We start from the raw sequence: 144,179 nt of genomic DNA, 5'->3' as shown, positions 1-144,179 counted from the left end.
TAAGGGGAAACAACCTTGTTCAGTAAAGATCTTTCCTTTCAATTATGGGATAATATTTGCAGTTATTATAAGATTTTTGGCCAGACATTTGTTTTTAAATAGGCTGTTTGTCCTTCTTAAACTGAGACGTGAGAGCAGCTCTGTTGTTAGGAAATATTCTCTGAATGAATGAGGTGAGTTATTCCAGCAGACAGAGAGCAGATGTACTGCAGATGAAATCATTGCCCTGCAGAAAAACTAAGGAATGTTACATGGTACGTAACACATTGTACTGGGACTTGTATAGTGTGAGTGGGCTCTTGCATAATGTCTAAGGGTCTGTCCACTCTGGATGCGGACATTGATGAATAGTTTCCCACTAGGAAGACTCACATGTAAAAAGTTTTCAGTGACTGAACATCTAACTTTGGATAAGCATTTATATTACTGAAATCAGGTATGTAAATATGTATATACGTATTCCAAAATCCATTTGTTTTGGTCAGAGTATTTAGGGGTGAAAATATAATGCAAATTCTGTATTCCTTTCAAATGCCTAGTGAGTCCTTAGCTGCGAAGCATTATATTCTAGCAGCGACCTCTGCCCAGCGAAAGCTGTTTCCTGTTGTCTTTCTGCCACCCTGATGGCTCTTCTATACGCTGCCAAGGCTTTGTGTTCAATGAAGATATCTGAGTCTTGATATTTTTCTCTTCAAAAAATAACTGTAGGTGAGTCAATAATAGCTTGATTAGCTTTCTCTGGAGATGTACCTTTTTAGTGTCTATTTACTGATTTCTTCTTCTAGCTGCAGCACAATAAAATAAAATGACAGAAACAATATGCCCAATTTGGTGATTCCCACTTAAGCAGCATACAAAAGAGGAATTAATTTTTCCTGTCATCGAAATCAGATGGTGCAAAAAGGATGTTAAAATTTTAGAATTACCCCTTATACCTATCCTGAAGTCTTTCACTTTCATTTGGCCATGTATTCATTTTATCACTGGGCAGCATAGAGAGGAAAAATCAATCAACTTAAAACCTTTTTTTCATACAGTCCCATTACTCCAGCTTCATCTTGCTGATTGTGCTTGCTGCTAGCCATTGTATACAGACTCTCTCTATTTCTCCCATTTTATTGTTGCCTAATTAAAAAGGAAAAAAACCCCAAAGTGAAACTCAAGCAAGAAGAGGTGCCTTGCATCTCATCCAGGCCTTTAGTTAGTCCACCAAGTAACTTCTTTGCCCATCAGCAGCTGAAAGACAGTTTGACTCCTTTGTGGCTTGGGCCGTGCTATGTGCCACCCTGTGAAATAGCAAACTAGCCCAGAGGTGAGTTTTTTCGTGCAGCCAGTCAGTCACACAGACAATATCCAGTTCTTGGCTGCAGGGGCCACCTACAAGAAATTGTGTTTTCCCCAGTTTTCTGATGGGAAGGTGCTTGTGGGCAAAACGGCGTGGGCACTGGTTGCCTGGGAGGAAGGCACGTGAAGCCTGGGAGCCCTTGCTGGGCTTCCCTCGTGTGTGTCCTTCCAGGTGATGCCTTCCTACCCCTCCGGCAGCAGTCGGACCTGTGGGAAGGCTTGCTGGGGAACATTGTGTGGGAAGTGTGGGGAGGAGAATGGGGAGAGCCTAACCCTGCTGAGCTGTGTCTTTACTGGCCCACCCTCGTCATTTCTGTTGTGTATTGTTGTGCTAATATATTCCTTTTTCCCTTTTCTTCCCAGCTTGATGGACTTTCAACAAGATACCTTCCCACCAAAGAAATTGTTTTCTCATCTTCCAACTGTTTTGCGTATATGAAGTCCCTTCTGAGCTCATCTAGGTTCACTTCACAGAAAGGGCGTTGGTGTGATATAAATGCTATCAAATGTTTCCTAGACAAGTGTTGGCATCTTATTTCTCCACTCTGTGTTAATTTTTTAACTTCTCTTTTTTCTCGCTTTATGATGTAAAATGTGTTTGTGGCTTTTCCTTAGTCCCCAGAAATCCCAGAATTTACTTTCCTTTTCTCCTGATTGATGCAGCTTTTAGACTGGTATAGGACTTCTGGCTGAAGTTGACCCACTCCAGGTTTATTCCAGCATACGCAACATCAAAGTGAGACCATGCTGCTCACTTGCTGTGTGATCATTATACATCTATTCCTGATTGTCTCTTCCTGACTTTCTCTTCCTCCCCTTTGTTTTTATTATTTATAAGCAACAGTAGATTGAAGTTCTTTGAAGCAGAAAGCATTTCCTCATATGTATTTGTACAGTCTCCAACTTAACGCTACCCTGTCTTAAGGTCTCTGTATAATGCTACAGTACTATGTAATGCACTGTAAAAACAATAAAAATACAATAAACACAATAAAATACAACCAGTGGTAAATACAACTGGGTACACTAAAGAGGAAAAGTTTTCATTTAATTTCTGAACAAGGTTTTGGGGAGTCTTGTTTTGATCTCCCTTCCCCTGACCTAGGTAAAGATACATGTTCAGCTTTAAAATTGGGTCAGCAGACCATGTATGCAGGCAGCCAGCGGAGCTACGGTTCTACCTGTCACGCCTACCTCATCTCATCCCTTTTGGCACTGAACATTTCTGAAGAGTCTTTCAGTGTCAACCACCCTCTACTTCTGGTCAGCATATATATATAAGCCCAGAAAACATTCCTCGCCTATTGTTTCCTCTCTTCTCTTGGAGCATTTCATGTAAAAGCTTGGCAGAGTCTTGCCCAAATTACCTGAAGTCATACAAAAGAAACAGTTGGAAGGTGGAGAAATATAAATCATGGTTTCAGTTTTCTTGCTCCTTTATACTGACTGAACTGAATTGAGGGTAATTCTGTAGTAGATCAAGATGGGAATTTGATAGTAGGAATTGTAACTTCTGGTACACTGCTCAGAGTTTTACTTGGTCTTGTGCGTTTTGATTTTTTCCAAGTATAGTTTCAAAACTTTTAAAAATTATTATTTTCTTCTGTCTTCCTCAGCCTGAGTTTAGCTTAGTTCATTTTTGTAGCACTAGCGGTCCACATTAAAGTTTGGTTGTTGTGTTTTGCTTTGTTTTGTTTTTTTAAAAAAAAAGCAAGCAAAAATCTGGATATAGAGTTTTTCACAAAATAAGGGAAACTGATTTTTTTTCTCTCAGACAATTTCTACCTATGCTAAACCAGATTTTCACCAGAATCAGAACATTAACCTGCTTTTATTTTTTCACAGACTTTACATTTCTGGGGACAAGGCATCGTGTCACACATGGGATGTCAAACAAGCCTTGTCCTTCTATTTGAAAAGGATTAAATCTTTTCTTCTTTTGTCTGTGCCTGTGGCCTACAGTGAGCATGGCAGTCTGTGCACAGATCCGCTCTGTAAATAGTGATCTTCAAGATACATTGTCCATATGCACTTTCGTCATTTACTCTCCTTCCTCTCTTTCAGGGTCTCTTTAATTTCTTGGGATTCTGCAAGTGAGCAGGCATAATGCATGCTATATACCTGTGCTTGGTGCAGAAGGAGAGAGGATGTGTGTACATCCATCCTAAAGATACTGCTAACTGAAAAGTGTTCGATCTTGAATGTCTATGGAAATATGCTTGAGGACAGCACATCTGGAAGAATTCCAGCTACCTTTTTCCTCTCTAATTGCACCACACAAATTTTACTCCTCAAAGTCTGCACTAGCTATGGATGTCAAATTTCAGGTATATTTTAACTTTTTTAGCAAATTCCCAGATGCAACACAACGGAACAAGCGGAATTTCAGAAACTCCGATCAACCACAGAACCATAATCTTCCCGCTTATGCGGCCATTTCTCAGGCATTGAGAATAATTATAGACAAAATTGCTGCAAGTATTAACCAAGAGCCATTTAACCCTGGAATGTGCTTCATCTCCAGCTGCTGGAAGAACCAGTGGTATTCCCTCCCTTGTAGTTTCAGGTTACCATATTCCTCAAAATAGAACTATAAAACCCAAATTGTAACCAGAGTACCATCCAAGCTAGTAAAAATGGTTTTTAATTGAAAGGGCACTTTGAAATCCCTATCCTGAAAAGACTGAAATAATTTTTGGGTGTCTTGGAGGGCAGGGAAGGAGGAAATGTTTCCAAGAAGAGCAGGCTGTTCTTCCAATAATAAAATATAATAAAAACCACTGTTTAACATTTACAATTTACAAGCTGGCAGCAGCATGCTACATGCCGTATAGACAGTAATGAAAATAATCGGTCACGCTCTTTAATGCAGTACAACCACTTTGTGCTATAAAATAATGGCAGTAGCTGGCCCTCTGACAGAGTAACTGGCACAGGGAGGATTACTTCATTTGAAGTGCGTGCGTGCTGTGGAGACCATCTAGCAACATTACTACTTCCCTCTCCCCGTGGTTGGTGTATCAAAGCAAAGGGAGAGGGCTGAAGGAAAGGAATTCTTTGACCAGGTTTATTTGGAGACCTTTTCAGTTTTTGTGACCTACAAGCAGCTTCCTCTAAGGGAAAGGGAGTAATCCTGAAGAACAAGGAGCAGCGGCGATCACGAGTACAAATGAAGGGCAGGTTTAATCTTCAGGTTTCCATCCTAACTGTAGAATTGGCAGCACTGAAAAATAACAGAAGATTCATCTCTGATTACTGTTAGAGACACATTTCTAAGAAGTTGAGATTAATATCTGTCCATAATGAAGGCAGTTTGGATAAGATCTCTTCAGTAATTGTTAGGGGAAAATGCAGAATTTGCCTTCACTGAGAAGTAAGATCTTGAACCTGAATATGCTAGATATGATGTGACTGGACTCTATAATCACTGTTTTTCTTTTGATTTTTTTTTTTTTAAGTTTTGTTTTAGCCTGCTTGCTGATCATGAATCATATCTTTGTTCCATGAGGAAGGAAAGTTTCCAAACTTTTTGCTTTTCAGATACTTTTGCAGTGAGTTTCAGACTAAGAGCCCTCAGGACTGACTGGTGCTTACTGAATCTCATAAATACAGTCTCACTTTGAAGTCTAGACTAGAGGAGTTAACTGTAAGCCCAAGTGAAATGCTCTTTTTTTTTCCTTGAATACGAAAGGTGATACTATATCTAGGAATACAGCTATTGTATTGGAGAACTGAAGCAAACACTGCTGTAATTAATTCTTCCAAAGAAGCCGCAGACAGCTAGGCCACATATGACTTCTGACATCTCAAAAAAATCTAGCAGAGAATTAACCCTTAGAGCTGAAGGTTAAGTATGTAACCCATAAAGTGGGCATTCCTAGGAGGAGAAAAAAGAAGCTTGACCTTGGCTTTAGAGAACTGGGACTCTGGAAAGAAATGATGATCAAAATTATGTACAAGGCTCTAAGTAGAAGTGACCAAAAGAGCAGTTATCACCTAAAAGATCTTTGATATTTACAATAAGGAACAAGCATTGACAGATCAATGAGGAAATGGGGGAAAAACAAGATATTCAGAGAAAATAACTACTAGTTCTTTGAGGATTTTAACCAGGCCAACATTCTAATGAAATTCTCTATTGTTGGTTTAAATGCAAAATGCTGCAGAACACCAAACTCTGTTGAATGGGATTCACTAACCTTTGAGAGCTAGTGACTTCCATATTGGGGGAAATGTCAATTCTTATTCTATAATGAAACTTGACCTGTAAATAATTTGTCTAGAAGGAGCTGTCTCTCAATAAATCCATACTCCAGGACAAGTTTGAGGTAAGTTGGTCATCTACATTTGATATTGAATTAGTTATACATAAAAGAGGCAGATATACATTAAGGATAAATGATGCTGTGATACCTGAAACTCTAAATGGCAGGAAGCAAGGCAGAAATTTATGATCTGCTAGGACTGAGGAGAAAGGGGGGTTGAATATAAAGGACAGAGACATTTGATGGTGAAACAGTATCCAGGAAGTGAGATAGGAAATGGAGATTCTTTCCTTGCCCAGAAATATGAGAACTAGATCATTTTCTGGCAGCAAAAAGAGCCAGAGTATAGAGCAGAAACTGGATGGGCTTCAAGAGCTTGAATGAATAGCACGAGGGATAATAGGAGAAGATTGCAGGGTATGCACTGTGTACAGAAAGCATTCTGAGGAACAGGGAACAGGGAGAATCCCTGAGAAGGGAATTAAAGATGCAGGCAGACATTTATAATATTTCTGATACTGTATGGAGGTAGGGAATAGCAAACAGTACAGAAGGAATGATTTCATATAGGGTGATGGTAGACATGAAGATCCTGGATGTCAAAAGGAAGAATGAAGAAAACCAAAATAGTGTGAAAAGCTGGAGACCGGAGGGAGGGAGAGCACGGGGGCCAGGAAATGTGGGAAGCATTGAAAAATAAGGGAAGGAGTGGGAAAGACAGATAAGGGCAGTAGGGAGAGGGGGAAGGAGAAATTTTACAATGGCCTGTAAGTATGAATCCACCGCAAAAAAAGCAATTTGTCTAAAAAAATTATATCAAATACAGTATCAGTATACAATACAATATACAATTCATTACACCTTTTATCAGATACTCCCTAAGCTCTTTGCAAGGCTACAATAAATAGGATTTGAATTCTCTGCATAATCTGTCTTAGAGAGGCAGTCAATAAATTAACCATTTAAACAATATTCCCAATCTATTAAGTCAAATCCCAGTTTGTGGAGTTTGTGTAATACGGTATTTAGTTAGTTGTAATATCTGTGCAGATAGACTCCACTGCAGTAAAATGCACCGCTTCTCTTTGTGGCCTGTGGTAATTTTAAAGTTATGCTACAAGTTATTACTATATTTTAAAATTATGTAATAAAGGAAAAAGAAATCAAGCACAATCTTTTAGCTGATGGACCCCACAGGCGAGGAAATGAGTCACACGGCTCCTATGTCTCCAGTGTTATGAATTATTTCAGCCCGCTGGAGAAGAAAAGAGTAGGGAAAGAGCACTAAAACTAAAAAGTGAAGAGCAGGCATCTTTGTTGGGTATAACCCAAACAGACTATATGGGCTTCATGCATAGATGGTTGCGTTAGGTTCTCTGGCCTGTCATGCCTGCAGCCAGACTAGACAGTCCTACTTAACTGCTCTAATACCTTACATACTCTACCAACAGATTCAGTAGAAGATAACATGGAAAATAGAAAGAAGGTAACAATGAGAAATGGGATACAAGAAAGACAGTAACAAGGATGAGAAATTGGTATTAGTACTTACCCGTTAAAAAAGAGCTTTTCATTAATAGTTTTGAAGTAACTTGTCCAATAAACTATTGAAAACTTTTGTTATTGCCAATACAAATGGGAAAACTATGCTGAATACTTCATTCTTTTATAAATTACTGGGTAATACTGTATCAGGTGATACCAGGGACATTCTTCAGCATCAGGATGTGTGCTGATGTTGCCATCTCACAGTTGCATTGCAAGTCCTAATACATGTAATGCTTGGCCCAGTGCTCACTATTCTCAGGGGGAAGATTTACCCTGACTTTTCCCATGTTACAGAATTATTTCCTGTTTGCAGGAGTGTTTTCTCGCTCAACTAAAATAAAAGGAATACTGTGGTTTCTATCTCGGTCTTATTCAAATCCAGATTACTGGTGACATAGTAATTTTGCTGAATCATAGACAAACAAAATAGCTTTACCAAGTTACAGAAGCACAAGACATTACTTAACTACCATCAGGGCAGATTTTGATAGCTAGATACTTTCCAGTCTTTTATGGTGACATCTCCAGCCATGTGTTTGTTGGCTTCTTTATGTATTGATTACATCTATTGAGGACTAAAGCATTATTAACATATTTTCTTTAACTGATTATATTTGTTCTTGGCATCTGTTTGAATACTGGCTGGGATTGTTTCCTGGTTAGCTTTAGAGCACAAATTGCTCAGGGAGATAGGGGGTAAATGTCATTTCTCATGACTGTTTTGTCCTCAGAATACCTCAGAAAGCAAGAATTTCCAAACTGTCAGTCATAAATTTGTCTCTCTTCCTTTACCAGCAATGTTAATACATTTTGAAATAATAAAGGTTCAAAAGTTCACTAGGAATATATTGGTTTTCATTGCTCATTGAAAAAGCTTTTATCTGTACATAACTGTAATTCAACATCATGTTAACATCACCAGGGTACATGACACAGTAAATGCTTACATGTTTTAACTAAAACTCCAGCTAATTCTAATCTAATTAGTAAAATACGTTGATGGTTTCTACAGCATTCTGCATCATGCTCTTGCTGGTTTGCTTGAGCTTTTTCAAGTCACTGTTGTTCATTTTTCCTTGAAATACAGCTGTCCAGAGCGACTGTATTAGCTGACTATGACTGCTAAGGTTCTCAGTTTCTTGACAATGTAATTCCAAAAAATGCATCTGGAAATTTTCATGGTCCTGTAATCAAATAAAGAAGATTCTAAATAGGCTATTTTTAAAAAGGTTTGGGACAGACTACTGGAGTTTAGGCTTCTGATTGTGAAGTTGAGAGGGAGAATAATAACTTGCTGGAGTAATGGAAAGATCTGGCATATGTTTGTAAAGATCATATTAAATTTCTCTAATGTGAAAATGCAAATTCAGAGCAGGTTCCCTTCCTGCGTGGACACTGCCCCTTCCTAGTGCCTTCTGCTAAGCCTTGATTTTGCTCTCCAGTTGGAAATAATCCTTCCCTTGAATGTTGGTATTATCCCCAAGCCTGGATTCTTTCTCTGTCTGCTCTGCTGTTCCACTGTCTCTGCTTCTTGTCCTGCCACAAAGAGCCAGCAGTTGCGACATTTAGGGAACCATAGGTCTTATATAGAGTATACTGCTCCATTCCTTCACACCCATTCCTGCTTCTCTCTAGTGTGGCAGTGTGTGGTGCCAGGCTCCCTAACCGACGCAAGGCATAGAATAATCCAGCCTAGACCTCTCCCTGCAGCTGCAGGGAATGGAAGCACCTCCTGAGTCAGCAGTATTGGCCTTGCTGTCCTTGGGGTGGTCTGGCTGTGGCTGGGACAGCCTTATCGTGGCCATGCCTGAAATGCACAGCCAGAGCTCCACAAGTGCTGTGGGCTCCCAGGAGTGTGCTCAAGCTGAACATGGAGGTTGTGAGAGGGTGGCAGCGGTCTGCTTTTGCCTAAAAATCCTAAAAATGGGGTTCGGGGGAAGGGAGGAAGAACACAGTACTTAGCTAGAAAGAAAGAGGTTGGGTTTTTTCCTTCCCTTCATCTCATCATTTTCTCTCAGTGCAAAGCTCTGCAGTCCTCCTCCTGCTGCAGCCTTCCTGGCTCCCCGCTGTTTGCCTCCGGGGCTGTGGCTTCTCTGCTCAGCACCAGCAGCCCACAGCTGGGAAGAAGCCTTTGGGGAAGGCAGCAAGGCCCCCAGGGCTTTTGCCGGCAGCGATCATCCCCGCAGGCTCTGCCAGCCTCCAGCTGGCAGCTGTGTGCTCACGGGAGTGTTCAGTGAAGCCACCAAAATACAGATGCTGCAGAGCTGTCAGGCAGGAAAATTCTCACAAGTGTTGACCACGCTGTTGCTCTTTTGCCCACCTAGGCAAGCTTGCCCAGTGTGTCTAAATTAGTCACTGTTGGGATCTTTGCATTTTCCCCAATATAGGAGAAATCTAGATTATCATAAAATCATTTAGGTTGGAGAAGACCTTTAAGATCATTGAGTCCAACCATTAACCTGACATTGCCAAGTCCACCACTAAACTATGTCCCTAAGCACCACATCTACACGTCTTTTAAATACCTACACGGATGGTGACTCCACCACTTCCCTGGGCAGCCTGTTCCAGTGCTTGACAACCCTTTCGGTGAAGAAATTTTTCCTAATATCCAATCTAAACCTCCCCTGGCGCAACTTGAGGCCATTTCCTCTTGTCCTATTGCTTGTTACTTGGGAGAAGAGACCAGCACCCCCCTCGCTACAATCCCCTTTCAGGTAGTTGTTGAGAGCGATAAGGTCTCCTCTCAGCCTCCTCTTCTCCAGATGAAACAGCCCCAGCTCCCTCAGCCGCTCCTCATAAGACTTGTGCTCCAGGCCCCTCACCAGCTCCGTTGCCCTTCTCTGGACACGCTCCAGCACCTCAATGTCTTTCCTGTAGTGATGGGCCCAAAACTGAACACAGCACTCAAGGTGCGTCCTCACCAGTGCCGAGTACAGGGGGACAATCGCTTCCCTAGTCCTGCTGGCCACGCTATTATAAACAGTAAACTGCCAATCTATTGGTGTGGCTGCAGTGCTTGAACCAACTCCTTTATTAATCCGCTAAGACAAGACATTAATCTACAAGAAAAGCTCTCAATGTTTTTAAGCTTTCATGGTGCCCCAGTCTCTGCTAAAATACCCTGTTTCTCCTTCTCCCTGGTGTTCAGGGCTACAGGCAGGAGTGAATGATACCTGAAGTTTCCTGCCTGGACCTGAAAAAGGAGTGGAGAACCTATATAAGTGCAGGAGGAGAAGACATAGACAGTGGACAAGATAGGACAATGAAGCTGATTGATAGTTAAATTACAGGCTACGGGTACTAAAGCTGGGAGAGACCAGTATGAACTGTAGAAGGACTGCTATGTATGGTTGGAGCTATCACCATAAGAGACAGTTTGAGTCCAAGATAAAGTGTGTCAGTATGAATTGTGAGGCACTGTAATTAATGTCAGGCTGAAAGGGCCAGAATAATTTATGGAACTGAGAAGATACAGGGTTGAGAAACGTACAATTAATTTATGTTGAGACGGTAGGCATGCAGGAACCTCTGACTGAGGATAAGGGATCCAGATTTAGCCATGTGGAATTTAGGGAAAAAATGAGTCTTTTGTGCGACCAAACAGAAGTCTGTGCAAGTATATGTAATTTATGTGAGTTATAGGATATTTGTCATTGTTGCAAAATGTTGCCTGTTTTGAAATGCTAAAGGCATCTTGCATCACTGCGCCAAATTCTGCTTGAGTTACACTAGTGCACTGATAAATTCACCAGGACTGCTCAGACAAGAGAGTAAAATGTAAGCAATTGGCTTTTTAATTTTTGGAGTCATGTTGCATAGCAGTCATTGACAGCATGTTAAAAACATCTACGCTGCAGTTATTAAATCAGTGGTTTTTTTCTAAGCTACAGAAAACTTGTGAAAAATCCTAATGTCTGACTCTGAAATCACTTACACCCATTTCACACTGATGTAGAACTAAAGACGCCCATAAAGTTACTGCAGAATTATACTGATAAAGGGGAACTATTCTCTATAGGATCATATTATGCAAAATAAAACGCAAAGGGAATTTAGACTCCATTTAATAACCTGCAGGTAAATCAGAAGGATATCTGAATCCCTACTCCATGAATGTAAATGGAAAGAGGAACGATTTACAGTTGAAAAGAGATGCAGCCGTACTTCCCAAATGCCACAGCTAGCTCTGTCCACCGCGTCTAGGACCTTGTGGGGCAGCACATCTAGCGAGCCCGATTGCAGAAAGAGGAAGCGCAGTGGTGCTGCATGGGGCAAGGGCAGGAGCGCTCCAAGGCCTGCTTGCTGCTGCTCTCAAACATATCAGGGAGGATCTGTCTAGGACCTGTCTTCTAGGGCAGCATATGGTTTGCTAAACGTTTTTGCAACTGTAGGATGGCACACATCCAGGCGGCTTTCACTCCCTGCCAGAATTTTAAAGAAATGTTAACAATGTTTACACTTTTCAGTTTTGACAGTCTCTAAAAATTACCTATTTAAACCTTCTCTCACTCTCTGACAACACAAGATCCAGCTCCTCCTTCAGATGCAAAGTGCCACAGCACTTACTCAGTTCTCACCACAGGACTCAGAGGAGAGAAATCCTGTTGGCAGTGCCGCTCTGCCACACCAGCGGAGCCTTGGTCAGTGCTGCAGCTCCTTGGGCTTGTGATGTGCGAGTGCCTCTGCCTGTGCCACCTACAACAGAGAAATGGGAACTTTTCCGCACTCAACAAATTCAGCGCCTCAAATCTGTTTGGGGGAGCAGCAGTGGGATTTTAATAGCGGAGGAGCTTTTGTATTGTTCAGCTTGTCGTTTTTTAAAAAAGGGGTGATTGCTTTTAGAAGGACATGCATCAATAATATAGGTGTGCAAGAGAAGCATGTTTGCTTGACCAGGGTGTGAGTCTTGATAGTCAACTCTCTTTAAAGATGAGGAACTGCCCCTCATTACCAGATCAGAGACTTTCCTCTCATCCCCTTCCAAATAAACACATCTCTACTGTCAGCATGATGAAGTCTGATTTGTACGATGTGGGACAGACTAATGAAAGCCAGGGAAAGTACCTCCCTCACTACGTTTAGAAAAGGAAGATAACGAGACTTCTGGGAGATGCTGTTAGTGGAATACTACAGCACATCAGGGGATGTTTAAACTAAATGTAAAGACCAATATTTTTTGCAAGGTTAAGGACAGAGACAATAGCCACAATGTTTTGTTTCCAAATAGACATCTGGCAAATATCGATCTACAATCGTATTTAGTGTGGAATGGAAAGTACAGGTTGTGACATGAGCAGTCAATTGTTTTTTAGACTATTGATCTTTACAGTGGCTATTGATTGGTTTTTAGGAGATAGCACAATCTATTTTTTCATTTAGCTTAGCTTAAAACAAGTGGATTGCAAGTCGTGTGCCTGTATATGTGGAAAGGGACTCAATATGCAAATATTGTTTCTCATCATTGGCAATGTATAAAAAATAAATACTAATTTTTAGGTGTTTTTTTCTCCCCTGTTATTTAGTAGGACTAAATCTACTCAAATATTATAACTTTAATAAGATAAAAAGTGAAGTTGGCTTCAGGGGAGTCCAGATGCCACCATCTCCCCTCTGCTGCCTGACTTGAACTTTTTGCTCAAAAAAATTCTACTTCTATGAATAAAGTCAACTGTTAGAATGAACACATAAGGGATCTAGCTGATTTCTGTAGACACATCATCTTTTCACTCACTCTCATCCCATCTGATTTGTTTGCTTTATTCTGCAGAGAAAACACGCTGTTGCCTACCGCTTGGGGATTTTATATATGCTTTAGTAAGTACTCTTGAGTGTACTGGATTTTACGAATTGTAAAATAAGCTGATGATATTTTTTGTTCAGTTAAAAGAAGCTGTACATCGGGAAGGACTGGCATACAAGAAATGGCAGTAAACTACAAGCCAGGTCATGCCTTGAGGTGTTAGTTCTTGTGATTGCTATTTATATTTCAGTGCAGACTGGAGTCTTTCTTTTGACCAAGGCATAATATTCCCACTACAGGCAATAGCCAGCTAACGTTCCAGCCATTCTGTAAATAAGTTAATCCAGTGTTTGCATTTGGTCCCTCCTGCGAGAGCTAGAAACAGAACTGAGGTGTTTATTGTACAGTCTCAATGCTCATCTATGCTGACTTTTGGAGTAAATAAAGTGTCAAATGTATGCATTGAGCAATGCTATTTATGTTATCTAGACAAGCTGAGAATGCATCATTATGCTGTACTGTGCTTTCCCAGATCCAAGAAAGCAAACCACAAATCTTTCTGCTGTTATCTAGCAAGTAGTTGTATACCACTTTTACATCAACAGCAGTAGGAAATGGAACTATTTTTTTCAGGTGTCATATATATCTTGATGCACTGTCTGTCCTGAAGGTCATGATTCAAATCATTCTGGGAACAGATTTTTATCTAGTCTGAAAACATTAATCAGTTACAGTTTTACATCTAAAATAAAGCAAACAAAAAAGTCTAACAGAAGTGTAACAAAAATGAAAGCTACCCTTATAAATTTAAATTAAAAAAAAGTCTTATAAAATGTTGCAATTTAACCACTGCAGAATCAAAAAACAGGCTGTTGAGTATTCTGAGATTCCACCCTTACATTGTTTTAAGATAAATTTGTGTAACATACCAGTGAGGGCTATTCACTGATGCTGCTGCATACCTTTTTAGTATTTAAGAATTAGGGATTAAGAATTCAGTACATTGAATACTTTGGTGGGATGACTTGGGATATTTGTTTAGAATTAAAGATTTCTCTTTTGTTTTGGGAATGAAAAAAATGCAAATGCCTTCCATTTCTTATCTTAGTGTTGCATAAAGGTGAATTTGACCTACAGTGTGAAGTCTGAAACTGAATCATGACTGCATCAAAGGTTACTTAGATTACTTAGTTACTTAGGTTACTTAGTTACTTAGAGTTACTTTGGTCAAGACCTAGAATCAGACCTTTCTTGAATGCAACCTGGTTCCAGATCAAGGGCTGTAAACCATCCCTCCCTCTCAGTGATGATTTGGGTTCAGAGAAGGTGTATGGTTAGATTGGATCTGGGCCCATCTTTAATAACTGATATCAAAAGCAAAGATTTTTGGGCAAACTGCTGAATTTTCTTGACTTTTATTGACATCAAACCAGCAAACAGAACAGGAGAAAACCAGCTTTGTCATACAGACAGCGTTTTAGTCTTTAAGACACTGAAAAGTACTTTAACTTGATGTCTGTAGCTGCTTTATTAGTTTTGCCTTGATTGTAAGATAAGGGCTTATGCAAGTGCCTGTAGAACCTAAAAGGCTGTTAATTGTCTGAAATAACAACTGAAGCAGCTAGCTTCTGCAGTGTGGTCTATTTTAGCCTTATAAATTCACTTTGGATGGGAGTTTGTCTATGAGAGAAGGGGTGGGTTTTTTTCAATCTTTGCATTTTTATGAAGAAAGAAATCAGCATTTTAAGCATTTAAATGTCTTCTGGGCAGTAGCTATTTATCACACAAGAGAGTATTTCAGGACATCTTTATTTTCTTTGAGAAACTCTGCAAAAATACAGTATAATGTCAGTTATTGCTGGATGTGCATGCAGAGCAATATTGTTCTGTTGCCTGGTAACCAGTGAGAGGGAGGCACTTTGGAAACACTGATAGAGAAAGAGAAAGAGAAAGCTTAACTGCACACACTTGAGCAGAAGACTTATAAAACTGGTATTTGTTCCAGGTAGGTTTGAAGAGGAGTTTGGGTCAAGGTTCTCATAGGGTTTTGTGAGCTTTTTTCCCATTAAAAAACCCAGCAGGTTAGTTTCTTGTGTTATAATTTAATGACTAGGCTTATTTTTTTGAGCCATGTTTAAAATTTGCATACTTTGGAAAGAGGAATGTTGCTCTGTCTTAGTATACATTCTTGAATGCTTCTTGAAGGTGTGTTCTCCTTAGAATAGCACACTGATAGTGTTGTAACAAAACAAATATGCAGAAGTGTTTTGAACTGATATTCTTAACAACTCTGGATGATCATGCATGTATTTTCAAAGCCAAAATGCTCTGACAGTTCCTGGAATGCTGAAGTGCTAGGTATTGTAATAAAAACAATTAACAAACAATAGATTTGCTGCGTCAAACAAACAAACATGAAAGAAAAACAGAAAATATTTTAGCTGGAATTCAGTCCAGCCATTGCTTCCTGTTTTACATGCAACAGAAAGTCAGCATAAAATCAAGGCAGAACAGATTAGTTCATAGGAACCAGTTTAACCTTTGGCCAAGCTCAGACAAAGTGCTCCTGAGGATTTTAACAGTCTGGGTTAACGTGTTGTTCTCTGACGCTTCCCTGACTTCCTGCTTCTGACCAGCGTCAGAGCCAGACGGTCTTTTTTGCGTGGTCTTTCTTACCGTAGAGTGAGCAGGAAGTGCTGAATGTCTGCGAGGCAGTTTATTGCTGCAAGATTTACAACATTGTTTTGGGAAGTTAAAAGGGTTGTGTAGCCCAAGTGCGATTTGAGATAGTCTTCAAATTTCAGGGCGTTAATTAGAATGGAACAGAATGCAACCTTTATTTTTTCTGGCAGCTAGTTAAACTCAGAAGCTTTGTAAACTTTGTTGGTTTTACCTGTGGAATAATGTTTTACTTCATGCTGAATATCGGTATACTATGAAGAAGGAGTGATGCATCTTTAGATGTTGATCCCTCCACTGATTATTGTGTACTGGAAAAATTAAGGTCAGAGATCAACTCCTCCACAATAACCCTCTGTTATTCTGGCATTCAGCTGGTGGCACATGTGCAGGATGAAGAATGCATGAAGAAGATGATACTCTTCAAATCAGTGTGTTAGCTTTTCACTTTTCCTCTTCCAGAACAACATGAATAGTAAGTACACAAGCACTGGAAAATTCTTAATTAGGATCTCACTGATTAATATTTCTCATTTACTTATATAGGTAATATATACATACTGGGGCCAAGAAGGAATTTTGCTCTAATGGAAAGCCTTGGAATTTTTGCTAAAATCATTAATCTCAGTTATTTGATGAAAGTCTGAAGGAAGCTGAAAGATGAGCACTGTTGTTCTGACTCCATGATTGTGTCGCTTGTTAACAAATTAATTCCTCCTAGTAGAGTGGTTCACTGAGCTCTATGTGACATATGTCACAGCAGAAACAAGCAGTATTGGAGAGGTCTGTAAGGGCCAGACATGGCTGGACTTTCCTATCAGGCCTCATAAAAGGTGTATCCTCTTTCCCTTCTGTGCTTGGTACCTCAAACAAAGAACTGGTAAGTGACTGCAAAACCTCATTTTTTGTGAATTTCTGTTAATGATGCTACACAGGAAAAATATATCACTAATGAGGGCAGACAGCCATTCAGTTACTGTAGAGGAAGAATAAAAACTAAGTCTGAGCTATGTCTCACATTGAATAATCGGCTTGCAGGATTCTAGGGCAAAGAACAAACATTCAGCTGCCATGCTGCAATACTAGCTTATGATTAGACAGGCAACATAACGCTAAGGTATCTTGATGTTCTTTTTCCATCAAAAATGCTAGCAAGTTTGGGATCTGGTCATTTGTCTTGTTTTAAAAAAAGCTCCCTCACAAAGATTCAGGAACTAGCATTGCTGCAAATGTTTGCTAGAGAGCAAACTAGGGGTGACAGAGACTTAGATATGCCCTGTGGGGCAGGTTTGAGGTCACACTCAGACCCTAGTATGTCCTATCCTTTCAATCTCAACACCCCACAACACTGCCGAAACACAATGACAATCAGGAATACCTTATACTTATTGGAAGTAATCGCATACCTTTTCCATGGGGTTGGACTGAAATCTGATGCAGTAATTGTTCACTGAATATAAACTTGCATATTTCAAATAATTTGGAAGGCAATTATTATTGCATAAAGCATTTGTGCAATAGTAATAATTGTGTATGATCTAATCATGGGTTCAATCATCCAAAGTGCTGAATAGTCTGCGTCCATCGAACAAAATATTTAAGGACAGGTTTAGCTTTACACAAGTAAGTAGTCCAATTGACCTCACTAAGGCCACTCATCTACTTAAATGTCAACATGTATCTAAGTGCTTTCCTGGATTAGGGCCAGAACATTTTGTCTTTTCTGAGACAAGGCCCTAAGAAGACCTGTTGCAAATGGCTGTAGTCTGCAGAGTCCCAGAAAGGTGAAGCAAAATAAAAAAGGACAGTATCACATTATAAGATAGTTGTTCATTTATTTAAGGAATGTGGTTTGTCATTAATGATTGGCATTACTGCAGAGAAGACTATTGCTATATAAAGACAGCAATACTAGGGATTGGAAAGGGAACATCATTAGGTATTTGAAACATGGAATAGGCCTGGGAAGCAGAGGGACTTTGACTGAGATCATGATTATCTTGTTAGTGACTCAGTTATGGGGTTCTGTGGCGCTCGTTTTGCAGTGGGGGACTATTTTGTGCATTACTGCTTCTGGAGTCCCAGCAATGGAGGGGGGTCATATGAAAATGAATATAGCTTCAAAACTGGCTTGCCTGAAGGATGGAGTACACGCTTTCCCTCCTGATCCTTAGCTCTCTGAAGGGTCTGAAGTTCATGAACTGCAGTTCATGAAGGTTCAGCATAGCTGATTGCTCTTGGCCCTATTAAAAAATGGAAAAATCTAAATACAAGCAATCCTCTCTCTATCTTAATCAAAGTGAATATAATGTGAGCCCAAGCATGTCACTATGAATGAAACAGAATTCTCTTCAGGGTAGCTAATGTAGCTGTGGTCCTGCAGGTCATACTATCAGTTGGTGTAGCCAACCTAACTTTATGCTCATGTTTGTAGCTAAAGAGTCTTTAATTTATGTGTTGAATTTCTCAACTGCTGTCTTTTTACACGAGGAAAAAATCCTGTTTGTAATTCTTTTTAGTTGAAAGCATGATAAAGAATACCCCGAGAGCCCTAGGTTACAGAAAAAAATACAGATATTCAGATAATTTCTGTAAGTTTTAATTAATTCAGAGCTTGCAAGATGTAAAATATGTAAAGTCAAGCTGCTGCCCAGCTCTTTTTGCTTCTCTGGGAATAACAGTTCTCCTCTTTGTATTATATGGACTTTCTGCCAGTCTGACAACCAAGGAACCCATATATTAACTTAGGTAGCACTACTCTTTTAGGCTTGGTAGAGCAGAAGGGACACTATAGCTAATTATAGTCTGCGTTTGAAAGAAAAGCAGCTCCATATGTAGAAGAGTATGTTTTAATGTTTGGTGGATTTGTAATGTTCAAACTGTTTTATTAAAGTGTACAATCAAGATGGAAGCTTTGCTTTGCCTGGCAGATATTTCAGAGAAATTTGTGCTAGTGAACTGAAAGATCAGTCTTTAACTACAAGGAAAAGGAAGAATCACTATGTAGTTTGTATATCTTACATTATTCCTATTTAAATTTAAAAATATACTAGACAATTTCAGTAAAACTAGTTCACGTATAATGAAACAATCTTAATGCCTTAGGGTAAAGATTTTGTTTGTTGAATTCATTTTGGATTCCCACTGGATTTGTAAGTCATTCATATATTAAAATCTTAAGTTGATTCCAAACCCCAGAAATTCAAATAAAGTACCTATTTATGGAACCTACTGTTTTTCTGGCCAATTTTTCTCTTTTTCTTGAGCAACTCATGTTTACGTTTACGACAAGTATTTGTGAGGTGTTTCCCACGCTTGGTACTGCGGAACAGTGCTGTGTATTGTTCTTTAGCTTTATTTGGTCCTTGCACATAGTTTGTCTTGCTCGAAACATCTATTTAATCTGCTTCATGTAACTTCATCTATTTTTTTCCAGAGCACAGCTTTGTATTTTATTGGGAAAAACAAAGGATACTCACCACAGAATGTGGAAACAAAGGAAATAGTCATGAACATGTGTGTGTGTGCATACTCATCATCCAGAAACCATGCTGATAAACAATGTGAAACAAAGCATTATTAATAATTCAACAAGCTAGATAGAAAAAAAAGCCAAAGAAACTGATTTTTTTCCAGCTGAACAATATTTAAACATTTTAAGTGGTACCTCCTCAGTCAGAAGTAATGACTGAGATCAGCAGAATTGAAAGTTCTGAGATAACTGGTCAGAAAAAAGAGCTGAACTTAGTTCTGAGGAGTTGGGGTAAACGCACCTGCATTTCTAAATGCCCAGGGAGCCTTTGTGAGGCTTTAAAAGATACAAAGCTAAATAAATCAGTCCCTGAATTTCATTGCCTATCTTATCTTAAAAAGCTGCACTTAATGAAGATTAATCAAGATAATTTTCGTTTCATTGACACCATCACCCTTGGTACCTGGTACAGAATCATTTATGTAAAATGGCTGGTATTATTATAGTGCCTCTTACTTGAGACTTCAAATAAGATTAAAGCGTATGAGGTACCTTAAAATAATTAAAGCAAATGAAAATACAAAGAAGCAGACTGGTAGAAATCAGTGAAGCCCATTTATGTACACTGGCAGATCCTTTGGGCGCACACAGTGCTTCAGTTCTTCACTGCTCTTTGTCCTAAATTCCTTCTAGCTACACACGTATGCACCAGAAGACATTTTTCCAGAGAAGAAAGATGATCAAGTGCTTAGAAAGAGGGTCAGGAATTTTGGAAGTCCCAGATCCATTTTCAACTGTTAGACATTTCCTACATTACCCAGAGAATGTCTATGTGGTCTTTTGCGAGCAGATGCAAGATCACACTGTTTGCGTTCCAAGCTGGATGGCTAGGTGCCAGCTCTGAACTGGATGATGCCATATATTTATACAGTGTCAACGGCAGTAAGCCTTGATCTTGACTGGGGCCTTTAGTCTTCTCTGTAATGCAGATACAAGTATCACTAATTTTAAAAAGATTAAAATCAGTAATCTGATCTTATTCTTCATAGACATGCAAATTCATGTTCTGTTTCTTACTTAGCAAGAACTCAGGAACTTAAGGGGGGGGAAAAAGGAATTTTAAATGGAGCAAAACCCCAACATCCTCTTTCCCCCGAAAGTGACTTTATTAAGTACTGAAATGACTGATGTCAAATAGTCAAGAAGCATGCATTTAGGCCTCAGCTGCTTCTGCTGGAAAAAATGCATACGGAACATATCAATGTTAGCAATGTAGTCTGAAAGACAAAATCTTTTCTTCAGCCTATGACTGTTACTGCCTCATTGTATCTGAATGTAAGGAGATCTTGCATTCAAAATCATTTCAAGATAGTTTTCTTCTTCCCCTGTACAGTCATAACCCTTGACAGCTAAGTAAGTTCTTTGAATTTTATTGTAATATTGTATCTCAAGACATTCTTTGCAATAATGTATTTTTCTTCCATCTGATCAACCTTTTTTTATTTCCTTCTGTCCTCTTCTGTCTTCAACTCTGTTTTCCAATTCCAGTGGCTAACAGTTCTTATTCCCTTTCTCCTACCATGGCTTTCTCCCTCTCCAATTTTGACTTGCCCTTTACCTCACAGTTCACTCTCTTCTTTTTCCCCATCACTATATTAGTGCTATGGAATACGATAACAGTAATCCTGAAACTTGTTATAAGTAAATGTTAATAATTTTTACCATCATGTCCTTTTGTCCTTCTCTGTTGTCCCTTTTCATTAATTTTCTTCATTCATCCTCTTCCCCTATATACTATTTTCCTAACTTTTCTGGGGTTTCTTCCTTTTTTCCTTGGGCAGTGACTTAGGAATGCTCAGAGGATTGAACTTGGTGTAGATTCTTATCTTAGGTGGAGGAGGAAGAAGCAATTTTTACAATGAGTTCAAGAAAAGTGAAACATATAGATCCATAACAGAAAGGAGGAGCTTGATGGGAGAATGAAGGATGGAAGAATTTTTTCTGTACAAAAAGGAGTTAGAAGAGTGCCAGCTGGAACAACTTTGTTTCCCAGCCTCCTGATACATTCAGGCAAAAAGGTGAGAGAACTAGAAATTCTTAAAGTACTGCTTAGTCCTACCATTGTCCCACTAGAGATTCCCCCTCCTGGTGACTCTTATTCCAGGAGTACATTGCCATAGCAAAGAACAGAAGTGGGGAATTTCCCTTCTGTTTTCTGGCAGAAGAAAGCTGGTGCTTTCCCCTTACTTCAGCTGCTGTTTACTCAGAAAATGAAGTTGTCATATATTAACAATCAGATTTTGTATATATACATTTATCCAAAAATCCAGAGAATATAGGAAAAGTTACATTAACAGTCAGGACCCCGATTTTAATGGATGGTTTATTAAAAATATAAAAGTTTCAGAGAAATTACGAAGAGTATTTTCTGCCTACTGCACTCCTATCAGTTTGTGGTAAGGGTACAATAGATGCTTAGTTAAGGTCTTCTGACCAGATGTTTCAACCATAAAGCTATTTCTAGTAAAGATGTTTTGAATATGCATGTGAAAGCATCTATAAATACTGTAACTTATTAGCATTTTTAGAGCTAAAAATAAAGAAAACAAATATGACTGTTGCCTTATGCTTCATAAGTTGAAAGATTAGGTAACATTAAATGGTGGAACTGACATCTGTTAAGAGCTGTGCTGGTTAGTGCAACAAACCCAAGCCTACCATCCCTATGGAACAAGAGCTGTTGTTAATTTTACATTTGTGAGCAATACAAAAGAAACTAATGGGATTAAGGAACTGCATTACAAGCTTTAGTACAGGATACAATCTCACTGGCTGTTGTGATGCAGTCTACCAGTCTCCATGTCAAACAGCCTGAAAAACCTATCTTCCACCTTGTGTTAGTAACCTTTTCAAAAACTGTTTCAAATAATTTGTGCTGTGTGATTTTTCTCAAATGACTAAAAGGAAATGCTTTTGTGTCTTGGGGTATAACGAGTTTAATCAACTCCTGTTGTCCCTCCATCTCTGTTGTGGTATATACTAAGAATACCACATGACTTCTTGCAATTCAGAAAAGTTACTAGGTTAAAGTGAATAATGTGGATTTTGACTGCCATTCATTAAAAGAACTTCATTCCTCTTTTATACATACCTTTTCCTTTTTCTGTGGTATTGTGTGTTGTAAGCCTTCTAACAAGAGAAACCGACACCAGCATATAGTTAACTTTTTATCAGCAGAAGTGTGTATGTGTGAACTTTCCTATTATGTCTTCAAAGTGAAGACATAACACACTGCAATTCCTACTAAGCATGTGTAGACCCTGTGTTTACCTTCATGGACATGAAAAAATGCAGACAATTTTAGAAGTAACTTAGCTGACAAAAATCAACCTACTGTATTTACTTACTCTCCTATAATGGAAGAGATGCAATTTTCCTCAAAGCAGTGGAAGTGTTTAATATTCTGCTGTGAAGAGAATTCACAAAGCATATCATCCTGAAATTACAAATGAAAAGCTTTATGTTTTGTTTTTGGTTTTTTTTTTTTTTGTTTGTTTGTTTTTAATGTGAGAATTTAATGAAAGGTTTTGATCAGTATTAACACTTCAGTTAGTTTGCAAAAGAAAAGTTTAGGTTTGAAGAAGTTATAAAAGCTCATTGTGGGCTATTTTATTTGCATGCTCCTGCAATAATAGTCAGATGCCTCAAATTACAAAAATAGATGACTTGCGAAATGCCTTATGTCCCAGAAGTCAAATGCCTCTGTATATATCCAATAGTTACTGACAAATATAAGGAGGGACAAAATGAAATCCAATCCTTTGTGGAATTCTGGCTCTCAGCCCATTTTGTAACTCTGTAACTTTTCCTTAGAGGGCAGAGAACAAGCTAGGGGATGGCAAACACTGTTTATATGCTCTTTTTAATGATGCATCAGAAACACTTCAAGAACAGGTTTGTTGCTGCAGTCTCTCTGCTAAAACATATGTGCCTCAGCTGAAATGCACATGATGCAAGTCTTATCCACTGTGTCTGTCTTTCCTAGTAGAAGGAAATACAAATTTTGCTCCATAGAAACCTTACCCAATATAACCTCAAATATTATTGTTACAAAGTAAGTTTTTCCAAAGAGTGATACTAAAATAAAACAAAAAAGATTTGATTTTCATCCTTTTCAAGAGTGGCAAACAAACAACGTGCTATTAGAATATGATAAACTCTCATTTCCAGTTAAGATAACTTCAGGATCCCCAACAGATTTACTCAGAATTAGTGCCTAGGTCAAGACTTTCAAAAGAGACTTAATTTCTGGTTTGCAAACTGAGGCCTTAAGGGAGCCTGACTTCCGGAAAGTCGTTCACGTCTGCTCTTTAACTTTCCATTAAAGTGTCTAGTTCACTGTTTTAAAAGGCAGGGAATACTGTTGTTCAGTTTTGAAAAATCTTGACCTTTTTTTAAACATATAAACAGAGTCTCATTTTCAAAGCAATGTGATTTAATGCTACATTGCAACCAATTAACCCCACAGCATGATAGCCTTCATAACAGGCAGTTCAGAGAAGAACTTTTGAATGATCTTGATTTGGAAAAACACTCCTTCTGGATTCAATAGTCTGTAGGGGAAGAGTTGATTTACTGTTAAGCTCTTGTTAATCCTCAACCGTCAAATTTAGTAGGCTGGTAGCCAAACTAATTGGTATGATAGGTAGGATAGAGAGTAAACATTCCTTAGGCTGCAATTAATAGGCTAAAATGGTTGATCCGCTTGATTAAAAAAAAATCCTCATGCTTACTGCTAGTATAATGAACTTTCCAAAATTATAAACATAATTAATTTCAAGTACACAGTGTTAACAAATGCTTCCCAGTAAACAAATCTGTCAATTTAGCCTATGTTTGCCTACCTACATTTTTGCTGTCTTTAGTGCACATCCATTCATATTCCCCCACTCGTACCGTCTGCTCTTTTTATGTGCATACGACACACCTGCACTTTACAGATGTTGTATACAATAATGCATTATTTATAGCTAAACTTTGCTTTGGATTAATTATGAATTAGATTCCGACTGTAATGGGACTGCTTAAACATGTATACTTAATTATAAACAAGTTTAGTAAGTATCTGCAAGACTGTGACCTGAACAATCAAGTCAGGCAATTTAAAAAATTATCACTGGAATTGTAGAGATACTTATAATAATGAAAAAACATATTTCAAGCAGAGATGTCAGAAAAGCAACATTTAAGGAAGATAACTGCTAATTAAAGTTTTTCATGTTTGGAATAAAAAGTATTTAGGCTGTTAGTAATAATCTGGCATTTGGCTTATTTAAATACTGGTCATTTAGTCACTGGTTAGGAGTTTAAACGTAGTCTTTCTTGGCAGGTTTCTACTGCTACACTATTAGAGTTAGAAAAGTTCAATGGGTAATATTAGCTTAGGTGTGCAACTGATATTTAATAGGATTTTATGAAAATAGCTAATATGTGCACATGACAGCAAGTACTTACAGTTAAATATTGTCACAGAGGTGTCTTTTGATTCCATTATAATCCTTATTTCATTTAACAATTAAACAAATAGAGCCTGCTGAGGCCGCTATTGAATAATGATAACAAGAAAGTTTCTTCACCCCATGATCTTCAAAAAGTTGTGGCAAAGGGAGTATATGGTTTACATTAGTATAACATTAACTACTTCGGAAACGTGAGCTCACTGGGATAAACAAAGTCTCTACAGAGTAGCCCAATCTTGGTGGCCATTTCTGGGACTTTGGTTTATCAGAAATGCTTCATTTTGTATATGGAAGTATTTTTCAACTTAATGCATCAAAAATGCATCTGAATAAACACTTTGCTAATGTAAGGAAATTCTATAAATTGAGGCAATAATAAAAATCAGTGAATGGTGATCAGAAGAAATTTCAGATTCAGAGAAATAATTATTTGCTACCTCCATCTTTCTAGCACAACTTTTCTACTTTAGTGTCTGATACTGTGTTTTTATCAGTAACTAAGTTTCAGAAATTAGAATAAGCACAATGCAGGTACTATTACATTGACTTGCAGGCATGAGTCCTTAAGATGAGGTTCAGAAGTTTTACTGGTTCCTTTGTATTAAATCATCACTTTTACAGCCAAAAGTCTGGCAATGTCTGCACGTCTTGATATCATTCATTACAGAACTGCCAAGGCTAAAGTTAAATGATTTCTTTTTCAGTGGTGTTATCTTGTTTCTATACAGGTTGGACAGATAAGCAGAGTTGAAAAGGGAGGGTTTTTTTCTTCTTTTTTCTCTGAGACGGGACTGATCAAATTTTGCTAAAGGCCTAAAAACTGGTGTTTTAGTATGTGCATCTTAAGTAGTAAAATGACAGCAAGCACACATCTTCCTCACCTGTTTACCAGCAACGCTCTGTGACAAATTATTCTAATAACATTTTGTACCAGTTGTATGTAAATCTCATCCTCCAGAAGAAATAGTGATGATCCTAACGACAAAGTGTCTCCTGTAGGGTTGGTCTGTGATGTGCACACCTGGAGATACAATACTGAACATTCCTTTAATATTCAAGGCTGCCTTTTCCTACTTAAATGGCAAAGCAAGATGTTCAGGCAAGAGACATTCAGATATGGCCAAATGGTAAAATCACTGTATCTCCAGCTAATGGAGAACACAAACTTTGGCTATTTCAAATCTTAATATTAGTGTCCTTCAGTGTTTACAGCCTAAATCCTACGAATGTCTACGTTTTCATTTAAACTTAAGCATTGTTAATAGTTTGATTAAAATTGGGACCATATATATGAGTGATGTAGCAGTGTCAGGTTCTGAACTTCCTTGACCCACTAGAAATGATACTGAATAATTAATATTCTCCAAATAGGTTAATGCTTTTCACCAAGCTAGATCATACTTCATGGTCCCTTTTTCCTACAGTGATGAACACCATTGTCCAGACTTGCAGACAGAATATTGCCTGCAAGTCATGGACCAGAGATTAATGATTTATTACATGCAATTACTATGCATCTGAAGGAGATTTACTCTGTGGGAGTGGTGTGGCACTTCGATGACACAAAACCAAGTGGGTTCCTGTGTCTTAGTTACTAGACCTCTCACCTCAAAGGTGAGTTGTTTGGTCCTTTCCTTTCTACCAAGACGATTATTTAATAACGTCCATGAGCAGATTACTGCTAAACTGCAGTCACATTCCCACTTGTGCTCTGTCTTCTTTCCGGCCCAGTGTCTCTTGGTTTCCTTTCCATAGTGTGGCACAGCTTCCCAAGGAAAATGCTCTCACCAGAACCAGTTTGTAAATTGGTGGCTGCCTAATGGCAGTGGGGACACGTGTGTGAATCCGTTCAGGAAGAGAGGGGATTGAAATAACGGCTCTCATGCTCCAAGCGATCTAATCACTAAACACAGACAGAAGGCGGCATCACCCCTGTGTCTCTCAGTGTTTTGGAGGAGTGAGCTGTCCCTTGGTGCTCCAGGGGAGAAACTGGAGGTGCCTTCCCTTTGGAGACAGCTCAAGGCAGTGGGCCACCAACGGGCGGAGGTACTGCTCTGCAGTCCGTGGTAAGGCCCGGGAGCCGAGGGACAGGATTGAAAATGTACTCTTCGCTCCAGCGATTCCACCATGTGACTCCGCACCAGCACACCGAAGGGAGGTATTTATGCTGCCTTATTCTAGGTATCTATGATAGGTGTCTGATCTCTGGTGCCAAGGCTCCAGACACAGTCAGCGATCTCCAGAGAGGAACCGGGGGAACCTAAATTAAAAGCGTAGTGCTTTCGTTCGACTATAATCCGAGTCTAGCTCCTGCATTAAGCACTTCAACCAAATGCCGAAGGTCAGATGGTGTGGGCCGTCTTAGGTGTCTCTTCGCTCAGCGTGACTCTTTGCACTCCTATTTCTGCGATTCCTAATTTTGCCCGTGCTCTCAACGTAGTGCCTCCGCGTCTGACTCAACTTCTGAATTTCAAGCAGAGGGCCAAGTGCCTCAACTGCGGCATTTCATTTCCCTTTATTCAACATAACCATGAAATATCAAGCTCTTGCAATACGCAGCCGTGTCAAGAGGTAAAAATAAACGTGTGGCTCTTTTTATGATTCCTCATACGCGAAGTCGCTTGTGTTTGTCTCATAGCAAACGTAAACAGGTACGTATGGGGTATGTAAGGGCACACCGGCTGTGCTTGCTTTGTTGTGGACACCACTCTTAGTTAGGGTAACCATCAAGTTGCAGTTTTCATTAAGCTTTTAATATTCCAGCACTCCATCACCTTCTCCCCTGTATTAATTAACGGATCTAATTGGACTCATCAGCCCCCGCCGGCTGCGAGCTCCGCAGAAGCCCCGGCGGCAGGACGAGGCCGCCTCCCCGGCGGCCGCGGGTCACCTCACGGCGGGCGGGAGCGACCGTTGGGCCGCCGCCCCCCCGCCCTTCCTGCGTGCCCCGGCCGGCGCAGCCCGTTCGATGGGCGCGCGGGCGCTGGGCAGGGCGGGTGAAGGGCGCGGGGCCCCTACGGGAGGGGTGGGAAGGGCCCCCGGCGCGCCGGGAGCCGCCGTCCGGGGCGAGCAGCGCTGCGCCAGCCCCGCGGTGGGGAGGAGCGGGGGACGCGGCCGGGCGCGGGGCGCCGAGGAGCGGGCTTTTTCTGTGTTAGCCAGGGGCGTCTGCGCGGGGGGGGAGAGTGTGCAGGAATTCACCGGTAGCCCCGGGGCGAGGGAAGGGGCCGGCCGCCGGCGGGGCGGGCGCGGGACCTGCCCTCCGGCGGAGCGCCCCCGAGCTGCCGGAGGGGGGTGCTGGCGGCGGGGCCGCCCAATCCGCGCGGGGCCGGCCCCTGTGATTGGCAAGCGGCGGGCGGAGGAGGGGGGGGCGAGCCCGGCTCGCTTACTCTGCCTTCCCCGGAGAGTTTCCCAGCGGGGGCGGCCTGTCCCCTCGGCGCTGCCGGCGTTTCCCCCCTCGGGGCTGTTGCTGAGCTCGGAGCCGGGGGAGGCGGCAGCGGCAGCAGCAGAGAGCGAGGGAAGCGAGCACATGAATCAGTTTCTCTCTGTATCCGGCTCCGGGCAGAGGCGGCGACCATAGCGGGGAGGAGGGGAGAGGGGGAAAAAGCGGCTACTGCAGCAGCCGCGGCAGCGGCGGGGTGGCTCCCCTTGCCACCTGGCCGCCGAGGTGGGTAGCGGGGGCGCAGCGTGCGGGAGGGGGCCGGCTGCGGGGGGAGGCACCGCGGGTAGCGGCTCGGGAGGGTGCCGCTGCCCGGGCCGCGGCTGTAGCCGCTGTGAGGCGGCTGGATGTCGGCAGGCAGCGGGGAGGGGAGAAAAGTTGCGGATGGCGCCTGGGAGGGTGCCCCGCGGGACGGCGGCGGCGTTGCTCGTGTTCCGCCGCTTCTCGATCCGTCGCGCGTGGCCGGAGAGGGGCTGCGGCGGGTCGTCCCCGCTGTGCGTGGGACGGGCTTTCCCCCGGGCTGGGGCCGGCGGGTTTGGGGCATGTTGTTCTCCAAGTTCTCTTTTCGCTCCCGCTTCGCTGCTCTGCGACTGTGGGTTTCACCGTAAGGGTGAGAATACCGCCATCAACGTCTCTCTTGTTTTCCTGGCTGAGCAGCCCGAACGGCGCGGTTCCTCCAGTCCCCCTCAAACCTTCCCGCTCCCCCCCGCCGCCCTCCCCGCAGCGGGCAGCGGCCGGCCCGGCCCGGCCCGGCCCGCCCCGGCCCCTCTGCCCCGCGGCGGGGCTGCCCCCCGTCCCCGCGCGGCCCCCCGCGGCGCTGTGCTGCACCGCACCGGACCGGACCCGCCGGGTCGCGCGTGTGGCTTGCGTGGCGCCTCGCGGGGACCTCGCGCGGTCCCTCCCCTCCTTTCCCGCGCGCGTGTGTCAGTAGGGGAGCGCGCCGCGGTGTAACGCTCCTCCGCCCGCCGCCGCCTCGTGTGCGGGCAGGCTGTCACGTTTCGTTTCTTTTCCTTCCCCAGGTGCTGAAGCACTGGTGCTCGCCGAGACGCAACCGAGACGTTTGTCCCCCCTGCCGGGGCTACGCGGCCTCAGCTGCCAAATGTGCGGAGGGGAGAGACTTTTGCTCAAAATCCCCCGATCGTAAATACACAGAAAGCGGAAGAAGAGCCACCGCCGAGCAGCTGCAGGAGGAGGGGAGGGGGACAGCAATATTGTTTCTGCTGTAGTCAGGGAGGCTGATGGCGGAGTTTGGCAGCGGTGGCGGCACCGGCGGCGGGGGGCTCCCTTCCTCCCCGGGGCCGGTCCAAGGGAAGGTGGCCTTCAAGGCAGGAGATGGGGAAGGAGGAGGAGGTGGCGGCGGCGGCGGGAGATCCCGCTTTGACAGTGCGGGCAGCCGGGTCTCCAACGGGGACTGTGCTCTAGCGGGAGCCGGCGAGGAGCCGGGATCAGCTCCTCCTGCAAGCCCGGAGAGCTGCAGCAAAGAGAAAGGATTTTCCACCGGTCAACAACGAGAAGGCAAACCTGGCATCCCCCGGAGGAGCAGCATAATTAAGGTAAGAGCACTTGCTCCTCCCCATCGGGGTCTTGGTTCTTTCTCTGTGACAGAGGCAGGGGGATGCGGGTTGATAGATTTGGCTCACAGAGCCTTGGCTCTAGATGAAAGGATAGGCGGCTTTTTTCTTTTTCTTTTTTTTTTTTTTTTTTCCTGTGGTGAGGGGACTTGATTCTTCCTTTGTCAGAAGTGGACAACAGTGAGAGGATGGCTTTATACACATCCACGCTTGGGCGTTGTGGGCGGGGGGAGGGTGTCGTGTTTTGAGGTTTATTAAAACAGAAGGCTCTTAACTCCTGTTGGAGAAGGTGAGAGAAACTAGCTGGCTTGTAAAAAGACAACATGGGCACCAGCCTGGCAGGGAAAGACATGGATTACACAGTATCCTTGTTATTTGGGATGCACCTGTGCAGAGCAATTTTGTGGCTCCATTGGCTTGTGTGTGTGACAGGCACACAGCAGGTGATGAGAGATTCGGGATCTCATTGGGCTGGGGGTGGGAGAAGGTAGAATAGGGAGCATTCTTTTTGTTAAAAGTGACAGGTCGTTTAACAGTAGGCTGTGTTGTACTTCACCTATAGAAACATCTTTATTTATACTTGGCTCTGCATATTCTGAATGCTAATGTTTCAGCTTGAAAAATAGGGGGAGCATCACTGGTAGAACGCAGATTGGAGAAAAAGGAATGTGAGTGGTTTTTTAATACAATTATTTATACAAATACAGTTGTTCTCTTTTCTTAAATCCATGGTTCTGAGAGGTGACACTTTTGGCTTAGATTTCCCAACTCCACCGAAAAGGTTCAGAGAACATAGAGAAATGACTCCCTTGGTATAATGGCTGTACTAGCCATAAAATGCACAAATTCAAGTACTTAAGAACTGAATTTAATCAAGATCAGCTAGATCTAAATCAAGCTAGATTTGTTGTGTTCTTAGGTATTTATATGCCTCCAAAATCAGCTGTGGTGGGTTGACCCTGGCTGGATGCCAGGTGCCCACCAAAGCTGCTCTATCACTCCCCTCCTCAACTGGATGGGAGAGAGAAAATATAACAAAAGGCTCATGGGTCAAGATAAGGACAGGGAGATCACTCAGCAATTACTGTCATGGGCAAAACAGACTCAACTTAGGGAAAAAATTAATTTAATTTACTACCAATGAAATTAGAGTAGCGTAATAAGAAATAAAACCAAATCTTAAAACACCTTCCCCCAACCCCTTCCTTCTTCCCAGGCTCAACTTTGCTCCCAATTTTCTCTACCTCCTCCCCGTCAGTGGCGCAGGGGGACAGGGAATGGGGGTTGGGGTCAGTTCATCACATGTTGTCTCTGCTGCTCCTTCCTCCTCAGGGGCAGGACTCCTCACTCTTCCCCTGCTCCACCATGGGGTCCCTCCCATGGGAGACGGTCCTCCACGAACTTCTCCAACGTGGGTCCTTCCCACGGGCTGCAGTTCTTCACGAACCGCTCCAGCATGGGTCCCTTTCATGGCATGCAGTCCTTCAGGCACAGACTGCTCCAGCGTGGGTTCCCTGTGGGGTCACAAGTCCTGCCAGAAAACCTGCTCCAGCGTGGGCTCCTCTCTCCATGGGTCCGCAGGTCCTGCTGGGAGCCTGCCCCAGTGCAGGCTTCCCGTGGGGTCACAGCCTCCTTTGGGCACCCACCTGCTCCAGCATGGGGTCCTCCACAGGCTGCAGGTGGATATCTGCTCCACCGTGGACCTCCAAGGGCTGTAGGGGGACAGCCTGCCTCACCATGGTCTTCACCACAGGCCGCAGGGGAATCTCTGCTCCAATGCCTGGACCACCTCCTCCTCCTCCTTGTTCACTGACCTCGGTGTCTGCAGAGTTGTTTCACGTATTCTCACTCCTCTCTCTCTGGCTGCTGTTTTTGCAGCCGTTTTTTTCCCCCTTCTTAAATCTGTTATCCCAGAGTCACTACCGCTATCGCTGATGGGCTCGGCCTTGGCCACCGGCGGGTCCGTCTTAGAGCCTGCTGGCATTAGCTCTGTTGGACATAGGGGAAGCTTCTAGCAGCTTCTCACAGAAGCCACCCCTGTAACCCCACCCTGGCTATCAGAACCTTGGAACACAAACCAAATATATTCTGCCCCTCGCCTCTGTGAATCACATATTTAAGAATTATCATTGAAATCCACATTCATCACATCATCTTCACAAACTTCAGTCACAGCAACAAAAAAAGAATTCCCCACACCAAAATCAAAATAACATCATCACAGCACTGAATGGACGTGGGCAATTTTCACACACAATCCACCTCTCGTCCCTTCACTGCAGTTAAAACAACATAAATTCCTCACAGTCATTCCACTCTCTTAACATTGTTCAGTCCATGTTTTGCCCGTTACCTCTGTTCTGTTGGCTGGATGGTAGAAAAACGTGTACAAATTCAAGACTAGTAGTGTATCTCAAGTTGTGTTACCATCTCCTGGACCTTGCTATAAAAACCAAGGGGAGAGCAAGGGCAGTCAGCAGTGGAACACATTTGACAGCCTGCACCCACCCTTCCTGTTCGAGCAGTAATGCTGGGCGTATACGTGTGTGTGTGTGTGTTAAAGAAATTATAACAATAGACAAGGGGCAACTGAGCTTGGTGTTGGAATAACTTAATATTTACCAGTTTTGCCAGTGTTTTTTTTGCAGGTCTGATATTTCCTAACACTGTTTTGTTTCTTCTGTGGTAGCCCAAGAAAGATACTAGCTTTGTTTGCAGTGTGTATCATGCCATCATGCTACTTTGTAGTGTATGATTTGATTATACAGCTACCTTCCGCCTCTCTGGGGACCAAACAAGGATACAATACCTAGGGATTCGTGATATATTAAGATCAAGCAGCGTAAGATAAGGAAATATGTTTTAGATTACGTTTCATGAATACCCAAGTCAAGATTCTTAGTTCCTACAGAAATGATAGCACTTTGGAATATAAAATGATTCAACTTTCTGGTATTACCTCCGATGAATACCATTTAGCAAATGTGAACGGTAATCTGTATAGCTGCTAAGAACTGATTACTACAACTTTGTGTTACAGTTTGAATAAATAAGACATGAATGGAAAAATTTGACAGCACTACCTTTAAAGTTATGTCATCCATATTTATTTTAGATATGACTGTTATAATACTTCTGGGAAAAATCTCTTATCTTCATATATACTGAATATTCTTCTGCCTGCTTAGTTCAGCAGTTCACAGGGAGTTTGAATCTAGTTGCATAGGTCCCTAGTTTTTGATATGAAAGCTTTTGTAGAATCTGGCATGAGTAGTAAACTTTAAGATGCTTCTTGTTGTCTGCTTTTGCAGAGCAAAAGTCCGCAAAACAGCGTGGAAAAAGTAAAATGTAGTCTGTTTTTGGAAAATGTTCTGGAGTTTTAGTAACTTACATCAATGATGTAAAATTGCTCTTAAAAAAATACATGGAGTAACCTCAGGAAACAGGTCCATCCCATGCAGATTTCATACCTTCATGCAAAACACAACATCGTTAGTTGATCTGTAAAATGCGTGTTTATGGAATATCTAATACTTTAAATGTTTTGCCTGCTGATTACTGTGTAGGCTTTTGAGTCACAAACAGAAAATTGACGTTTGAATAGTAGTTCCAGTATGGATTAAATTCTTCAGAACTGTATGTTTGTGCATGAAAATCATGTGCACAGAAATGTATTTTATTTTGGTTTTAGTCTGTGCTTCTATTGGTTGTCTGTTTTCATAACTCAGAGCACTTGCTGCCTTTTTTTGCTTTCCTTTCTTACTTGCAGTCTCTGTTATTTTTCTTTTTTTCAGTGGTTCCATATTTTTATCTTTCTATTTTTATTTATTTTATGCACCTGCATCATTTTGACTTTTTCTTTCTTGTTTGGTAAAGAGGATATACTCTTCGAGCTTGAAGTGTCGTCTAGGATGATGACAGGTGGTACAGCCTCTATTACTGGACAAACTAATACAATCTTCATACCATGATAGTTTACTTGGCCTTTCACTATCATATATAAGCTGCATTTAGGTTGAAAGTGTTAAAGATTGTACCCTTCATTTGTAGCAATTTTTACGGAATAGCCTATTTAATTGCTTACTTTGCTGAACCAAATTTGAGGGCTAGGGACTGCATATCTGTGTTTATGGAGACTTTTTCACTTTCTATTTCCTACTTTCCCTATTTATGAGATTCTGATTTTTCAGAGGTGATAGTGATGACACATTGTGCATTCATGGGATTTAGGCTCTTCAGATACCTGATTTGTGAATTAATTTATGTTCCACTTATTTGTACATAGTGGGGTTTTTTTGGTCACTTTTTTGGTTTTGCATAATATTTTCCTTGGTGCAACTAGCTATGGTTTCCTATAATGTAATTTCCTACAACAGTTCCTATAATGTTCTGTAAAATGAATTTACAGTGAGTCCATCTTGCAGTTCAAAGTGCATTTAAGCATCTTGTGAACTTCTCTTAGCTGCTCTGACAGTTGGCAGTGAGCTTGCTTTATTTTTGTGTGAGACTTGTTCACATCTTTCTTAAAGAGACTTTGAAGTGGTAGGAGTTTGAGAATCTTGAAGGCAGCAAATGGCATGTGGTATATGTGCTTCCTCAGAGCTGCTTGCTTCCAGGGGTCTCCAGTAAATGCTTATGGAACCTCACAGTTTGTCAAAACTATAGACCTAGACAGAAAGCGATCCAGTGGGATAAATATGTCTGTGTTAGAAGAGGTGTTAGAGTAATAAAATGAGAAGAGATACACTTAGAGACCACAGTTATTTAGGAAGACAACAAAGAGAAATAAAGGGAGAAAGGTGGCTTGGCATTCTGTGAGCAGGTGTGTTCTTATCAACATGTGTCTGGAAGCAAACTCCAGGGTTTTTTTTTTGCATGTAGTAATGCTGACCTCAGTGTCAATAAATCTATTGGCCGAAAACTTAAACAAATTTCTATCTCCCTTTTTTATTCTGTGTGTAAACTCAAGCTTTCATTTTGTAAAGTCATGCACTTGCTGAGCATTGGCAAATCCTAAGTTCAAAAGTCTGTGAGAAGAGAGGAACCAAATTTAGCAGGTAGATATTCTAGGGTATAATCTTCAGCAGAGCTTTGCTTTTGAAACTAAACATTCTTATATCTGTGGCTTTCTGTGGCTGGGGAGTTCTACAGCATGTGCATCAAGATCTTTTTTCTTATTAAAATGCCAGCATACGTTATTATCTTATTCAATCTTTTATGATCTCCAGTTCATACTGTATACCTGTTTGTATCAGGTGTACAAAATACGAAATATGGGGAATGTTACGAAGTATTTTCTACCACTGTGATTGTTTTAAAGGCTTTAATAAAGCCTTTTGTGTTCGTGGTAAACTCTAAAGTAGTATTTTCAGTAGGTCTAGGTTCTCTGCAGTCCTAAATTACTTTACCCACAATGGGATATTAGCAAGTCTTCGTGGAGACCCAGGAACAGATCATACACGTTCAACTTCCATCTAAAAGGATATAAAGGAGTTAGGTTGCTGGAAACAGTTTGAAGTATATGAAATTACCTCATTTTCAGTTGTCTTTCATATTGGGAAAGAAACCTGTGTAATGATGCTGTTGAGATAGTTTTTTATATATATATATATATATATATATAAAATATATAAAACTGTGTATGCATTTATGCCCAAGTAACTTTTCAATGTGCTAGACATTTTCAGGTAAATTTGATTGAGCAGTCACAGGCTCAAAGGAGCTAAGGCTTCTTAAGTTCAAAGAAAACAGCCATATAGAGGAAGGAAGGAGAAAAGTAGCACATACCTTCCTTCTCCATATCCCTTCCCTTTGGAAACAAAACGCTACAGTATGACCTGAATTATTGCTAGTTACAGAAGACCTGTGTGGAAGAAAGACATGAATGTCCCAACAATAGAAGATGTTTTGCTCAGAGCACACGTGCTAATTGACACCAAAATTGGTACAATTGAAACCACAAAAAAAAGCATATATTTGGGAAACAAGGCTATGTTAGTTGAGCTACTCCTACATCTTACCTCGAGCAGGCTTTCAACTAGACAACCAAAGTGTAGATTTTTCTGAGGAGCTGTTTCTGGATTTGTTTTGTTTGTTTGTTTCTTAGTTTTTTCTTGTTGATTTACTGTAGATCTATCTCATCTCTGTGGTTTCTCAGATAGTATGAGAGATCTCAATCGCTAACTGCAGCTCTGTAAATCCTGGAGCTTTCTTTTAGAGGGTGCTTTCTCTTTGAGTTGTTGGACTCTCAGCTAGATTATAGGAGGTTACCAGCACCTATCAGTATTTGTATTTCTCCTTCTTCATCCTCTACTACTGATTGTGTACTGGCTTCCTGATTTAAAAAAATATAATCTATACTTTAAAACAATACTTAACACCATATAGTGGCTCTTCCCAAGTCATATTTTCTGTCATACAAAAGCTGTAGAGCTTAGGTATTTGCATATAGTATCATATATATACATTAGCCATATATATCAGGCAGTTTGCTACCTGCTAACAGTGACACTGGACTGAGATATGTCACAGCCACTGAGTGGGTATGTTGTGCACTGCATTTTGTATGTATTTTTATTTGAATTAGTACTTTCTGTAGACCGCAGTAATCAAATTTTTAGTTGGATATATGTAACAAAATTAAAAAAAAAGCACGGTTGTAGAAATGTTTACACGAGGATACTCACTTTACCCAAGTTCAGCATGTAATCTAGTTAGCTTATGTACTATAGCCCATGAAGAGAAAGTATTTTTTCCAAAAGATGACTTGGAGCAGGAGCTTAATTTGTATGAATTTAGCTTCTCTGACTTGTCTTCTGGAAGAGCTTATCTGCCTATTTCTGTTGACCAAGTAAAGAGCGTGGCTAGTGTGGGTAACAGCAGCTCCTTCACCCCTTCCACCCCCAAATCCTTAGAATATCCACAAAAGATGTTCAGTCTGTTCAATGGTGAAAAATCAGTTAATGGAATTTAAAAATCATTATGAATACCTGATGAGATTTTTTTATGCCTGTTATCAGGCTTGATCAAAGATATGACTGTTAGTTTAGACTTTTTTTAAACTAGGAATTAGAGCAGTGGTCTCCTACCCATGGCTCACAGATAATACATTGCATTTGATTGCATTCATGGGAGATTAAAAAATTTAAACTGAAACTGACAGGACAAGTTAATTGCGTAGTTTCCCAGCCTTTGCTGGTCCATGGGTGATATTGACTTTGATCTTTGTATTAATCCCACTGACTCCATTAGAAATCTGCCTTAAATAAAATTTGCTGATGTCTATCTTTCAGGGCCAAATTAAGTTAATACACGTGTTGTAATACTAGTACATTGATTCTAAAATATTTATCTTTGCACACAAATGTGGGATTGTGTTCAAAATTCAGAAATCTAAATATAAATAGACTAGGAGGTAGATTTTTGGGGAAGAAACGTATAATAATTTGTTTAACATACATGGAGAAGAGGAAAATATGATAAAAAGCAGCAGCATCTGTGTATTGAAGAATGTTTGAAGATAGGGCTGGAAGAGACCTCAAGAGGTCAGTCTACTCTGCTCTGCTATAGGATCAACTGTTAATAAATTTCAGTACGATGCTCTTTGTCTTTTAATCACCTTTTGTTTGTGATCTTTCTATGCAGAACTGCTGGGTGATTATTCCTTTTTGTATATGGGCAAAAGCAATCATCTGCAGAGTTTAAAAGCCTGTACTTGTCCTACTGACTGCAATCTATTTCTGAGCATATCTTCAATTTGTCAGGTTCTTTCTGATTTTAACTTACCTTCTAACTTGCATGCAGCTCTTCCATCTTCAGGTGAACAGCCAGCTTTAACTATGCTCTCATTTCCATCAATACAATGATACGTGATTTTTTTTTTTGTTAAAGGATTGTAGTTTATGGGTTTTAAATATAAGTTCAAATTCTATACTCCATGGTTAAAATAAAATCTTTTTTTTTTTTTTGCTCGTTACCGCCTGTAAACTGGGCAATATGATGTTGCAGAATCTAGTTCAGAAATACAATTTATGAGAAGATATTTTTCCTTCAAAATATATTAAAACAATAGACAATAAGTACAAATTTATAATATTATATATACTAGACTGCAGTGTTGGCATAAAAAAGGGTGCTTTGAAAGGGGCTGGTTTGTTTGTCTTTGAGGAGAGTCAGTAGCAAGTGTCATCTTACCCTGTTTTGCAGTTGTGTTTGTAAAGACTATCATTACCGTTTTAGTTGATTTTCACATCTGGCATGCCTTTTAAACAAGAGGTAGTGCCATCACTGTACTTCTTCCTGTTGTAGGAGATTATGTATGGAATGATCCTTTGGAAGGATGTGTTGCCCATTCTCTTGAATGCAGTACACCTCTTAATTTCTACTTAACTAGTTTCTTTTCAAGAACTGTCAGATTAGACTAATCTGTCCCTTGCTTCTGAAGACGAGCATGCCTGAGTTCACCCACCTCTTCCCTCCTAGACCTTGACCTCGCAAAACATCAGTGTTAAAGACAGTGAAGAGTGCAATATAGCATGTGACTGGAAATCAGCAGTACTGAGGCTCACAGTGTTAAATGGTGCAGCCTTGGGAAGGTTAAATAATGTGATTCATTTCTGCCTCTCCTGGGATTCCTTTTAATGTCATTTGACCCTTTGGAATAAGTAATAAAATATCCCTGAGTACTTCAGATTGTATACTGTGTTCAGGGATCTTTTCAGATACCAAACATTCATGTTCTGGAAATTGTAGTAGGTAGTTCATAAGCACGGGCAGACAGAAAGTGCCTTTAAACAAACAAACAAAACCCTTTTCAGAATAGTGGCTGAGAGTTTTATAAAATGAAAAATATAAAATAACAAGATATTAAGCTGGATTTCCAAATGTACTGAAAAAATATTTACTTTAATAAAAGAAACTTATTTGTGGGTTTTATTTTGGTATAAGCAATAGGAATCTTACAAATACGTAGTGGATAATTGATATTATGCATATTAGTGCCATGACTGTCCTAATACCTTTGCTAAAATGGCTGAAAATGGTTTGATATTTCCTCTAAATTACGAGATAATCATATTGCAGAAGAAAAAAGAATTTCTGCCCTTTTGTTAGTAAGCATTTCCACAGAATTTTCAAGTTCTTTTTATGGTTGAGCTTCTGTGATTATAACTTCTTTTTTCTTTCCCTATTTTCTTTTCTTTTTCTTTTTTTTGTCCTTTCTTCTTACCAGCATTATTATTTTGCCTTCACTAAAAAAGGCAGAGCATTATAAGGTTCTGTGCATGCTTTGATGTGTTAGCATCCATGTATGTGAACATATCCCCATCCTTTACTGCCCTTTTTAGTGTAGGATGAGAGAGGAAGAACGATTGTGAAAGTCTGCAGCAGCAGAACAGTCTGTGTGGTTTTTGTTTCGTGAAGCACCTCTTATGATGGAAAATACTGGATGCTTTATATATTTCATTACCTAGTTCCTGATGACAAAACTGTTTGACATTGTCCACTGTTTACTCTAACTGCACTCCTTAAAATAAAGTGTGACACTTTATTGAAATAAAAAAAAATTAATTTCATTTCTTAATTCTTTGTATTATTAAAGTGTAATTTGGACTAAAAGGACAGGAATTAATCTCGCTGTCAAAGCTTTTGTTTAGGTTGTTTTCTTCCTACAAGTTATTGTTGGTGTTTTTAGGGTAGGCAGTTGTTTATTGAGTTTAGGTAACTCCTGTAAATGGTACAGGAACAATTGTTTTAAAACAAAAAAGGCAAGACAGCAACTTTATGTATTCTGCCATGCTTTTTCCTTTAATAAATTAGAAGCAGAATGAATATCTTTCACATACATATTGTAGAAAAAGTTAGTTTCTGAGTTGCTGGAATAATACATTCATTGCAATATTTATGTGCTTACAAATACATACATTTTTGCTACATAAGGCAGGAAAACCTCAGTAATAGTTGGAAATAAATTGCTTCAGGAAATAGCTTGAATCAACCGAAACGTATTTTGCCATTTACAGAGAATGGTCACTAAATCAGTTTTTTTTAGATATGCTGATAGATTGTTGCAAAAAGTGTTTCCAGTCTGAATCCTAGAGTTAAAGACTAATATTTATGTGAAATGAGAATGTATTTAGTCGTGGCATGTTACTACCACATAGTGGAGAAAGCTAGAGCAGACGTAAGTAGTTTGAGTTCGGATAGTATTATGTTTTTCTTGCTTTTGAAGAACCCCCAAGAGCTTTTTATGGCTTGCTGGATGTACTTCATTTGTTAAACTCCAACTCTCCTTTATTTTGTCTTTGTTCTTCCCTGTTGTAGTAGTTGCAGTGGTTCATCTCACAAGCATTGTTTGAGGTTGACACTTTACAGCTTTATTAGTTCCTCAAGTAATGCATACCGTGTGCCGCACGCTTGGTCCTTCTTCAGTGAATGGCCAGCCTGATTTGGAATCTGCTCTGGGAGTGGTGGTATACTGTGAAGGCACTGAGTGCTTTTAGTTGTGAGTGTTATCTTTTGGTATTTTGTAGATTTAGAAGTAAGGCTGTGGAAGAATTCATAACATGAGTCTTTTACTCTCCTGCTTGGCCTGGTTCCGGTTTGTGTCACCTTGTCTATTGTGTCACCCTGTCTGTTTGTCCCTCCCCTTCTTTGGTCTGTCCCCATCCCTCATTCAGCTTGGCTTTTCTGCTTCAGCAGCAGAGAAACCGCAGACTGGCCATACTCTGCTTTTCTTCCTTAACAGCTAGTGGAGATCTTCTATTCCCAGCAAAGTGCTAGAACAGAGCAGAGCTCTCTGTGGGGTGTGTGCAGTACTGCAATAGTTCATGTCTACTTTTGAATCCCCAAAAAGGAGTAACAACAAGGGAGTACAGATTCCAGTGCAAGGCTGTCAACCTTCGCGATGGGTTTAAGTCCCACAGGGTTTGAGACCTGAACTTATGATGAAGGCTGACTGTGCAGCTTAGGGTAGATGCATCTGTTTCCCCCAGTCTTCAAAAATTGCCAGCCCTTGTGAATTTAAGAAAGGCTGCCAGGGTCACACCAAAAGTCCATTTGGCTCAGCTTACCTGCAACAGCAACCGCTATGAGATAGAAGAATAAATAGAAAAAGCCTCCTTTCCTGACATGTGCTCCCAGCCTTAAGTGATTTGGACCTAAGACATCATTGTGCTTAATAATCCATATGTTTGATTTTTTTTTTTTCCCCATTAATTATCTAAGGCCAGTTTGACTTTTGTAAGCTTTTCACCACTGTAAAGTCCTGTGGCAGTTTCTTAACTATGTGTTGTGTGAAGTCCTTTTCTGCCTGGTTTTACCTGGCAGCTACTGACTTGTTTACCTGCTGTCCCCTGGTTCTTGTGTTAGAAGAACACTTTCTCTATTCCACAAATGAGTTGAAAGGTGTTCGTCATGTTTGCTTTATGTAATCTTTTTTTTCCAGGCTAAAGAATCTTAATGTGTTTATTTGTTGCATGTATTGAAGCTTTTCTGTGCTTTTTTCATTCTGGTGCCCTTTTATGTATTTTTTTCCTTCCATTTTATTAATTTTTTGCAGTGCGGGTCTAAAATGGTATTCCAGATGTGAGCCAGTCAAATGTGTAAATCCACTATGGCATAATGAAGATTTAGCAATATTGTGATACTAAGTTGGACTGTAATTTATTTATTTTTAGTGTTGTCATCATCAAAGATTTAAATGGTATCACTGTCACTAATTGGCAATGGGAGAGTGGTGTTAAAACCTTTTACTAAATATTTAAGACCTTCTCTTTGAAGAACTGTGTAAGAATGTCTGTGCTGGTGATGATGTTTGTGTTGGAAGTGGCTGGCATTAACATCTTTGCAGGAGACTGAAGTTCTGTTAGAAATCTTTTAACATGGTATAAAGTCTTTTTATGGTGCTGGTGACACAAAACATTGCTGATCAGCACATCTAGCTTCTAGCTATGGTCGAGTACATTTGTTTGCCCAGTAACAGAATAAAATGGCATGGACGTTGCATAAAGCTGAAAAATACAGTACTAATAAAAGTGCTTTCATTTTATAATAAGCTGTTAAATATGAAAGAAAGAGGAAGGACCTTGTTTTTGTAAATGCAATCTGATAGTATTTTGGATGTCCTAGATTTTTGAGTTTTAAGGTTCTTGCCCAACACTTATGGTAATGGATTATTTTATTCAATCTTCTATTTCTTTTGCTTTTATAACGTGTGAGGCTCTTCAGGAGCCCTGTCTCAGAGTCCAGAACAACCAAGAAGGCATTTCTGGTCTTCAGGAAACTCAAAGCGTAACAATGAGGTCAGATAGCTTCCTGAAAACAGAAGAGCATCTAATGTTTCACCTAAGAGGAGAATTCATCTGAGGGTTAAAAAGGTTATTAAATGGTTATAGTAAGCAATGAAAGATAAAAATAATTAGAAGTTTTTAGGTCCCATGGCATTGATACAACAGCATTATCTCAGAAGGAATTCCCAACACTTTGTCACTTGCGCTGTTGAAAGTAGAAATGGTGTGAGGAGTCTGTTAGGATGCTGTCCTGAGTTTTCCTTATGATTATCTCCTTTCTGCTCCCCCCCCCCCCCCCTTTTTTTTTTCTTTCTTTCTTTCTCCTTTGAAGAGGGAAATTGCTTTGTTCTTCCCTTCTTCAGAACTTTCTGGCTACTGAGAAGAGGATTAATCCCTATTAGCCTATTCCTTCTCAGTCAGGCTGCTGTGTTGAGACGGGAGAAGACACCTTTGCTATTCCTGAAGTCCTGAGGATTCCTGAATCCTCATGCTTTTGTGTGTCCACTTTGTGACAAAGTCCAGTGCCTGACTCATCATTTCTGAGCATCACTTTCAGCAACATTATCTTTATGTAATTCTGAAGTTTCAAAGCTTCAGATAATTTTACCGCTTGCTTTAAAATGTCTGATAATGTGTTATTGTTCTTCTGTTTGAAAGTGACACACAGTCAGTTGGAGTAACAGGAGTAGAACATGACATGGATTTACATTGTTTTACATGTGGAAATTAATATTTCTGTCCATAAATATTGAACTTAACCTACCAAAATAGTTGTTTAGGAGTTCCTGCCTTGCCAGGAGAAAATGTACTGTTTTTGTCCTAGTAATTGCTGATGTATTTTTGTATTAGCCAGAAATCATAGCTCAAATACATACTTTCAGTGTGGTCAGCTGCAGCAAATATATTTTTTTCTTCCACATCTAATCCCAAATTCTGCTCTGTCCTTAGTGGATATATAAAATTTACTATAATCATTGGGGGGGGAGGGGGGAAGGTAAGTGGGATGAAAAAAGAGCCTTGTGATTAAAGCTTTGGCCTCTCAAAAATGATTTGCAAGATTGACCACTTGCCACAGACCTTAGAATCTTGAATTAATTTTATTAAAAAAAAATTAGATTCTAATGTTTAGATTTATAGTATAGTCTGCAAACAATCCCTGCATGTATTGGAAATACTCTGAAGTGAATAATTAATTATTGAATTTATTTCAGGTCTTTCTCAGTTTTTCTGGTGAATTTAGTAAAATTACATTATGGAATACTATCAACTAAATGCATCTTTTGCTGAGAAAACATACCACCTTGTGATTTAACATGGTGCCTAATTGTGCACCATGAAATAGGTTTTATATTAATTCAGTAGAGGCTCAGAGTACTTTATCAAATGGTACTTGTGGCTGAGGTGATAGAGAAATAAGAATTTTCTGATGCGTTCTGTTAAAATACAGCATAGCTGTTAAATGTTTAAAAAGTTTTTGTATAAAACAAATACAAGTGAAATTATTTAGTATATGAAACAGAAATACAGAGCAACATTATGTTTTTTCCTGTTTGGTTCAGAACCTTACCCCTATCTGCCATGTCACTAAATTTTGCAGTAGTCAAAATTAGCCATAGTAAAAGCTACTCCTTACTTTTTTTTTTTGCTTACTACTTAAAATATTTAGAGTACAGTTCTGTATTCTAGGAATGCACACCTCATAACTCTTCCTTATTTTAAATGTCTGATCTGCACCACTTACAGTTGTTGATGGGAATAAGTCAGGGTCTTCTACTGCAAACTTCTGTTTGCTGCTTTGATCGTAAGCCAGGTGGGCTATTGTGTTTGTTTATTTCTTTATTCCAGGATTTTTAAAAAATGCAATACAGAGTGACCTCTTGGTCCATTGATTTAAAAATCTTATATAATTATTAACAATGCAGTTGTATGAACCTTCCTCTTTTTACTTGCCTAGAAGACATTGCTAACAAACTTGCAGGACAATGTAAACAGTATTGGTCTTGCACTGATCAGCTGATTAGACAGTTTAAAGTCCTTCGTAACCTTCCCTATCCTTGAATTCTGATTGTCTTCAGGATAAAACCAATATTATTGAATATTTCTGTCCATGAAGTTGGCTTGCAGTAAGTCCTCATGAAAAGCAAGCTCATAAGCATAGTAGTAGCTTCTTCAGCCTTACTCTTGAACTTTTTGGGACTCCCCAGCTGAATTTTCTTCCTTTGTTGATCCCTCAGTTGCTTTAGACAGTGTGTTCTCTTTTGCTTTCTTTGATTGTTATTCTCTTTCGTTTAACTGTAGTGAAACCCTTTGAGATAAAGTATATGAAGTACATGTTTTGCATTCCTGCTATGTTTACCTACAGTATTCTCTAACCTTAACATTCAAAAATCACAAGTCAAGTCCTCAAACTCTGAGGTTTTTTTAAAAAATCATAAGACATGAAAATTAGTGTATTGGTTTCAGTGGTCCTTTGACTTAAGCCATTCTGCATGTGTGCCATATTTTCCAAGTCTTGGCATAGGAATGTATGAATAAATATAAAATTTAAGTTAATTTGGAGATTCTGAGATCTAAGGACTTTAAGAAAACTCCAAGCATCATGAGATTTGCCATAATGTTTGGAAGACTGTTTGATTATTACACAGATAGCTATTATGTTGGGCAGATAACACTAGATAACAGAATATAATACTGATAAACCATTTTACTTTTTATCATTTTACATACTTGGTCTTATTCTTTTGTTTCTTTGTTTAATTGCTGTTTTATTAGTAAGACTAGCAAGGTGCTAATGTGTATTTTAAGTAGTTTCAAACTCTTCTTGGCAAAGATTTCATGAGTTTTGTAGTTAATTGTTTAATGTTTAGTTATGTTTAGGAAGAATGTTAACTGTTCTTTAAACTGATCCTATATTTAAACTATTTGTTTCAGCAATTTGAGAGCAATTACCATATATTCTGAATTGTGTTAGAATAGAGGCCCTGCAAGCTTTATCCACATACTGTGGTGATAACAGGAATCAGATGCTCACAGGCTTCTGTTTAGCTGACTGTGAAAATTTCTCTAGAGGAAATCAGGATAAACAGTTCTACAAAATTCTCAGAACTTATAACCAGTTACAGAAATCTGAGGACCTAAAAGTATACCAGTTTAAAAAACAAAAAAAGTTCTGATAGTCAAAAATTCTTAAAATGCTGTTCTTGACAGGCAAAACTTGAGAAAAAAGTGAGGCCTCAATTCAAAGCTCTTAATTTGTTATACTAGAAAGGAAAAAAAAAAATAGTTCTGTATTATTTCAGGCCAGCAACTTGGCAGGAATTTAAATCTGAGTCCAAGGTTTGTGAAACCAGAGGCTTGAGAATGTTAGCAGGTTTCAGGGCTGGTCATGAAGGGGAAATACAATGATTTCACAGATAGCTGGGATACAAATCATAGTCAGAGTGTTTAAAGGAGTTACTTGGAAAATGTGGAATTATATATGATAACAAACAGAAAGAGGTGTGTTAAATGTTGGTGTTGCATATGTTCCTTGTTGCTAAGTAGTAGGGCGGTTTTTGGGAGCCAGTGAAAAAAATAATGGCTTTCTGGTTGTGGGTCAGGATGTGGTCAGGGTGAGTTTTATGCCAAGAATAAAGTGACTGAATGAGGCAAAATATTTTTGAGTCCTTTACCTACAACTTTGGTAGCACATAAATGATTTCAGCACGGTACAGCATTGTGGAAAGCTATTGGTCACTAGTATTTTGTGGTGGTGTTTTTTTTTTTTCTTTTTTCTGGATGCCAGTTAATTTCTTGCTGGAAAGTGTCTTGGGAGATCTTACTGTGAGAGGCAGTTGTTGAGCAGCAGCAAAATACCTCTGTGACTTGTCAGATCATCTCTCAGTATTACCGTGTATGAAATGAATGTGACATTTCTTAACCCTCCTTCTGGAAATATGGTTCTTTTTATGATGGTTCTTAGTTTATAACATTTCTTTCTTAATATAGGCAGATTAAAATTTTGTGTCTAATATATTTTTCCTTTGTTTCTACCCTGCTTTTAATGAGAGTCATGGTTGTCCCAGGGAGGAAGCTGCATTTTTTCTTTAATGTTCCAGTGGGAAGACAAGCAGGACTGCCATTCTTGCACCTGCTACATTAAGGAAAGGGAGGGAGGCAACAGTTTAGAGAAAATAAAACATGTTTGGACTTCTGTCTTACATTGCACTACTGCTCAGGAGTAAGAAACGTTCTCATCCAACTATGTTTATGTAGATGATACAGGAGAATGCTCTTCATTATGTCTGTGGTCATTCTGTGCGTTACACTAGCTGCAGTTCTGTGAGGCAAAAATTATGCTGCTTGAAACTTCCTCGTTTCTGTCCCTGTTGTTTTTGTAGCTTGCCAAACTCATTACTTGTTCTAAATCAGCAATGAAAAGCCATTTCTCCTTGCCTCCAGGAAATCTTTGTGTTAATTTAATTTGTTACTGTAAAACATGATAAGAAATGCACTAAAACTGTAGGAGACCTTGACCCAAACTGTTACTGAAAAATGTACTTATCTCACATTTTACATTTTCTTTCAGTGTTCACAGTAACTAATTGGGAGAAGGTGACACCTGCTAGAATTTTATAACCCTGTTTTTTTTACATGTAAGAACTAAAAAAAAATAGTCTGGTTTTAAGATGTAACTTCAACCATAAATGCCAGAAAAATTTCACAGTTTATGGGCATCTTTTCCCCAGTTCCTTGACCAAATTATTTTGAGATTCCTTACTAAAGGTATTTGTTATGCTCAACTTTTCACAATCTATTTTCCTCCAATTATTGCAAAGCTTATTAGGGCTGAGACACTTGTTTGCACTTGTATATCATAGAGAAACAAGGTCTCAGAAATCAATGTAAGGGACGGAACCATGATCAAGAAAATGTTTCTTAACAAATACTTTGGAAGGAAATCTGGCAGTTTTTCAAATAGAAGGAAATAAGCACTTGATGCAAAAAGCTGTCTTTTAAGGTGTCATCATGTAATTCCTTCACTTTTAATTCCATCCACACGTTACCCCCCCCCCCCCCCCCCCTTCTTTTTTTTTGTGTGTGTGCGCGAGGCTGTGGGGAGTCTCTTCTCTGGCCCGCCTGTTATTTGAGTTCTAGTAGTTGACTGGTGTTGGTAGCTAAGAACAATAAAAAGAATAGTGTCATTTTATTTTTCGCTACTATATGCATAAAATTATTTTATTATATGTGTTTCTTCTTCTCATAGCATGCATGTCGGCTGTGTATCACTTCATATTTTTGGAACCTTTTCTTTTCTTTTAAAAGGTAGTAGCATAAAGTTATTGTCATTTTCTTGGGCCAAACTTGTAAGCTTGTTCTATTTAGTTCAATGCACAGGATTTATTGAATGGACTACTTTTATTTTTGTGGATATATGTATTTTAAGGGGAAGACCAGTTTACCGGGAGGACAAAATATCTTATTTAATATGAGTATCATTGAATCAAAGTTGTGGTTTTCATGATATTTACTCCTGATTCATAGGAATGTTCTTGATTCATAGGATTCATTGTAAGAGCCAGATGCGTGAATAAAACAGAATTCTGCTTGCCTTTAAAATTATCAATATAAACTTAAAAGCAGAGATATTTTAAATATTCCTTATTTAATTTGAGACCAATTAAAAATACTAGTTACCCTTCACGTTTATTTTGTGGCTTGGAGATGATTAACTACATGGGAAGAGAATGTTGTATTGCTGTGGTGTTCCAAATGGGCCAACTGGCTTCTGGTCCATAGCGATACCAGTTTGCTGTTCCAACAAGTTTGTATTGTTAAAAAACCACCACAAAGCAGGTCAGAGCATTAAGGGAGAGTGTTTATATAAAGGGAAAAGGGAAAAGTACAGAGTACTAGAGTTGCACATCTCTTGTGCTCTGGTTCTTCTACATCTCATTTTCCTTTACACTTTGATACAGCCAAGGAGAAAGGAAGTGGAAAGTAGCTCAAAGCTACCTTATATTCTCCTCTCCTCCTGGGGCCAGCCACAGATGTGGTAGTCGGATCCTTGCCATGAGCTAAAGTAGCTTCATTAGTTGTTACAAAGGCTCTGTATGTTAAGTTCCTCAGTAAAATTCACTTCCATCTAGCCAGTGTTCCTGCTGGAAAATAAAAGGTGGGTTTTGGAAGCTGTTAAACTGGTAGTTAGCAGCTAGTCTGTTCCAGTGGTGTGCTGTAAAGCAAGCATGGTGGTGCAACAATCTCCATCATTTGAAGTGGATCAGAAGCTTAAAAACTGGAATATAAATTAAAGTTGTTTATTCTCAAACACATCTCTCTTAAGCTTTCTTAAGTCTTCTGTTAAGAATGGCCTTTCTGCATCGAGCCCATCATCCTATCTCCACTGAGAGTGGGCATGCAGAAGACTGCTTGAATGCAGGCTCTGAGAGGCATGCAAGGAAGGCAAAGCTGAAGGTCATCTAGGCAAAGGATGAGCAACAGGACAAAATAAACTGATGGGTGGGTGCCCACTGAATAGATACTAGATGGTGACAGTCTGCTCAGAAAAGTACAGGGAGTGGAGTTGCATGGCTTGGTAAAGCCTGAACTCTTAATAACTGAAAAAGACAACTCAGTGCTGAATGTCAAGGCTGCCCTGTCCCTGATCCACAAGCGCTGGCTGGATTCTAGCACAGGGAAGAGCAAGTTACCAAAGTACCACGCTGGAGCTTCTCCAGCAACCCAGCTGCTTCACAGCGAGGTCACCTGGAGTATATGGTCACGCTAGGGCCAGTGCAGCCATCACTGCTGCCTTTGCCTCCTGGGCTGCTTTGCCCTTGAGCTGTTGTTGACTGCAGTCAAGGCTGCCAGGCTGGGGAAGCTGGGTGAGAGCTGCAGCAAAGCAGCTTTGTGAAGCCAAGCATCCAGCTGTGTGGTGTTGTCACCTCTGCGGAGTTGAGAGGCCTCAGGGAGGTGCCCAGGTGCTGTAACAGCCTCTCAAGCTCCACAGCACTTGGAAGCAAGGACAGCATCTCCCATTGTCTCAGAAACCTCAGTGTGGAGGAAGGAGGAGACAGGCAATGAAGCCCTGGTCTGTGCTTTGACTTTAACAATAAAAAATTTTGCTGCTCCCTGCCCCTGCTTTTTGCAGAGAGAAGTGCAAGTATGAAGTAAATATGTATCATTATCCCTCAATATGGACCTAGTATTTTTCAGTGACCTATTGCTCAAGGGTTTTCTGAGTCACAGGTGGTATTCTTGTATTTAGTATCTACATTTGAAGGACAGGTTTTGCTCCCATTATTTTTCCAAGTGTCTTTTTGACCCTGTACACTTTGGTACCTGTAGCACATCCTGTGGCTGAGTTCCATATCTTGAATGTGTTTGTAAGGAAAAGGTACCTTCTCTTCTTTATTTTGAATCTGCCACCTGCTAGTTTAATCTGATGTCTCCTTAATTTTTTTTATAGGGTGAGATGGTGAGCAATCATTCCTTATTCATGTTCTTTATTTCACTTGTTAATTAATATTCTGATGTCACATTTGCTCTCCTATAAAGTAGTCATGTATGATGTATAACTTGAAAGATTTCTTGAGATCTTGGAATCATATTTTTAACATAACAGCTGTGCAGTCTACTTGGAAAGAATTGAAGTCTTTTATTAATAATGTGCGGTGTCCCTCAGCCTCTTTTTCCTCGGTATGTGAAAGTATCTTGGCCGCATCTGGAATCTCAATGCATAGGGATCTTGTGATACGTGTTGACAGAACTAGTTTATCTCATTTAACTGTAAGCCACCTTTCACCTATAGCAGACCTCTTCCACACTAGCAGTTTATTTTGACTTTGTGAACTTGTGTGCTGGTGGTAATTCCCACTGATAGTCTTCATTACATTGAGTTTCTGAAACATCTGTCACATCAACATCCTCATTTAAAGTTTGGCATTCCTGTTTCTCCATCTTGTTTGTCTGCATTGTTTAAATGTCTCTGTTCTGTTTTATCCTCATTCACTATTGAAGTGTAGTCACTTCCTATCCTCTCTCTTATTTGAGTATACAGTGTTACTGTGATTCTTCCACAAAGGATTCATCATCTTAAACTGTGTGCTATTCAATCCTTAACGGCTTTTCTCAGCTATTAAAATTTAAAAGGTCGCAGAAAAGTATTGAATTAAATTGCTTACACTGTTCCTTTTTGGTTTAGATGAAGGCTTCTTCCAGTACGTGCTCACTCTGTTTCTTCTAGTTTTGGCAAATCTGCTTGGAATTATTCTTCCCAGAATTAGCCTCTCTAGGGAGATATGAGCTCTATATTCTTTTATTTATTCTCCTTCCCTTCCATTCACCTCTTTTACCCATATAAAAAAGAAAACCCTTCTTAGTTCTGAAAATGATTGGAATGATTTGATGACTTCTGTGTGGGGGAGAGAGGAGGGTTATTTTCTTCATTCTTGATGCCTTTTTCTCTTTTCAAGGAGTTCAAGCTGGCCTTTTGTTAACAGAAATTGCTTGCTGGTTGAATCCATTAACGAAGTTCTTGCATTGAACTTAAGATACCTGTGGCTGTCTCATGGTGGGTACTGGAATTATTTCTTCATGCTCAGCAGGGATGGGAAATGTGGTATGTATGAGAGATGAAAATGAACAGACAACTGTTCAGTGATTGTCCATAGTGTTTAGTAATATACTGATGGGAATTGATAAAATCCAGTTGATCTGGAGGGTCCTTAGCAGGTCAATCTGAATCATTTGGAACTGGAGAATATTCTGCAGCCATGAAAATGGCAGCCCTCAGTGTTGATCCCTAAAAGCTGAGGCTGCAAGAGAGGATTTCTTCCACAGCTCCTGTTTAGTATTCAAGCTTTATTGCTGCCACATTTTTATTACTGATTGAAAGAAAGTAAGATAAAAACTATTTGTATTATTTCCATGCTTTTTTAAAAATTATTTTTTTATTGTAGATCCAAGTTAGAACATAGAACTAAATACAACCCCCAAAAACTTAAGGAAGATGACCTTGTAAGTCTGGTTGCTTAAAATGGCAGAATCTCTGCCTGGAGGATTCACAGGAATTGTAGTTTTGTTTTCAAGTAAGAATTCTTCTGTTACTTTTGATACTAGTTGGAGGCTTTGAACTCCAGTCTCTATCAAGACCTTCAGAAGAAATCTCCTTTTCTCCCAAGGGAAATACAGAGAATGGTTAGTTCCTCAGAAGATTGCTGGACACATTTTCTGTCTACAGTACTAGAAGCCGCAGATAATTTGGAAGTAGAACCTAGAAAAAACAGTCTGGGCTGTGACTGGTTAGACTAAACAAACGGCAGTTTCTGGGGTACTGAGAAAAAATTTGGAAACACTTTGGCAACACAGCTGTTGAACAAGGTGATAAAATGACTCTTTCTAACTTAAGAATCTAAAATTATTTCTGTGACTTATAGAAGTGTGTACAGGTTTAGTATCAAAGTAATGAGAATACGACCCCAGAAGAAATTGAATTGGTAAGTTTTCTTAGTCAGAAGTTTATCCATTTTATTGCTTGCTCTGCAGCATTTTTCTTGGCTATTTTTTCTCCATGTTTTTGGGGTTTTTTTTCTCCATATAGTTGTCTTCTAACTACAACAAAGACAGTGTTATTAATCCCAAGAAGGTGCTAGTGATGATCCTTTTAGCAGAAAACAGGGCTGGAAAGGATCATGGAAGTTACCATGTGTTGTGGGTTGACCTTGGCCAGCAGCCAAGCACCCACACAGCCGCTCACTCGCCCTCCCCTCCCACGGCCAGAGGAGAGAGTGGGAACAGCAAAAGCAAGAAAAACTCGTGGTTCAAGATAAAGACAGTTTAATAAGTGAAGGAAAGAGGAAAGAAAAACAAGTGATGCAAAGGAAATCACTCACTACCTCCCACAAGCAGACCAATGACCAGCAAGTCTCCAAGCAGCAGCCACCTCAGAAGACAGTCCCTCCCCTTCTGCTAACTGAGTTTTATTGCTGAGCATGTTATACAGTACGGAATATACCTTTGACCAGTTTGGGTCATTTGTCCTGGCTGTATCCCCTCCCAGCTTCTTGTCCACCCCTAGCCTATTCACTGGAGTGGGGCTAGAGTGAGGGAAGAAAGAGCCTTAATACTGTGCAAGCTCTATCCAGCAGCAGCCAAAACATTGGTGTGTTATCCACACTGTTTTAGTCACATATCCAAAACACAGCTCCATACAGGCTGCTGTGAAGAAAGTTAACTCCATCCCAGCCATATCATGGTTTTTCGCATGTCCCAGAGTGGAGTCATCAGAGTAATACACTTCTCCTAAATAAGTACATGTATGTATAATTTGGAGTTTCTCTGTGTGTGTATTTTGGTCTGGTACACTGATGTCTTTTAAATGAACCATTTCTTGTGGTTTGGTGTTGATGAATGTAGGGAATATGACAGCTTTGTGATCAGAAAACTTGCGTACAGCTAGTATGGCTTTGAAAAGTGATTGCTTTTAAATGCTTAATAGCTCTTTAGAGTACTTAATTTTTTAAGTATTACATACATTAATTAAAAATTTTGGCTCAGTCTGTAATGGAGATTGAATCATTGCAAAGCTGGTGCAGCCTGCAGGCTGTCAAGGCTGGCTTTATAATGGCTCTGTCGTCAAATTTCCCTGGCTGCTGCTAATACCAGTTTCTCTACCTTCTGCATGCCTCTTCCCATCTTTTTGCCAGTTGAGAATAGAGTGGTGTTAGTAAAAAATCTTAAGGCTATCATGTATTTTCAGTCTTAACAAGAAAAAAAGGCAGACCCTGGTCATTTGGAAAAGGGTGACAGTCAGTGCTAGAGAGGCGAAATCTTCATGGGTTTTTCAAAGTACAAAGTTTAATTTTAGTAACAGGGAGAGACTTTGATCAATTCAGTTTTCATCTCGCAATCTACCCAGTGCATCAAACTTCCTTATAATTTCAGTAATTGTATGTCACTTTCTAGGAGTGATCTAGTACATGTAGGTCAAAAAGTCTGATAAGATAATAATATTTTAATAACATTTTAAAAGAATTATTTGTTCCTGAACTGTCAAAAACTTGTCTTGAATTCAAAGAGAAAATGGCTTGCTATCTACAGTACTCATATATTTGGGAAAAGGAAGTTCATCTTTCATGTAAAAACTGTTACACCGAAACTGTAGAGAAATGACCATAGTTGTTATTTCATTGTTCAGGCTGCTTTATTTCCTATGTTATACAGGTGAGTAGCTTAGCAGGAATTAGTTTGAGAAATAGGTCCTAGATTTTGTGTCACCTATTCTTTTTCTGTGTGTAGGTATTCAGAACAGGACCTTAGATTAACTGCTCTTTAAAGCCCTTGTGTATTTTTGTTTGTATAAAATTTTGGTTTAGGTAAAACTTAAAGTTATTATCTTTGTATTAATAAAATCAAAGATTTTTGATTCCCCTAGTTGTTCCTCAGTGTATGTGGGGGTTTTAAAAAGTAAAGTATTAAATGCTTGCAGAAAATGCAAAGCTTGACTTGAAGTGTTTTCCTGTAACTAACTGCATTGGCACAAATAGGTGCAATTTTATACATGAATGGTTTTGAATTAAATGAGAGATAGACCAAGTGCTAAATTAGCATTAATTAAATTGGCATACATCTATTATGACTTTCTGTAGCCATCAGAATATTGCCAGCTAAAGTGCTCTTTGGTTGACATGTGAACATATATTGTACATTCTGTGACTAATGTTTCTTTGAACATTTTACAAAACAAGGCAGTGTTAATTTTACTTCTGCATTGTTAACAGAGCTCAGTATGCAAGTGCCTGTAACCTCTTTGCGGGGTTTTATGCAACACAAATGGAGGAATTGGAAAGAAAGCCCTTTTGCTGTAGAAGAACTTGCACATTGGTTTACAGTGGAGTGTACTGGCCTTGCATGCAGCTGCTGAACAGGCTAGCAGACAGGTCATCAGAAGGCTTGAGAAACAGACAGCTGGGAAGTCAGCCATAGACTGAACTGTTACTGATGGAAAAATACATTCCCAAGCTTGGCATCTTGAGTCTGCCACTGCCAAAAATATCTGTGAATGGTCTGTTCTGAAACACATTGGGGAGAAAAGGTTAAAAAGAAGCACAGTATTAATACTACAAACAGGAGGAAGCAGTGCCAAGGTAGTGTTGGATTTATCCTATGAGCAGTTTTCTTTCTAGCTGCAGTATGGTAGAAGGCCAATGCGTCTGTTGCAGACCTTCTTGCATTCACACCATATAGAAGTTGCAGAGAAAGGATTGCTATGCAAACATCCACTTTCAAACAACTTTTGGTCAACTGTTAGTGAAATGCCAAAATAATTGGTTTTTTTGTTTGTGCATTGTTAGGGAAGGTTCATTAGTCCTGTTGTCTGAAAAGCAGATTCGTAACCCGGTGTGCAGCGAGCCGATAATCACACACTTGGGAGAGACATGATTTATTTCATATTTGCGTAAAGATGGGTGCTAGGTGGTAATTCCACAAAGCTAGCACACCCTGGAGTTAAGCAAGCAATTTATACAGTTTTAGATTCATCCACTTCATTCCAAAGTCCTTCCCCAAAGTCATTATTGGTAGTCGCTTATCTGCCACCATTTCTATTGGGCTAAGGTTTTCTCTGCTTTGAATTAAAAGTACAGTGTTTTATTGTATAGTGCATGCTCAAGGTAGGGCGGGGGGGTAAGTCTTTTAGGTCTTGAATTGAGACGGTGGTTGTGATGTCCCCCTGCCACCTTTACGTTTCCCTTAGTTCATGCTTCTTTGGCAATCATCTGGCCTTCGGTGTCTTCTAGAGCAGGATGTTTCCTTCTTATCAGTCTTTAGTTCCTTCTTCAAGGGTATAGTGGCTGGCAAAGCCTGCATCGTTTATACAAAGTAACCAGGCCTACCTAGTGAAACTGTTGAGTAATGGTCGTCCTTAAAGGACAATGCATCTTGTTTAACCCCTTATTCAGCAGTATCACCACAGTTAGGCTGTAACTCAAATAGATGACTGCAGTCCTGTTAAAGTATATTAGTTCTGTTAAACCCGGTATCTTCAAACAGGAGTGAGAAACTGCTCTTGTTTTAAGATTTAGGAATAGAAGATGTTAATGCCTGGAGCATGGATATTATACCATTAAGAACAATTGTTTGAAGTGGGTATTTTTATCTGGTTTTTTTCAGCAGTCTTACACTCCTTAGTCGTCATAATTTAACATATAAAACTTGCCAAAGTTAAATAGAATGTGGGAAGAACATACTTATTCTTAGTTAGCATCCATTTAGAAGTGGGGGAATGGTGGTGGGGAAAGAAAGACACTTTGCAGAATCTAATATTCTTGATGGATTCTAGTACTTATATCTGTTGCTATGTTCTTAGTCTTTGAAATATAAAATATTTTTAATGTTTTAAAGCTTAAGAAAATGGTAACATTTAATAGATGAAGGTAGCAAGGAAATGTGAAATGTCATCAAATGTTAAAGAGCCAATTGGATTTTTGTTGGTGCAGCACTGAAATGAAGAAGCCAAACCATACTGATACTGCACTTTGCACTCACTAAAGTAGAAGTAAGCAGCTGTTGTATAGCTCAGTGTTAAACACAGTAGTGCAAGGGTCGTACCAGTAAAAGCAAAAAATTAACTTACCGTGTTGTGTTGGAGAATTGTTGCATGTGCTGTTCTCAAATTAAGACCTGACCTGAAAGGTGGTGTTTGCTGATTCTAAGTAATGAGATAAAATTGTCACGCTTTTCTGCACTGCCTCCAAAGATCTGAGTAGCTGGCTTCCCCCCCCTCCCCTTCATTAAACTTGCCTATGGAAGGAAACTTTTATCTAGATTTTGTGGCAGCTGAACAGCATTGCTTTCGTGACTTGAAGTCAGAAACAATAAGAAAATTGCAGATGAATTTCAGTACTTTGATTTCAAAGAAAATGGCATGAGCAAAACCGACTCCCTAAAATGCAGGAGTATATAGTTTGAAGACACTTGAAATTAAAAATGTAACTTTTCCATTTAATTTGAACTTTTATCAGAGTTCTTGTAATATTTAGGCAGGACGAGTGTGTGAAAACACAGTAAGATAATAGAAAAATCACTCAAGCTTGAAGATAAATAGGTGATTCTTAAGTTGCTTGGATATAATTCGTAAAAATAAGATACCAGAAATACACAAATGGGATGAACACTTTCAGAATCTTTTTGTAAAAAGATTTGTACTCTTGTAGAGATAGTAGCAGGTCATGGCAGCCAAGTGACTGCCCTAATATTGTCTATTCTTGGTTACAGTATAAATGTACCTTTGAAAGGAGTACAAAAGAAATTGCAGTCGTCTTTAGTTGCAGAGTTACTCAGCTAAGATGCACATGTCCAGAACTACCAATTATTAATGAATACTTATTCCAAGGAGTAAGAGTGAAAGTAGTTCTATATTGCTGTTTATAAACATGCCTGCACAGCACCATTCTAATGCTAGTGTGTTTACCTCGCAAGGGACTTGTGTGCTGGGAAAGGGGTTTTATCTCTGTTCTATGAACATAGTTTCTAGGGACTTGAGTTGAATTCCAATGTTTTGTTGTTTTTCAGTGAAAAGTAGCCCAAGGGTTAGGTTAGTTACCATGTGAAACATTGCTGAGAAATCACCACTTCCTCCCTTTCTTCCCCTCTTTTCCTTGTGAAGACTTCTTCAGACTGCCTTTGCCTTTTTCTCCAGTTCCATGATCTCGCAGGTCAAGCAGAACTGCTTTCCCGTCTTCATCAACTTGCACAAAATCCCGTCTTAATTTCTTAAAAAAAAAAAAAAAAAAGAACACACAAAATGAATATGGCTTTGTCATCATCTTCACCAGTGCTGTTCGTTTTCTTCTGGTTGCCCTTATCACGCTACTTGCTACAGTGATACAACACCTTCTTGCTTCCCTTGCTTCTCCATGCCTCATTTTCCTTTTACTTTATTTATGACTCACCTACGTTCTGCCACTCTCAGTGGGATATGCTCAAGGACTCTTGCCTCTCTAATTACAAATACTATCTTTATTCTCTCTGCGAAGTTCATTCTGCGTGCCCTGTCAGCAGTGAAAAGGAGTATACCTGTGCATGATTTAATACTGATGGATCTGGTAGCTCAATGTATGATAAAATTCCTGATCTTGAATGACACGTTCAGCCTTATTGTTTAGCAGTTTATAGAGTGCAGAACAAAACCTATGGACTCTTGATTTATTTTTGTAAACTCTGGGACTGGCAGTTTCTAATAACTTACGTTCAGGTGCCTCTTCTAACTGTGCATTTAGGCACTATCACAACATACTACAGTAATTGTTTAACTGACATAGTTTTGCAGCCACTTCTGTTTAAACTTTGGAGGACGATCTAGAGGTTATGTCTCTTCCTACTGCTGGCCTTCAGGAATTAGCCAAATGTGTGCAAACATTTGTGATCTCTCACCCAAGAGCAGAATAAATTTGCTGAGATAATTCTGTAGTCAGTATGCTTGCAGTAGCTGTTAGTATTTGCTTAGATTTTATAGCATGGCAGCTAGAAATGTGAGTATGTAACTAATAGAAATTAGTTAATTACAAAGCAGCAGCTTGTACCAGTTGTAAATAATGATAGGCACATAATGCAGCACTAACATTAGCAGCTTGTTTTTGTAATATGTTTATGTAAGTATACTATCTAGATTTTATAATTTAGTAAAGCTTAAAAAATATTTGTATTGGCCCTAGTGACATCTTAGTTTTCTTGTATTTATTTCAGTGTATATATGGTTAAAACAAAATTGCAAATATGATTTGAAAATACTCTTACTGTATTAAACTATATAATGGGTAAGGCAGTGTTTTGAGAGCTACTCCTGCTGTTCGTGTAGAATATTGTCCTTCACTGGGGACCTTGTAAGTGGAGAATTCTAGTGTTATATATTACAAGCTATTAGTAATAAGGACATGAATTTGACAAGGTAATGTACAGTGTAATGATGGAAAAATGGGTAGGAAATTGACTTTCAAGTTCCCAAGTATAAATGAATAAATGTAAATCAATGTTGCCCATTGTTACTAAGGTCTGTAATAGAAAACTTCCAAATCAATACAGATACTTAAATAGCTTCATTAAAAATCAGACCCTGAAAATTATTTTTGAACTGTTGTTAACATTTTAAGGTATATCGGGATATGTCTAACCATTTACACCATGTCGTGGCAGATTCTCAGTAAAATGTGGGATTCAAGCACGTTCCTCACTGCTTTACTAAGAAGCAGCAGGATTTTCTTAATTTGTTCAATTGTCAGTAGTCTCAGGAAATAATTTCTTCCTCTTCTGACCAAAGCAATTCCATGTTTGGTATTGAAAGTCGTCTGAATTGCCCCAATATCTCAAAAAACTTGCATACTTTTTGATAGTGAATCCTTTTTTGTCTATCAGGTCATTAGCATGTATATCACTAGGAAAAAAGGATGTAGTTGTTTTCACTCATTGATTGTGGCTGCTGCCCTTGTGTCAGTATAGATAGGTAGTGTCATACTGGAAGTGGAATATGTGAACTGCTGTTCACTTAATAAGCATTATTACTTCAAATACTTAGGTTTATCTGGGTACTTGACTGTTGCTGATGCAATCAGAAGTTTCAGAGTAGCTAAATCTGTTGACATTTTGTGTAGACAAGTATGGGTTGGGAGAAGAGATCTCTGAAAAAGGCTATGTAAATTAAGTGCTAATGCAGATGTTTTAAAAATTCCTATAAAAATACGTGGAAGTTAAAAGTGTCAGATTGGGGTTCACTTGGTTCTAAAGTATTTCAGAAGTATTTAATGTGATTATAAAAGTGTTGATAGGTACTGCATTCTGCTGCAACAATCAAATCCTGTTGGACTGGGTTGTCTAAGGAAATTTTTTGCAAATCTAAATATATACCAAAAAAAGAGTGCATTTTTTTATGTTTCAAGAAATAAGGTTCCTGGTCAACAAGAAATCTTGATACCAATGTTGTCCTTAGTTGGTAAAGTTTTATGACCTTATATAAGAGTAGATGAAAATAAAGTTCCTTTTTGGTCCTACAGCTGAGGAAATCCCAGAACTTGCAACCTGTTGCCAGAAGACGTAATGATGACTGTTGACTATGCCACATTCAGGAAGTAATTAAAAATAACTTTTTTCCTTAGATTTTCGGAACATGATGTCCTCATTTGCAAATTAATTTTAAAGGGAAGAAATAGATGTTACTTTTTGTTATTTGGAAAGTAAAGTTGAGAGAGCATTTCATAATCTTGTGATGCAAGTTTTGGTTTCAGGTTTTATTTTTTAGAAGCACTAGACACTTATAAGGGTTCTGTACATTTGTATGTGCACAGGAATAGATAGAAATTAATAGAAAACATGTAAAAGCTGTAGTCAATACAATGACTGTTATTAGCTGACAAGAATCCAATGTTTGGATCCAGCTCTGGTGTTCCCCCCCCGCCCCCAGGATTAAAGTCAGGCGTAATAATGCTTGATTATTTGTTAAGGGACTCATGCTGAATTGTTGAAGATGTCTGGAAACAAAACAGAAAGTGTAATTTGTTTTAATATATCTCATTACCTATCAGTAGTGATCAAACCTCAGATATACCATTTTCTGCCTTGAATAAGTAACACTAGCTCTTAAATGCATAGAGCTAATTTATTCTGCAAACCAAATCAGATCATTAGTTTTCAATATTTTTATTCTTAGCTGACTACAATTCTGAAAAACGCACAATATGCCTATATAATAGCACCAGTAAGACAAAACATGCTTTAAAAACTGCATTTGTGAATTAGAAATTCTAGTGTAAAATTGCAATTGCATAAGCTTCAAATGAGTCTGACATTTTTCAAAACTGCATTAACTTAATCGTAAAAAATAATCCACTCCAAAAATATGAGATGTAAGCCATTGCAGCATAGTATCTTTCTGAGCTTTCTATAATCCAGAGAAACTTCTGATATTCCATTATCAGTTCTGCAGCCCAGGGAGAATGGGATATGCTTTATTTATAAGATGATATACCATGAGGATATTCTGGATATTCTGGGGCTGATGAGAGATTTCTGATTACCATCTGCTGCAACTACTCGAGTTTCAGAGTGGATTAACTATGTGTACTGAGACCATAAGATCCTAAATCCAGCTGTAGGCTGTTTATCAGTAGTGGTAGACTGTAAAATCTCCTTGGGTAGAATGTCTGAGGCCTTGTCTACAGCAAAAGAAACTTGGCATTTGGAAGTCACAGTGTTAATGATTGCTCAGTCAAACCACAGGTTTTGTTCCTTAAATGGTACTTTTCCATTTTGGAGAAGATGAAATGGGAAATTGAATCTGTTGGGTCTAAAGGTGAGACCCAATGGCCAAAATGGCTTTGTAGGAGTTTGCCATAGCAGCAGCCACAGTTTTGCTGTCTAAAGAAGCTGAAAATGAGGGTAGAACATAATTTTGTTTGAAATTCTGAATCTAAGACATGATTCAATGCAGATCTTAAGATTCTTGAACATATGACTTCTGTGCATCTTCCTGGTTAAGAACACAAGGTGTTCTATGGGTAGTAGAAAAAAATGAGACTTTACAATAATAATTGTGAAGTTTGATACATATCTTTAGAAAACTCAGAACTTTATAGTAACAATTGTGAAGTTATCCTGTTAAGCTCCATTCTTGAAGAAGCAGCTGTATAGGTAGCTATAGATATGCCAACTGGGTGATGGGTTTTGATGAGCAGCTTAATTTTGCGCAAATTTTCTACTGAGAAATACTAATTTGAGTCTCGCTCCTTCTAACACCAATTTTTAGGAAAACTGCTGGAATAAAATGATGTTAACAGATATCTGTCTTCTCTTTCAAATTTTATTAAGATAGGCTTGTACATTTAAAAGCTATGAGTAGGGGACTGTAAGAGGGAGAGACAGACTAGGTGAACATTGAAAGTATTTACATAATCTCTGTGTTCTTAGGGAAAGTTAGTTTAAAAATATAGACTTATCAGTTTCTGAAGGAAGAAACTTAATTACATCAGTAAGGATAAACCCTCTTTTTTTAGAAGAATGCCAAGACCTTATGTAACTTTTGTTGCGCTTCAGTTGTCAGTCTGCCATAATTTTCCTGCTTGGCAACTGTCATACACACTTCTATGGGAATTTGCTTTTTTTTAGGGAGGCTTTTTACTATTGATGTATGATAGCAATGTAATCCTGGTACTAGTGAAGCTATATAATCTTTTCCTGAACCGTAGTCCAGAATTGTAGCTTATCTGAAATAGTTTCTTACTTGAATAGATTTTGCCTTCATGCAATCTGCTGTGTCCTTACTAATTCCTGATGCCTGGTTACTCTGTTAGTTGAACCCTACAGCCTGAAAAGGGTGCAGGGAAACTTTTTAATCTATTCTTAAAACAGCCGCAACAGGAAAGAGAATAAATTGTGCTTAAACTCTTTTTGGCACAGTGCTTTTCCAAGCTAATTTTAGTAAACATGTTTTGTAAAGGCTGTAAAATTAAAATACATGTTCTGAGAGCTGTCTTTTTTTTGTACTTTTTATTGCAGTGGTTGATTAATTAATGTTTGTGGTACGATCAATGGCCTTATGAGTGGTAGGTAGAGGCTTTTGTGGTTGAGGACTTAGCAAATACTTTTCAATGAAAAACACTAGCTAGTTTTTGCAAAATAGCTGGTAATCTTTCTGGCAAGCTAAAGCAGCATTAGCAGAGGAAGAAACACATTTTTGCTGTCGACTAAAGAGCTTGCTTTCTAACTTCATGTTATCACTGGAGTAATAAAAAAAATTGTTTTCACTCTTTCTTGTCTTCTTAGTTGCCTAGGAGCAATTGGTTTACAATATTGGAAAGTACAGAATGGTAGAATTTCACAAATCGGACCATACTCTGTTCAGGAAATGATGAATAATCTTGGCTTCTGTCATGAATATTTTTGTTGGGTGCATACTTCTTTACTATGGTGATTTTTGTAGTGTCTGAAGGAAAAAAACCCACCTGTGAAATAAAACTCGTACACATTAAGGTGAATTTCCTACAGCTGTATGAGGAAGACCATGGAGACTGTGAACAACAGGATCATAAGTTAAATTCTAAAAATGGCTAGAACAGGCTAGTCCTAGTGTAATTTTAAGGCTATTGCGTCAAATTCTGCTTAGTTGCACTGCACTGAAAGTCCAGAATACTTGACTTTAACATTTGATTTGAAAGCAGATTAACAAGGAGAATCTGGATGCTATTCTGCAGCTGGTAGTTAGAGAGTGGTTAAACAAAGAAATAGTTTCTGTTGGTGGAATTAGAGACAAGGTGGAGTAGAAATGTCATCAATTTTGGAACCAAAAGTTCTTGTTAAAAATTGTTACAGATTTTTAAAAAATAATTTTTTAATCTTCAGTTTTTGCCCAGAATTTTTTATAAAATTTCTTCATGTGCTTTGCAGTAACTCCTAGTACACCTCAGGTGGGGTTTCATTTTGCAAATTGCTAGCACTTAGCTAAGAAATAATATATGTGATGAGAAGAGAGGAATAGAGCATTAAGTTTGATTTGTATTGTTTTCACATATAATCATTCTTACAAAAGGAACCCTTTCTTACTCCAGTGTAGTTCCTGCTTATTTGTGGATGTTTGTTTTTACAGACAAAGTTCTTTCAGGTTAAACCTGTAGAATCATGTCTTAAACAAGTTGACATACAGAATTAAAAAATTATATGTATCACAAAGTTCCAGATCAGTCACTTACATACGAGTCTGTGTATGTGCTATGGCTCTCTAAATGCAAACACTTCTAGAGGAAGTTAGAAAATAATTGTGGTTCTGAAGTAGATGGATTAAAACATCTCTTCCTCTTCCAAGTCAGAATATGTAGCTGATACCCTTCAGAATGTTCCAAAAGTACAGGACATTCCTTCGGGAGTAATCTGCTACTCACTTTATGGTAATTGAATGTATCTACAAATATTTACATTGAAATGTGAAGGGCTAGCGCTTTTGGGGGGGGGACGACTTTCAAAACGTAGAGAATGTTGGGAATGTCACTTTATATAACAACAAAGGAGTTTCTGCTTCCAGTCTATAGCTATGATCACTTGACTGTATATTTAGAAGTGAGGAAATGCCTGGAAATGTTTTCTGACTCTTACTCCTGTGTGTTAGTGAGAAGAATATCGCGTATCCTTATTATTATAAAATGTAGAGAATGTATTGTACAGATGTAAAGATGTAGAGAATGTTTTGGGTAATGCTTTGAGACCAATCTAAATAAACATTTACAATTCAATTTTATTTTTCATTCTTTTTTGGTATATTTCACTGAGTTTTCAGAATGAATATCAACTATTCTTTTTTCTTTCCCACTTATCTGGTGCTCCAATATTACATGCAGCATTTGGGCCTCAGATGTTTTGAGTGAACCTTGTAATTCAAATAACATTTTTCATTGGAAGGAAAACTGCTGTGTTTCTGGAAATTTTTGTAAACTGTTTTTCACAGGGCTTATGTTTGAGTGCACTCAAACTGCCCATAATCTACAGATCTTGCTAATTGTAAAGCACTGAAAAATTAGCTTGAAGTATGTTTTGATTAAATTTTGGAAGCCTGTTGCTCTGAAATCAGGCTACTACTGCACGAGACAAAATGTATGCAAACATTCTATAAATTTCTGATGCAATCATACTTGTGTCATTAATGCTAATGAGAAGAAAGTACATAATACAGTAGACATAATACAGGTGGCGATACTTGGCAGGATGCACTGCCTTGTGCTTCTTTTCAAAGTAGAATGTATGTGAGACTGGGAGACAGCTATTCTCCATCCCCTTTTATTTTTTTTGTTTTTGTATGTTTACATGTATGTACATGTACACACCCAGAACCCCCTACATTTCTCTCCTCTCACAGGTACAATCACTGCTGTTTCATTATACTCCCTTATTCATTTAGCATAGAGCATGGTGCGCTATGCTTCAGAGTCAGGACTTGGTCCCACTGTAAAAACAGTCCTTTTCTCTTTTAGAAATTTGAACCTGTGAAGTGTTTTTAACTCTTAATAAATAAGATGTGAATAAGAGATTATTTTAATATTGAAAAGAAAAAGTATAAGATAGCCAGAGCAGTTTGCCTTTTTTTTAAACTAAAAATCATGTTACTTTTTTTTGAATGAATGGAAACACTTCAAGGGAAACACTCTTTTTTATATCATTTTTTAATTTTTGATATAACGTGTTTTTTTTTTTTTTTTTTTTAAATCTCTGTTATTGGAGAGTGTAATGATCAGTTTTTCCTCTGCTACCACTGTGCTAAGAGGAGTAGGGTCAGCTATTTTGAAAGTAGTTCCAGAGCTCTGCTTTCTTCTATCTGTAGTCTTGAGTTTGCAGAACGATGCCAGAACTCTTACGGATCATCTCAATGTGTTGTGTTGAAAGTTTTTATAAATAAAAGAACTCCACTGGATTTTTCTTCTAACTGACGGCATCTGCTACAAACGAGCTTTTTGTTTATACTGTAGGCTTGCTCGGCTAGTCTCATTCCAAAACCCAACACATAATAAAGAGGAGATACTGTGCTATATTACCAATTTAAAACCTTATCAAAAGGCTTATAAACTAAACTAAATGTAAAGCTGTGACTCTTTCAGAGAATAATGCAAATTAGTTTGAAATGTAATGGTGGGTATAGTGTAGTAAACAAATTAGTTCTGTGTGGCAGTGTGACTTACTGTATAAGCAGTAAGATATTTTTGATAAATGAGAAAACACCCCGGGTTTTACTGTGTTTTCTCCAAGTCTGTAGTCTTTTCTCTCCTATAAAAGTTATTATCTGTTTTTTATAAAGCCAGCAGGAGACCAATCTTTTGTATGTACTTGCTGCCTGGAGTGCTCAGACAATGGAAAAATAACTTAATTTTTAAGGTTCTAGTATGCTAAAGTAAACCCTTAAGAGGATTTTTTTTTTTTTTTTAAGAGGCTGTGTTTCCCATATAATGTGTTTTCCCTTTAACGATTGGGAGATCCAGACAGATCACACCTTCTTACTTACCTGGGGAAAAAAAAAAGCTGAAAGACAGTGAGGCATATAATAAACTAGTTACCTTGATACCAGAGTTTAATCCAACGATTCCCAGTTGTATTTATAAAAGTTAGATTATAATTCTATGAGAAGAAAATTTTTCCAGCCAAGGTTCCTGAGGAAGTGAGTTACCGCATCTGCCTGCCACTAGCTGATTTCTACCAAATAAGACTAAAGGATAGAGGTCTTGGACATAATTTAGTTTTCTAAATTTCATGAACATTTACAGCTGGGTGGAGAAAAGAGGCGCAGTTTATTCTTCATTACAATAACTTGGGGAAAGTGCAGTCACTATGTGTTGTTTTAGTAGTGACTTACTGAGCAGGCAACATGTCTGTATTGCCTAGCCTTTCAGCACAGGTGTTGTTCCAAATGAGCTACAACATGTGCTGTCTCTTGGCTGTTCTGCAAGCCATGTAAGCAGAGTACAAGAGGAAAGATCAGGATTCACGTGAGGTAAGAAGGAGCATTGCTGGGGTTGGGAAGGAACCATAAAAGACAGGAAGAGACAGGAGAGGAGTGTGTGTGTTTGGGAAGATCAGGGATGCGATCAAAACCAAGACTTAGAGCAGTTGTGGAATCTAGCAATGTGAGAAGACGTGGCTTCAGGCTGTGTTCAGATGTGTTGAGGTTGGGAAGGGTAGTTTTCTCCCCATGTTCCCCCCTGCCAGTTTTGCTAAGAGGAATTCTCTCTCAAGTGCCCTTCTGGACTTGGGCTGTCTTCTAGTGCTGCAACAGCTGTACTGGCTCAGTGCGGTGCAGGGGGTTGCATTGATGCATGGCACATGCAATTTTAACATAAATTTGAAGTCTCTCGAAAGATCTGTAGTTTACAGTAGCTGACAGGGACCTCAGAGCTTGCCCTGGTAACTGGTGTCCCAGAAGCCTCTCTAAATATATCCGAAAAGTGGCCCAAAGTCTACATGCCAATGCAGTGTCTAAAAATATTGAGTAATTATGTTTATATTTGAAACTGGTTATATCAAGGTGGTTTTAGTAGCAGTGTCACCTGAATATAAAAATAAGAAAAATCTTTAAGATAGCATGCACTTTGAAATTATGTGGGTTGAAAATTTCTAAAAAGACACCAGTGAGCACTCTCCTAAATTATGAGCCATTATTCGATGATGCCTTCTACTTTTACCATAATGACATAATTAACAAATGAAGTTCATTTCGTAAGAATTATATTTAAGTCATTAGAAGAATGACTTCTGCCTTCGTATGACATAAAAGGAGGAGGTGTGGATCAAGGTACTTTCACACTGTTGGCCTCTAGATGAAGAAGGCAAGAGGATACAATATTTTTACTAGGAGACACAAATGATACTGCTGTACGTGGTTCTTTTATAATAGCTTCAGTAGAAAACAGTTATGTGATGGTGGGATGTTCAACTGAACAAGTCTCTCCATGTCTTAATTCTCCAGAATTCAAGTATATTATATAGTGGTCAAATTAATTATTAAAATTAATTAATTCATAAATAATAAATGATTAAAATAAATTAATTCATAAAATTGTTTTTCTGCCCTGTGGAAAATCCATATGGATTCGTATTACCAGTTGAATGTTTGATAGTGTAGCAGAGTTTTGGTAAATATAGCTTCTAGTAAAGGAATAATTCTCTTCATTTTAAGTAGTACCTTTCTTTCCCTCCCTCTCTCTTCATTGTCGACCCTGAGCAGGAAGTGGCTTAGCAGTGTTGGCACCTTGCATTTGTTTATGCGGTTCAGAGGAAGAATCAGCTGTATCACCACTACCTTTTAGTTGGAAGATGCATAGTATTGCCCAAGTCATAGAGTGCCTATTCTCTCATAGTCACCTTGACTTCTGGAATGCTTTTTCTTTTGTTTTGTGGATTTTCATGACCAGCTATAAATAGAAATTGTAGAAAGCAGTCTAGTTTATTCTATTCAAGAAAAAATGGGACTTGTGAATCCTTATTTAAATCTTGACATGTGGTACATATTTAAATTTAGTAGCTGTACAGCTTGGTTTCAAAACATACCTCAATGGAATTTTCCTAGTAAAACAAGAATTTAGACCACTGTCATGAAGACTTCCTGATTCTACTATAATTTCACTAAAATAAGAAAATCAGAAGTGTATACACCAGTGACATAATTATTGGGTGGTGAATAGTATCACTGAACAAGAATATATTAAAATAGCAAAAGGTGTAACAGTGTATACAATTGTTATGGTTGTGTATTTTGTAGTAAAGTGAGAGTGGTCCATTCCTGAAGGAAATGCCGATTTATTCTTCAAAGGGAATCAGAGTGATATTCCTTAAACTAGTTTGTGGTTACAGAAGTAATTTATCTAAATACTGTCTTTAAATAAAGAAAAAAAAGATTACCAGGTGAACGTTATGACCATATCAAGCAAGCTTCAGAAGGTCACAGTTTCTATAAATACTGGCCTGCTGTGGCAACGTACAAATAAACCAAAGAAAACCACGTACAAAAGTACTACTCATCTCTGTTGCTATGTATTAGGGAGCTGACTGTGAGGTAAAGAATACACAATCAAGCCCCTTGTCTTTTATGCTCCTAAATCTTATTCTTAACTTTATATTCTTCATATTCATTATCGGTCTTTATCTTATGATGGCAAATGAGCCTGTCCATTCTCCTCAGACTTCGGCCACATTTGTAACATTTGAAGTCAGTTAAAACAAATTAATGTCACACAGTGAGTCAGAGTTACAGTCTGAATTTGGAACATTTTCCTGAAACTTGTTAAAGTCTTTGGATGAAAAGCATCCAAAAGATTTACTGTTGTTTACCCTTCGGGTTCAGCTGTTCAGTTTGTTCTGGAACCAGCCGAGGACAGATGTGTGTGCAGTCTCACCATTAGCACTTGTCACCATCCAGTTACTTGTTTTTATGACTTCTCCACACACTTGAGGATTCAGAGCTGTGAGAAGTCTGTCAGTTTTTCTTGAGGAGTCTTGTATTGCTAATGTGTATGTTGTTCAGTTGTGTCCATAACAAAAGGATGTGTATGACAGACTTGCTATTCATAAAGTTATGTATATACCTCGAGTCTAGTTTTGGATAGAGTGATTTACTTTTAATCTCAAGCAGAATTGCAGTCCTATTACCGTACAGCATAGAATTTTAGGAAAGTTGCCTGTGTAAACATTTCTTTTTAGCTGCCAATGTCTTAGAAATCAGTGAATAATATACTTGCATGCATCCATAAAATGTATCTATTTTCTCTGCATAACATTTTTTCAATCTGGCATATGGGAACAAAACTAGAATCATAATTCTGTAGCTGCGATATATTCACAGCAAAGTGCAGTGAACAGCTAAATGGAGTAGAAAATTTTGGATATGTTTTCATGCATCTTGAAATACAATATTGGTGTTATGATATTGCTTCAACAACTATTTATTAGTTAGGAACTAAACAAGGATTACAGTCCTGTAAGATTTCCCTGATGTTGAAGATACTCACATTAACATAGGAAGTGGTGATGATGTTGGACAGTTCATTTTGGGGTGCCTGACTTCCAGCACCTCCTGGAAGGAGTGACTAATTTTTGCTAGGGGTCAGGAAAATATATCACTTGAAAAGGTTTGGTGGAAGCAGCTGAAAGTTGAGCTCCAAAACTCAATAGCTGCTCCAGAAAGTTTGGGGCTATGTAATAATGACATTTCATAATCTTTTTGAACTTTGTGGGGTTTTTTTTGGTGCATTTTAGTCTTGTCTAGTTTATAGACCCCCAAAGTTATCTAGTAGTGTTATAACAGGGAAAGTGTCTAAGAGGGCTCGTGCTTTGAGTTAACTTTCATCATTCTAAGTATCACTTAGAAATGATCCAGAAAATCTGAGAAAACCATAGACTGTAAGTCATAAGTCCTGAACAGCACAGAAGATATTATCTTGAGTTTTTTCAGGATATTTATAATCGCCACTAACAAGCTAAACAGTAAACTGTGTATGTGTAGTATTGTTTTGCAGGATTTTCAGCACTGCTTCTATTAGTGCTTTCTCATTAACCAATGGTAGGCTATGTGCTCAAATAGTATCTTTTCTCTCTAATTTACAGAACATAGAAAGATGTGTGAATCAACTGATCATTGGCTGGGCCCAAAGAGTTGTGGTGAATAGAGTTAAATCCAGTTGGTGGCTGTCCACAAGTGGTATTCCCCAGGGCTCAGTACTGGGGCCAGTTCTGGTTCATAACTTTATCAATGATCTGGACGAGGGGATCGAGGGCAGCCTCAGTAACTTTGCAGACAACACCAAACTGGGCGGGAGTGTTGGTCTGCTCGAGGGTAGGAAGGCTCTACAGAGGGATCTGGACAGGCTGGATGGATGGGCCGAGGCCAATTGTGTGAGGTTCAACAAGGCCCAGTGCCGGGTCCTGCACTTGGGTCATGACCACCCCATGGAATGCTACAGGCTTGGGGAAAAGTAGCTGGAAAGCTGCCCTGCGGGAAGGGACCTGGGGGTGTTTGTCGACAGCTGACTGAGTATGAGCCAGCAGTGTGCCCAGGTGGCCAAGAAGGCCAACAGCATCCTGGCTTGTATCAGAAATAGTGTGGCCAGCAGGAGCAGGGAAGCGATTGTCCCCCTGTACTCAGCACTGGTGAGGCCGCACCTCGAATACTGTGTTCAGTTTTGGGCCCATCACTACAAGAAAGACATGGAGGTGCTGGAGCGTGTCCAGAGAAGGGCAACGAAGCTGGTGAAGGGTCCAGAGAGCAAGTTCTGTGAGGAGCGGCTGAGGGAACTGGGGCTGTTTAGCCTGGAGAAAAGGAGGCTGAGGGGAGAACTTATCGCTCTCAACAACTACCTGAAAGGGGATTGTAGCAAGGTGGGTGCTGGTCTCTTCTCCCAAGTAACAAGCGATAGGACAAGAAGAAACGGCCTCAAGTTGCGCCAGGGGAGGTTTAGATTGGATATTAGGAAAAATTTCTTCACCAAAAGGGTTGTCAAGCACTGGAACAGGCTGCCCAGGGAAGTGGTGGAGTCACCATCCGTGTAGGTATTTAAAAGACATATAGATGTGGTGCTTAGGGACATAGTTTAGTGGTGGACTAGGCAATGTCAGGTTAATGGTTGGACTCAATGATCTTAAAGATCTTCTCCAACCTAAATGGTTCCATGATTTTAGGTTTAATGTATATACTTGTAGATGTGGTTTTGTTAGAATAAAATGCATTATGAATCTTGGTGTCCTGTAAAGATATACTATAAAGCAAAACTCTGTTATATGCATAAATATTGTGAAGATAAAGAAATTTCTAACACTGTTTATTAGTCAAACTAATACATCCGTTGCCAGTTGCTTTCTCAACATGCTTTCCTAAAAGCACAGCAGTGATTGATATGCTAGAGAGAAGCAATTTTCCCTATAAGAATTAATGTCATGGAATGGGGGTGTCTTTCCATCCCCCACGCTGTATATACTGTCCTTGAAATTGTAAAGGTTTTTTTAAGCCTTACTGAGTTTCATATATTCAGCTGATTCATCTCTGAAGCTGATAATGGTTAGTGGAACAGGCTATTAAATAATAAGTGAAGGAGTTCCTAACAATGGATAAAGAAGCCATGGATAGCATTATCACTTTGTTCATTGAGAACACAGGTAACTGCTAAATTATGCTGAAATTATCATAGGTTGCAGCCAATATGAACCCTCTGCATGATGAATTTTCATTCCATTTATTTCCCTGAGCACACTGGCTTTAGGAGCAAAGCTCCTAAAGTGGATTGTGTTTAAAACAAGCTAATACATAGAAATGGTTCTTACTTGTGATAAAAAATCATCAGTAGTGCTTAGTGGCTGGCTGGGGTTAAACCACGACATATATGTATCACTACTCTGCTAACTTTTCTTTTTCCTCTTGACAGTCCTTTAGCTATTTTTGTCCTTTAAGGCACCTATCAATGAAACATGAAAATGTTCATAGTTTGCCGAGAAGGACCTTGGGATCGTGGTGGACGAGAAGCTGACCATGAGCCAGCAATGCACCCTTGGGGCAAAAACAGCCAATGGTATCCTGGAATGCATTAGAAAGAGTGTTGTCAGCAGGTCAAGGGAGTTGATTCTTCCCTTTACTCAGCACCGTTGAGGCCACATCTGGAGTAGTCAGTCCAGTTTGGGTCTCTCCAGTACAAGAAAGGTACGGACTTCATGGAGCAAGCCCAGTACAGGATCACAAAGAAGGTTAAGGGACAGGGCCATCTTTCATATGAGGAGAGGCTGAGACGGGTGGGACTGTTCAGCCTGGAGCAGAGAAGGCTCAGGAGGATCTTACCAATGTGTATAAATACCTGGTAGGAGGGAATGAGGAAGATGCAGTCAGACTCTTCTCAGTAGAGCTCACTGACAGGGCAAGAAGCGATAGGCACATATTAAAAAACCAGGAAATTCCATTTGAACATAAGAAAACATGTTTATACTGTGAGGGTGGTCAAACAATGGAAGAGGTTGTGGAATCCTCATCTTCAGAGATACTCAGCATCCAACTGGATGTGGTCCTGGGCAATCTGCTCTATGTCACGCTGTTTGAGCAGAGGAGTTGGACTACATAATGTCAAGAGATCCCTTCGAACCTAAACAGTTCCCTGTATCTGTGTCAGGATGGGACTTCAGCAATACAGAAGTTAAAGTTTGGTATGAGTCAATACACAAAGACTTTTCTGAACCCTGTATGGGTGCTATTGTCAGGAATATGCTTACATTGACTAATCTCTTACAGTTTTGCCCCATGTATGTAGTTCTATCCAGCCATTTTGGTGTCATTTCATCTAACCAATGGTCACTCTTTTTGCAGTGTTCTGAGTCAGAGACAGTCAGTAGATGAACAGTATTAATGTGTTTCTGCGTGCTTTATGGTGTTCTGAGGTTGTCATTCGTTAGTTTACAGGTGCAATATCTGCACTGAAGACTGGATAGGAAAGGTCTGCAAATACAGAACAGGTGCTGCTGGAGTTGTCCTCTTAATTTATCAATTACTAAGTTTTCTTGGTATATTTGAGGCAAAAATTATGAAGGATTATTTATCCATATGTAATGAGTTTTCCAGTCACTATTAACCTTCTTGACAGGTGTGCACTAAGTTATATTAGCTATCAGCTAACAGTAAATATAAGTATCATGAGGTTATTTACTTGTGTGTGTGAAGATAAGCAACCTATGTGATTATTAATGGGAAAAGAAGTGTTACCAATTGGTTTGTCCACGTTACAGAATTCTGACCAATATATTACATTCAAACTCTTCTTATGAGTGAAAGGAGATATGCCTTACAAGGAAAGGCAACAATTTATTGCCAGTCTACATACAATCTTAGCAGTCTAATGAAATGATTCTTATGAGTCCAGCTATGATAGTAACAGAGTTCACGGTTGGCTTTATACCATTATTACATAACCATTATGTATGGTTAAAGTCCTCACACACAGTTTCTAGTATATACCCCTTTCACTGATGTTATGGTCAGACTTCTACTGCCCCTACGAATGGATGCTACAGTCAATGGTTTCATTTGGGGATGAGGCCAAGTGTCACGGGAAGTTGTTGTCGTCAGCCTTGAGTTGTCCTGTCAGCAAGCTATCCTTTTACAGGAAGAATATGATGTTGGTGGGGTTTTTTTTTGTTTGTTTGTTTTTTCACCCTGGGGTCTTCTTGGAATCATTTTAATGTGTTTTTTAATATGCTCAACATCTTGATCTAACCTCATTGTTTCCAGTTTTCTACATATGTTCATATTTGTCTTTTTTGCCTTAAAACTGTTCTTACCCACTTTCCAAGGTTGCATTCCTTTGGCTAACAGTAATGGGCTGTTAAATCCTTTGGGTGTCCAGTATCATCCTGTGCACATGCTTTGAAGGCCCCTGCTGTCTCTGCAGCTCTGTGCTCTGTGCTGTGTTTTTATTCGAGGGTCACAGACTGTTCATTCTACACAGGTCATCTACTCCTTATTACTGTCTGTTAACTACAAAAATGTATAGTGTTACATTGTGCCCTTGACCAAGGTCTAAAACAAAGTAGGTAATAATCACCTGGTCATTAGATCATTGCTATTATAGCTAGACAAGCTAAAACGATCCAGGCAGAACCTGACACGCCTGAGGCTTTTGGTATTATTTTAGCTCAAAGCCTGTGGCCCCTTAGTAGCAATGTCTATGGAAGAATACTTAAGTTAATGTCTTACGAAGCTCTGATCTCCCCTAAGAAAATAAATCAATTGAGATTAGGGTAATCTGTACTGTGTTAACACAAAGAACTCATTCCTGAAATCTTATGGTTTAATTCAGATGTTCTAATGTAGACAAAAGATTGTCTTCAAAAAAGGAAGTTTTGTGACTCTTGTTTGTATCCACCACTTGTCAGGACCTGCTAAGGCCAGTGGGATGGGTAGTTTTGTTTAGATACAATTTACAGCTGTCTTGGTAGAAGAAGAGAGTGAATATACTACAGTGCTGGTTTTAAGCACTTCAGGCAATACATGAATTTCCTACATTGAAAGAAACACCTGTTTACCACAGTAGGGATTTTGAGGTTAAGATTGAGCAGGTTAAGATCTGTTCTGGAAGCTTTCCTGTTCTGTCTCAAAATTGCCAGTAACTTCTGTGAGAATACAGCAGGCCATGCTCAGATGAGATAAGCCTCTCTGTGGTTTCTTGCCTAGAGGAGATAAGGAATCTTAGTCTCTGTAGTAGCAGAGTGTGTTGTCTTTGAAGAGGCAGGTACTCTACACCTGCCCTTCTTGGAGCAGGGTTTGACTGATAATGTAATAGAACAAGCTCTTGTTTTTCTTCCCGAGCCCTTGGGAGTTCTTGGCAATGCCGTAAAATCTGCTGAGGAAATCTGAACGACAGGCAGTAAAGAGAGGTAGTTCAGATGTTTAGATCTGAGCACTGTATATCTGTTTAATTTATATGAAGCCAGAATGAAACAAATGACGGGGGAAAATTGTTCTTTGGGCTAAAATTTTACTCATCTCTGGGAGACAGGACGTTGTGGAAAGTGGCAGGATCTTTTCTCTGCTTTGGACTCAGTTGTGTCTGCCACAAGGTTAATGACATGTGATCTCCAGTAGGATCATGTCTTCTTGGTTGACTTGGGGATCCAAGGAGGTCTGAACTCTTGATCTGTGCTTTTTTTATAATCTGAATTTTATTGATTCTTTTTTTCTTCTGGCTTTCTGGTTTTGGAAAACTTGTGGAGCCTAGTCGTCTTTAGATCTCCTCTTTTGTCAGATTTAATTGAAATCAATAAATAAATTCTAAAGTTAGGAGGAGGGAACATAAAGAGACACACATAGACGATGTGATCCCTAGGATTATTTTCCTAGGAAACCATCTAAAACATAATATATGGTTCATTGGTAGCCCTGGAAACAGCCTGCTTCTATCTCAATCACTTTTATCATCATGAAGCTTACTCTGCCATGATTTCCTTCTCATAAATCTGTAGCTTGCTTTTAAGAAATAGTTTTTATTATAACTAAATGCCATTGTGAGAAGTGTGCAAATACTGTGGTAGGGAAAATAGTAAAAGGTTCTATGTAAACTGGGATATTTCTTCTGTATTTGAGTGCAGCCCATTTAACAAAGGTTTCTGAAGGCTGAGCTCCTTAATGTTCTGGAAATAATATTGTGCTGGATGGGACCTGCAGGAGATGAAGGGTATTCTCATTAAGGGTATTTATAATAAATTACTGAGCCAAAAATGAATCCTTTACGATGTAATGCATACAACTGCAGCTGTTCTTAAAAATGCTTAAGTAAATAATCCGATGCAATAGGCTGAGACCAAATGGTTGTTGATTTTCCAAATTTGTAAAATTTGTGCCCTTTTCTACTGTAATGTTAGTTTATTTCCAATTACTACAAGTTCAAATAGCTAACTTATACTTTGGTAAATGATTGAAATAGAGTTGCAGCATAGAGCAAGTTACTGAAATAAGGTTTCAACATGCATTGAATGAGAAGTTACCAAACATCAGTGAAATAGTTATACCACTTATTGTTTGTTTTTTCTGTCTAAACTATACTGACAGTTAAAATCCAATGATACAGAAAAACTGGGCAGCAACAAGTTACTACAGATATGAATAGACAGTTCTGTTAATATTGCCAGAATGCTTTTGCTGCATTCAGTTAACTTTGTACCTCAGAGACTTGGTTGATTTATAGCATTTTTAATTATAATGTGACTATTTTTAGTTCAGAATTCAAGGTGGATAATAGATAATGAATTCCATATTCAAATGTATAAATATGGAAGTCGGAGTATTCAAATTATTTAATAATTTTGTTAACTTTTCAATTCACCATTGCATCAAATTAATTTGGCAAATTATTTTTCCCTTACATGTATTCTTTCTATGCTGTCTTAGAACAGAAATCTAAATCTTCTAAAGCAGCATTCAGCTAATGGCACATCTGCTTCCTCTCAGTTTTTATGCTTTGCTTTGGCTCCTCTGTCATTTCAGACTTAAGTTCTGTTGAGTCCAACAGGGCAAGTCATGTTGCAGCATGAATTTACCAAAATGTGTGGAAATCTGGGTAAAGTTGGTTAAAGATGTGCTTTTAAAATGTTTTACATACAATCTGTTTTTAAAGCAAAAAACGCAAGAGTTTTTAATTTTAATGTCAGTGCTTTTTATTGTTTTTTTAATCTAATAATTTCTTTGGCTTTGTTAAAGTTAGAAGATTTACTATTTTAGTCTGTATATTAGTTAAACTATTCTGAGAGTTGTTTAATATACAAAATATAGTTCCTTCATTTTTCTATTATAGCACTTGAATGCTTGCCTTTTTTCTCAGGGTTCAAATGTAAGTATTAATGCTGAAGGCTTGTCTGCTTTTGACTAGGTTTATTGGTATAGGTGACATGAGGGACAGCTCTATTTTTAGGGACTACACAGATTCTAAGCTTCTTTTGCTGGCATAATTTAACTACTGAGAGGAGTAAGCTAGGTAACCAAAAGGTGCATTTGCAGATATAACTGTGTCCATTCTAGTACTTTCCTGGTACACTGTCATTTACAGCTGAGATTTTCTTTACGTTACTGTTCACCATACAGGCAAACTTTCAGATATAATCTAAATATATTCTCCACCACATATTGATGACACTATCTGCATACGCTTTATGTACAAAAGTCGTTACTGTGATTTATGCGTATGCTTTATGTACAAGAGTAGTTACTGTGATTTATTTTCAGTTCTGATTAATAGTATTAGGAAAGGAAAACATTTTTTGCACAAATGTTTCTGTGTTGAAGAAGAATGTTTAAATAATTTTGAAATAATGAAATATGAACTATTGAAATATTAAAATGTGTTTGGAAAGTTTTGTTAAAACAGTAATTATAACAAAATAGAAAATAAACAGTTGAATGTAGGAAGCTGGGAGAGTGGGGGGATGACTGTAATGGAACAGTTCTAGTTTCTGTCTCTCTGCTATATTGCAAGAACAAAACTTCTCATGAAGTCATTTAATCACTGTGAGGTTGCACTGTGGGTGGTTATAAGGTTGAGGTAAGGAAAATTAGTATAGTTTCTAAGTATTATCTAAACTTTTCTTCAGCCTTTTCTTTACCACCCAAGGCATGCTCATTTTTTCCCATTGGTTTAGGCAGATGGGCCTTCGTGGTGGGACACTGACCTGATTTCAAAGGATGGGGATATCACTCTGTGCTGTGAGCAGAATCTGTGGAGGCCTTTGGTTTCTGAGTGAGCACAGTCATTTCAAGTAAACGGATGAGAAAATTGTTTTGCTTCTATGATTGGTTTTCGTTTTTAGATATCTGAGTTAATTTTTGTGCTCTGCAATGTGACTTTTTGAGCATTTGTGATGTGTAAGATACTCAGAAAGCTGCATACAGTGTATTGAGGTATGGTACATGAATATTTTAGTGAAAGATTGATGATATTTCCCTAGTCTGTCTTAGTGACTTAAAAAAAATGTGTCCTGTTTTCGTAGTAATTATCTTTTCCTCCACAGAACACAATTATGGTATTACCATATATTCATGATTGCCCATACCAAGCATTAAGTACAATGAACTCTGAAAATTGAAAGTAGGATTATTTTTACTTGCCATATTATACTGAAGTTTGAGTGCATACTGGATCCATAGCCCTCCTCCACATCTAGGAGGGTCGTAAACTTTAAGATATCTGAAATTCTTGTGTACTTTCTTACCACCTCAAGTGCTAGAATTCTAATCTATATTGAGAATTTGTGTTAAGATCATCAGCTGCTTGCTAAGATGCTGCTGTTGTAGGTGGGATTTCAGAAATTGTCTTCAGTGTATTTGCTCTTGACTGTGGCATCCTTTAACTGCTTGAAAGTGTAATGTCCTGTAGTGATGCTATTCAGGATTCCTCACAAGGTAAACTTGTAGCAAACGATCAAAATAGACCCCTTTAAAATAGTAAAAGTCTGGAGAAAACTGTTATACCTGGTAATTTTTATTTGTTTAATTGTAATTGTTTGGTAAAGCGTACAGATGACTTACTAGGTTTGGTTTGTCAAAGCTATGAACATTTATATAAATTTAAAATCTAAAGAGTGTATGCCTTATTGTTGTTGGCTTAGGATATACAAATACCTTACACTATTTGATTTTTGTAGTCTCTCTCATGTCATTCTGTTACAGGCATCTTCTATTAAATATTTATAGTTCACTGTTCATTTCTAAGTGCTTGTAACTGTTATGAATAATTAAAGAACAGAGTATAAGGGGGAAGAAAGGCGTTGATGTAGTGTTCAGAATGAGAATTTCCTATGATTGTTTGACAACAGTAAATTACATACATCTGAAAATCAACAAGGAAGACGTATCAGAAGCAGCAGTATGTTGTTAGCAAAGGTACTTGGGTTCATGTCTTCTCCGCCTGTGTGATTGCTGAGTGATGGTAACCTAATAAATATTTTTTGTCTAATTCATAAGAATTGTCCTCCTTAAAAATAAACAGTTAATTATCACTGTTTAATTATCATTGCCACCTAAGTAATGAGGCTGAAGTAGCAACTTAAAGAAGAATTTGCAAGATAATCTTTGTTTAGCAAGTAGTAAGTTTTAAAAAGTTCCAACTCTTGTACTTAATTTAATACTGAATTATATACATGAACTCTTCATAGAATTGAAGGGTTAATATTGGTAATGGTCACTCTCCTACTTGACAAAAAGTAACTTATGTCAAACCACAAAAACAGAACAATTAAGCTTGTGAAGTTCCATCTCTCTAGAGTTATCTTATGAAATTTGCTAGTACAATTACCGTTAGTCAAGAAGCAGATCTGAAGACACCATCAATCACTAGAATGAAGCAAATCAGTTGATGAATAGAAAGCTGCAGGACAGAGGTAATGATAGTTTTTAGAATTAAAAAAAATTCTACATCTTATTCCTCTTAAGCCTGAATGTTTTACTTGAATAAAATAACCTTTAGGCGATAATTTTACTTCTGTGTTGTTCCTGGAAAACACTCAGCAACAGGAAAGGACACCAAAAGACACCAGAAACTTGCCAAGAGAGCAGATGATACTTGGATTGAAATTTGGACAAAATATATGAATTGGCAGTACAGGTGGAAATGAATATTTTGCCACATCAGTGAAAGTGAAATTGCGTGATTTAGTCATAACCTTGTGCTGAGAGGTTGGGTGGGGGGACCTGTATGGATGTGTGAAAAAGTTGGTCCTTTAAATTATATAACACATCCCTGGTCAATCTGCTGCTCATTTTTTGTGAGCAAGAGTTGTTTGACAATTAAGGAAATATCATGTAGACTACTTATCACAGTAGAGGAGAAACAACATACTTTTCTGCTTTCTGACAAAATTAGTAATTTATAACAAACACAATTATTTTCATTTGTTGGCTGCATTTGCAGCATTGAAAAATAGGAATCTTGCCTGCATGGAGTAGGTTGTCCTTTTCCATATTATTGTGTCCTTTTAGTATTTAAATTTATGTAACTTCAATTCCATCATGGAGTACGTCCCTGTGATGGCACGCTAAGATGCAGGCTCTACAAGCTTGGTTTTGTTAGGTGGTTTTTCCTCTTGTCTCCCTTAGCTCTGGTGACATGCAGAAAATAGGAATGTTGATATTCGTAAAATGAAACTTAATACAGCTAATTGCAGAAGGGCTTGGGCACCCCAGCTCCCACTGAAAATAACTTCCCTCTTGGCATTGAAAATGTCCTTCAGCATGATCCCTCAGAATGATTCCTTACTTGTCTTCTTCAGTTCTACCATTTTAAATCATACAAAAGTGTGAAATATACCACGTACATAGAAATACATATAATTATGGTACTTTTAATAATTAAAACTTAAGTTCTTCAGAAGTAGTTTAATTTGCTAGGAAAGCTGTAGAGTTAGGTTTGTGAACTGATTCTCAAAGGTAACAATTGAGAGGCGGGCACATTAACAGTTTCTCTATTTTGTGAACAGAGGACTGCCACCTTCATCTTCATGTTTCAAAACACCTTCAATGAGTCTTGCTTTTTTTTGAACCATGGTCAAATATTTAAAACCCTCATTTAATTATACTTTGCTTATTTGGAAGTAATGTAGAAACAGAAGTCTTTTATAATTGCACAAATCTGCACAGAAATTGCCTTGTTGGTTGTGAATCAGGTAGGATGGTGTCTGGGCCTGCCAAGTAGGAAAGTTGGAAAAAAAAAAACCAACCCAAACCAACCCTTATGTCTGTGGGAAACTTTGGAAACGCTGCTGGGAAGGCTTTACCAACAGGAGTGGGAAAGGGTAGGGAGGCTTGAGCCAGTGCTCACACTCACCTCTTGCTGGACCTGATGTTGGCTTCTCTTTCCTCTCTGATGCTGAAGAGGAGCAGCACGGGAAGAAGTGAAGCAGCTTTCTGCAGAGCCCGTGCTGCATCTGAAATTACAAAAATCTTAAACGCGGTTATTGTGTTATCTTTCTAAGTCACCCACATGCTGTATTTTTGCTTTAAACTGTGAAGCCTGACAGCTGTGTTACGGAAGTTGCTTATTTTGCCAATTCAGTCAAATTGTTGTTTATGCCTGAAACGAGAAATGGAAAAATGCTGTGCTTTCTACTAGTGGAACTGACTTGCAGCTATGAATACTTGAAAAAAATCTGACATTCAACTTCAGACTGATAGCTGTAGTATTCTGCATATGAAATCTTGTTGATAGGTTTTGATCAAAATGCTCATCAAAGTGTATCTTAGCTATAACATTTAAGTATTTAAAACATTATTGAAGAACTGAAAATGAAAATGCTCGGAGTTCGAACAGTTGTGCATGTATATGCAGAAAAAGTGTCTTGCTGATTTTAAGGATCACAGCAAAGACTCAGAGGCTTCTTCACTCCTGAGCTGTACTGAAACTTGTTGAGCCAACTTGCTTGTTTGAATCCTCCAGTACCTTCATCTGCAGTGTGAGCTCTGTCATCTTCAGTTATTCTTCAAGCTGAAAGCATATGTAACTATTATTCCTTTTTCTGATCATCGATGGCTGAAAAAATAAATGCTTATAATAAACATTAGTTTCTCTATAGTAGTTAAAATGGTCTGTTTGTCATAGTTTAGATATAATTTCTTAGTACATGAGAAATTAGGAGTCTAAAATACTTCCTACTTACCTATCTAGGGTTATTGCCCTTTTCACACCATCCACTAATTTTTAACAACTTTCCATTAAGACAGGTTCCTCAGTTTAAGACTGAACAGCACATAGTAGCTGCTGGTTTTCATAAATAATTATTGTAGTTTATATGAATTTGGTTAAAATATTGCTTGTTTGGATCTGAAATACACATGTTTCGCTTTTATCAAGTTTGTGAAAACCAAATGCCTCTTTTGCTCCACTGGAAATGCTACCCAGAAGCCTGAACTGTAACTGACTCAATAAAACCAAAAACTTAGATATTCATGCCAAGCATAACTCAGACTTTGGTGCTCTCAATACTCACAGCAGTCTGGGTAGTTTCCTTAGATGCTTTTTATTTGTTTTCTTTTGAGGTTAGACTTTTCTTTTCCCCTTTCCCCTGCTCATCTGTATTGTAAATTAACCCCTGAAACCAAATGCCCCTTTATTTTAATATGATAAATATGCAGATATACTTACATATGAAAGAATGCCTCAGTGGTGTTTGGATGTCATTTTAATGTATTACCATATTTTAATATTCAGATATAATATTACCAAGTTCTCTCATGATGTGTATTGCTTCATAAACGTAACTGCATTTCTGTAAGTTACAGTAGTTGCTGCTAGAAGGCAAATGTACTTGGCAGCATGAAACTGCAGAGTGGAGAAGTCTTAGTTACTATAAACTTTTAAAAATTTAGGTCAAAATCAAACATAGTATAAGTAATTACAGCTCCTTTATTTTCAGCAGAGTAAGCAATATCAGATTGTTTCCTTTCTCTTGAAAAACATATGGAATGGATCTATGTGTGCTGAATTAATATGGTGAAATATCACTGTGATTTAATGTCTTCTTTTTAAAAAGTTAATTAATTGATCCTCAAGAGATCAGATATACTTTTGCCATTAAAAACATGGCCCTAAGAAGAAAAGGCTAAACTATTTTTGTATGTTACCCTCTGTTATGGTTAAAACTGAGGCTCAGAATTAAAACCTGAAAACACTTTTTGGAAACCAGGAGAACCAGGAGTGCTCCATGTAATCACTATTCCGTCATTTAACTGAAGAATATTTTCAAACTGAGCTGTCATTTCTTTTTAGTTCTCTTTGTAAAACTTACCAATATGACTTGCAAACACTAACAGTGAGGAATATAACACAGTCAATGTTTTGGGACATGAAATGTGTTCATGCTGCTTTAGCGAGTCTTAGCATTGGAGTTAGGACATTCTCTTACCTTGCTCAGCTTGTATCAGCTTTAAGAGCTGAGCGAGAGGGAGCAAGCAGCAGCATGCCTAGGGATGTCTTGGACATCTTGGTGGAAGAAGAGTCTGCCTTGTAGCACAGGTTCACAGAAAGCTCTCCTGCAACATACTGCAAGAGCATTTGAATGTTGAAGAACCTAAGGATACTTAACACAGCAACATAAAAAACTATATTAAAAAAATGCTTTCTTTACTCTTGGTAAACTGATCAAATGACTAAGTAATCTCTTCTGTAAGAAGTTTTACATAGAAAGCCTTAGTCTAGACTTTATTTGCAAAACCATATCCTGTTATTTCCCTGCTCATCCCTGTCACAGTCTTTAACTGAGTTAAATTGCCTGCTCTAAAAGCAACAAGGACAACATAGGCTATCATTTTTCTCTGCTCTTTCTAATAGGTAATGTAGTAGTGATCTCTCTCCTGTAATACAAATTTTTTGGTGTCCTGTTTTCTTGAAGTGAGGCAGAACAAAAATGAACCAAAGGAGCCCTGAGAACCTCAATTCTGTTATTTTATGGTGTTGGTAGTTCTTTCTTATACCTTGCCTTTATGTTCAATATGTTTATGAAATTGATGGTGTATGTTCTGTGGGGTGGATCAAGATGAGAGATTTTGTTTTCCCTAATGACATAAAGTTCTCTTGTCAGGTCATGTAGGATCAGATTTCAACAGAACAGTTTCAACTGCATTGATTTTAATTGAATACATTTCTTGATAAAAGTGAGTGGTTCTGTTCTTTCCTCCCATTTTTAATCAGTTTCCTTTTTCTAGTGGTTATTTTGGACCAGCTTGATACTTCCCCGATCACATGGCAGATTGTTTCAGCTCACTAAAATTGCAGAAAACTAATTCAGCAAAAAAGAGATTTTTTCATTTCCCGAGGTAGTGAGGTAAATTAATTTACTGTGTGTCAGACAGGTGCTAATGTGGGCCTGAGGAGCTAGGGTGGAGAGAAGGGAGATGCAGCTGGGGCAGGAGGAGGAAGACAGGACAGAAAATTAATGTTTTGAAGAGGATTTGAAGAGGGAATTGGTTTAGCTGGATCATGAACCATGCAATTAGCTGATCTGAAATAATGTAGGTCATTTGTGTTTGAATATTGAGCTAAAACTTGCCCCTGTGTCCATATTCCTTTAATAACAGAATTCCCTTAGTAAAAACAGATTAAAAAAAAAAAAAGAATTGTTACTTGTGCAGCTAATCTTCGTAATTTTCTTTCCTCTTCACTGTTGTTTGTAACGTGTAACTGGGTCTGGCTGGGGTCAACCCACCACACACTGAAAAAATATGTTTCTCTTAAAAGATTTCTGCAAACAGCAGATATGCCATGAATACCAGTTTGGAAAAATATTTAAATGCTGAGCTCAAATATAGCGATTCACAATGAGTGGGAGGCCCTGTGTTTTCCAAATAGCTGGTGTTTTGTCTCCCCCCTAAATGCCTGTTATTTCAGTTGAGGACTTTTTACTTTGTCTTAAATACAACTGGTCAGCCCTGTGTACCATTAAACAGTGGCTACAGTTTCATTCAGAAACTATTGTACAAGATGTGATTTAATATGTGCTGTTTCTAAAGTGTTTGGATTTCTGTCAGCTGAACTGCTAATTACTTGGAGAGTTTTTTCTTGGTTTGATTTTCACATGCTCTGCAAGCTTGGGATAGCTGTGTTAAAGCATTATAAAGTACGTGCTTTTTAGTGAATTGGGTCACTGTGTTAGTAAGAATTTCCTAGTAATGGCAACTTAAAAGGTACTGACTAGGAAGAACATAGATACGTGCCTAGAGGAGAGAGGCTGAGTGGTGGCTGTAAGCCAGATTCTTCTGCTGAGTTGTTGATTCCAGGAGAATTAGGCTGAGAGAGGGTGCACCAAGGATGTAGACCTCCTGCCTTCGAGGATATGGCTCCTAATGACGAAATGCCTTTTTTGCCCCACCTTCTCTCTTCTTTCCCTCCCACTTTCTCTCTTTTTCTCACCCTCTTCTGAAGAAGACTCTCACTCTGTCTTTAACTGCATGTAACTTTTTAAATCGATGCTAAGTTTTGTGTAACAAAGATGAAGTGTTGCTGGTTTTAGTTACCTGTTATTTTCCTTCCTTTTTTCTACCGACTCTCACACAGAAACTTGGTTAGCTGCTTTTATAATGCTGCATGTTAAGTTCTGGAATGAGCTGGCAGCTGTACATAGGCAACCTATAAATAATAATGAATTCCTTTTTTGTGTTTACAAAAATAAGTGGTCCTGTTTTATTATTGCTGTATCAGTTAAAGACATTTTTTCAAAGAAAACCCTAAGTATTTTTGCAATGAAAATATTTATAAAGAAAAGGATAATGTGATACTGACGTTGCATTTGTAACTCATTTGCTGATTTATGTCTGCATTTTAAGACCACAGGTGAAACCTCAGAAAAGAAGAAATTACTGATACCATATTTTTATTAAAATGCATTTAGAAATTGAATGTTTTCAAATACTGCCTTAAATATCTGTGTGTTTTTCCTTCGAATAGACCTAACTATATATAGACCTACCTGAATGCTTTCTTAAGTATAAAGAAAATCTATAAAATTCAGGGTTTTTCTTTTGCAGGGTTCTGAAGAAAAATGCTTAGGAATCTTAATTAAATAAACAAAGCTTCGATTTTTTTTTAAACTAACCACTTCCTGTAATAGGCTTATGCTATACATCATGTTGTTAAGCTAGGTGATCTTGCAATTGCTGCTAAATTGCATTTGATGAAGATATGCAGTTTTCATCCTCAAATTGGCTACTTAAGTATCACATGCGCTGTAAAAGCAAGTCATCAATGACTTTTATAGTGTCAGTAGAGTAGTTTGCTCTATGTTCATCATGAAAATCATTAGACTGTCTGTTCTGGTCATGAAGTAGTGAATTGTATTGGAACTGTTGGCTACAGATGCATATTAAATTACTTCTAAAATGGCTTTTATGCTATATGACATTGAATAACAATGTGATTTAAAAAAAAAACCCCAAATTAACCAAACTTAGGCACAGCCTGTGTTCTCACCTACTCACCAGTAATTGTTCAGAGTATTGCCACAAAACTGACCCTCAGATTCACAGACCTGTCACTTAATTCAGAACTTGTATTCAAAAAAAATTTGATTTATTTAAAAGCTATTGAGACCCTTTACATGATTGCAGTCTTGTTACTACACATATATGCAAAGACGTTGCCATCTTTGCTAGGCTGAATGGCTCAGCATCCATCTTGTTTCTAAGCCTGTTTGGGATTAATTAAGTAGGCGTTCTTGGAACTGTGGCTCCTGTAGTCTGTGTGCCATCATTGTCACAAGGTGTATGAGTTTCTTCACACGTTGTCAGAGCTCAGCCATTTACAATCAAAAAGCCTGCAGTGAGGTGCTGGGGTTGCGGGGAGGTGTCTTGTGCTCTATTTTTTATGTAGTTGCTTGGTTGATAGAGCACTCACCTACTCATTGAGTGATTGGGCTCTAGTCCTTCTGCCTGGGGATCTTCAAATGCACAGCTCCTCGTGTGCTAGCCACATGCTCTCAAGACTAGGAGGGGCTGCCTTCCATGCTTCTGATTAACCTCTGGTATATAAACACAAATGGAAATTTTGTACAGTTAGAGCATAAGAATCAGCAGGATCTGTCACCTGGGGAGGCAGGTATTCCTCTGAGAGGGCAAAATTCAGTGTTCAGGTCCCTGCTGCATGGACTGTTTGTACGTTTTGCATTCAGGGCCACCAAGTGAAATGTTTATGGAGTAATGATATCGGGGACTTTCACTTCCCAGATGAGTGCTCTAAAAATGTGTCATTCTGCCACTTCCTCTTGTTACCATTGTCTTTTCTTTGCAAAGTCCTCTGTCTCAAAAGGAGTACCTTAGTGGGCTAAACGCAGATAGAGGCCTTAATTTTCAAATCCCAGTTAGCATAACTACTGCATCAAAGCTGCAGGTAGCTGCTTTAGTCGTGGAGAGAGGCAGGATCACAGATACCCATCTCCAAAGTTTGCACTGGTGACTGTAAGGACCGTTCTGTGTTGGCTGATGGAAGGACTGTCCTGCACAGTGCTCTGGTTGCAGCCCCTCACTTTTCACCTCGGGTGGGTGGCAGACCCCTGCCTTGGGCTGTAAGTTTCTTCCTGAAGTGTTCTAGATTCCACTGTACCAACCAGTACTGAAACTTCTTGGTAACTCTGGGACTTAATGTTTTTTGAAGTACTGCTTTCCCCATGGTGTCTTCTGGGGCATGATTCATTTGGGCATTTGCAGGTCATAAAATTCAGTCTCTGCATCCTTTCCTTTAGTAGATGGTTACAAACCTTGCACTCTTCATTGTTTCCTCTATCATCCTTATCTATTATGTTATCAAATCTCTGTTTGAACTCCGCCACTGTCTCTATCAGTAACTGTGGTTATTTGAACTGCTCTTTAAGTAATTTTATCATAAAGTTGTATATACTAAAAGCTTTGCTGTTCAGGAGTGATGTGCATATCTTTTAGTGTCCGAGGCAGGATTCTTTCATTGTCTCCAGAATTCTGTGTTGTAGATAGTGCTTAGTCACACAAACATTTCTTTGTCTTTACCTTGAGAGGAACAACAACAACAAAAAGTTATCATGGAGATACTCTTCCCTGTTTGCTCTTTTAAGCTGTTTTCTCCAGCTGTCTCTGTCTAAGTGCCATAGATGTCAGCTGGGATTATTTCTGTTTTTTAAACTGCTGGATACTTTGCTTTCTGTTGCTAGAACTCCTGCATAAACTAAACTCTTTGTGTTGTCACTTGTAGTGGATATTAGCAAAGTTTCACAACAGTTTTATCTGTGATCTGGTCTGTTTCTCAAAACTTCTTGCAGGTGACCTTGGATGTGGCACAGTGGATTTTAGGAAGTGTATTGATGGGGGTGGTTATTTTTCTTTCAATGGTGAAGTCTCCTGAAGAACAGGCAGTCTTCAGGGGAGGTCCTGAGTTACGATGACAGTACCTGTTATAATCTGAAGTTGTTTCAGCACAAAAATTGTAGCTTCTGTTGTGGACAGAATTATGCATCTGCACTGTAAAGCCAGTCTCACTTCGAGCATCTTGAACAGCATCAAGAACACTGTAAGTCTCATGAATGCCGAGAAGTCTCTCCTGTGTTCATTCAGATACATACAGTTCTCTGATGTGCCAGTCTTTTTGATTCAAGACAGACTTAAGACCATGAAAGAGCTGACGCAGTTCATGAATGCCAGCCCACTTTCAGGGTGAAATCCTCCCCATCATATAGCAGAATATTTCTGCCTCCTTCTCCATGCCAGACCGTATCTCTGAGGCTCACAAACCTGTTTCATACAGTTTGTGCACACTCTATGCAATTACATTCTCAGCTTATGAGTGAGAGTTTATTTCTGTTTCTTTTCAGACAGGTGGATAATTCACACAGGTAGATAATTCTGGCCAGTGTCTTCGGGAGAATATCCTTTAAGTTCTTCTGTTCATGCAGATTGATTGTGACTGCCATGTCTCTGTCAGCATGGGGACTTGCACAGGCAATCTGCTAGCTCAGGATCATTGATCTCTGCAAAAGCAGAAACTTAAGAAGGGTGTTGTGGAGCTTAGAGCTGTGAGAAACTCAGGAGTATGTTAGAATTTGTCTTCACGGTCATCACAGTCATCATTCAGACAGCGATGTCTACCGCCAGCAGGCTTTACATGAATAAGCCAAGTGGTGAGATTGCTTTACCCTGCAGAAATGCAGACTACTGTCAAACTGGCTTCAAGTTCATCTGGCAGGCAAGGAAAATAGTCTTGCAGGTGGTAGATTGAATTATTCCTCTGATCCGCATGTGTAAATTCCAATTCAGTCTTTAGGTAACTAGAGTTGGGAATGGGGTTGCCTTGAGATGGACCTATTTACACCAGATGGCATCAAGAAATGTCAGATTTTTTTTCTCCCTTGCCATTCAGTGGCTTGGATCAGACACAATCCTGATCATAGAGAAAGGCATAGACCTTCATTCTGTTTGGTAAATACTGATCATGGTCAGGCAAGGTAACACTTCCCAGGTCTTGATGGTTCTGGTGTCAGGAGGTTATCTGTCAGCTGTCTTTCGCTGAAGAGTTCAAGAAATATATTCCTCTCCTAGATCTGTGACTGAGAAATCTGGAGCATTAAGGAGTTTCAGCATGCTTCATTCCAAGCCCTAAAATACTGGACAGGAACGTCATTGCTCATTTCTATGGGGCTGTCCCTTGCCACTTTTCCAGGTTAGGAGATGTAGATAGGTAGCCAGACAAGAAGCTAGGCTTAAAATAGAACAAAAATCTTTGTAAACAAAAATCGCTTTTGTAATTTATTATTTTTTTAAATTAAGGAAATTTGCTTTTGTTTGAAAGCAATCCTTATGCCCAAACTACATGTAATGAGATTCCAAGAGTCAGCCCTGTGCAGTATCCATTGCAGCTGTTTGATCTGGAGTTAGAAATAAAACAGTCCTCTGTAGGGTTATTCACTTTTACTGGTCTCTTGAGAACTTGCATAAAGCAAATTCTGCTGTCATTAAAGGTGCAAGAATTGTTACGGTTGATTAATTTTCTCAAACACAGAACAGCAAATATTAAGTCTGCTTACTTTACTAATCATCGTTTTCAGTGGAAGGCTTTTTGGATGCTTATAAATTAAATTACAAAAAAGAAGAATTCTGCGTTTTTAATTTAATGAAATTAAACATATAGCTCATATGCCCTGAACTGGAAATACATTCTGTAATGAATGGGTTTTATTTGAACATCTGTTCAGTGTAGCAGTTGTTAAAAGTTTTCTTTCTCTCTCCTTTCTGCCACATAAGCAATGCTGATTTACATTGGAACATACTTCAAATGGAAAACTATTAGAGGGAAAATCAACATTCTTTTTGTATAAAGCTGGAAAAGTAATTTTTTGAGCTGTGCTGGAATATAAGAAGAACACTTCTAAACAGGGTATCTAACATAAAAAGATTATTTCATGGAAGTATTATTTTGGAGTAAAAGTTAGCTTATCAAGACACATGGCACTTTTAGAAAAAACAAAACAGCATTTTTTCAATCTCAGAAAATGCAGATAATGAAAGCACACAGGTGTCTTAAATTCAGTTCTTTCTCATTAAATTGATTGTACTTAAGTCATCTGTTACTGATTTATTTGCACTTGTTTGAATTAATACAAACAGCAAATAGAGGTAGTTAAGTGACTTTTGTTGTTGTTGTTGTTACATGGCTTATATATCCAGTTTTCAACCCAAGCTTTCTCTAGTAAACTAAGACCTCTGGGTTATTTCATTGTTTTAAGAGCAAAGGTGAATCACTTTTGCTTCCCTTCCTGACGAGGCCTTGCATTTTCCATTCAAGTTCTTTCTAATGATACACAGCTTCTTTGGAACCAGTTAAACTTTAATCCTCTTGGACAGTTCCCTCCTGAGTCACTGTTGTATTTCCTGAAACTCAGAACTTGCATTGAATTATATCTGCTGCAGTCCAGTCGCTTGTGTTTCAGTGTAGTTTCTTAAGAAGAACGTGCATGTTTTCCTAGTATAGCAGTGGGATGCATGTGTCAATGCTCTGGGCAGTCTGTGGGAAGAACATGGATGGGTGCAGTAGAGAAGGGAGCTATGCATGTTAAGTGCTGTTAATGTCTTGTATGCTTAGATTAGGACCATGTCCTACGGATTTTATGTAGTTAATTGTGTATTAATGTTTCTCAGGTGTTCATGAGGACCCTGTCAGCATGGTATTAAAGCATTATATTCTGTACTGACAAAGTTCAGCAAATATCTGTAGGACTGTATAGGGACTCAGAGGAAAGCTTACTTTCTACTGCCTTGGCTGTAGGACCCATTATTTCTCTAAGTAGGTTATTACTGATAAAATAGAATACATTTATACAGCATTATTATTTCATTAGTATTCAAAACTTGCTTTGTTTAACTTTGTAGTCATATAACATATATTAAAAAAAATTACCCTGGAAGGTTACTTGTATAGGCAAGAACAAATATTAAGCCATTACTAGCATTTTCATTTGTGATGATTCCAGTAAGAATTTCCATCTTACTGGTCATTGCACAGATGCTAGACCTTGTTGAACTGCATTATGAACTTTCACCTTTAAGTTGAAACCTATTTCAATGTTGAGCAAAATCATACTGATACATGTTTTCTTTTTTCCCCCCCTTGTTTACCAGGATGGTACGAAACAAAAGCGAGAGCGGAAAAAGACTGTGTCGTTTAGCAGTATGCCAACTGAGAAAAAGATCAGCAGTGCAAGTGATTGTATAAACGCGATGGTTGAAGGCTCTGAGCTCAAAAAGATTCGATCCAACTCTAGGGTGTATCACCGATACTTTCTTTTAGATGCAGATATGCAGTCTCTACGCTGGGAGCCTTCAAAAAAGGATTCTGAAAAAGCAAAGATTGATATTAAATCAATCAAAGAAGTAAGAACAGGAAAAAATACAGATATTTTTCGCAGCAATGGAATATATGACCAGATATCAGAAGACTCTGCATTTTCCATTATATATGGAGAAAACTATGAGTCACTAGATCTTGTTGCTAACTCAGCAGACATTGCAAATATTTGGGTTACTGGCTTAAGATACCTGATTTCTTACGGAAAACATACTCTAGATATGATAGAAAGTACTCAAGATAATATGCGGACTTCATGGCTTTCACAGATGTTCAGTGAATCAGATGTAGATAATTTGGGACATATACCGCTGTGTAATGCTGTACAGTTTATAAAAGACTTAAATCCTGGTTTAAAAACTAATAAAATTGAACTAAAATTCAAGGAATTACATAGATCCAAGGAAAAAACTGGTACTGAAGTAACAAAAGAAGAGTTTATTGAAGTTTTTCATGAGCTTTGTACCAGACCCGAAATCTATTTCCTGTTGGTTCAGTTTTCAAGCAATAAAGAATTCCTAGATACCAAGGACCTCATGATGTTTTTAGAAGCAGAGCAGGGTATGGCACATGTCACGGAAGAAATAAGCCTTGAAATTATTCAGAAATACGAGCCAGCCAAAGAGGGCCAGGAGAAGGGTTGTCTTTCTATAGATGGGTTTACAAATTACCTTACTTCACCAGACTGCCACATATTTGATCCAGAACATAAAAAAGTTTGTCAAGATATGAAACAACCTTTATCTCATTATTTTATAAATTCATCTCATAATACATACTTGATAGAGGATCAGTTTCGAGGGCCTTCTGACATCACAGGTTACATTCGCGCTCTTAAAATGGGTTGTCGAAGTGTTGAACTGGATGTATGGGATGGTCCGGATAATGAACCTGTGATTTACACAGGGCATACAATGACATCACAGATTGTCTTCCGTAGTGTGATTGATATTATTAATAAGTATGCATTTTTTGCTTCAGAATACCCTCTTATTTTGTGTTTAGAAAATCATTGTTCTATTAAGCAGCAGAAAGTGATGGTACAACACATGAAGAAAATTTTGGGGGACAAACTACATACACAGTCTCCAAACATTGAAGACTCTTACCTTCCATCACCGGAATCACTTAAAGGGAAAATACTAATTAAAGCAAAGAAGCTTTCCTCTAATTGTTCTGGACTAGAGGGAGATGTTACAGATGAAGATGAAGGAGCAGAAATGTCACAGAGAGTGGGGAAAGAGGGGGTAGAACAGCAAAACTCAATGACGGGGAAACGATTTCAGCTCTGCAAAGAACTCTCTGAGTTGGTAAGCATATGTAAATCTGTTCAGTTCAAAGAGTTTCAAGTTTCATTTCAGCTCCAGAAGTACTGGGAAGTGTGCTCGTTTAATGAAGTGCTTGCTAGCAAATATGCTAATGAGAACCCAGGAGACTTTGTAAATTATAACAAACGTTTTCTTGCGAGAGTTTTCCCCAGTCCTATGAGGATTGACTCTAGTAATATGAATCCCCAGGACTTCTGGAAATGTGGTTGTCAGATAGTAGCAATGAACTTTCAAACGCCTGGCTTAATGATGGATCTTAACATTGGTTGGTTTCGGCAAAATGGAAACTGTGGCTATGTCCTTCGTCCTGCTATCATGAGAGAAGAAGTATCCTTCTTCAGTGCGAATACAAAAGACACCGTGCCTGGAGTTTCGCCTCAGCTGCTTCATATTAAAATCATTAGTGGGCAAAACTTTCCTAAACCCAAAGGATCAGGTGCCAAAGGTGATGTTGTGGATCCTTATGTCTATGTTGAAATACATGGAATCCCTGCTGACTGTGCAGAGCAAAGGACGAAAACTATGCATCAGAATGGGGATAATCCAATTTTTGATGAAAGCTTTGAATTTCAAATAAATTTACCCGAACTAGCTATGGTGCGTTTTGTAGTACTGGATGATGATTACATTGGGGATGAGTTTATCGGGCAATACACTATTCCCTTTGAGTGTCTACAGACTGGTTATCGGCACGTTCCTCTGCAGTCTTTAACTGGTGAAATTTTAGCACATGCTTCCTTGTTTGTGCACGTGGCCATTACTAATCGAAGGGGTGGTGGGAAACCTCATAAGCGGGGCCTGTCTGTGAGGAAGGGCAAGAAATCAAGGGAGTATGCTTCTATGAGAACATTATGGATTAAAACAATTGATGAAGTGTTCAAGAATGCTCTCCAACCTATTCGGGATGCCACGGATTTGAGAGAAAATATGCAGGTACAGTTTTTACAATGAATTTATTGGTTCTTATATGTATTTTTGTATTATGATGCATATGGAATACATGTTTTTAAAAGTCTTGCTGCATTTTGTAAGTTATGTTGTTCAAGTCTAATGCTGAACCCATTTAAAAAAGGGTTATGCCAGAGCAGCCTTTTAGGTGATGCTGTCTACTGAGGTAATCTTGGATGCGTGTGTGTATTTTGTTGAGTGTGAGCTGGAAATATGACTCCAGTGTTAGAACTTAAGCCTGTTGACTCATCCTATGCCTTTGAAGGAATGTTAGATACACACTAGAGGAAAGTATGGCAATATTTTAGTTTTAGAAAATTAAGTTAAATAGAAATGCAGGAGTAAAATACAGGTGATAGAAAAAGGAGACTTTACTGCTTATTGGAAAAGTTCTTGTACGTGAAAGTATGTTTAGCATAGTTTCACTGAGGTTTTGTTTTTTCCTCATTCCCAAATAGAAAGTAGTACTTTGAGAAAGACCATTTGCTTTCCATGATTCATCCTAGCAACAATATGTTAGAAATACGTGGAATTAGCACTAAGGTATTAGAAGGCATCCTCTAGAAGAAATTACTTTACCTTAAAGGTCATGTACAGTAAACACATTGAATTTCAGGAAAAAGTACCGTCTGAGGTGCTTGTTTTTGTGAAAGCCAAGAGATCCCACTTCAAAAATGCGTTGTTTGGAGATTCCAGTAAGGATTCCTTGTAAATAAACCCTTTTAGACATAGACTAAAGTGAGTTGTAAAGTTGTGTTTTATTTAATAAAGCTTTTAACTATCTATAAACTTCTGATGGAATACTAGCAGTGATCAATAAAATTAAGCATCGTAATTTCAAATGAAGTGACCTATTAAATCCTCTTATGTAATGTTAAGTGGAAACTGATTAAAGGAAATGTCTGAGACTTCATTCTGGATTTTAAAGGCACATCAGAGTAAATAAGTTTTCTTCTTGAATAATCTTCTATTGAAGAGATTTTAATAGTAACACATTTTAAAAAGTAATTTTTCTTCATAAGAAAGGAGAAATTAGTACAGCATCATGAAACTCTCCCATTCCACTCGGTATATAAAATTGCTATACTAAAAGTTCATTAAAAAAATACAGGGATGATATTTTGACTTGTAAATATTTCACATTAAGGGCTACATACAAAGTGAACTTTACCTGTAGTTAACCTGTTGAAGGCTAGAATTCTGTCATATAAAGGTTACTGTATTTTGAGATACCTTTCAAGGAAGAGCTGAACCTAAGATTTGAGGAAACAGTGAAAGCATACAGGTTTTGTAGCTACCTTAAACTCTTTACCATGCATTCTGCAGTATTTTCCAGTACTGATATAATTGAAAACAGGCTCTACAGTGTGGTTTCTTTGAACATGAGATATTAAAAGGTATTTTATTTATTTTATTCTGTCAGTTTGAAAGTTGTGCTATCAACTAAATTCCTCATTATCATTTCTCAAAATGCTATCAAGAAGATATTTTAGGTGCCTGAGGGAATATCAGTTTTGCATAGCTATACTGACAGATTATATAGCGTGCACAATTTAAACTCTGTATAACTAAGGTTTTACAGCTAATAAAAGTAAACAAACCACTCAAATATCAACTTATGGGAATGTGAGATTTGTTGAATTCCTATATTACTGAAATTTTGTGTTATAAATTGTTATGATTTTTATGATACAGAAATAATGTCCCCACAAGCCAGGTTATAAAGAGCAAAGTTGTTTATTAATATAAGGAGGAACAAGAGAAAAAAAGAAAGTGTGCAGCAGTGAGTTTAATGGTTTCTCTAAATCTGTATACAAATAGCTAGCCTTTTTTCTTACTTGTTAGGTGCTACATTACTGTGACAAAAGCTGATGTCATAACTTGTTACATAATAATCACTGATAAAAGTATAACATAAGTGATTAAACTGGATGTGATGTTGTATGTTTAAATTGCTTGGCAGTATGAGGGATAGTCTCTGGATATAGGGTTGGAAGTTCAAAGGTGAGAGTTATAGCTGTAGTTCTGTCCTGCCTGCCATTAGTTAATATATACATTCCCTGAGTCCTCCTTAACCTCTCTGTAAAATTGTTGTTCATAATGGCTTACCCGTGATGTTTATCTCAAAATCTGTTTGAATGGAATTCCCAATGTTTGTCTTTTCAACTATGTAATTATTGTGTCATTAAGGTGTAGTCTAGTTAATAAAAGCAGTTTCTGTTTCCTGGACATTTACTAGATGCTACTAAACATTTACTTAAAATATACTGTAAATGACTGTAGTAGATGTAATTTAGTATTCACATAATTTTTCATGATTATGCTATATATACATATTTTGAAGTCTTCTTCAGGTATTTTGTCCCATAAAGGGACAACAAAATATTTCACATTTGATTCCTGTTTGCATTAAGGTTGGCATTATGTCTTTCTAAGAAATTTGTCCACAAATGAGTCTTACCATGCCAGCAAGATGGAAAGTGGTTTTGATTAAAATGAAAATCTGGGTCAGATACCCTGCTTTGGTAAGACGTGAGAGAAAGGAATACTGAGCACATTTGTAACTTAAATAGACCATGTTTTTGTTTTTGTTTCCTACAGGAACACAAACTCCAGACCTGCCATAGATCACCAGCTCCCACTTGGTACAAAAATCCTAAATTCGTTACAGTGCTGAGAATATTCCCATCATGGAATTTCAGTGGCTACTTGGAGTCACATTGTATTTCTAATACTGGAAATTTTTTTCAAGTTTAAACATACGGTTTTATGTTCTACCATATTGGATATAAAATACAACTATAATAAATTTTAGGGAAAGGTACCAAATTGGTATTTATATTAAAGTACCTAAAAAATTCACTCAAGTGTGATTCTGTGATAGGAATGACATCAGTAGTGGAGTGCTGGTTTTGTGAATCACACCAAATGGGAGCCAGCAGATCCACAGCACGTCTGGACAATAGTTCAGGTATGTTTAATGTTACAAATGGGCTGAATTCCTCCTTCTACTTCACTTATTTGGGACATTCAGCACCTAATATTTTGTTTCTTTTGGTGGCATTTTAAAAATTACCTTGAAATGTCTTTTAGAATTTTTCAAAATATATAACCAGTGTGTTTTAGAATTAATTTATTTGCATGGTTAATTTTAGTAGTGATAGAGACCAGACTTACTTGTTCTAAATATATATATTTTTTTTTTTTTTCCTGTGGCAAGTATTGAATTATGTTTGAATTTTTAACATTTTTGGTGAAATATATGTGTAATATTGGTTGCTGTGGAAAACTGCCAGTTCTTCGGAGAAAAGCTGTGGTAATTCCACATTGTAGCTCAACTATAACAGTGAAGTATTTTATCCTGAAAGAATGAGACATTAAAATTCATATTTAACTGTAAAGGAAACTCTTTCTTTCCTTTTTGCAGAATGCAGTAGTTTCATTCAAAGAATTATGTGGCCTCTCTCCTGTAGCAAATCTTATGCAGTGCATTTTGGCAGTGTCTATGCGCTTGGTTGGGCCTGATAATACACCCTTGGTAGTACTGAATCTCAATGATCAGTATCCGACTATGGAGCTCCAAGGGATTGTTCCAGAGGTCTTGAAGAAGATTGTAACAGCGTATGACATGGTGAGTAGTCCTTTGTGGTTATTTTATATGCTATTTGAAAGACTTTCTTTTTATAATATACAGTACCATGCCTGTTTTGAAAGGTTGTTTTAACCTGTGACTTCCTATTTCATGCTTCATTACATGTGCTTGAAAGTCATTCCTGTGAACGTACAGCAGCTGATAGTGTTTTCATATTGAGTAAAACATAGAGATTAATACACTGCATGCAAATACATAAGTGTTTGTACACTTCAGAAGTCAAAGTGGTTATAATCAAGAGGATTTAACATGAAGAGTATGTATTAATTTACCTGTTTTGCAGTAACTTGAAACTTTTTGCATATCTATAAACCTCTTACATTAATTTGCTACTTTACATTTTCCAGTTTCTGGACCTTGATTTCTTTTGGCTTTGACTCAACACAGAATAGAAAAATGTCAGGAACTGCTTTTAGGAATTGTAGTTTTATAAGCACCTTCAAGTGTTAATTCTACACATGCTTTTTATTTTCCTTTGCTGTATCTTTCTTACAGATCTCATTTGATTAGGCATTTTTACATCTGTAAGCAGCTGTAATGTTAACTCCAGCCCTTATACTTCAGTAAATATGTAAATTGTGTCTTTAGAGACTGGAAATTAAACATTTTGCAAGAAGGAAGGAAGAACTAATACACTGAGAAATACTGATTTACATCTGCCTTGCATTAATTTAAAGTATGGAAAAAAGATCCAGACAAGTGTGATTTGAATTGTCCTCCTTACTTCCACTGAAGTAATCTGGCACAGAGTAACTGAGCCTTTATTTATTTATTTAATGATTTCTTTAATTTGATACATCATCTGACAATAAGTAAACATTTCTAGGATAATTTTGCATTAATTTTGTGCGCTAAAATGAGAAACCTCACCTGGCAGGATCAAGTCACTGTTTTAAAAACAGTCCTCGCTATTTAAAGAAAGAAAATGAAGGAAAAGAAACCAGTAGCCCAGTTTCATGTATATATTTTAAACTGCTTTCTAAAGAAAAAGTAGCTTTAGAATAATGCTATACCAAAGTCTGAAAAGCAGTCATTGGTAATTAGGTGGAGTTTATGTAGTTTGGTGATGATGTAAATACAACAGAATTTGATTGGAATGGTAGCACAGTTACAAGAAGATGGTATATCCTCTTAGTGGTGGCTTATAGGATATCACTATAATTGGGATGCAAACAAGCTTGATTGTTGGGATTACACCTGTAACACGTATGTAATGACGTTCTGTCTTGTTGATGGAGATGTCTCTACCTGCCGTTGGTTCTAATGTGGTGATGCCGCTTGTTAGTTACTAAGCTATTCCAGATACTTAAAATCTTTTTGTAAGTCTGGATTAAATTTTTTGTTTGAATGTCACTAAGATAGGGGTGGCTCATGACTCCAGAAATCTTTACAGTCCAAGTTTGGTTTGCTCTTTGTCTCTCACATACGGTTTTTCCCCCCACATCCTGTAGTCTACACATGATTTGAATATCTGTGTACTTTAGAAATGTATACTTTATTTTCATATATAAGAAATATAGAATATTTATTTAATGGCATGTTCAAAGCATTTTTCCATCTCCTCTTCCCTAAAGGATCAAGACTCAATTTAAGACAAAGAGAAAGAGTATGGTAGTGCTTCTAGCTCTAAACGATATTGAAGATAAGTAAAAATTAAGATTATTCTTGTCAAATAAAATTTATAAATTAAAATAATGAGATGCATTTCAATTTGTGAAACTTTGGTCTTGCCAATACTCTGACCAGTTTGACAAAAGGTTTTAAGCAATTAAAATTTGTAGGGCATAGTGGAAAATGAAGTCAGCCATGGGAGCCATACTGATAGCACTTGTTTCTGAAAGCACATTGTGAAACAGTGGGAGACATCCATATCATCCTTTCCTCAAGGGGAGGAGAAGAGATGGGAAGCTATTTAGCTCATATATTGATATTTGCTATAGTGGCAGGTGTTTAGAGTCTGATACTACCGTAAATAGTGTTCTTTTTGTGGGTTTTTGGTGTAAATTAATATAGTGAGCCCTCAAAATGACACATTTTATCTCAATGGTTGGTTTTGGCTTGAGAATTTTTTTTACATGATTAATTAACAAGTGGGTGTAAAATTCAGCTTAATAATGAGAAGCCTTATCCAGAATTAAGAAAGGGTAGATGTACTGTCAAAGTAATGTTTACCTACTTTTCTTATTTTTCTGCTGGCTTAGGCCTCAATATAGGTCAAAGTTATATGACTATGTTCTTCCACTGTGTGAGGTACTGTAAGTATGAAATCATGTTGATAACAGAAATTGTGTTAAATGTTTATTAAATAAACCTTAGTTAGTACTGTAAATGCATAGGCTGTCATTACCTTGTGTGCATTCTCAGTGTGGCATATGTAATGATATTCTCAAAGTACTGCTGTTTCAGGTTCACGGTATTTTTGGCTAATGAAGGGATTCTTATTTGTCAAAAATACTCTCATTTTTATAAAATGATAATAAACGCAGAAAGCAATATTCAGCCAAGATTTTTAATTTTTCAGAATTTGTTTATACTGGGAGTGGTTAAAGGACTCATCGTTGCTCTGTAAAGTGAGAAAGCATGTAAGACCTTTACAGTGAGACAGTCAGTCCATGTTGAAATAATTACAAGAGTGCAGTAATGCAGGGGCACATGGAAAGGTGAGAATATCTTCAGTGTAGCACAGGTACATATATTTTTTAAAGAAACAATGAGGCAAACGATAAGAAGTTAATTAGCATATCACTAGATGCTTGGGTTTTTTGCATGTAAACAAATAGCACATGCTTTCTTAAATTGTTAGCATTCACTACTACATTAATGGAGGAGCTATAAGTGATAAAGGCTAGTATTATTTGCGGGTTAAAATAATGTATTTTTGAATTTAATGAGTAATTTGTCACCAACATTACTGGAACCAGTTTACCCAGAAAATAAAAGGATCTTTTGCTTTTATCCATGTTATAGGAGCTGGGGTCTCTTTTCAGAATAATGAAAAACAAATATAACTAGAACTTTTAAGACAGAAGTTTAAGTTGTGTATTTTTCTCTAGCTTCTCCATGCTCCTGAGTATTTTTCACCCTAACATCTTTTCACTGTTTAACAATGTTTTATTTTTCCCTCTCGTTCATGAACTTCAGCTTCCTTTATGTGATACTTCAGCATGCACTCTGTTGGTGTCATCACACCCATCACTGATCAGTGCTGCAGACTGAAGCTTGGAGTTAAGGCAAGTGCCTCTTCCACACCATTGCATGTTTGTTTTTTTTTTTTTTTAAATGTCTTATAACCTTTAAGATAAACAGTAAGTAAACCTTAAAAATTTATGCTATGGCAAGAGAAAAAAAAAAATCTTGTCCTAAGTCTGCAGCATTATTCAGTGATGAGTATAATAGCACTGCAAAGATATGCTAGAGGATCATACAAATGAAGCCAGATATTGTTGAGAACTTGACTGTCTCTGTCTGCCCTTATTGGAGGATGAAGTGTCCCATCTGATGAAGATAAGGTTTTCTGAACTTTGCAAGCAGGCATTTACTTCTAAGAGGAAAGGTAACACATAAAAGGGAGAGAACTGTACCTGTGTGAAAAAAGATAAAGTAATGCTGCTACAATAATTAGGATTAAATGTTATTAAATCTTAATTAGAAAATGCTGCTAGATCCATTTTTTCAGTTTCTGGTGGTAGGGGTTTTTTTAATGTTGAGGTTATGTTACAATTCAAAATATCTGCAGACTACAGTATAGGAGGTCTGTATTTGATTCAAATGAAATCAAATAAGATTAATAGATTTTGTATACACGCCCTAGGGATAGGCTCAAGATCAGGGCTATGTTTATTAGTGGTGGGGTTGTGAGATGATGAAAATGAGAGGTATTAAAGCAAAAAAAAAAAAGCTGCTAAAATCAAAACCACCATATGACTTGTGATTAGTAGCTGTATAGTAAGCTTAAATCCAGTTACCTTATTATTGGCTCATTTCAACTACTGACTCGATACAGCAGATTGCATATATGCAATGACCTGGAAGTTAACTTCGTGTCATGGAGTTGCAAATTTGGCCGATGACATGAACTAAATATGATAGCCTATCTTTTGAACTTGAACATGTCCATCCCGTTGTGAAGTAGATAGTTTGACACTATGCCTTGAAGAGTTATAGACTGGACTGGTACTAGTAGGGCTTACTAAAATACTATCTAAAAAGTACTGATTGTCAAGGTTTTGGTAAAATGTTAATAGTCCTCTCATACTTCAGCTACTGGTCAAAACCCTAAATATTCTTCACCTTTAAAACTCATCTTGATATCAAGATAGATGAATTGGGTGGGACACTTCTGTATCAGGCATATTGGATTGAAACTCATAATTCTGAAGGAAGCAAAGAATCTATCTATTGCCTGTTTCATAGTGCCTAAAAAAGAATGATTAACAGATCTGTTTTGAGTTACGCTTAGCTCATAAAATCTGTATCAGTTACCTTGTTGTTGATGTAGGTCCTCGGTTATTGTTACTTTGCAAATACAGTAAGAAGTAAGAGGGATTTCAGTCATTCTGCTGTGGTTATAGAATTGTATCTTGAGAGAACAAGTAGATGAAGACTTTTTTCTATTGATCTCAGCTTACCAATGTGCCAGAGTTACTCAGCTGAGTAGCCTTTGTTCCACAAATTACCATTTAAGGTTGCAAACTTCTGGGGTAACCAAAAAAATACTAGATCCAGTGCTGGCAATTACCAGGTTATCTCCTAAAACGGAGTGAGCAAATAGGTTACTTTAACTTCTGCGTAACTTTCTTTTGATCTAAATACTCAATTTCTGATCATGGCAGAGAAGGGTGAGTTCAAGATGATCACCAATCTCCTGTGATTGAACTCAGTCTTCGGATCTCGTGTTTTTAAATCACGTGATAGCATCTTACCGCTATCTGCTTTGTGCATGTGAACAAAATCCAGATTTTTCCATTTGGTACCTTTTCTGAGGAATATGTGACTGGCATAGACTGTGATAACACTCTTCTGTTGCCTGTTTGGTTCAGAATGTCTTCTGGAGTCCAGCTCCATGGGTGTTCCATGTTACAATTTAACTCTTAGAATTATCTGGCTTATAAAACAAAGAACTTAGGCTTTACACAGAAGACTGAAAAGCTATTATTCCTTGCTTTTATACTTAAGAGCATAACTACATAAAAACAAGCAACCTTGTTAAAATGGAAAGGTAAGAGAAGTAGTAAAAAGAACAGATATCTTAGACACTCTAAAGATACTGCACAGGGGACTTAAAGTAAATATCTACCACTTATCAAAAAACACTTGAGGAGGACAAAAAGGAGGAGGTGCTGTTCAAAAGAAGGCAGCATCTTTCAAAAAGCTGAAGTCACACGCAAATGAAGAAGACAGGATAGATATTTAACCCTGCCATTGTTAAATAAAAAATATAAGAAAGCTGACAGTGAAGATTTTCAGGAACAACCTGCACAGACTTAAAAATAACAGTAACCTCTTTTCTGAAAATACCAGAAACAGGAAACCTGTCAAAGAGTGTGTATGACCACTAGTTGATCGAAGTATAAAAGAAAGCCCCAGGAAAAGAAATAAAGCCACAACACTAAATTAGTTTTTGCCTCCATTTACCTGTGGAGATTAAGGTTTCACATGAATCGCCTCTTTATGAAGGACTCATTCAAGAATTCATCTCGAACTGAAATGCTGATAAAAGATATTACACAGGAAGGTTGAAATGACTGAGAAAAAAATTACCAGAAAGAGGTGATATTCATTCAATGGTTCTGAAAGATCTCAAGAGTTGATATATCGAAACTGCTAATTGTTGTATGTATCCTCTCACTTAAAACTGTTTATCAAAGCTGTTAGTTGGTGCCAGTGTTTTAAGAGGTTTCCAGGGAAGATCAGGAAACTACAGATCAGACAAGATGACATCTGTACTGTGGAAATGGGTAGGAACTGTTTTGAAGAAGAATATTAGAGGAAACATGGAGAAACATGTCGTGTTGGGGAAGAGTCAATACAGCTTTTGTAAAATGAAGGGCTCATTAATCTCTTGGAGTTCTTTGAAGTCAAGAAGCATGTAGACACAGATTAATCTGGTTGGATTTTCCAAAAGCATTTGACAAAGTCTCTTTTCAAATGCTTATTATGTTGAAATGAAGTTACTATTAAATTTTTAGCCTTTTAAAATTCTTAGCTCTTCTCTGATAGGTGGAGTAAATGTTGAACTTAACCTGATGTTCTAACAGGAAAAGAACTGTTGAAGACAGTTGCTTGTGTTGATTTTTGCATTAGGCTGTTTTTCCATTAAGTGGATTAGAGATAGTAGGTATAGCTCCAACAACTTTGATCTAGCTAAAATAGCTAAGTACTCTTGAAAATGTATGACTTAATGATGCCCTCAGATTTGCAAAGATCCTCAAGGTGTGAGGTATGTCGGCGCTTAAAGTTTAAACAATTTTCTCAGTCTGAGTGGTGAATTGTTATAATGTGTGTTAAAACAGTAAGTTTCAGAGTTGGCAATATAAATGCAATATCGAAATACTGATAATACACACTCTCTCACTATTTCCATTATTGCCTCTGGGTTTGTACAGTATGTTTACTTTCATTATCAAGTCTCTGCAGAGTTAGAACTGTCTTTATGTAGGTAATAAATGGATACAGTTCAGTGGTGAAGAGATCTAAGGGAAAACATCATTCATTGCAATTTAATATTGCAAATAGCCCAAGTAATGGGTTTTGCCATGTTTAATAAATGGTAATAATTGTAGGTCCTGGTTTTTGAGGTGAATTTAAATAGTTGCTGATAGTGTAGTTGTTAGTCTGTCACAAAAACTGATGGAAAACAAAGTATTGATTGAAAATATAGTGAATAGCTTGGGCAATTTCTCCAAAAAGAGTTATGTTGCTTATTATCAGTTTTTATTTTCCTGTTTTATAACAGGACAGTCATTCTAAACTGAAGGTTGCAATTACGCTTCCAAAAACAGAGCTGCAGATGATAACCTCAGCTTATGTTGGGCTTTTCAGTCCACAAGGGCAGAAACAAACGTCTAATTTTGGACATTCAGACTCCAGTGCCAAGTGCTGTAAAGTATGAGCTGTTTTACATTGATTGAAAAGCTCTGATAATGACAACTTGATGCTTCTGGGAAGTCAAGATTTCTTCATTTTTTGTTAAGAGCATGAACGGTGAAGCTTTTTGTGTCCTCTCAGTAATCCCATTATGGCTAATGGCTGACTCACAGTATTCATAAGAGCATAAAATAATACGACTACTTAGGAAGAGGAGTTCATCTAGCTTACTGTTCTGTTTCTAATGTAGTCCAATGGAATGTTTATGGAAGAGCATAAAAATAGGTCACATGCATAGCAACTTCTCTTATATGTACTCCATATTTCTAATAGTAGTTCTCTTTTTCTTTCTCAATAAATTCTTAATATTCTGTTTGACTTTTTAACTCCTGTGTGAAGAAATTGTGGTTATTGGAACTGCTACCGATGGTTTTACACTACCTATTATTTTTTTTCGCAAGGATGATAAATTTCTGCTTCTTTTTACAGATACAGGCTATTTTCCTTTCATATATATGTGCTTCCTTATTGTCCACTTTTTACATTGTGTTTTCATTCTATCAGCTTTAGTTTAAAAATTATGAAAATCATTTTTCTGTGGAACAGCCAGAGTGTCAGCAAAGCAAGGAGAAATGACTGTTGGATTTAAAAGAGTTTAATGTCATTGTGTGCACAATTCAGAAGAGAGATGCTGATTATTTTATTTACTCTGTCTTCAGCCTAATCTTTCTCAAATACTTTACTCATGAGGAATTAAGAACATAAGACTTTTTAATGGAGAACTTGTGGACTGTTTGTTCCTTTGGTAAATTTTCTTGAACTGTGGGAAATCTAATTCATTTTGGGATACTGCAGAATTAAGAACAGATGATGTCCTATTTTTTCTCGGGCCTGCAAGAGTTAGTTTTGGTAAGTGGATTTCATCCCTTATGCTCCTGCACTGCATTATGGCATAATCTCAGCTTGCTTCTTTCCGAAGACAAAAAACCTGTTCCATGTATGTGTTCCCTAGAATATAAAACATCTCAAAAAGAGGTGAGAGAAGAAAGGAAGGCTGAAAAAGTGAAATGATGAGTCTGTTTCTATGTTTTTCCCACTTAGGGGGATATACTGCCACTGTCACTGAGGTGCAGCATTACGTTTATATCATAAAATGCCAATGAGTTCAGGGACCATAATGAAAATTTCCTCTGCATTTGTCTGGGAAGAGGACAGTGTTTTGAAGTCTAAAGGGAAGCATAATGATAGCATAATATATAATATATGTTATGGTCGAGGGAGGTGATCCTTCACCTCTATTCAGCACTGGTGAGGCCACACTTGAGTACTGTGTCCAGTTCTGGGCTCCCCAGTACAAGAGAGACATGGACATGCTGGAGAGAGTCCTACAAAGAACCTCTAGGATGATGAAGGGACTGGAGCATCTCTCCTATGAGGACTGTTCAGCCTGAAAAAGAGAAGCTTTGCGGAGGGATCTCATCAATGTGTATAAATGCCTGAAGGGAGGGTGCAAAGAGGACAGAGCCAGGCTCTTCCCAGTGGTGCCCAGTGACAGGAGAAGAGGCATGAAATGAAACACAGCAGGCTTTGTCTGAGCATCAGGAAACACTTTTTGACTGTGAGGGTGGGTAAGCATGGGAACAGGTTGCCCAGAGAGGTTGTGGAGTCTCCACCCTTGGAAATGCTCAATAGCCATCTGGATGTGGTCCTGCGCAGCCTGCTCTAGGTGGCCCTGCTTGAGCAGGGGGAGTTGGACCAGACGACCTTCTGAGGTCCCTTGCAATCTCAATGACTTGTATGTTTGTGTGCTAAATTTATTTTCTTGCATAGTTGGAGAAGTAATTTCTAATTTAGACAACAAGTTTGCTAAAAACTCACTGCTTTGAAGTGAATTTAGTTTGATGTGAGGACTCCTCTGCTTGTACAGAAGTAGCAGTTAGAAGCTTTGTTTTCTTACCTTGGCGCTTTGGACTATACTTGGGTAGTAGGAAGATCAGTTGTTCTTCATTATAGAGCAGCTTTGGACTGTCTGGGCAAAACCACAGCTGATTTTTATTTATACTGAAGTTATTATTGATTGTTGCCTTGAGCCAGAAAGCTCAGTTCTATAAACTTCTTTTGATTAGAGATGTCAACTTCACTAAAATCCTTATTTACACAGAATCATTGAGGTTGGAAGGCACCTCTGGAGATTGTCAAGTCCAGCTGCCTTGCTCAAAGCAGGGTCAGGTAGAGCAGGTTGCCCAGGACTGTGTCCAGTTGGGTGTTGAATATCACCAAGGATGGAGACTCCACAACCTCTCTGGGCAACCTCTTCCAGTGTTTGACCACCCAGAATCCCCACTGAGCCTTCTCAGCTCCAGGCTGAACAGTCCCAGCTCTCTCAGCCTCTCCTCATAAAAAAGACACTGCAATCCCTTAACTCTTTTTGTGGCCCTGCTCTGGACAGTAAGTCCATATCTTTCTTGTACTGGAAAGCCCAAAACTGGACTGAACACTCCAGATGTGGCCTGACCAATGCTGAGTAGAGGGGAAGGATCACCTCCCTCAGTCTTTTGGCGATGCACTTCCTTAGCTGTGTTCAACTTCTTGTCCACCAGGACACTCAGGTCCTTTTCCCTGAAGCTGTTTTCCAGCCAGTCAGCTTCCAGCCTGAATGGGTATATGCCTGGAGTAATTCGTCTCCAGGTGCAGGACTTGGCACTTCCCTTTGCTGAACCCTTTTCATGGGGTTCCTGTCAGCCCACTTCTCCAGTTTGTCTAAGTCCCTCTGAGTAGCAGCACAACTGTATCCAGCCTCCTCCAAGTTTTGTGTCTTCTGTCAGCTTGCTGAGGATGCACCTTGCCCCATCATCTGGGTGATAAATGAAGATACTTAAACAGTAGTAGCTCCAGTATCAACCCCTGGGGCACACCACTAGTGAGTGTCCTTCAGATGGACTCAATGCTGCTGAGCACAATGCTTTGAGCCTGGCTGGTCAGCTAGTTTTCAGTCCCCCTCACTGCCCACTTACCTGACCTCTATTTAACTTCCTTAGTTTGTCTATGAGGATGTTACAAGAGACAGTGTTGAAAGCCTCAGTAAAGTCAATAAAAAACATCCACTGCTTTCCCCTCCTCTGTCAAGGCAGTCACCTCATTGTAGAAGGCTGTCAGGCTGGTTAAGCCGGATTTCCCCTTAGTAAATCCATGCTGTCTTTTTCCAGTCATCTTGTCCTTCATGTGTTTGGAAGAGGGTTTCCAAGAGGATTTACTACACCACCTTCCCAGGCACTGAAGTGAGGCTGACTGGCCTGTAGTTCCTCGGTCCTCCTTCTTACTCTTCTTGTAGATAGGAGTGAAATTTGCTTTCTTCCAGTGCTCAGGAATGTCCTGTGATTGCCATGACCTTTCAAAGATAATCGAGAGTTGCCTTGCAATGACTTCAGTCTGCCCCCTCGGAACTCATGGGTACATCCCACATATATGTCTCTGCGTTTTGATGAAATTGTCATTAAACAAGGTTCAGTGTGTCTATTGTAAATCAATACCTGCTTTACATAACACGAATTACCCAACTCATGGACTGGCTGTGGTCTTGCTGTGTTAATTTCTAAAATTTCACTGGGATTTCAAGAAAAACTTTAAAAGAAAAATAATAAAAATCTCTTCTGCTGGGACCTTTGTGGGTTATTTCCTGTCTCATCACTTGTCAGTAGTAGTTGTCAGAAAGTTGTAGTCTCTGAAAACTGTTCAGCTATCTTTTTTCAGTTATCTTTTCCATGCAACCTAGCAAGGTATTCTTCAGATATTTTCAAGCACTGCTAAGAGGTCTCCTGGAAGACTGTAACTTGAACTTGGGACAGAGAAAAGTATATTGTCCCTTCTGTTTAGATGCTATTTCGCAATCACTTCAACATATTTCTTTGTTGTGTATCACTCCTGTTTGAACTGGAGGACCCTTTACTCTTGGAAACGGAGTAGCACTGATCTAGTGGTGCTAGCAGTCTCAAGGGTGGTAGGTATAAGGTTTTTGTCACTGCTTATTGTGTTTTGAACTGAGCTCAGTAACGTGAACATGAGTCGCCTGCTTATTAGAAGTCCACTTCTGTTGTTTATGGTGGTGCTGGCTAGAAGTTGGACATTACGGAATGCTTTCAGTGTGGTGTCTACACCATTAGAACAATTCATTTGAGTTCTGAGGTTTAATACGAGTTTACAATCTGATCTTCCAGTCATTTCCTTCCTTATTGCTATAACACTATCCTTTTCCAGTGGAAAATCAAAGGTAGTATATAAAGTTCAACTCTTTATGCAACTTCAGAGCAAACTGACCATGGCAGTTGTCACTGAAAGGACTGAGAACAATTCTTTTGCTTGTTTCAGTGCCACAACAAAAATGCCTTCTGGTGCATTGACATTGAATAGTGGACTGCTTGGATATAGTTTATACATATATTTAATTAGAACTGAACATATTTTGTTTGAGTTCCTGGTACATATAATGGTTCTTGAGAATAGAAGTGTTTATATGCTGTCCCTACCAGAGTTCCTTTACTTGCTGTTATTGCTTGGGGCAATGGTAGCAACTTCCGACCCTCTCTGGGTCACACACATCTTTTGAAATGGTGCAGTTACTATTAGCAGTTTATGTGTTGTAGTTGGTGATGCCCTGTGTTTGGTTTCCTTTTTTATGAAGTGCTATTTGCTACTGGTGCTATTTGTGCTATTCTGGGCTTAATAAAATGTCTGGAAAACGCAAATTGCACTTTTATTACTGCTGTTAAGAGCACCAGTTTGGCCACTGAATACTAAACTGTTTTCAGAAATGGTGTAGTTTGTGGTTTCAGAAGTATATCTAATATACTGAGATTTGAGGCGAAAGGAGAATGTGAGCAGCATTTTGTGGAGAGAGCCCTTTTAATAAAGATTTGGTTTATACCTACTGTAAGTATGGTTTCAATTTTACTGCTGGAATGTAGGTCTAACAGTATTGGCAACACATATTCACAGATTTCAAAATGTAAATGTGTAGTGTGCTTTACTTGCTAAAAATAAAGCTCAGCCTTGGTGTTGCAACTCTGTCAGTTGAAGGTGTTTTCTCTCACTGAGTTTCATCAGCCAGACCCAGTTTATCATTGACTGGTTTTTCCATTTTAAAATGCATCTGATGTCTCTCTTGGTGTGCTACCAACCAGTTCCACATGCAGAGGAATTAATAAATCTTGGTTTTTTTTACAGATGCCTTTCTTGAGGTCTGTATTCTTTGTTAAATGTGATGTTTAAAATATTTAGGGTTGAGTTCAATCTACATCTTTTCCCTAAGTTGGGTGCATAAACAGGATATTCTGTCTTCTACCAGAAGACCTGTCTTCATGAGCCTGGTAGAAATAGATCTTTACTTTTTCAAATTAAGCTGAAATTGAATGAATGGTCTCAAATACATGCATGTGTACATACATGTGAGCACTTGTATACGTGCATAGATATACTCAGTGTTAGTTCATAGCACTTACCTCTTTCATAAAACAACAAAACAGACTTAACAAAGCTTTGCAACATAAAAATAAGCCTAAAGGGTAGTCTAGCCATGTATATTCTTTTTTAAATTTTCTGTAACTGTCTTTCTTAATGTGAGAGTTCTATTTTGTTGAGAAAGGATAGATATATTTTTTAAGTATATGACTTTTTCATTTGGTTTGTGAAGACACAGTCACATAAGTGGTGAATGGTACTGTTAGCAACACAGTTCCATCAGTTTGAAGCAAGAATTGGTTTGATTTCTAACCATTGTCATCATGCTTTTTAAGGCAGGGACAATATGTAATAATACAGATCTCTAATCCTCACTGAGAACTCTGGACTAATCATTTAGTGTTTATTTCTAAAACCCCTTAAGAATAATTTAAATGTTTTTTTACATCTTTCTTGACATTTGTCCTTTTGTTAGAATTACTGACGGAGTTTGATCAAACTGTCAGCCTGGCCTCTGCAAAAATGTGATGACTTCAAGAGTCATAGAGCATACCATTCTGCATTTCCCATTTTCCATTGACCCAAAAAAGAAAGGAAGATAGCTCAGTATGTAGTGAGTACCAGAGCAGTTCTCGGGTCATACTAAGATTGTGGTGGGGTGGCAAGAATTGAAGGTAGAGTGAAGCAATGCCAGCAAGTGTTATACATTCTGTATTTAAAATATTTGTTGCATATTTTGAATCCTTACTTCCAGGAAAAACCAACGTAGGTTAGAGATGGGAATTAATATTGTACAAGACTTGCTAGAAAGTATAGCTACTAAACTTCTTATAATACCTGTTCTTTTCTTAGAATAGGTGTGGGTAATTTGCAATGCATTTTTAATGATCAGCTGGTAACCGGTTGTTCCCTATTAGGTTTGTTTGCATTTCTCTTTCCAGTTTTATCACTGATAATATTCTCATAGTTGGCTGTGGTTAGCAAATACCTGCTTATTGATTGGCTTGTTCAGTGTAGACTGGTCTCATATATACTTGACTCTACTTGGTCTTTCTCCTTGATTTCCACAACTACTTTGCCTTGAGAATTCCATTTCTCATTCTGCTGCAGACATACTGTTTTTCACACTGAAGCTCCTGCTTATTCATCATTTTCTACTTTGCTTTTATACCAAGCACGCACATACATACAAGTATCATTTGGATCAGGCTAATTTTCTGTTTAGATATAACCATTTATACTCAGTTGTTCCGTATGCTGTGTGTACCAAAGTCTTTCAGTCTCTCTTAATATCTACATGAATGTTTTCATGATGTTATAATTTTGGCTTGAACACCAGAAAGAATTTATATGTTCAGACCTTCCATAAAAGTCATTTAACAAATCGCTGAATACATACGAAAAGGTGACTGCATGGTGAAGAGCAATGTAAGAATAAAATTATAATGAACTAATACTATTACTTTATTAGTCAAACATGACTGAAAGGTGACACCTACTTATGCACACAGCATACTGCTCTGTTATTTCCTTAGTGAAGTACATCAACAGAATTGGGGTGTAGCATTATATTGATTGAATGGTGGTGGCAATCAACCCCGGAATTATTGCTAGCTCAGCCACTTTTGCTTAGTGGTGCCGTTCATCTTAAATACAGCTTTGTATGTATTTTAGAGACCAAAGATAAAGTAACTGTTACTGGCCTTGGTAATATAAAAATTGGTATTAGAATAATTTATGTCACATGAAATGCATTGACATTTTTCTTCAAAAGTTGCAGAGGGCGTTGCTTTTGATCTGAGAGTATTTAGGCAAAGCAGCTTTCCATAGCAAAACTGTGAAGTATTAGATCTGCACATTATTACAAATTCTTCTTCAATGTTAGCCTTGCTGTGATGAGAGAGGACTAATACAGTGATTAGTTTCATTTCCTTTCATCTGCAGAACCAGTACAACTTTGTTGCCTTGTCAATACAGAAAGTAAACAAAGAAGCAGTGATGTAAGCATTTGTATGTGTCTTTGAATTCTCTTATTTCTGCAAATCAGTGCAGTATATCAGAGTAAGTTTTCTAATCTGCCGAGACTTGATCTCCACTATTTTTAAATTACCTGGTGTGCATGTAGAATGTATTATGTGAAGGAAACAGAGCAGATAGAGATGCTCTGTGTTTGGAATAGGACCTAACTGAGATGACTTAGAAATTACATTATTATACACATGGGGTCAGGAACACAGAATAGACTAACATAGGGCAGTTGCAGTATTTCTTACAGTTCTTCCAGAAAAAATACCTTGAATAGGCAACACAACTGGTCTCTCTCTTTTATGAGCTCCTGTCAAAAGGGTTCTCAGGTGAAAGCATTCTTATTAACATGAGAATCCCTCTGTAGTCCTTATTGTTGTGTATTAGCATTCTGACAAAACAAGAGCCATACATGCTCAGCATTTCATTTCTCAAGGTGATTTTCAATGCACCAAAAGCTCAGTGAAGGATGCTTTACAGTATCCTTTCAGCTAGTTAGCAAAATAACGTCAGTTGTTGGAAGTATATTTGCAATTGAAGTCAACTGTGTTTTGGTTCTTTTCATTTAAGTGCATTACAGAAGCAAATGTGTTACATGCCATACATATTAAAACAGGTAAAATCCTTGCCTTTCAAGCAAGTTTATAGTGGCTTTATTTCAGTTTCTGAATACTGTTTTAAAGACTGAATAGTAATGAAACAGTGAAATGCAGCTTTCTCCTTGATGCATCAGGAATAGTCAGTTTGCAGTGCTCCCTATAAAGCCTATCTGGGTGAAATATAGTATTCTCTTATTTAAGTATGCTTCTCTTTAAAATAGTTGTCTTCAATTTATCACACCTAATTATTAATGGGCATAATTCTATTTATAGGCAGTTTTTGCTTGAATGAATATTGATATTTATATTCAAAGAACAATCCAGTTAAAAATGGGTAAGCTAAAGTATTTCACTTGCAGCTTAGCAACCTGATCAAGTTATTATTTTTCCTTATTTATTATAATTTGCATTTTTTTTAAACTGACTTAATATAAATCAGGGTAAATAGATACTTTGAAATTAAACACAGGTTAATCAAGATGTGAAGATTAAATTAAATTATCCAGTACGATGATCTCCACACACTCTGAAGTTGCTTGTTCATGTGTGGTTTGTATGTAGCATAAACATGGAATTGTGGGGTTTGCATAATTTTTTTTATTCTATCATTTTAAATTGTAATTACAGAAACAGAACTAGCATTATTTTTAAATGCTTTGTAATATACATAAACCAGATTTTTGTGTAGCTGGAAATAATAGAAGTCTGTAAAGCAGTTTACATCTGTGCAGGTGTTCTTCCTCTTCACTTGCTTGCACACTTGCCATCATGAAAAATCTGAGGCTTACTTGTCTGCTTTTCCAAATTTGTTTATGCCTCAGCGCAGTGTTCAGAAAAACAGCCTTAATGTCACTCAGCTGGAGAAGGCTTCTTCTAATACATGTGAGGAAGGACTACCGTAGTCATGCCTCTTAAAGTATTATTATCTATCTGAGGAAAAGTCTTAAGAGCGGTTTGGGGTTTTTTTTCTGTAACATGGAACATTACTGCTCGTAACAGCAATTGTGGTCTCCAGAGGAAAAGAAAGTTCTACGTGAACACCCACATAAGTAACATGTTGTGATGGGTTGACCCTGGCTGGTTGCCAGGTGCCCACCAAAGCCGTTCTATCACTCCCCCTCCTCAGCTGGACAGGGGAGAGAAAATATAACAAAGAGCTTGTGGGTCGAGATAAGGACAGGAGAGATATCACTCATCACTTACCGTCACGGGCAAAACAGACTCAACTTGGGGAAATTAACTCACTTTATTACAAATCAACCAGAGTAGGGTAATGAGAAATAAAACCGAATCTCAGAACACCTTCCCTCCACCCCTCCCTTCTTCCCGGGCACAACTTCACTCCCGGCTTCTCTACCAACCCCCCCCAGCGGCACAGGGGGACGGGGATGGGGTTTACGGTCAGTTCATCACACGTTGTTTTCTGCCGCTTCATCCTCCTCAGGGGGAGGACTCATCACACTCTTCCCTGCTCCAACGTGGGGTCCCACCCACGGGAGACAGTCCTCCACGAACTTCTCCAACGTGGGCCCTTCCCACGGGCTGCAGTTCTTCACGAACTGCTCCAGCATGGGTCCTTTCCACGGTGTGCAGTCCTTCAGGAGCACACTGCTCCAGCGTGGGTCCCCCACGGGGTCACAAGTCCTGCCAGAAAACCTGCTCCGTGGGCTCCTCTCTCCACAGATCCGCAGGTCCTGCCAGGAACCTGCTCCAGCGCAGGGTTCCCACGGGGTCACAGCCTCCTTCGGGAAACCCACCTGCTCCGGCGTGGGGTCCTCCACGGCTACAGGTGGATATCTGCTCCACCGTGGACCTCCATGGACTGCAGGGGGACAGCCTGCCTCACCATGGTCTTCGCCACGGGCCGCAGGGGAATCTCTGCTCCGGCGCCTGGAGCATCTCCTCCCCCTCCTTCTTCACTGACCTTGGTGTCCGCAGAGTTGTTTCTCTTACATGTTCTCACTCCTCTCTCCGGCTGCCGAATCTGCCTGTCCCAACTTTTTTTTTTCCTTCTTAAAAATGTTATCACAGAGGCGTTACCACTATCGCTGATTGGCTCGGCCTTGGCCGGCGGCGGGTCCGTCTCAGAGCTGGTATTGGCTTTCTCTTGAACACAGGGGAAGCTTCTAGCAGCTTCTTTCAGAAGCCACCCCTGTAACCCCCCCCGCTACCAAAACCTTGCCAACAAAACCAATACACATGTCAAACTTTAGACATTATTTTAGTGATGAGAAGTGCTTTGTTGTTAGCATAATGATTGAGTGGATACCAGACATGTCAGTGGGTAAGGTGTGAAGCAAAGTCATTACTTCTCAATACATACCCCAGGCTGAAAAATCTGCATCGTTCCATCTTAATCGGTGTGCTTTCAGCTGAGCTTCCATGAAAGGCTTTTTGTTTAGAAAGATCAGGTAAAGGAATCATTGTGTTTTCCTTATCCTCCAGTACCAGCCCCGAGTGATTTGTTTTCCTCCATAGAGTGTTGTCTCATACATACGTACAGGTCAAGCCACAGAAAGGCAAAATGTAGAGGAACAAACCTGGAAAAGCAGTGGGATGATCCCTAGGAAAAAGAAAGCACTGGGTGGTGAGTGGTCATCATCCTGAATGTCGGAGTGAGTGAGGAAGAGGAAACCTGCATCCAGGTTATCTCACCCAAGCCACCAAAAGTGATTTACCTGGTAAATAGTTGTATAATTTTCACTTGCTTTGCTGGGCAATGAATTATGGAGTAGATATTTTACTTTAGTGTTCACAGATCCCAGCCCAAAACCATCGTATTTTTTTTATGTCTTTATGCCACATTTAGAGCACTTCTCTGCCTGGTCACAACCAGGAAAATGAATGTATTCATTATGTTAACAACAAATATTAGATTACTGATTTGAGTTCAAATTTAAGCACCTTTTACAGATTAAAAATTTTCAGTAAAAATTGAATTTTACTGATATTTCTGTATATTTTAATTTATTTTCTCTACAGATGATTCAGACCATCAGGACTCTAGTTGAAAATACAGATAGCTTATATGAGAAGATAGTGCAGTGTCAGAAAGCAGGTAAGTACAAGCTGTTTTTTAAAAATGTTATAAAGAACTTACTGCATTTCTCTTTATTTTCCAAAACTTTTAATTGAGTTTATTTATTCAACTGTAGCAAAAAAATACCCAAAAACCCAACAACAGAAAAACAAACAAAAAACTTTATTGTAATTAAGGCACATACAGTAACAGTGAAAAGGACATTTCAAATCATAGAAAGCAAAGATCCATAGAATTACAGCTTGACTTTGGAAATCATGAGCATTTTATATATGGACAGTAGCTTGTCAATATAGTCATTTCCACAAATGCAGACATAGGATTAGAGGAAAGAAAGTGAATGATCTTTCTTCACAATGAAATCTTTTAACCATTTAGTCCGATCTTGTCTTTTACTACGTGAGAACTTTTCCCCTTTTGTCATGGTAGGCTTAATGTCTTCAAGAGCCTTGGTGAAGTACTTTGCCTTCTGATAATTACATGACAGTAGTTCAGTTATTTCATCCCTGTGTTTCTCTAGATCTGTTGGGTGGATACCCTCTGGTTCTGCTGCTTTGTTACTATTTTATCTATTCAGAGTAAAACTGGTATTGTAGACAATTACATGTATCTTCTGTGGCAGACTTTTCAAACCACATGGATGCAGAAAGTCTGATTTTTTAAAAAAACTTTCTTATGACCTATTGGTCCCCCATTCTCTGGAATTTTTCCTGTTTCTGATCCATACGTGAAAGAGATTGCATAGTTAGTTCTTTATCCCTTCACAAATTGCCTCTTTTTCACCTGATACTTTGTAATGGTTTTCTCATTTGAACACAACTTCGAGTTTTGAAGGTTTCCCTCTTATTTTGAACATCTCTGACCTTGCTATTTAATCATGGTTGTTTTCTTTTGGTCTTTCTAACATATTTTTTAAACAATGTTATAAATTTACTCAAGACTAGTGAGGCATCACATTTTGCATTAGAAACAGGAAGGCTGCCGGAGAGTCAGTCAAGGTGTCTACAACCATGTCTTGCATGACTCAGCTGGGACAAAAACTTTTTATATACAAATACATTTTTATCTGTCAGATATTCAGCACCCTGCTGCTCCCATAATATTCCATGATTTTCTTCCATTCTTTGATCTGCTTCTCTGGTCTCCTATAAATTTCAGTATCTTTTCTTCATTCTCTTTTACTGAAAAGAAAAAAATAATGCTCTTCCACCTTCACCCTTCCTTTACAAACTCTTTTCTGTTAGCAGTGTCTTCCAACTCAGATCAGCAGCAGGAATGCTTACCCACTCTGAATTTCTAGATCTCCCCTTTATTCACAGCTCATATTCCTCAGACTCTGTGAACTTTAGTCAAACCACAGAACTGTCAAAATACTTGAAAATTTTAATTTGTCCTATTTACTTCAAGCTGTCAAACATAAATAATCATAAATACCATGAGTGACAAAATATTATTTCACATATCTTGTTGGTAGATGCAGAGATTTATCTAAAATACGAAACTTAAAATATATCATGCTGCAATAAAGACATTGTCTTGTAGACTTGTACGCTTCTTGAATCATCTCCCATTTTTGTGGTGATAGTGTGCCATATGTTTTTAGCTTTGTCACTGTCTCAGGCAGCTTAGATCCTTGGTTAGAGGTAAAGCAAAAGCTAATTGCCTATTTTACCTCAAATTTTGGAATTGTTGCCCTTCAGAAAAGATTGCTTTCTACTAACTGATACAGATTCCAGTAAACTTCCATATGTCTGATTTTCTTGAGTCTTACAACCTTATTTTACATGAAGTGCAGCTGGGTCCAAGAATCCTTTGTTTAAGAATGCTAAAGACTTAAAGCCCATGCTAAATAGCAGAGATTTTGATCTCATTTGAATGAGAAACCTCCAGCATGGTGACATAAGCCTAAGTATGGATTATGTAACAGATCCTGCTATTCAGGGCAGCTTTAGCCCTGCAGGGTCAAAGTACTTTTTAAGATGAATCAGCTGAATTGAATTACCTTTTAATATCAACAGTTTTCAAAGATTTTCTTATGACTAGTTGATCTCATGATCTCAGTAGATGCTACTTTATTTAATTCCGAGTGAAAGAGTGTATGTTTTCCTATGTAGTTTCTTGATAAGGAAAAAGCAAAATTATGCCCTTGTCTGGGCTTTTTTGTTCTGTGGCTCAAAGAGGGAAAAAGCTGCTAAAATAAGAAGAAATACGTAAGCTGCCAATAAGCAGTAAATTTTTCTTGTCATGAACAGACTTATAAGAGCATTCTGTTAAGTAGACAAAGTGGACTTCCTCTATTAAACCGTTTTTTAACTTAAGTTTAGTAATAAGGCTTTTGGCCTCCTTTAAAATTAATTACTAATTTTAAAATAAATACACCATTATTTCTTACTTAGGTTGATGGCCTATTGAATAAGCAAAACCACAATTCTTGAGATGGCTCTTTTCAGAATTCAGGTTCTTTGCTATTAATATTCTCTAAGAACATATAACTGGAAAATTCTCTCCTTATTTTGGTCCTTTAAAATTAAACCATATCAAAAAAACTTCTTTGTTTTCTTCATATCAGCATATTAATTTCAGCTCAACACATTCTGTTCTTAATTAAATAGTTATTGAAAGCATTTTAGAGACAATAACTAATGAAAAGATAAGGAAACATAATATTGCTTTGGTTCCCACTGTACTTCTCATTCTTTAACAGAATTAAGAAAAAAGTCTGCATAACTTCAAAATGATTGCAGTGCCATTTATTTTGCTATTAAGCCAGCTAAAGATCCTGCAAGAAAACAGAATGTAGGTGCTAAAGGGAATTTAAAGATAATCCAGTCCGTCCCCTTAATCTGTTAAAGACCTAAAATGCTCCTGTATCTTCTCTACAGTACAGAATTTGAATGTCCAGGTCACCTTACCCAATTCGTAGACCTCCTTTGTACCCAACTCACATCATTCTTGTACTTCTCTTTTGAATCTTCTATAGCATTCTTTTGCTTTATAATTTAAATACTGCCTGAGCTCATCACTGGTTAAAAGAGAGAACCACAGTTTAGGAATTCATTTTGGTGTTCAGCACTGGGAGCTCAAAGGGACATGCGATATTCCAATTATTCATTAAATGATATGGGGGCCAAACAATGAGTGAACACAGTTTGCTGGTGACAAAGAATTATTGACTGTAATCTCATGTAGATATGACTGTGAAACAGTACAGGAACATCTTGTGACACTGAGAATTACAAAACAATGTGTGAAATGCAACATCAGTAAGGGTAAATGAGTGTGTGTAGGGGAAACAGTAGTCTCAACAATACCTACAAGAAATGGTCTCTTAAGGTTTCTGTTTTAATTCAGGAAATGAAGTGATTGTATTCAGTTCTAACAGTGTCAATTTACTGCTAATATCATGCATAAATACGCATTCCAGCACTGTCTGCTGATAATTCAGATTGCTTTTTTTCTGTGTGGCTTTAGAGTTGTAACCTTCCCTAGTCATCTGTGCAGCCAAAACTCTTATTCACGTTCTTGTCTTCTGGGATCTCGGCTACACTATCGTTTTCTCTGAGTTTGACCATTATAGTTTTGCATTATGTACGTTATTTTCCTGGCTGTTGTTTTGATGATGTCTGTCCCTATATTCATTTCTATACTTTTTCCTCATTCTACATGAATATGGAGCTGCTTTCACTTTTCTTGTGTTTGCTCATTTGGTAGCAAGAGTTTCTACTGCCTGATAGATTGTCAGACATCGTCATGCTTTCTATCGTGTTGTCCCACAGGCTTGCTGTAAACATCCACGAGGCTACTTCCTTTGAATTGTTTTTTTAAAATTATCCTACAAATATAGCTAGATTGACACATGTCCTCCTACCACCTTAACCAAAATAGTTTTCATTGCTTCCTTGTACTCCCCACTCTTTCTTTATCCATCTGTTCTCTTCTTTCCTCATACTTTGATTCTAAGTTTTTGGAGCAGGGACTGTCTCATTTATTCCATCTGTACAGTGACTAAAACGGAAGGGACTCAGTTTATTAAATAATGCAAGTAGTAAAAGACATAAAATGAGTACATTTTTAAACATGTACTCCAAAGCAGTCCTTCAGCAGTGTCAGAAACAGGATACAGTTTCAAGAAAGGGAATATCCAGCCATTCTGGTTGCTGTCAAAGATAAACACAGTGCACAATATCCATTGGGAAAAAGTTATGTCTGCGCTGCATGCAGAAAAAGACTAGGATAAGGGCCATATAAGCACTGCAAATACTTCTTGTAGTTGAAAATTAAAGTAATAAAATCAATTTTGTTCAACTAGCGATAACTCTCAGTTCCCAGTTGTTACTGCTTAAGCTTTTCAGCAAAACAACACATTTACTGAGCTGTTTCTTTTGCTGTTTGTTCCTCTTATTTGCATTCTAAATTGCCTTTTGACTTAGGGTCCACCAAAACAAAGCATGTAAGATGCAGAAAAAGTAATATTCTATGTTATATGTTATGTACAGATTAGGTAGTCCATTAATAGAGGAAAAGAAATTGATACAAATGAATGTTGAGGAGCACTTTTGGCTGGGTATATAAGCATGCGATTGAGTTTTTATTTAAACAGTGAAGGGGAATGACTAGATCAGTTGTTCCCAACATTTTTGTAGTTATCCCTGACTTGAAAGAATTTGCAGTGTTCATTGCCTGGGTACTGTGGAGTTTGCACAAGTTCAGCAGAATTTGTTAATCCATGTCTTCTGAAATGCTGCCTCTCATCAGCAAGTCTTGACTTTTGATTAGAAGCCACTGCATTTAAACTATGGCTTCATATGTAGAGATTGAAGAAATGCTGCTTTATCTGTTACTGTTGGACTTCATAACTGAGCAATATTTAATCTGACTGCATCAGTAGGACATGCTGATCTTCAAGTTAAGTCCTATAATTGGATCCTTTACTATATTTTTTCATGAGGTTCACTGTTGAAATTAAACAATCTGCAATATTTACCACCATCACATAAACTCCAACGTCACCTGCTATGACTAAAACAGCACTTTGAGGCCCCTCTCAGCCAGTCTACATTGTTCTGAAATACCTGCTTTTCCCTGTTTTCTCCTTCTTCCCATTTTTTCTAAGCCAGCTATCAAATTTTTTTAACTCCTTTCTCCACGCTTGTCACAACATCATTTTGTAGATTTATTAGCACAATAGACTGTCTCCTGGACTTAAGGAAAGGTGTCAATAAAGGGCATATTCAGGACAATCCTTTTCTTGGTATGTCTCTTAACTTCCTTTCTGTATTCAGTCAATTTTAACCTGTTTTTTTCTTTTCCTCTTTTACTCCATCTGCTCCATTTTTTCTACATTTTTTTCTTCCTATTTGTCCTTCCTCAAGCAACTCCACTAAGCACCTCCGGGTACATCACCACAGCAGCTCAGGTTATACTGTCATTGCATATACTCCCTGGCTCTGTAATCCTGTTCCTCTCCTGTGCCTTGAATATTCTTGAAGCCACATTCTACTGGGGGGAAGGGGGAGGGAAGTGAAGAATTGTGCTTAGATTAATGTAGGTAGCATTGGTGAATAAATGATCAGTCTTTTTTCTTGATGTTCAGATCTCTCTCTCCATTGTTACTCGCACCAGTCATACACCGTATTTTTCATATATTGCTCCTCGTACATAGCTCACTGTAATACCTTGGTTGTTGCTGGGTTTTTTGAGAATCTGATACATTTTGCACAAGGGTGGATGATTCCTAGGATACAGCTCCTACACTTCTAGATGTTCTTAATGAACTCACTTGCTGCTTCCAGGGCAAACACTTAAACTAACATAGACTTTTGTATTGTTCTCCTGAGTTTGCCCCTTCACATGAAGCCTTTTTTTTCCTACTATTAATGCAATTCTAGCCCAGTAAAAGACCAGCTTGTATTAATCATGACTATCTAGAGCTGTACGTTCAACTTTCAGCAACCTCAGTGAGCAAAAATGATTGGAAAATTTGGTTATGTACTGGAAATCAGAATAAAATTGTAAGAGGCTAAAATAGAATTCTTGATTTTAAATAGGCTTTCCCAGTACAGAAATATTTACAAAATTAATCTGTTATATTAGCTTGTAGTTCATATTTTTTAGCAGTTGCCTTCTACCTGCTAAAATGATGAAAGAGACAAGATTAATTATACCTCTTAAGATACAGAGAAGTATACTAGAGTGCACAAATACAGCAGACGTTTTATGTACTAAGATCAGCTCACAGGCTACACTGTTACCCTAACCACAGTCTAACCCAAGACAGTAGGAAAGGATGAGGAGTCCATTTATTCCCCCGTGGACTATCTGTATCTATGTGTGACAACATAACTAGTACAACAGCTGCTGACTGAGACTAACCAACAGTGCCAACCTATCTATCTATAGATGGGTGTTTAAAAAAAAACAGAATTAGTAAAGTGTTATAATCACTACGGTTGAAAGACAAATTTTGTAATATGTGTTATTAGCCTAAAGCACTGAAAAGTTGAACAGGCTTTCAGATATACATTTCCCCTTCTTCATATTTTAAACAATAGCAACAAACAATAACGATTACAGTTTGGGGAAATGGCTCTGTGTTTAACTAATTGTGTTAATCAGGCAATTTGAAAGAAAAAGGTAACCAGCTTCTCCGGAGCAGAAGGTGATATTAAAGAAAGGAGAACTTACATTCCTGTGGAAGCAAAAGAGATAATAATTATGATTACCATGAAACAACGTGGTCTTAGCAGGAACTGAAGACTGGGAGAAATTTTAATGTGCCATAAATCAATGTCTTTATTAAGTCTGCTTTCTAGCATTCAGTGAAATCAGGATCTTTTTTGCTTAGACTTTCACTGGTCTCCCTTGAGGATCAAGGCTGATAGATAAAAGATGGAAACAGCAGTCTGTGGAAAAAAATCCTCTTCCTCGTAGCTTTGTGTTTGTGCCCTTTATTAACAGCATTAATTCATTCTCATACCTTGTGTAGTGGCTTAACTTCACCCACATTCAGAAATGTAGTCTGTCTTCACAGAGGACTGTCCTTGTGGATGAAAGTTTTCCCTGCATTGGGGGTGAAATACCAAGAGTCTTCTTTTCAGAGCAAATGTTTTAATATGTGAAGGCCTGGTTTTCTGTGTATTTTTGTAGGACTGCTGTTTTGGAGGTACACAAAAAGTGTTGGTGTGTGGGTTTTATGTGTTTTGTACCTTGATATGCGTTTTGCCGACTTTGGTGTCTAGAAGGTTAATGTTACATAGGAGTGTTCCTGACAGTGTTTGAGGAACGTGGAGCTGGTTACTCAACTCCTGGAAGTAAACAACTTTTAATTAAATCAAGGCCAGATGTCACAGATGTCCTCTTTGTAACTTCCTGAGAGTGTAAACTTGGTGCTGCAACTACATTGAATCTTGTCTGACAGTGGTTCATAAAGAAGTTGGTGACCATCTTATGTCATAAGTGGTTCCCCAGCATTGAAGAAAGTGTCTTATATTGAAAACTGAATTACTGTGATTGCATATGGAGCTGGATGAGTCTGGATTGGAAGACTAAATATTAATTTAGTCCTTGCAGAGAGGATGGCTTTCAGGAGGCTGTGATGCCATTGTCGTTTGGGATGTTGGGATAAGAAGGTTATCTCAGGCATAGAATTTGTTTTGCTACTTTTGCTACTTTTAAAGAATAAAAGGGCAGCAGGCACCAAAATGTATTTTTAACCATCTAAGTAGAGGCAGTACATGGCTGTCTGCATTTGGGGAACATTTCCACTTACTGTGGAGATACTGCACATTGCCAAAGTTGAAATAATTAAAAAATACTGAAAACTGATTTAGTTAATGTATTATTTCATCAAGTATTAATCTAAATATTTTGAATGCAAGTAATTCAGACCTGGAGCTTCTTGAAGCTGAAGCACAGCACACTCAGAATCTGCAAAGAAATTCTGATTCTCTAGTTATGACGTGAAATGTTTTGAGTGACTTCAGTGGGAAGTACGTGCTTGGAAGTACTTGAGGATTTAATCCCTGTTCCTGTTAAGACTCAGTTTTTGCAGCTAGCAGTAATCCTTAGATAATACAGACGTGCTCTTAAGTATTAATTTATTAAGGTTACTTTTAAATCTTTGTGTGAAAAGTGTTCTGTAAGCAAAATATGTGAGAATTTACAATTATAGTGACTTCTGTTGCTTCTCTAACGTGATTTATTTGATTTATTGTTGATGTGATCTGGTAGCCAGACTCCTTTCCCAATCCCTTTTCTGATAAACTTCATTTTAAGAGGAAATTGTGAGGTTGAAATACCTGAATGTTTAAGGAATATAATCTGAAATAAAAATATTGAGAAACATATTTAATGCTGTAAAAATTAAAGCCCTGGCTTTCAAAGATGTGGCCAAGAGTAGCAGTTGTATGTGCAGATTAAATATTTATATGGGGAAATGAGTACTTACAGCTTAAATTCTTTCCTGGAATTCTTTCCTTTCTGTTATTACCATTTAAATGACACAGTGTAGGAAGAAATATTTTAATGTATAAAATGCTGTCTTGGATTTTTTTTCTTGTAAGGAGCAAACCTCTGTATGCAAATTATTCACAGAAACTTTGTAAGCATTTGAGATGAGTGTACATAGTAATGGAGCTGCAATATGTGGTAACCTGATCAAGAGCTGTATGTTTTTTCCCCTTCCATTTTAAAAATACTTAATGTTTATTTCATTTTTATTACTTATTACTCTTCTGAAAAGTATTTCATTTCCTTTTAAATCAAAGTGCTCTACCAAGAATGATATAAAATATATTTGGCTTGACTGAAGTTAAGTGCTTACCTGCAGTATTATCTGTGTATTTTATATAGGTATAGACAAATATTGCTTGTTACCTGTTTCATATTAGGCCTACTCAGGATATACTTTTATTGCCAAAGTTCTGCCATTTTGCTATTTCATTGATAAAGGTTATTGTTAAGAGAAAAAACCTATACCAGGAGGAGCCCACCTGCTGTGTAGTCATGTCTTAGCTAGGTTGTAAATGGCGCTCTTGGCGAGAAAGGTTTCATCAAAGAAAACAAACGAGTATGTCAAGTAGAAGTTTGGCTGTAGAAGTACAGTATAGCAAGTGTTGTGCTTGCTGGAATGTATTGGGTTTGTGTGGCAAGGTTTTGGTAGTGGAGGGGTGGTTACAGGGGTGGCTCGCTGTTTTGCTAAGGATTCCTTGAAAAATGAGTATCTCAACTCTCAGTTAAAGAAAAGGTGTGAATTTTTTTCCTATAAACTGAGGTTGTATGCCAGGGCTTTGTGATAGTAACTCTTACAAAAGCAAACAAATTGCAGAGTTCCAAACAGTCTGAACTCCCACCTTACACACATGCACTCCGATTCTACATGTTTCAGTCTCTTTTCACATCAGAGTTTTCCAAAAAAGATATATGTATTGTACAGTAAAAAATTAAAAATACAGACAGATGCAGGTGAGTGACTTAAGGCTACTTGTGTAATATGTGCAATATATATGCCTCAGTTAGTTAAAAAATAGCAGAATCATGTATATGTCACATTTTAATCAATATCTTAAGTGTACTGCCTTGGAACTATAGTGAAAGCCCAGTAGTGGGAGGAATTGCTAACCGAATTCCAACAGGTGTCATTTCTAGTTAGTAATTAAGGATAGTGAGCTTCATATGAGGTTATTTCATTTTGAAGAAATTAAGAAACTGTTTTTTCCAAGCTAAATACAGTTGGATATGAGTAACTTTTAATAGTATCTACAGTGTTGTTTCTGATATGTATCCCCAAATAAAACCTTTTCCTGAAGATACAGCGTTGGCACTACAAAGCCAACATATCCAATATGCAGGGAAGCAACAGAAATAGATCTTCCTTCCTCCAGCATTTCAAGCATCAGCAAAACAATAACATACATATTATAAGCTCAGATGCTTGTAAGTTACGAAAGGTTTTGGATCTTCTGAATATATTTGTGACAATTAAAATATTGATTAAAAATCCAGGACTATAAAATAAAGCTCAGATTTGAATCTGGAAGTTATTCTGACAAGTGAAGGCTCAGAGTTCTTATCAGCCCATCAAGACTTATATTGCCTTGGATGTTTTATTTAGGAAAGACATTTTTTTACTGAAGTATGTCATAGCAATAAGATACCCCAGTTTCTATACTATCATATCAGTTCTTGTTTAGTTTATAGACATAAACATTCCATCAGAATATGCTGAGCATATTAATTAATTAATGCAGGTTTGAGGTCTGCCATGTAATATTATTTAGAGGATACATCATGCAGCTAGTTGAGGAAACACAGGACTGGAAGGTCCTGAAGTCTACCCCAGGTACAATTTTTGGAAATTGATCATGTCAAGTTCTATTTTAAAATGAATATGAGATATTGATTTGAGTAATTTTCTCCTTTTCAAGGCTGCTTACAGAACCACATCTACAATGGTAATAAATTTTACATAAATTCCAATTTTACTGTTGCACATTCATCCTAATATTGTCCTTTAGCTGAAATGATTCTTTGATGTCCACGGTCTTACCTGACTGATGTGTATCTACAGAGCAGTTACTCCTCTTTTGGTTTTCTTTTTGCTAGACTAACCAAGCAAATTTTTATTAACTGTCCTCACATGATACAGGGTTCCTATTGCATTGATCAGCTTTATAGCACTTCTGTTTTCCTCATGCTGTTTGAAGTTATTGAAAATGGGAGAAAAGAATTGTACATAAAATTTCAGAAGAGCACCTTGAATGATAGGATTTTCCTAGGAGGGATGAAGAAGTGTTAAAGCCATCTAATGCATTGCAGGGTTGGGGGGGAAGATCTGAGAGAGGCAAAAGCTGAGACAATCATGAAATTCAAACTAAACTAATCAGCATTCACTGGGGAACCAGAAAGGGATTCAGCACTGTAGGGGAGAATAATTATTTGGCAATACTGAAGACTGAGGGAGGTGATCCTTCCCTTCAGTGTTGGTGAGGCCACATCAGCAGTGCTGCATACAGGTCTGGACTCCCCAGTACAAGAGAGAGACAGACATATCGGTGATGGTCTAGCAAGGCCACAAAGATGATTCATGAATGGACTGGAGTTGATCTTTCATATGAGGAGAGACTGAGAAAGCTGGAGCAGAGAAGGTGCCGTGGGGATCTTGTGTTGTCAAACACTGGAAGAGGTTGTGGAGTCTCCGTCCTTGGAGATATTCAACACCCAACTGGACACAGTCCTGGGCAACCTGCCCTACCTGACCCTGCTTTGAGCAAGACAGTTGGACTTGACAATCTCCAGAGGTGCCTTCCAACCTCAATGATTCTGTGTAAATAAGGATTTTAGTAAAGTTGACATCTCTAATCAATGAGCTTTCTGGCTCAAGACAACAATCGATAATAATTTCATTTTAGATAAAAACATTTGTGCAATGGGCACAAACTAAAATCAGGAAATTCCGTCTGAACACAAGAAGAACACACATCCTATATAATCTTTGTGATCACTCAGAAACTTACGTATAATATCCTTTCTAACATCTGCCAGTATAAGTGGATAACATGAGTAACTTGTGCTTTTTGGATTAAGCAGGTGCTATATGCAGATACGGGTTAGTATTGTGTCTGTTATCGTCCAAGAGCTCTCAGGGAGTTCAAACTTATTAATGGACTAATAATACTAGAAGTAATTAAGCCTCATGAAAATTATTTGATTACTGTATCTTAAGGAGAGAGAAAGATGAATTTTTACTTGCAAGGAGATAGAAAATTCTGTGTATTTATAAAAAAAAGACATTTAGCATTCAGTTTTCTTTGCAAGCGTATCTTAAAGGCACTTTTACATGAGTTTATATGGACATATTTTTCATTTTATTAATGCAGCTGTAAATGAAAAGCCATTTCCTCTTTTTTCCTTTTTGTGTTAATCTTCTAAGAAGTCAGTTTCATTTTGTAATTTAACACTTTTGTTGTTATTTTGCCACTATTAATGCATAAAATAGTTCCAAGGCAAGATGCAGGAAAACTAAGCAGGAACATAGAAGGGGAATACGAAGAGAGATGTAGTTAGCAGTTTAAATGCTGTGCTGCATTCATACCCTGAAATTAAGTTGTCCCTATATTGTGTAGCGAATATTCCATTCAGCAGATGGAAAAACTGAGACCAAGAGGTGAAATAATCCATTTCAATTTATCAGGCAAACTAGTAATAGAAACAGAAATAAAATTCAAATCTACTTGTCCCTGGTTGTATGTTTAGACTTAGAGTAGGGTAGCTTTAGTTTAGTGTGATAATGAGTTGCCCTATCCAGCCCATAAGAGATGTTGAGTGCTGTTTAAGCAGGAGGCACTTGTCTGCTGAGGGTTTACATATGTGTGCCCTGGTAGGATGATCTGACTTTGTTTCATTTTCTGAAAAAGGGCACTGAAATGTTGTTGCTAACTGCCAGGAATATTTAGCTGGAGTGGAATGGCTTTGGCAGAAGAGACATGGGTGTAAAGCATGAGTTGTAAAGGAGGAAGAGAGTCACCACAGAAGGTAGTCAGTGACCCAGAAAAGAGCTCTTCTGGCTATCTGAATATGTGGCCACCACTGTCTCCACGTTTGAGATGCTAGTGACTTTGTATACATACGCATAACCAATTTCACATTGATCATGCAGGCCCTCACCATTATTCTTAATCTCTCTCTCTGAGTGGCTTCGGTTCAAGGTCATTATTGATCACAACTGCCCATCGATTTGAAGTGCAATATTTATAAAGATGGAAATGAGGTACAGAACTCCAAAAGTTTAGCAGTATAGTCTCAGAATTCGTGGTACAGATCAGAAAATCTGTATTTTTATGGTGGCTCTAGAAATGTAATGTTGTAAATATGGATCTGTGCATAATCTTTCCATGATCATATTGGGAGTTTATTTTTTTGGGGTGATGTGGACAGGAGATGGATACTTGGAAATGGTGATGGATGAATGAACTTTAATTTCTCACCTGGTTAGAAATCTGTTTCGGGGAAATAGAATATGAATGGCTCACTTGAGGCTGTACTCCAGAGACAGAGGCAAAGATGGAGAAGTGTTTGAAATAAAAATGATACAGTAGTTCAGTTCAGGAAAAATATTTGCCATTTATTTTCCTTGTAGTAAAATTTAAAATAGTAAGAAAGGCTAAAAAGAACAATCTTGTCTTTCAAATGAATTTATGAATAATTTTTAAAATGTGTATATATATATGAGTAAGGTAAGGGAATGTACAGTGAAAACATTCAGTCATATCTCTTTCTTGTAATGAGACATGAGTGTGGGGTGAGAGTCTATGAAGAATAGATACTATAATGTCCTTAGAAGTCAGTCTACTCTAGGATTGACAGCCAACACAAATTTGTAGGGTTATTCCATGATAATTAATTACATGTAAATTTTGAAGCATATATACTTACTGGGCAAATAGATGTCAAACAACATAGTTAAAATTATAATTTCTAATTAAGCTACAACTTGGTTTTACATTCATAGGTGTAAGTCACAACCACTTGCCAACTTTTGCCCACAAAATACCCTTTATGCTGTTAGTGATGGAGATCCTGAGAGCACAATTTAATGTATGATTTCCATAGGAGAGTTGCTGTAATCCATGTTGGGTTGATATGTGTACTCATGGAAGGACATTTTACTTCCCCTGTATGAAGGAAACTGTTTCAAATTTATTTTTATATGACTTGTAACAGCAGCATGGAAAGTAAATTGTTTTTCTTACATCTGTGCAGTGTGCTGGGTTAAAACGAAAGCTCTGGTCACTCTACTCAATGTTTAGGTCATGCTAATCTGAATTTTGCCAAAAATTTTTGGTTTGGAGTTTGTCAGATACAGGTTTTGTGGACACAGTGGTTTACATGGGTGTGGTAAAATGTCCTTGGTGGTTCACTTGGTACTCTTCCTTCACAGTAACTCCTTTTCTCCTCAGGGGTTAGCTGAGAAGGTTATTTTCTAGGCTGGCCCCAGCATATAAGCTGTTAGCTGGACAATTGTGATGTAAATTTAGTGCATAAAAGAGTAAGGCACAACATAAATTTGTTGGGATAGAGTATTTAATGAAATTACTGTTTCCATTCTATAGCAACTCACAAAAAGTTTTTTACATATGGTGCAACAAATTCAGTTGTGCTTAAAGAATATTCTTGTGTAGTAAATATTTGCTTGGCTCCATTTTTGTATGGGAGTGACCCAACAGGTACTTCAGTGTGGATTTTGGCTTAGAGAGATTTGTGTATATTGGTATGTTGTATAATGTTGCACATTACTAGATCAGATACATTTGTGCTTGAAGAATAAAATTTCTGAAGCTTTTTCACTGTCCTTTTGCCTTATTAGTTTCAAATCACTACCTCTGATCACAAAAATGTACTAAAATAGATACTATATTCCTCCCTCTTTTATTCTCCACAGCAATGGAGTTTCATGAAAACCTGCACAATATAGGAGCAAGAGAAGGCTTAAAAGAAAGAAAACTGCAAAAATCAGTAGAAAGTTTTACATGGAACATTACAATTTTAAAGGTAATGTGTCTTCCTTTGGTTAGTTACTGTATTTTTCCATTCACAGCTGACATTCTAATATTGTTACTGGTCATTGTTACGTGTCACAGTTCAACTGGATTTATTCACTCCTATAACCATATTCAGTTTAGTTTATACAACTTGAAAACACAGCAGACTCTCAATGTGAATTTTTCTTTTCTATTGTTGTGGGGGGTTGTTTCATTTAGTTTGTCTGACATTTTCTTCTTACAACCTTTTAACATTAACAGGATCCATTGTAATCTTGAACACATGGGTGAAACAATGAGTATTGATTTCTGTGAAGTGACTCGGGCTGGGAGGAAGCTATGCTGCTGTTTAAACCCCGATTTGTGATTTAAAAGGGAGTAAGAGTGTTAAGGTTAATGCAGTTATTGAAAAACAAAAGGGAAACAGTTGCTACTGCAGTCAGTGATGAATGGTGATTAATGATACATACAAATTATATTAGTAATCTAGACTGGAGTAAGTTGAGTGTATATGAACTGGAGATTCTCTTTGCATTGTCAGGCGCATTTGCTTACGTTTTGATGCAACAGTAAGTGATGAAGTATAAAGAAGCTTTCAGCCAGAGACCCTCAGGAAACTAGAATGTGGAACAGTTCAGGTTTCTTATCACTGGTCTTTCATCTAAATAGAATATATAAAAATTTATAGAGATAGTAAAACTGCCTCCCTTAATTTATTCCCTTGACACTATCCTTCTAGCCCAAATTATTCAAGTTTTGTGTTTACATCCACTAATGAGTTTTTCTCTCCCACTCAATCAAATATTTCATCACTATATTAAACTATAAAGTCTGTTTTAATTAGAAAGAAAATTATTTTCTCCCACATATTTTTTTATTTTTAGTTCTTATTGAAAATAAAATTCCCTATCGCCTCTTCTTACAGTGAGCTACTACAGAAAAGCACTAATACCTATGTATTTCTCCAGCTTTCCATATTGGTTTCAACTGTTAAGCTTTTCACGGTGTTGCTTGGTGCTCTGGTCCCTCTTGTGTTACACTGCACAAGTCCAGTGCAGAGGAGAATCTCAAAGAGGTTAAATTTGCTGTAGCATGTACAGTTAATACATTCTAAAAATATACATGCAGGTTTTGCTTATAGGTAAAAGGACCAGACTATCACTTTTCCTTTATTAGAGCAGAGTTTCCTGAAGACAGTGTATGGGATGTGTCAAGTACCATTCCTGTGCTACCTAGGGAATAGGAGGGGAGTCAGTTCAGTGGGTTTGGGCAAATGTCAAGGAAATAAATTCTTATCCCTTCTTTTCTGTCAAAGGTATCAGATACCAGCTTGGATAGGCAAATCTATTTTAATGCTGCCTGAAACAGCAGTACCTTTGCTTCATCTCTGCTTTCCATTCAGAACATAAGGGTTGGGGGGGGGGGGGGGGGGGGTTTGTAGTTGATGAGCGACTGAAATGTGAAGTCGTGATTTCTGTGTAAGCCAGGAATTGGAGAACCCACATGGTAGATCTGGCTCTTCAGAGCACTGAAAGGCTTTTGTGCATATCCTTAGGATTAACGTAATTATGAAGTTAGAAGGCTTTCGTTTTGAAGAGATTATTGAGAAAATCTCTTCAACATTGACTTGTTGGGGTTTTTTTTTCTACTTGCAGATTAAGGTCCTATCTGTAGGAAGGTACAATTTGTCCCATAATTAATACTTCATCAAAAAAATTGTTGAGGTGTTTAATCAGCCTGTTGTTGAAACTTTACAGGAGTTGTTACAGAAAGTTCTGGTATGTTGTTACACCTTAAAAGTTATTTATAAGTATTACAGTTCACATAGGCATCTATTAATTGCTGTTACTCACATTTAGATGTACAAAAAGTTAGAGGCTGTGATTTGTTTGAAGTAACACATTGAGGTTTTTCACTCCAAACTCTTAAATATAGGCTGTAACCATAACTTCTCTTGGGTGACGTAATTAAATAGAAAAAGTTCATCAGTTTCTAAGACGCTACTCTTCCTGTTTGGAGGAAAAGACCTGCAATTGTAATTTTGGTCTAATACTATATTTTTCCATTTCCATTTTTCCATTTCTCTAAAAAAATATGCGAGGACAGTGATGGGAAGTGAATGCCCACATTTTTTAGAGTAAAAATGGATCAGGAGAGTGACAATCTGAGCCAGTTTAAGAAGAATTTCTTTTTTCTGTTGAATTCTCTGCCTACGTCAAATTAACTTCCCTCTTGAACCGTACAAAAATAAATTCCTGTCTGTTCAGTGGCCCCAAATTTTGCTGTTCAACAAGAAGACAGTTCAGCAACCAACACACCGAAGGCAGTGCATGCTTAGATGGATTTAACTTTTTATTTTTCTTGTAATTAGGAACAGTATTTTACATGGCCTCTTGGCTATGATTTAGGAATTGCTGTGTGGCTTTGAATAGCATTACTAAATAATTCTGCATGAGCGCCATCCTCAGCTCCCTCACAGAGGAATCACAGAATGCTCACATGGTGTGGCTGATGTATTTTCCAAGCCAATTAAGCTGCATTTTACCCTCAAGGTACATATTGATCTTTTTTTCTCAATTGGGACATTTTGACTACAGTTGATGCAATGGAAAGTTTGATAAAATAACAAAAATTGACAGCTTAATTCTAGGGGAATTCTTTGTTTAGAACATTTGACGTAGCTATTAAATATCTAGATGTATATGTGTGTGCGTGTGCGTTGCAATTTGTAAAAGGATTTTATTTTTCCTAATTTGAAGCCATGTGGCCAAATTTATTATTGGTATAGTATGTTTGAATTCAGCTGAAATATCTCTATCTAATTTGTGTATGTGTATATGCACACATTCCCATTCTTATGCACCCCATATATGCATATAGAGATACTTGTTTAACTTCAGAACATCACTTAGACTAAATTTAGTCTGCTTTAGTGAACTTTGTTGTCTATCTGAGAGATTTAGAGATTGTACAGTGTTAGAATATTCCTCTCAAACAGGCAGTTTGCAAGATCATTTGCTAGTAATTTGTTTATTGTTATTACTCAGACTGATGGCACTCATATTTTCTAAATATAGATAATCACATTTCCTGCCAGAAAGAGTACACAGTTGAAGAAAGAAAATCACTCTAAGTGCTGTTGCAGCAGACTCCTACGAACAACCTAATGTTACGATTTATGGACTTCTCTGGCATACCAAAACTTTGGAAAAAAACTCTATAGGCTCAGAATTTGAGATGCCCATAAGAAGAGCATAACAGCATCTTTAAATTAGTCTTTGCAACAAAGAGCTATTCCAAACACATAGGGAGAGTTCAGTGGGAGTACTCGGAATGAAGGTGGGACTCCTAACTCCAGCATTTGTTTGATGCTTCTTGTTGGCTATGAGTTTTTAGACGTCACATTAGACAACATGAATTACTTTCTCTTGAAAGAAATCCCAAGGCATGCAGTTCATGGCATCTGTTACCTCTGTAATGACATTGGTTCTGCACCTACATTATTTTTATAAATGTATTTATAAAGGGAACATTCAAGGCACTTACAGGGGTGCAACTTCTTACTTTTTTTTTTTTTTTTTTTTTAAATCATCTCAGTTTTATGGACCAAATGTACAGGTGGATTCAGGCAGCACTTTTGTCACCATGGGGCATTTGTGAAGCCTCTGATAGCTGCTGCCTAGTCTTGTAGGTACTCAGAAAACCTCTTGCATCACAGTTCAATTTAAATATCTAAAACTACTAGTCTGTTGATGTTGCTGGACTGGTGGAATTTTGGATCCTAATTAAATCCACATTTAGAAGTTAGGAAGTTAAGTCCTTTATGTCCTGATTCTGTAAATGCAGTCAGAGCATGTCAGCTGGAGCACTTGCAGTATGTCCCATTGTACCTAGCAGCCACTGCTCGGAGAAACGCTTTGAGAAAGGGATACTGGCTTCTGGCTTCTTACTTTTCCCAATACAAGCTCTGGGTCCCAGAACCTGAGCTAAAGCCCAGTCATTACTGATACAGTTTCTTGGGATTCGCGGGGAGAAAGAGTGCTCATGCAGTTATTTCAAATGTCATCTCTACAGTTTTACTTTGATGTTCACACACTCACTGAAGAACCTGTTAACCAAAAGTCATGAGTGAATACATGCCAGATTATACAGGTAGCTGTGCTGAGACATTCTGGTTGATGCTATATCCGATTGACTCTGAAATGATATCTCATTTCATAGGTATGAGAACTGATAGGAACCATTTTGGGTTTGTTTTTAATTACCTTTCAGGAGCTATGATATAAAAACACTGCCTATTAGCCGAAAGCTTCAAAACAAACAGAAGATTTTTAATGTTGATTTAAAAAAACCCAAAACAGAGTAGTTGACGCAGGCATATTGGGACAGAGAAGTATGAAGGATATTGAATTGGGCTTCCACGTTAATTCACATCTTTTATTGTTGTTTATTAAAAGCTTATGAATGAATATCAGTTTTGTTCTTTGATGTTCTTTAAGATCTTTTTCATGTTTGCCTACAAAACAGCTTGGTGCTTTATTCTTTTTCTGAAGCTTGTAAACATCAATATGTGAAATAGGTATTAAAGTTACATAGCACTCAGTTCTGTTAGTGAATTTTAATCATGGTGAAGGAAAGGGAGCAGCGATTGCCATCTGCTGCTGTGAGGACAGTGCTCTTACGGTGCTCTGCACCTGGGATGTGCAAGGCCTGTATTGGTCCCATTTGCAGCTGGGAATTATCACAAACTGCCTGTTAACCACAGTGCTGGGAGTAAATTTGAGTTTTGTGGTGTGTTTACCAGACGACACTAAGGACTAAATTCATTTACGTTTTGACTTATCTGAGGTGAAAGCCTGACAAAGGCAGCCCTGCTGTATAGTGAGAAACGTATGGGTTTGGTTCTGCAACTGCTCCAGATTCCAGCATTGAGTTGTCTCTGCAGACCAGCTTTGTTTCTTTGAATGTGGGGATTTTTTGTACTTCCTTATGATAAATCTGCTTGACTAAGTTTTGAGCCATTGAGACTAAGGTCTGAGCTGTTGATAGGTTTCTTGTATTGGCTTTACAATATGCAGTTTATCAGAGCAAGTAGCCTACAGCCATTTGGGGCTGGTAAGAAGGTGAAAGACCTCCAAGTAGTCCATAGATCTGAGAGATTCCTGTGTTCCAGCTTGTAGTCAACTGACTGTGCTATTAACTTACTTTTTAAGTCAATGGCACCTACTGCAAAAATAAGGATCTTATGTAGCTACAGAATGCATAGAATATAAAGAATTGAAACTGAAACTTCAGAGCCCTTGGACAAGAGACATTTGACATATAACTAGAAGAAAGGTCTTTGAGCTCTTTTAATTGAGTGTGTGTAGGCAATTTTTTCAGATCTGGATGACTATTTTACTTTTCTGCCTTTCAGATGCGTTGTATTACTGTTCAACAGTGTTCACTGTGACTACAACTTGAATTTTTAAGATGCATACTGCTTTTTTTTCCCCAGCATATGGCTTCATGATGGTACATCAACAGAGCTAGGCATTTTACATCAGTTGCGCAGACCTCTCTCAGTTGAGCTTGTGCCATATTTCATAGCAGCGGTTGGCTCTTGTTTTATCTTTGGATCAAGACATGTCAGCAGATAATGACAACACAGTTGGTTTCACCAACATTTTTTTGAGTTCAGTGCATTCGGAAATCAATTTCTTCATTCTATGTGTTGGAGAAGAGAGTAATATACACAGATTCATTTTTCTATTTCACCCTGGTCTAAACTTGATCCCACTTGGCTGAATGTGTTTAGTCTGAACCCTTTATCTGCAATAAGACAGTCCCTTATCTCAGATCCTCTCTTGTCTACGAAGTTCATCTTCCCTGATCAGTCTTGTCCAGACAGTCTCAGTTCCCTGCTGAAAATCTAGCCATTCTTGCTAACCCTTGGCTTTTTCCTTCCCCTCTCTCCTTCATCCAGTATTCTGTTCCCACTTGGCACCTAATTTTCTCTTCTGGCAGGTCTTTCCCATTGCTTTCCAATTCATATTGCCCCCTCTTCACCTCCTCTAGCGATCCTTCCTGATGAGTCTTAATTTTAGTTTTCTCATCACCTTTCCCGATTTCATTGTATTCTGCAGTCTTCTGCCTGCTCTGCATTTTTGTTTGTTTTTCTCTCTCACCAGCTTTTAGTCTCATTACCAAGCTCTCTCACTCTTTCTCAGTTGTCAGTCCTTCTACTTGTCTATCATTTTCAGACTTCTTTCAAAATGGTGGATTTTGTCAATCCGTTTTCTCTCTGTATTCCAATCCCAAATGTTGTCTCGATCTTTCCCTTTCTCCACTCACCTGTCTGATCAAAGTCAGTGTTGTCACACTGTGTTAGTTTTTCATCATTTCACAATCTTCTTTCAGTAAGATCTACTCTCTGCTTTGTATAGTACAGTCCAACTTCCCTTTCTGCAGTCCTAGACTTCTTGCCAGGTCAGTCCTAGAGATTGCTCTTGCCCTCTCTTTTTCTCCATCCACCTCCTCACCAGAGTCCCTGTCCCATCCTCCAGTCTGGCTTTTGGACTGCCTGCACTGGCAACCAAATGTTGGTGGTAAGACAACTTGGAGAAGCCATACAGGAAAAACCCAACTTTTTCTTCTAATGCATATTCATTATTGTCTGGGAATGGAATATGCATTGTCTTACCACATTGCTGGAGCTGTCAAGAGATGAAGAATGGTCAAGAATGAAATCCTGAGTGATTGTACTAACCACGTTCAAAATCTGATTTTTGTTTATTAAAAGCTCATAACATAGATCCGCTACTCTGGGTCCCTGAAGTCATTTGAATTACAAGTCTCTACCCCAAGTGGGAGTGGGGAGGGAAGGATGGAATATTGTTAAAGAAATCCTGACAGCATTTTCCTGTCTTTATTCTCAGAACTGAATGAACCATATGGATAAGGTTGAAGAATAATATTAAATAGTAATAATAATAAAATCTGCCAATGGCAAAAATCCTGCATAGAAAGTATCAGCTTAAGTAGTTAAAAGTTTGGCAAGCATATAAGCAACTGAAAGCAGGTTTTTTTAAATGAGAAGTTTTGGGCAACGTTATTAATAGACTGTTGCTAGCAGCTCTGCCTATAATAAATAACTTGATTAAAGTTCCAGAACTATATTCTACTAATCCATGTAAAATGGAGCTTGGGCTAGAAACAGATGCACTCCAGATATGACTCATTTAGTCTGCTGGAGTGTTTTAAATTAGCTTTTAGTTGTTTGTCAGTTTGGAAAAAAGTATGTGATTTTAAAAAAAAAGGAGCCTTGGTGTTCTTCAGAAGAAAATACTACTGAAGCTTGTGCTGTGATTGGTGAACTTCTAGATTTTTTCCTGTCTGGTGATCAGAAAAAAAACCACTTTGGCTATTATAGTCTTGGATAAGGGGAGAGGGGGCATTATTTCTTTGAAGAAAGCTATATTTGTTTTCAATTTGTGTGCCTGAAGTGCGTAATTCTGTTTACTTCATAGGATAGTATTTATGTTCTGAGTAAGGCTGAAGTATCACACCGTGAGTGCACACATGTTTTTGTCTGACTGCTGTTCTACCTCTCCTCCTTTTTTTTTTTAAATCAAAAAGTAAAGCTGGATTTCAACCTTATTTGGCAGAGGAGGAGAGGCAACATATCTGTTATGTCTCTAGAAGAGACATTAGCATCTCTTCAAGAGAAGTGTCTCTTAGGAGCCAGAATTTACACAGGAGAGACCTGTGTACCCCAATTACAGGAAAAGGTGCAGTCAGTGTTCATACCTTATTAGACATTATAGGAACTGACAGTCTGAAGGAACTACAGTACCTGGGGTTTTTTTGTTTGTTTGTGTGTGTGTTTTTCTCCCTTTCAGTTGGAAATGACACTGTTTAAGATCTGGTATTTTTGAAGTATCATTTACTTTTCTGTAAGCTGTGGGGCAGTTCTCCTTCGGGAGTGCAGACACAGTGCAATCGCTTTGGCCCTTCCAGACTTTGCACGTGTTTGTGAACTTCTCTGTGTCCACCCGTAAGACAGGTGTGCTCACCGTGCGCTACAGCCTTGCTCATTCCCTGCACACGGGCAGAATAGGCAGGTAATGGCTGCAGGAAAGGCAGTCCATAGTCTGCTAATGAGAGCTGTTGCTGTTAGAGGGCTTTAATCAATACAGAGAGACGGAGTAGCCAATATTGCAGGACAAAGCCAAATCACCTAAGTCTGGGACAGTTTCTCTTACAGCTTTACTTAAAACTTAATTACTATGAAGACTAAGAGTGCAAGTAAAGAGGGACAGTGATAGCGCTGAACTGCAGACAGCCCTGTGAAGTCTTTGTCATCACTGTCCTTTTTATATGTTGCTTGCCAACCTGTATTTTCATATTTCATGCTTTGACAAGCATTGATCCTTTACCATGCTACTGTTGAATGAATCACTTTGCTAGGAAAAAAAAATCTGTAAGAACCAAAAAACCTAAACAGTTTAATGGCTCTCTGAAGTATTAAAATCAGCCTTCACGACTTTCTCTATGCAGAAACATTTGTAGTCCCCATTGATTGAAAATACAGCACAGATTACTTTCCTGAAAATTGTTAGGTAGAAATGATCCCTATCCCTTTGTTTATGCAACTGGTTGGCTCCAGAGAAAGCAAAGAGCTTGGTTCTTACTAACACCAGATTATCCAATTTTGAGTTTTGTGTTGGGTTTGGGGGTTCTTTTGGGTGGTTTTTTTTGGTTTTTTTTTGAGCAGGGCAGCTGTACCATTGATATGAAACAAACAGAAGGGAGGAAAAAAAAAGAGAGTCCTATTATCAAGTGTGTATTCTAACTGCATTTATTTTCTTACAGGGACAAGCTGATCTTCTCAAATACGCTAAAAATGAAGCACTGGAGAATCTGAAACAAATCCATTATGCCACTCTTTCATGCGGACTCAATAAGCCAGGCACTGAAAATGCAGAAATCTCAAAGCCCCGTCGAAGTCTGGAGGTTATACCTGAAAAAGCAGGTGATGAAAATGGAGAATGAGAGAACACTCTTCTCGTAATTATGGAGTTTATAACTCTGTGACCAATTGTAGCTGCATAGGACATTTGCTTTGCACTTACTGTTGGAAAATATTTGGAGTTTTTAAAGCACAACTGGAGAAGCTAATTACAATCTACTGAAACTGTGAATGTATGTAGCAACTCTGCTTGTGAAGGCAATGATATTGTGTAACATGGAAATTACATTATTGGCCAAAATATAATATATATGTAAAAGATACTATAATTCAGTAATAGCGTGCTGAAAAGTTCATTATAGTGCCATAGGGAGATGGAACATTTTATAAATGAGCTGTAACTAGAGGGAAGTCAATTGACAGAATGTGACAAGATGCCTTGATTTTCAAATGAATTGGATGCACAGGTCCTTTATTTCTTTGCACAATTTGTTAATTGTGCTAGTGAGGTGAATTATTCTTTTGAAAATCAGGTCCAAAAAAGTAGAATCCACATGTTTCACACTATATTTAATTCAGCCGCTCAGATATTTGGGTTTGAAGTGGTATTGATTTTATTGTTGAGCCATAAATTAAAATGAGAATGTAATTAGACAGTGATCACTGGCTTCAGTGCACTGTAGGAGAGCCATTATGTAAAAGGAAAATGTGCAATCAATCTGATAGCCTATGTCAGAAGAAGATACATACCTATTTTGCCTAAGATCTTCTGCAAATGTGTGTAGATAATGTGACCAAACTGCAAGCAAAATGTTGTAAATAGTTTTTGTGAAGTGAAGTGCTCATATTAAAAAGAGTTTTATGAGATTGCTCCCAGACAAGTAAAGCTTTTAACTAAATTTTAACTTTTTTATTTTTCAAGTATTTTCTTCCTTACAGAATAGGTGGTATCTCAATAAGCAGGTTTGTCAAAAAAAAAAAAAAAAAAAAAAAATTGCTGTTCTGGTTCTGTTTTGGTTTTCTGACAACATTAGGTAAAGGTATTGTAGCTGATATGCTCATTGTAAAATGACTATACCAACCTAGAGTGTTCTCTTACTGTTTCTGATTTAACAATAAAATGGACTATATAATTACAGAAGCTAATAAATTTGAAGAAAAACATGCAAAACCCTACAGAGATCAAAATGCAGTTTTTTTCACTGTGGGGAAAAAGGGGAAGATTGTGATGTCTGTTGAAAAGCATTGTTTTAATTAGAGATCTTCAAGACATGCATTGTAAACTGATTTTTTTTTTTTTTTAACCAATTCAAGATGCTGTTTCTGCATTCAGATTGTAATGAACATCTACATATACATATCGTCCTGTAAAAGTCAATGGAGCTCTGACCAACAGCATTGGTATACTTGCACTTAATCTGAATTATTAGGGACTTAAATTTATTTTCTAGTCATTATAAAATTAAAGAGGGGGGGAGGAAGATGAAAACAATTTGCATAGTAAATGTCACAGCTTGAGCCTGCACTTTTAAATGTCAAACTGCATGGGTTAGGAGCAGTTTTAGAAGGTGCTAAGCTCTTTCAGTGTCTAGTGACAGATTGTATGCCTCAATATTACAGTCTTGCCAGAAGTGAGTTCTATTCTGTGTTTGAAAAAAATGAACAACATTTCCAAAATGAAACATTTAACCTGTGGTAAACACCTACAAGTGTTGCTTTTTAGATAGTCCTTCTCTACGTTGTCAGCTGGAAGTCTTCTGATTGCACCTGAAGTTGATGGGAAGCAACATGAAATTCCCTGTCGCTAGCTGTGTTCTGAGCCAGTATGAAATTAGTCTTCCAGGGCCAAATCTATCAGATCTAAATCTGATTTATCTACAGCAAAATAACTGTGTTGCATCAAGATTCAGCTGGTCCATAAATATACAAGGTCAGTTTCACTTTATCAGAAAACCTAATACATAGGCTGTTGGAACTTTCAATTCTGGCTAAAAGTTCCAACTTAAAGTTCTAGACTGTAGGAAGATGTCAGTACAGTTAGCATTATACTTCAAAGAGGTCTTAAAAGCCAGTAAAGCTCCATTTGCAGTCCTGGCCCACCACTGTTTGCATGGTATTTACAGAATGACATAATTTATATCACAAATTAAGCATTGCTGTAGAGTCTCTCTCTCCAGCCATGTTGTTATCAGAATTGATGGCTTGAGTATTCTTAGCATTTATATATTTCTGTTTAGCAAAGCACTACCTGGAAAGAAGTGAGGGAACATTGAAAGGATTAAACAGTTTGGTGGTTTTTTCTTCATTTTAAGGCAAGAAAAAAAGTAAGTGAAAGATGAGTATCACATAAGCTAGGACTGACGGATTTTGTATGTTGAACTCTACAATATATATAACCACTTGCTCTTATCCTGTTCTATCTTGTTAGAAAGGAAGGTGATACTTTTTTGGAGTAATATCCTCACATAGTATCTGCTTTTAAAAAAAAGAAAGAAGTTAAAACATATGCATTTAGCTAAGTGACCATTTAAATATGTTTCAATTTCATTGTAGTTCTGATTGCTTAAAATGGAGGTCACTTTTGTCCATTATTCATACTCAGTCCAGATGTGTATGTAGTGTAAAGGCCTAAAATGAACTCAGTCAAGCAGTTACTCTGAAGGATGATGTGTAGCTAAATCCTTTAGGGAGTTTACATGTTGCATGTTAAAAGAATGCAGGATAAACACCTGCAAGCAAAGTATCAGGCTCTATTGTTAACCCAGTGATGATAATTTCAAAACCAAATTTATTAGCATATTTTTCTCAGTTGTATTTTCTTAAAGCGTTCTTTGCATCCCTGATGCAATTTACGTTTATTATTAGTCCATTTTTTACAGTGTTTATTTTAGATTATATAGAAGAATAAGCACCTAAGATCTGGTGAAGTATTCCAAATAAAATAAATCACAGGTTGACTTTACACTTTTTTTTTGCCTTTATTTTCTCAAATGTGCTGTAATGCAGTTAAACTGTTTACATAGTTTTCAAGTATGAAAAATGGAGCCAAAACACAAGTGACTATTTATCTGACTGCCTTTCTTGCTTTTGTTTGGCTCCAGTAATCAGTGAGTGAGTAAGGGTATGTATGGAGACCTAAGTCAACATATTACTCAATTTAAAAGAAAATACTAATTGGGAAAGGAGAAGTTCATGTACAGATTAACCATGTAGACACTAACAGTGAATTCTTTTTTTGAACACAAGAAAAAGGATGAACAGTACCTGTTTGAAAAAGGAGCATCTCTCTAACCCCCACCTGCGTTCTTCCTGCCTAAACTCCCCTCCTCATCGGTTGTGCTTGGTGTGGTACATAGCAGCTGTTAGATATTTAATTACAGAGCCTAAGACCATGCCCTCCGTCCTCTGAACACACCAGCCAACTACAGAAGACAGCTCTGTTCTCCAGGAATTCCCTCAGCAGCACTTACTGAGGGGCACTGCTGAGACTATTGATGCCACCGAAAAAGCAAAAGCCTTCAAAACAGAGCTGGGGGCCAAGCTCTACTGGTGAAGTTGTGGCCCTTCTGCTGTCGGTGGTAGTCTTCTACTCAAGTCAGTAGGATCAGGATTTAAGTGCAGTGTTGCAAAATTTCCCCTTTGTCACAGGTCTTTTGTTTCTTTACCTTTTCTTCATGTTCTTATGTTGCTGCAGCAAGGAGCCTTAGATGGGTGCCCCACACAGTTTCTCCAGCTTGCCCATGCAGGCATGGTGAAAGATGCTGTATGAGTCAAGCCTTTTTTCAGCTACTTTGTACAGCACAGGAATATTTTTATAAGACTCCATGGCTGGTTACTGTGTTCACTTTTTCCTGTTTTGAAGTTGAAGCAGCAGAGATGTGATTCACAGTTGCCATCATGAAAAATGGAAGTGAGTTCCAAGATGACTAAAAATTTTAACTCTGGTCTACTGATCAAATGAACTAATCCAAAAGGACCCAATCCTCCAGTCTTGCAGTGCTTGAGTTTCCCTTCTGTTTGTATGATGTCCTAGTTTTCTACTGCGTGAATGTTCTTTTGTAAGTAATGCTGATTTATTCTTGCTGCATGCATTGTTTGCTGCACAGATCAGGGGAACTCCTGAATGTCCTGTGCATGGTATAATAATCTTCCATTAAGCCTTAGCCTACATAGGTTTACGCTTGTGTTAATTGAAGGTTCAAAATTAATATAAAGAGCAATATTTGCAAAAAGGGCGATCATAAAGCCATATTCATGGCACAATATGCACTCGCAATGGCATGTACTTCACTGTGAAATCATTTTATCCCCATATAGCTAACAGTTGGAGTGCTGCTGTCTGAGGATGACTAGCCCATGGGGTTTTAATACTGTGAGCAAAATTCTGAAACTCGTGAAGTCACCAGCTTTCTTCTTTTGACTGTAATGGGTGTAGGACTTCACCACATTTTTTCTTTTTCTGTTCACACCTACTCATTCTGACCAATTAAGCTTTCTAAATTGAATGTTTTAACAACTTGGTTTAAAAATTAATAGATCTGCATGTATCCTATAATGACCTCCAGTCTTTTGAACTCCTGTAAAGAAAAAAAATCACAGTTCTTACCACCCTGATTCCTTTTGCTCTCAGTATTTTGAAAGCAGCTGTGGGACAGGTCAGTTTGATAATTTTCAAAACTAACCCATGTGACACTCTTTATTCATTACAACTTGTTTGTTCTCAGTAAGAAAAAGGCAGTAAAACTCTTGAGGTTTTCTGGTTATTTCTGTTTCTGGACACTATTAAACTTCCCTTTCTGACTCATCACCTCTGTTCTCCGGGTGGCTGTGGAGAGGCAGGGTAGCAAAAAGCAGCACAGCAGAAAGATTAGAACCAGGACTTGAGTACAAGAGCAACAACAAGCCCTCGCAGGCTTAGGGGAGCATCCATTGTAGTCAACTGCGTTGGAAAGGCAGTTAAGGACTTAAAGGCAGCAGTGGGGAGGAGGAGGAAGATAAGCAGAATTAGATGTAAAAAAAAAAAAAAAAAAAAGAATTTTAGCCCAGGAGTATGGGCAACCACAGGGTGGCATGGTCCCAGTGCCGTCCTGTGGGATCCCTAATGCTTCCCAGTGGTACTAGAAATGTTACCAGTACCTTGGGGCAAAAGCGTAATGTTTCTTCCCTTGACAATATTATCTGGTGTGGCAAAGAGAGCAGCGTTGCTGGGAGAGCGGTCAGGTGTGAACGCTGAACTCTTAATTTAGCTTTCCGTACCCAGCTGCATGCGCTGCTTCGGCATATGTACTTGTGCCACTTCAGCTCATAGGAGTTCCCACTTGCTGCCACTTCGGCACACCAAAGTTGAGGGGAAAGGGGGGGGGGGGGTGAGAAAAAGAGAGAGAGAGAGAGAGATCAGGAGGCGTGGGAGGGTAGTATGGAAGGAGGCAGCTTGAGCTGGGGTGGGAGTAGCATGACCAAACAGACATTTGGCTGTCGTGAACCTCTCCTGCTTTGTCAAGAGCAACCCGGCCTTGCTAAACCACCTGCGGTCTGTAGAAGAGCTTTCTGAACGAGCTTAGATGTTTTATTAGTTACCTGTTTTCCATGGAGATACACATGGAGGAGCAGAGGGCCTTCTCGGCTGGATGCAGCATTGGCCTGTGCATTGGTGACCGTCTAGGAGAAGGAAAGCGGCAGGGCCAGGAAACAGAGCGCAGGAACTCAAAGGCCTGGGCTTTGTTCTCTGGCCCTCAGCTTCCTCCATCGATAAATTGGAGGAAATGACACCTACCACTTTTTGAAGTAGCAGAACAAACATACAGTGTAACTGCAGAAAAAAAATAACCCCCACAGAAGGCGGCTAGGAGCGAAATAAACTGACATATAAATAGTACATTATGAGAAGGCAACCCTTTTTGTGTCTGAATGCCATGTACATTAGGTTTCACTAGATACTCTTTTACCAAGTGCACTGATGCCTACACAGTTTTTCAGTGGCATGTACTTAGCAGACATACTCAAATGTGCTACTGATTGGTGAAGAGGGTTTTGAAATAGAAATCCTATCGGTTGATTACAAACTAAGCATGTCTGTGTGGGGTCCCAAGTCCTGGGGAGTTCAATATTTTTACTGTCTAGTAGGAGTAAAAAGATTTTGTTACACTCTTATAATATGAGCTTTAAGCTGTGGCTCACAGCATGAGCCCTTCTTTTTATCTCCGGCATTATTTTATGGATCAAAAAACCCCCTCCCAGAAATCTTAGAAATAAGCCCTAGGATTCAGCTGTAGATCTCAGTCTCAGTCCTGAATTCCAGAACTGATGATACCTGCTGTGATTTTGATATGTCCTTAGCCGAATA

At 38.2% G+C, this 144,179-nt stretch overlaps 1 protein-coding gene and 1 long non-coding RNA gene across 4 annotated transcripts in view; both read left to right on the top strand.

The window, feature by feature from the left end:
* Nucleotides 1-2,254, top strand: part of LOC115339652 — a 3,073-nt gene extending 819 nt beyond the window's left edge. The window contains exons 2-3 of the long non-coding RNA XR_003922791.1: nt 540-708; nt 1,708-2,254. This is a non-coding gene — a long non-coding RNA (uncharacterized LOC115339652). The remainder of the gene's footprint in view (nt 1-539; nt 709-1,707) is intronic.
* A 25,534-nt stretch (nt 2,255-27,788) lies between these two features.
* On the top strand, nt 27,789-139,012 carry PLCL2 (phospholipase C like 2). Of its 3 annotated transcripts, none has more exons than XR_003922703.2 (7): nt 27,789-28,234; nt 29,026-29,559; nt 89,992-92,478; nt 95,921-96,124; nt 99,287-99,375; nt 114,292-114,367; nt 128,787-128,810. XR_003922703.2 is itself a non-coding variant. In XM_030009404.2 (7 exons), the coding sequence occupies exons 2-7, from the start codon at nt 29,245-29,247 to the stop codon at nt 137,917-137,919; spliced, it is 3,372 nt and encodes a 1,123-aa protein (XP_029865264.1). In that variant the 5' UTR covers nt 27,933-28,234; nt 29,026-29,244; the 3' UTR covers nt 137,920-139,012. The 3 variants fall into 3 exon arrangements, 2 of the variants coding, with proteins under 2 accessions (XP_029865264.1, XP_029865265.1); XM_030009404.2 differs by lacking the exon at nt 99,287-99,375 and adding an exon at nt 137,740-139,012 and having other exon boundaries at nt 27,933-28,234; nt 128,787-128,896; XM_030009405.2 differs by lacking the exons at nt 27,789-28,234; nt 99,287-99,375 and adding exons at nt 28,401-28,616; nt 137,740-139,012 and having other exon boundaries at nt 128,787-128,896.
* The last annotated feature ends 5,167 nt before the right edge of the window (nt 139,013-144,179 follow it).

The sequence above is a fragment of the Aquila chrysaetos genome, chromosome 3 (genome assembly GCF_900496995.4).
Source record: "Aquila chrysaetos chrysaetos chromosome 3, bAquChr1.4, whole genome shotgun sequence".
Taxonomy (NCBI): domain Eukaryota; kingdom Metazoa; phylum Chordata; class Aves; order Accipitriformes; family Accipitridae; genus Aquila; species Aquila chrysaetos.
The sequence above is the reverse complement of the archived record's forward strand: the minus strand, read 5'-3'. Positions and strand labels throughout refer to the sequence as shown.

Coding starts and splice junctions, on each gene's coding strand:
- PLCL2 (XM_030009404.2), top strand. CDS start 29,245: ATGGCGGAGTTTGGCAGCGGTGGCGGCACCGGCGGCGGGGGGCTCCCT. Junction 29,560..89,991: donor GGAGGAGCAGCATAATTAAG/GTAAGAGCACTT, acceptor CTTGTTTACCAG/GATGGTACGAAACAAAAGCG. Junction 96,125..114,291: donor TTGTAACAGCGTATGACATG/GTGAGTAGTCCT, acceptor TTTTCTCTACAG/ATGATTCAGACCATCAGGAC.